Genomic DNA, 144,179 nt, shown 5'->3' with positions numbered 1-144,179 from the left:
GCACTGACCCTGAAGTCAGGAGGACCTGAGCTCAAATTCGACTTAAGACACTCAATACTTCTTAGCTGTGTGACCTTGGATAAGTCACTTAACACTCATTACCTCATCAAAAAGAAAATAAATAAATAAATCAATGATGAAAAATGCTACCTACTTTCTGACAAAGAGATAATCAAGTAAGAGTGTAAATTGAGACACATATTTTAGACAGGTCAGTATAGGAATTTGTCCTACTTGACTAAGTGTGTTGAAATTACTGGAGATGTCTATCAGACAATTTTAAAGAACAATAAATTACCAATATCCACAAAAATATTTTTTCAAATATTAAACAAGGTCTTTTCCTAGCTCCTTTTATAAGACATAGTTTTATTACCTAAGTCTGAGAAGGCTAAAGCAAGGGAGAATTATAAGCCAAAACATTAATGAATATTGATTAAAATGTTTTTGATTTTTTAGAAGGTAGATCACATGCTTCCTCATAGGCATTTTGGTCATGATTGGTCATTTCATTGATCAGAACTTTTATCTCATAAGTCTCTCAAAGTTATTTTTCTTTAAAATATTAGCTTTGTATAAATAGTTCTTTTGCTCACTCTGCCTCTGTTCACATTACGTAGGATTCTCCCAATTGTCTGTCATTTGTAGCACTTTAATAATAATATTCCATTACATTGATATATTACAATTTGTTCAAGCATTCCCTGTCTTGAGTCAAATCTAAGCACTTCCCCTCATACATTTTAGATTCTAGTTCTTTTCTTTTCTTTTTTTTCTTTTCTTTTCTTCTAGATCAAAACACTAGTTTTGCTTGTGGCTGTTCCCCTCCCAGGTATTGGGAGAAAGAAGGTTTTCTTAACACCTGCTTCCTCCCACCATGTTATTATCACCACTTGTTTCTCACTTTATTTCTACACCAAACTGGTGTGTGTTTGCATGTGTGTGTGTGTGTGTGTGTGTTTCTGTTCAGGGGTTGGGGGAAGTATGCAACTCTCATTTGTCCAGTTCCTATGAGTCAAGTTATTTGATGCTTGCTTCCCTACCCTTTCTACCATGCTTGTAATACTTTTCTTTTCGAGTATAATTTCAGATAATAATTTTGAGGACTAATGAATTGCACTCACTTCTTTCTGCTTCCTCAATGTATTATTTACTGTCCCTTTTCTTTATCTCTTGCAGACCCTCAAAACAGAACTAATTCACCCCTAGGATGTTTTTCTTATTAAACTGCCCAAGTGCCCTTTGAAGACATTAATGTTCTGAAAATACATATTTTTTCTCTTCCTATTAGGATATTAACAAAATGTCATTATATAGCTCCTTCTTATCATTCAAATAAATTTACCTTTCTAGATTTTTCTGGAATTTCATGTTCTTATTTCAGTGATAGTCAGCTCTCATTTTTTCATTCATTTCATCATCATTTCATAAATGCAGTTATTCTTAGCAGTAAGCCTCTATATTTTTGCTTTCTGAAATACTGTATTCCATGTTATAGAATATTATCGTTCTGTAAGAAACAATCAGCAGGATGATTTCATAGATACCAGGACAGACTTACATGAATTGATGCTAAGTGAAATGAGCAGAACCAGGAGATCATTATACATGGCAACAACAAGATTATATGATGATCAATTCCGATGGAAATGGTTCTCTTCAGCAATGGGATGATTCAGGCCAGTTCCAATAATTTTATGATGGAGAGAGCCACCTGCACCAAGAGAGGCCTGTGGGTACTTGAGTATAGGTCACAAGATAGTATTTTCACTCTTTTTGTTGTTGTTTTCTTGCATTTTATTTTCTCACTTTTTTTCCTTTTTGATCTGATTTTCTTGTGTAGCATATTTATGGAAATATTTATAGAAAAATTGCATTTGTTTACCATATATTGGATTACTTGCCGTGTAAGGGAAAGAGGAAAAAATTGGAACTCAAGGTTTTGCAAGATTTGAAAATTATTCATGCATACATTTTGAAAATAAAAAGTTTTAATTAAAAAATTCATTTTTAAAAAGTTAAGGAATACTGTTTCCAAGATCTCTTTTTTTCTGGGTCAAAGTTATCAGGTCTTAAATGCTTCTTACTATATATAATCTATTACTACTTTGCTTCCTTTTGGATTCTTGCAATATTTTTTCCTTTAACATGGGTTTTTTGGCTATGATATACTTGGTATTCTACCTTTTAGTGTTCCTTTTAGGAAGTTAATGGTTCTTAAGGCCCTCTGGTTCTTAAGTTCTTGGTTTTTTCATTTATTTTTATTATTTTATTTGATATGGATTTCCTAGGCTTTTTTATATTGGCTTTCAGAATCTAGGGGTGCTTAAAAGATCTCTTTCCTTGGTTTGCTTCACAAGTAGGTTTTTTTTTTTTCTCAGACATTTTCTTCTATTTTTTTCATTTTTTCTAATATTTGTGTCTCATGGAGTCACTGATTAATTTTTCTGTTCTAGTATTTATTGGGTCTGTAACTTCAATGAGATTTACTACCTTCTTTTCTTTTTATTCTATTCTGTTTCTAATTACTCTGGGATTTTTATTACATATGTATATCTCTCTTCATTTCTTCTAGGTATTCATGTAATCCTTGTAGAAAATCCTTATCTTCCATTTGAATCTGCTATAAGTATGGGGATTGGAGCCTTCCTTCCTGAGAAGTCAGGGAGGGCATGACCACCTGTGTTCTAAAACAAAAGAAAGCGGGAGATATAAAGGGCCATAACTCTGAAAAGGTGTACTTAAATCTAAGTCAGCAAGGTACTTATACTTAAGTATATACTTAGTACTTAGTATGGTGATATAATGGTTGCACACGCTCAATGTGCTGTAATGATGTAATGTTCTACAGCTGGCACATGTTCAGTATGATGTAGTGACATAATCGTACTGAAGTATTTAAGGGCTGAGGGAGGGACACAGAGGTCTCTCAGCCACAGCTTTCAGCCATAGACACAAGAGAAGATGGCAGAGTTCAGACTCCATCTTTGACTAGCCACGTAGCCCTCCTGCCTCCTTCACTCTTTCACTAAGACCAAGGACTCAAGCTGATCCTGAGGTCCTCCAAAGAGCTAATCCAGACATTACATTGGAGGAATGAACTCCTCTCTTGAAGAAGTAAATGATGGGAAAGTCTCACTGTGCCCATCTTCCATGAGGATGCTACTCCTTCAATCATCACCATAGGGAGTGGGGAGCAGTGTGACAACAGCTCCTACCACGCCACAGCCAGCCTCAATCTTCCTTTCCTTTCACCAGTAGTACTCAAATGTAGGCAGGAAAGGCAAGCACCTTCTGCTCAGTATAGTAGGAAAAACCCAAGTCCACAAACATTATCTATTACTTTACACAAAGCAACACTAAAGGAAAAATAAAAGGGAAACTGGACACAAGAAGACAAGAGCAAATACTTGAAGGAAGCAGTGCCAAAGGACTTTGAGAAGAAAATGATGGGCCAATGAATGGGAATGGGAAAGTTGACTATTTCTTAAAACGGAAACAATTTACAGATGTTGACATGTGGGGGAACCTAAGGAAAAAATTCAACTGACACATTTAATTCTCAAAAAGTAGATTTTTAAAAAAGAATTTGGTTATAAACCAAGAAATTTTCCTTGGGTTGTGATCCAGAGAGAATAAAAGGTACCACAGAAATCAGAGAATTGTTTCCCATAAAATGGTAAGATTCTGAGGAGGTAGACTTAACTTGATCCTGGCAAAAGAACCAAACTTCATCCGTTGCTTTGCATAACAAACAATTGACCAAGTATTCCCATCCAGATCAAGCAAAGTAAATGCTTTCATTGATCACTCATTTATCCATCTAGCTATTTCTCTAAATAATTACCCACATACCTACACATAAATAATAATTAATGAATTTGATAAGTTTTTTAAAGTTGATTTTCATTTTGTATCGCCTCATCAGCATTGATGTTTACACTGAATACAGACTTTTTGCATTTATTCATTTGTCACAAAAGAGAGTATTAAATGCTATGGAATTAACTCTCTCCTCTTAGAAATATTTTTATAAATATTTAATACCTCTGAAGAGTCACTACTGTGGCACTGAGTACGTTCCTATTGCTACCTGTCACTGAATGTTGGGTTGATATATAGACTTTTAGCACTTGTTTGAAATCAATTTATAAAACTACATTTTGTAATCAAAAGAATAGCCATCTAAAAGTTACTTTGGGCAATCTAGGATCAAGCTTCCTCCAAGCCTCAGAAAATATGAAATTTCGACACCACCACCACCATGATGCGCAAAACAAGATAATATGTAAGCATTTTGATATCATTCTGGCATATTCATGAATGCATAAATGTTTGGAGCTCTTACCCACTCCATTTTAATGGACATCTTTCCTATGCATCCAAAGGGCGGCCTCAAATTAAGACAAGATTTGTGAAACCAACCTCAAAATTTCTCGAAAAGGGATCAAAGACAGATTTTACTTCCTGAAGACACATTTATTGCAATTCTGATTCTGACAGAGTGTGTATGTGTGTGTACGTGGGGGAGAGGGGCCAAACCTTTTTGTCTGTAATTCTGACAAAGTAGGTATGCTTATTCACAAATTCCCCGAGTTCTAGATCTCTCAACTTATTGATATTATCCTTTTTTGAAAGCTTTCATTCTTAGGTTAAAAACATGAGCAAATGATGCCAGAATTTTAAAATAACTTAATATTTACCTAAGACTTTAAAAACTGAACGATTTTGATTTTGATTTTCAAAGAGAAAAACTTTTACTTCATGTTTTAGAAAGTGGGAATATTCTATCTTTTACTGACAGCTAGGTGGCAAATTAGATAGAGCACAGGGTCTAGAGTCAAGAACACCTGAGTTAAAATCTGGCCTCAGACACTTCCTAGACTGTGACCCTGGGTTAGTCACTTTACCCTGTTTGTCTCAGTTTCCTCATCTGTAAAATGAAGGAAACGGCAACCACACCATATTTTTGCCAAGAAAACCCCAAATGGGATCAAGAAGGATCAGATATGATTGAAATAAATGATCAACAACACGTCTCCTCCTACCTAAGCCTATTCTTAATCATGTAGTAATGTTCCTATTGGTTAAAACTATAATATTATGCTGATAAAGGGCAGCATTTGAGGGGAAAAAAGAATATTATAATAACGAATGGTTTTTTTCTTTATGGCTAAGTAAACACACCAGCTATTTTTCTGTACTGCTGATATAAACCTTTTTCTTTCTTTATCCCAACCTCAAACACAGATAATCAGACTTTTTATCATTTGGATCACTTGGTTCACTAAAAATAAAGACAATAATTTTCAGTCACTTTAATGTTATGTAATTATATGTTATGTAGTTTATTGCAAATACTGGTAAATGGTCAATAAATAGTGTTATAGTCTTCCATTTTAAAAAAAGTTATGAAAAAGATGTGGGAAACTTGGAGTTTTCTTTCTCTATAGAGTCCTTTTTTAGTCTGATTCTAAGTCTTTCAGCAAAGTGAAATACTTTTTCACGCATGCATTACTTCAGAAGACTGCATTCATAAAGTTTCTTCCCAGTGTGATTCCTTTGGTGCTAAGTTATTTACTCTTAAAGAAGGCTTTGCCAGAAACATGACATTCTTTAGGCCCAATCAGAATTCTCAGATGTCAAACAAGTCCTATAATCTGGCAAAAGGCATTTCCACATTCATTACATTTATAATATGTCTCCTCAGTGTCTGTTCAAGTAAGTGCTTTGTTTTCAGGGCTCTGCTACAGTCATTTGATTCCGTAAGGTTTTTCTCGAGTATGAATCTTCTGATGTCCAGTAAGTCCTGACCGCCTGTAGAAGGCCTTTCCACATTCATTACATTCATAAGGCTTCTCACCCGTGTGGATTCGCCGATGTCGCGTGAGCTGCGTGCTCCGGCGGAAAGCCTTCCCACACTCCTTACATTCGTACGGTCTGTCGTCGATATGAATTCTGTAATGGGAAATAAGGTATGAGTTGCAGTTGAAGGATTTCCCACATTTCGTACATTCATAAGGTCTCTCTCCAGTGTGAATCCTCTGGTGTTGAGTAAGTGCTGTGCTCTGGTGGAAGGCCTTCCCACACACCTTGCACACATGAGGTTTTTCTCCAGTGTGAATCCTCCGATGTCGAGTAAGAGTAGGGCTCTGGTGGAAGGCTTTCCCACATTCACCACATACGTAGGTTTTCTCTCCGGTATGAATTTTCTGATGTTGATTGAGTCCCGTTCGTTGATGGAAGGCCTTGCCACACTCCGTACATTCATAAGGTTTCTCTCCAGTATGAACTCTCTGATGCAGAGTGAGAGCTGTGCTCTGGTGAAAGGCTTTCCCACACTCCTTACAGATGTAAGGTTTCTCTCTGGTATGAGTTTTCTGATGTTGATTCAGTCCTGCCCTCTGGTGGAAGGCCTTCCCACATTCTACACATTTATAAGGTTTCTCTCCAGTATGAATCTTCCAATGTTGTAAAAGAGCCGGGCGATGGCGGAAAGCTTTCCCACAGTCCTTACACACAAAAGGTTTCTCTCCGCTATGAATTTTCTGTGGCCAAGGAAGCTGTGTGCTCTGGTGGAAGGACTTTACATTCATACATTTATTACATTCATAAGGTTTCTCCTTATTCTGCTGCCTTCCCAGCCAGCCATCATATTTCAAGGCTTCTCCCAATTTGAAGATACAAGGACTGTCCCTTGAAAATTTTTCCTGGGCTGAGACTTCCAAAGAAATGTCCAGTTCTGGAATGGTCAGCTTGGTTTCAAGTCTAGTCACAAAATCTGAAAGAAATTTTTTAAAGTATAAATATTTCTGGTTCTGCTATTAGTCTAAGATACTATCTTTTGTCTCCATCACTAGAAAATGTCAAAATACAGAATAGCAAACATGACTCTGAATTTGTAGTGATCACAGAAAACTTTCATGTTGCTCTTCAAAACAATCTTATTAGGGAAATGTCTGTAAATGAGGAAAGTGTCAGTCAAGTCAAACCAAAAAGCACTTCCTAAGTATCTATAATGTACCAGGCATTATCCTAAATGCCTGAGGGAAAGCCCCAGCTGAGATCTGGACAAAGCCAGGAGACTAAAGGTGAGATGGGTAAGAATTCCAGAACACAACTAGTGAAAAGGCCCAGAGTCCAAAGATGGACTATTCTATGGGAAAATAGCCAGGAAGCCAATATTACCGGATCATAGAGAACTTGGAGGGAGGAAGGTATAAGAAGACTAGGAAGGTAGAAAGGGGCAAGGTTAAGAAGCGCTTTAAAAGAGAAATGGAAAATTTTATATTTGACCTTAGAGGTAAAGGGATACAGGAGACTTTGTCAAAAAGGGGATGACATGGTCAGGCTGGTGCTATAGAAGATCAATTTGATACCTGAGTGCAAGATGGCCAGGAGGGAGATATTTGAGACAGGGAGACCCCCCAAAAGGCCACTGCAGCAGTCTAGGCATGAGGAAAAACAACATAAATTCATTTCTTTGAAGAAATACAAGTGATCAATTAGTCATTTGAAATTTTGTTCAATATTCTCTAATAATCAAAGAAATGTTCATATCACTTAATTTATGTTTCCCTTGGTTTCCTCAACTGTTAAATGGGGATGAAAATAATAGCACTTATGTTGCAGGGTTGTTATGGTGACAAATAATATTTCTAAAGTCTTAGTACGGTGCTTGGCACATAATAGACCCCACAGAAATGTTTATTCCTTTCTCTCCTTTAAAAAAAAAAAAAATAACTCCTGAGTCCCTAACTACCTGTCAAATTGCTGTACAGATTTTTTTTTTTAAAAAACAGAAAACCAACTGTTGGTGGAGCTTCAGACAAACAGGTTTCGATAGCTGGTGGAGCAATAAATGAGCTCCATCATCTCTGTAAAGTAACAGCAATATTTAGTCAGCTACACAAAAGAGCATGTGCCTTTTCTCACAGTGGTCACACTAACGAGCCTAAATCACAAATGAAGCCTTTATTTCTACTCTTCTAGAGTTGTCTCTGATGACACAAACTCTGGGACATTTAAGGTTTAAACTGCACCCAGTTCTACATAGAACTGAGTGCTGAAAACTTTCCAGCAAACTTACTGATGGAGCTTAGATATAATAACACTTTCTTTTGACCTGAGGAGGCTTTCCTATTTTGTTACTGATCCACATTCTCTCACCACACTGGCCTACCAGCAACAGGACAGTGGCCACAGTAGAACCTCTACTGAAAACCCTAAGTAAATCAGAGTCCTAAGTCAGTCCATGCCTTCGGGTGCAAAGCATACCCTGCCCCTCATCAAGGGTTGCCCCCTGGGGCAGTGGGAGCAAAGCAGATCACAAGCCACTTGATTCCCAACTGCTTTGACCTTCCAGTGCTGCTCTTTGCTGTGAGTACTCGTGAACAATCCTGTGGCCCTTGCTAGCATCCCTAGGTACTATACACCCAAACTCTGCCCTAAATGAGCATGATTCCATGGATATTATGGAAAGGAAAAAAGCTTCCCCAATTATATTCATTGTCGCTCTCTTTGAAATAGCAATGGACTGGAAAAAATCCATGTGTTCAAAGGAGTGATTAAGGTTCAACACATGATGACATATGACACATTTGCTGTGCGCTTCTAATTTTTCTCTTAAGAATAAGGAAAAATAAGGAAAACTTAGAATCATTTGATCCAAGAAACAAGGGAAAGGACCTGTGAAAGAACAGAGAAAATTCCCTTGGACTACAGCTATATAAAACCCAATTCCATCAGTAATATAACTTTTAAAAATACAACAGAAAAAAGGATCAGATAGGAATATAGAAGCTAACAGGCAACTGGGTTATTTTGTTCAAGTCACCACATACTATGTTCACTTTTTTCCCTTTTTTCTTCTGTTTTTTTTTTTCCTCTTGCAGTTTTTCCCTTTTATTCTGATTTTTCTCTCCCAACATGATTCATAAATATATATATATATTAAAAAACGAATGTACATGTGAAACCAGAAAAAAAAAATTTTTTTTAAGGGAATGCCCAACTGTGGAGGGGAAATGACTTTTATTTTTTCTCTGAGGCATTTGGGGTGAAGTGACTTGCCCAGGGTCACACAGCTGGGCAGTGTTAAGTGTCTGAGGTGATATTTGAACTCAGGTCCTTCTGACTTCAGGGCTGGTACTCTATCCACTGCACCATCTTGCTGCCCTGATGACTTTATTTTTCTATTCAAGTGGGAAGTTGTATTGAAATTAAGACAGACTTCTTCCCGGGTTATTTATACCTTCTGAATCCAATTCTCCCTATGCAACAAGAGAACTGTTCGGTTCTGCAAACATGTATTGTATCTAGGATATACTGCAACATATCCAACATATAAAGGACTGCTTGCCATCTAGGGGAGGGGGTGGAGGGAGGGAGGGGAAAAAAATTGGAACAGAAACGAGTGCAAAGGATAATGTTGTAAAAAAAAAAATAATAATAACCCTGGCATGGATTCTGTCAATATAAAGTAATTATTAAATAAAAATTAAAAAAAAAACAAAAAACATATTTCTACCATGTTTAACATATATTGGACTGCATGCCATCTAGGGGAGAGAGTGGGGAAAGAGGAGAATAATTGGAACACCAGGTTTTGCAAGGGTTAATGCTGAAGAATTATCTATGTATATACTTTGAAAAATAAAAAGCTTTAATAAAGAAAAAAAGAATTCTCAGTTAAAAAAAAAAAGAAATTAAGACAGACTTGATTGATTGTACACATTAAGACAGTTCTTTAAAAAAAAAATTCTTTAAAAGAAAAATACTGAAGACCCTAAGACATAAGTCAAACAAAAACTGTCACTTACCTTAAGATTATAATCTATTAGTAATTTTTATTTTTAAAAAGTTGTCTGACTAGTTCATACCTGGTCTCAGATACAGACCTGCTGCTCTGAATAAGTCATTTCACCTGTTGGTCTCATTTGTAAAATGAACTGGTAAAGTACTCTGTCTTTGTCAATAAAACCCAAAAGGGATCACAAAGAGTCACACATGACTGAAAAATGACTGAACAACTAAAGCACAAACAAAATCATTGTAGCTAAACTTAGAAGAAAAACAGGAAACTGGGGCAGCTAGATGGCACAATGGACAGAGCACTGGCCCTGAAGTCAGGAGGGCCTGAGTTCAAATCCGACTCAGACACTTAATACTTTTTAGTTGTGTGACCCCTGGTAATACTTCTTAGTTGTATGACCCCTGGGCAAGTCATTTAACCCTAATTGCCTCAGCAAAAAAAATAAAGAAAGAAAAAAAGAAAAGAAACTGGAGGAAAAATTTTTTATACTGTCTCTTTGGTAAAGACCTTGCTTCTCAAAATATATAGTGAGTCAAATTCATAAGAGCCATTCACCAATGGATAAATGGTCAAAGAATATGAAGAGATAGTTTCCAGTGAAGATATCGAAACTATTTATAATCTTCGAAAAATGCTCCAAATCACTAATAATTAAAGAAATGCAAGTTAAAACAACTCTGAAGAAATGAAAATTAAGACAACTCTGAGGTACCATACACATCTCTCAAATTAAGATAACAAAAAAGATAATGATGAATGTTGGAAAGGAAGTAGAAAACCTGGAACAATACTATATTATTGGCAGAGCTGTGGAATGATCTGACCATTCTGGAGAGTAATATGGAACTATGCCCAGAGAGTTATCAAACTCTCCACGCCCTTTGATCCAGCAGACCTATATCCCAAAGAGATCATAAAGGAGGGAAAGGGACCCACATGTGTACAAATATTTGTGGCAGCCCTTTCTGTAGTGGCCAGAAACTGGAAACTAAGGGGATGCCCATTGATTGGGCTGAATAAATTGTAGTATATGAATGTTATTGTTCTGTAAGAAATAACCAGCAGGATGAATACAGAGAGGCCTGGAGAGACTTACAAGAACTGATGCCAAATGAAGTGAACAGAACCAGGAGATCATTGTACATTGTACACAGCACCAACATTATGTCATGATCAATTCTGACGGATGTGGCTCTTTTCAACAGTGAGGTGATTCAGGCCAATTCCAATAGATTTGTGATGGAGAGCGCCATCTGAACCCAGCAAGAGACTGTGAGGACTAAATGTGGATCACAACATGGTATTTTCACCTTTTTTGTTGTTGAATGAGTGCTTTTTATTTTTTTTCCTCATTTTCCCCCCTTTTTGATCTGATTTTCCTTGTGCAGCATGATAAATGTGGAAATATGTATAAAAGAATTATACACGGTAAACCTGTATTGGATTACTTGCTGTCTAGGAGATGGGGGTGGGGGAAAGGACAGAAAACAATTTGGAACAGAAGGTTTTACAAGGGTGAATGTTGAAAACTATCTTTGCAAGTATTTGGAAAATAAAAAGCTATTATTCAATTAAAAAATAAAAAATAAAGCAACTTGGAGGTACCATCTCACACTTGTTATATTGGCTAACATATCAGAAAAGGAAAATGACAAATACTGGAGGGGGTATAGAAACATAAGAACACTAATACAAAATTTATTTATTTTTAATACACATTGCTTTATGAATCATGTTGGGAGAGAGAAAAATCAGAGCAAAAGGGAAAAACCATGGGAGAGAAAAAAAAATAGAAAAAAGAAGTGAACATTGCATGTGTTGATTTACATTCAGTCTCCTTAGATCTTTTTTTCTGAATGCAGATGGCATTTTCTGTCCAAAGTCTATTGGGATTACTTTGGATCACTGAACTGCTGAGAAGAACCGAGTCTTTCACAGTTGATCATTGTATATTCTTGCTGTTTTTTAACACTAATATACTGTTGGTGGAGTTGTGAACCGATCCAACTATTCTGAAGAGCATTTGAAACTAGGTCCCAAAAGCAAAAAACTGTGCATATCCTCTAACCCAGGAATACCATCCCTAGCTCCATATCCCAAAAAGATCAAAGAAAAAGGAAAATGATCTATATTTGTGATGGCAAATTACTAAAAACTGAGGAGCTTCCTATTAATTGGGGAATGGCTAAATAAATTGTGGTATATGATTATAACTGAGCAGACATACATTAATTGATGCAAAATGAAGTAAGCAGAACCAGGAGAACACTACAGACAGTAACAGCAATATGATAATCGACTATAAATGATTTATTCTGAGCAATACAATGATCCAAGACAATTCTGAAAAACTCAAGATGAAAAACACTCTCCACTTCCAGAGAGAATAAATGGATTCTGAGAGCAGGCCAAAGCATAACTTTGGTTTTTTTGTAACATCATACATAAAAGGAGTATCATATGTCTTGCTTTCTAAATGGGTAGGGGAGTGGGGTGAGAGAGAACGAGAAAGACAGAAACAGTGACAGAAAGGGAGAGACACAGACAGAGAGTGAGGGAAAGAGGGAGGGAGAGAAAGAATCTCGAATTCAAAAATTAAAAAAAAAAGTTAAAAAATAAAAATAAAAGTGCTGCCCTCAGAATGGCCAGATGGGATGCTGGGCTCCTTACTCACCTGAGCAACTGACTGTCAGGGTCTCCCCCTCAGGTACCCAAGTGCTTCCTACTTGCTCCAACTGGTAAATCACATCTGGTTTGGAAACTGCAAGTCCTGCTCATTGGAAATGGGAGAGACAACTTGAATAGAACCCTTCCCTTCCCTCTTTGGGGACAAGCGGACACAGCAGGAGAGGCAGAGGGACAGCCGAGGGGACAAAGAACTGGACCTGAGTCAGGAAGTCCTGAGTTCAAATCTGGATTCGGATAGTTACTAACTGTGTCACCCTGAGCCTGAGAGGCAGTTTGTTGGGGGCTCAGTAGTTAGGGAGCTGGGCTTGGAGTCAGGAAGATGAGTTCAAATCCAGACTCAGACATTAGCTGTGTGACCCTGAGGAAATGGCAAACAACTCCAATAATTTTCCAAGAAAACCTCATGACCAATATGGTCCAGGGGATCATGCAGTCAGACACGACTGAACAACAATAAAAAGAGATATTAGGAAGACGGGACAAAGGGCCCTGAAGGACACAGAACTGTGCTCCTAGAAAGCATGGGATTAGTCGGGGGGTAAACAGAAAGCATTCACCCCCACTGTGTGTCTGCAGACAGCTGTCCCGGGGAGAATCTGGGCAAACGGAGCGCAGGACGTCCCCCCTCAGAAGCATCAACATGCTTGTTTCCAGCCACAGAAATGAACGACTTTGGGCCCACTCTGTGCTAGAGCGGCCTGTCTCTGGCCCATGCAAGGGCTTGACACTCAATGCTCCCTCTAAGACGGGCTAGGGAAAGAAGCACAGACCGCCAGAGGGCAGCTCCTGCGGCCTGGGCCCACCCTTACCCAGCCAGACCAGGTTCTGGTAGTTCTCCAGCATCACATCCCGGTACAGCTCCTTCTGGGAGGGGATCAGCTGCCCCCACTCCTCCGGGGTGAAGTCCACAGCCACGTCCTTGAAGGTCACCAGGTCCTGAAGCAGCAAATACACTTGTGGGTACGAGCTGGGATACCTGAATCAGACTCGAAGCTCCTTAAGAGTTCAGGTTGTGTTTGGACTCTGTAACTCTTAGCATGGTGACTGGTGCACAGTAGGCAGTTAATACACTGACTGACTGACTCCCAATAGCACCGGGAGGAGAGATGAAGGGAATGGCGCTGCCCAGCTTCGAACCTCAGAGCTTCCATCAAACACCTGGGTTTAAACCTGATTCTGAAGCACATCACTGAAGGAGGTGCAGCTTCCGAGGGTCCTGCAGGCTTTGCCCTCAAAGAGCTCGCTTTTTAACCAGAGACAGGGACAGCCAAGGCCCATACAGGGAGGAGGGAAGGCAACCTGGGAGGGGAAAATCAGGGGATGGGGGATTGGGAACGTCCTGCCAAAGACAGCTTCGGAGATGGCTCTTGGAGGAACACAGGGGAGGACAGAGAACTTTCCAAAAAACCTTTGCCTCAGGGATGGGGAGGACAAGACAGCAGAGGGGGAGCTGGGAAGCCATTGAGAGGAGGAAGATGCCAGGAGGCGTTGGGTGTAAAGAGCTTTATGTGCCTGAAGAAGGATTTCAAATTTGCATCTAAGCTGAGAAGGAACCATGGGAGTTTACTGAGAAGGGTAATGTTGTGGTTCAAGAGGCACTCCTAAAAAGTTCCAGAGCGGTATCACAAGGTGTCTCCAAAGAATTTGCAGGCTTGGATCCATCTCCAAGGAGCAGTTTATTATAAATGTTATGCCGATTAATGAGGGTTAAGTTCTAAAAGAAGTTACCAAAGAACCAGGGGCAAGAAGATAAATTTATAGGAAAAAGTTAAAAGAGATGGGGAGCTTGATGTCACTGATATGCTCATTTTATGCCTTAAAGGTAAAGTTGAGGAGGGGTCCGGTCCCATAATTCTCTGGGCAGGGCTCAAGGGGGGGAACCTTCCAGAGGCGTGTTTTTAGGCCTGAAACGTCACTAGATCAAGTGGCGGATGCCCAATTTTGTTCTGTGCCTGTGCCAACTTGAAGCACTTCATTATTGTTGTTCATTAGTCTCAGAAATTGTTATTTGACAGCCAGCAATATCGGTAGCCATAGCATCCCCATAATACTGAGTGAACTGGGGCAGAATAACTTATGGGAAGAAACAGAGCCTTCCAAAGGACCTCCCTCCAAGGCCAGGGGACCTTCGGGTGACCACTACATCTTCACTAGACGCTGCTCCACATCAGTACCAGGATCAGATGGGAGCTCACCTTGGCAGCAAAGTGGAGGCGAGACTGGACAAGGGGAAGGTGCGACAGGCAGAAGAGGGCTGCTGGGGGTCCAAACTAGAGTCAGGAAAAGGGGACAAAGAGACGGGTTGTGGAGCCAGGAAAGACAAGTCGGGGCAAGGATTGGAGGAGAGTGAATGGAATGGAATGAGCATGAGAGGAAGAGAGGATGTTCCTGGATTTTGAGTACATGTGACTGAGAGAAGATGGCATATCCCTCAACAGGAACAGGGAAGTTCGTAAGAGGGGAAGGTTTGGGGAAAAAGATGATGAGTTCTGTTCTGGACATACAGGACACAAGTATGAAATCACTCCCATGATGGTAACGTGAGGCTAGTTTCAGAAGAAAAACTGGGGCTGGATCAGTAAATCTGAGATTCATCAGCCTAGAAGTAACCGAATCCATGGAGCTGATGAGATCACCAAGTGAAATGTTATGGAGAAGAGAAAAGGGCCCAGGAGAGAGACCTGCGGGATCCCGTGGATGAAACTCCCGTGGATGAAACTCCCGCAAGGAAAAGTGAGGAGAACCTGGAGAGAGCAGGGTCACAGAATAACAAGAGTGGAGAGAATGTCCCGGAGGAAAAAGTGATTAACAGCATCAAAGGTACAGGGAGGTGTAGGAAGAGAATTCAGAAACGGCCATTCACTCTCTCAATTAAAGAATCGCCAGTAAGTTTGGAGCAACATTTTCAATTGAATGATGACGTCCAAAGCCAGACTAGAGAGGATTCAAAAAGGGGAGGAGGAGGAAGAGAGTGGACGAGGCCACCAAATGGGGAAGGGCAGAGAGCCAGAGTATGGCAGCTGACAATCACAGCAGCATCAAGTGAGGATGGGCTGAAAGACTGACCCCCTGGCTCGGCTTCTCCACAACTACGTCCACTGGCTGGTCACTAGACAAAGATCTCAAATTTATGGAAGACCAAGGGAAGACACATGCACAGTGCACAGTGAGGGAAGCGGAACCAAGAAATCAACATGCAATATAAAGAATATAAATAAGGACTGCAGATTGGAAGAACAGTAATCATTAAAGCTGAATGCTCCAAAAGTATAATAATTATGTTCAGCCCAAAATAATAGACAGATGGGGGACAAAACGCTGATGTGCCAAGTGCAAAGAGAAAAGACCCAGATCTCCGGACTTATGCTCTAAAAGGGGAAGACAATGCTAAATAAAGAAGTCAGCTACAGGTCAGATGGAAAGGCTCAGAGGCCAAGGGCTGATGGCCTGAATCTCAACTCATCCCAACGCTAGGGGCAGGACCTCTTCCTACCTGTACATCTAGTCAGCCTGAGGGCAGATGGGGGGGAGGGGAGGGGGAAGGCAAGGAATGAAGGGAGGAGGAGGATTCCGGCTGGCCCCTGAGTCAGAGCTGGGGTGAAAGCCCCATCTGCAGGGCACCCTTGCACCATCACACTCCTGCTTCTGTTTTTAGCCAAAGTTCACACTTGGACTGTCCCTTTTTCCAATGAGCCTGAGTCATATACTTCATTCTAACATCTTCATAGCCTTCATTTGATACAATTAATAATTAAGAAAATATTAATTCCTAACTAGAACCTCTTGTTAAAAAGACACTGGGAACCTCTCTGGGCAAAGAAACCAATCGTCCTTAAGAGAAGCAAAGGTCGCCGGGTATGGTCTGAGAGCCCGAGATACAAAAGTCACAGTTATTGAGAGGTCTCTTGATTCACAAAAGGTGCAACAAAGTCCTCTAGATGCTGATTCAGGCAAGGTTGCATTTCGCAAGTCACTATGTCCTAACTTTGACTTTCCATGATGTCTCAATCAGCTCTTTATCGGGCTTTCTTACTTTATCATTTTAATGTAAAGATTAATGTGTGGGTATGATTATTATGGTTACGTTCTTAAGATACACACTGTATAATGATTCAGTTACAAGGATAACTAACAGGAATTTCCCTCAGAACACATCATAGTTTGGTTACACAAAGGTTTTTAACTCCAAATGCTCTAAATGGGGAGCTATAACTATAATTCACAGTGATTTCTTATCCTAATGATTATAGCTGATAAAAGCTTAGCAAGACAATACAGAGCAAAGCACTTAAGGCACTGATTCTTTTCTTCCCTTCACTATATAGATCAGTAACTTCCCATTAATGATTAATATTATTTCTAAGACATGAAATAATGAAATAATACTCTCATTTATATTTTTATTCCAAGGTCTGACTAAGTCCAATGAGCTTTCTTTTTTTTTTTGCTGAGGCAATGGGGGTTAAGTGACTTGCCCAGGGTCATACAGCTAAGAAGTGTTAGGTGTCTGAGGTCAGATTTAAACTCAGGTCCTCCTGACTTCAGGACTGATGCTCTATCCACTGCACCACCCAGCTGCTCCCCTCCAAGGAGCTTTCAATGGCCATAACTACATGGTATTTTCAATTTAACTATAACCCACATATTCTACAGATACCAGGACCACATAAATAAGATATATACTTATACCTGCACAAGAATTAAAAATTATCATTAGTTCACATAAACAAGTATGTATGTGTATATATTCATGTTTATATATATATATCCATATACATATATACATATACGTTCCATACATATATACATATGTATACATACATAAATAAAATTTTTGCTCTAAATGCTTGGAGCATTAGGGCCCTGCGGACTCTCTTTCGAAAGTTACACATGAGACAGCAATATTCCACAGTCACTGCTGATTTCCTTTGATCTTACAGTGGAGTGGGGGCAGTCAGAAGCCCGTAGCTGCTTCTCTTCTTTGGAGTGCTGGCTCCAGCACTTACTATCAGGAGCCTCCTAGGCAAGGAACATTTCCCTACTAACAATTACTTCATCTGTAAAATGGTGACATTATTTTTTTCAATGCCAACAGGCTTTTGTGAATCAGATTTTAAATCTTCAAGTGGGATATTAGTATTTTCTCTCATTATTAGGCATTCATGACCCTGAGTCCAGATCATAGGGTGGGACTTACTCCCTTGACAAAGGATGGAGAGGGGAAAGCTCTAGAATTAGACACAAGAACTCTAAGGCACCGTGTCAGCCTGGTTCCTGAAGGGCCCAATTTCTTAGGATAAGAAGATATGGAAAGGAAATAGATTTCTAACTGGAGAGCTAAGATACTTATTTCAGAAAAAAACCAAAACTAATCTCACTTACCTGGTGAGCCACAGGAGGAAGGAAGGCAAAGGCCATGTCTTTACTCAATGCTTTACCTTTGAGGACACTGAGAATCCTCAGCCGTCGGCCCTGGAGGATAAAAAGCAGATATTAGCAGAATTGCCCTGCCTTGTTTAGACCCTGGCCTGGAAATTCTAACACTTCTCCTGGTTAGACAGAGATTTAGAAGGAGCTCGTGGACTCCCAGAGCCCCAAGTCTACTGGGGAGATGGGGAAAAAGATGTCTGCAAAATGAACAAAGTGCTAAGAATTGGCAAGAGGACCCAGATTTCATGGAAGGTTTGGCTCCAGAGACAAGGTCTGAAGGATGGAAGGCTTACCAGGGGCACAGGTGGGGAACATGGCAGAAATGTCTGAAGGACATGGAATGTCAAATGCAGAACCACTTCCTGTTCTGGTCTGGCAAGGAGAGTCATGGGAAATGACATATGGCAAGAAGAAGGGAGCTAGGTTGGGAGCCTGGGGGATCCATATGAAAAGGAGGAGTCCATGTTTTGTCCTAGAGGCCCCAGGAGAAGCCTCGAAGATTTCAGAACCCACCAGGGACCCAAGGCCATCCCTGGGGTAGTTATGCGGAGGATGCATCTGAGAGGGAAGAACTTAAAACCAGGAAGGTTGTCTTACTGCTCCACTGGTGCTGTGATGAACACCTAGGCTAGCCAAGGGGCCATTTAAAGAGAAAAGAAGAAACATTTGGGGTAAGATGAGGAAACGCCCCTTGCCAGTACGGGTCAGTGCCTTCTCTGCAATTTATGGTTTTAGAGCTGACTGGAGTACTCAGTGAAGTGACTTGCTCTGGGTCAAGGATGGGGCTTGAACCCCGATCTTCCTGCTTCAGATGCTCCTCAGTAGCCACTTTAGCTATTTTGGATCCATTGGAGGAGAGATCCAAGAAGGGGGGGGAACCTCTGCTTGGCAGGTGTAAGATTCTTATTGTTTCCTGTTTTCTCAGCAAAGTGAGAATGACTTTTTGGAAATCGCACAACAAAAACAGCTCATGAGTTGGAGAATGGATGAATAAGTTATGATATATGAATGTTATGGAATTATTATTGATCTATAAGAAACGACCAGCAGGATGACTTCAGGAGAGACTTACATGAATTAATGCTAAGTGAAGCAAGCAGAATGAAGAAAACATTATACAAAGTGGCGACAAGACTATACAATGGACGTGGCTCTCTTCAACAACTAGGTAAATTGGGTCAGTTCCAATATCTTTCACTGGATGGAGAGAGCCATCTGCATTCACAGAAAGGACTATGGGGACTGAGTGTGGATCACAACATAGAATGTTTATCTTTGTTGTTGTTTTCTTTCTTGTTTTTTCCCCTTTTGATGTGATTTTTCTTGTGTAGCATGATATTTGTGGAAATATGTGTAGAAGAACTGCACATGCTTAACAATACTGGATCACTTGCCATCTAAGGGAGGGAGGGAGAAAAATATGGAGCACAAAGTTTTGCAAGGGTGAATATTCAAAATTATCTTTGTATGTATTTTGAAAATAAAAAGTTATTGTTACAAAATAAATAACCCAAAGAGCCCATCACAGCAGAGGACCCTTACGACTTTCTAAGTAGAATTTCTAAATTACTAGATGACGGGAATCCTACAGCTATAATTTACCTAGATTTTTAGCCAAGCTTCTGGTCAGCATTTGGATTAGCTGGTCATTAAGGTCCTTTTTAACTCTCACTCTGTGATTGTAAGATGCTCTCTTGGGAGGTGAAACAGGAGGTGGAAAGGGCTTGGATATGATGCAACATGGGCTGAAGAAAAGGGAAGAGTAAGGATAGTTTTGAGGTCCCAAATGATAGATGGGAATACATGGAACAGAAATATAGAAGGTTGTAAAAGGAGAGGCTTGAGATAAGAGAGGGAGGGTAATGAATTCTGTTTTGGATATGACGATGGAAAAAATAAAAACATAAACGGCCTATGGGAGAGGTGGATGAGGACTTTTGAAGAAAGAAGAACCAAAAGCTAACAGGATTTAGGAGTCTGGAATGGTCACAGAATGGAGGAGCTTGGAAAGGGAGAGACAAGAAGGGGAGGGAAGAGGAGGGGGAAGAGACAAGAACAGGATCAAGGTCAGAAAAGGAAGACAGTAGGAGAAGGACACAGGGAAGATGGAGAATAAGATGTAGGAAAGAGAAGGAAAACAGCAGAGAGAAAAAAAGAACTTTTTCAGACTTTCATGAGGGCTTGCAGAGGACAATGCTAAGCCCTCTTCTGGACTTTCTCCATCAAGCTTTCCATGTCCAGGGAATGCATTGCTGGGATTCCCACTGTCCTGTTAAGGCTGACTCTGGTCCTCCAGTCCTCCCTTCTCACCAGTACCCTCTGCTCCTCTGAGCCAACCCTCTGGTGAAGGACTGAGCTATGGGCTCCAGGGTATCTACTTAGAGAGGGGACTCAGTTGGATTTCTCCCCACTGCCTATAAGCTACACTGCTTTGGGACTCCTTCAGAATTCTCCATCATGCCCCCTCTACCAGGTTCATTCTTCTCCCCCTCCCCACCTCTCTTCTCACCCTTGCTCCCCTTTTTCTGCTTCCCTTTTTGTGTAGACTTCCCCCATTAAATTCTAAGTTACTAAAGCTCAGGCATAGCCCTTGTTTTTATTTGCATTTGTATCTCCCGTGTTCACACAATGCCCAGGACCTAGTAAGGTACTTATTAATGTTTACTGACTGACTGCTGAACTGTAGAGGTCCTGATGTAGGGGTGGGGTTCTAACCCCAATTTAAAGCAGGCTCAGGCCAAAGATGCCTTTTCCCCTCTCCAGGCAATATTGATGGCTTGTCTCTACAGAACTTTCTCTACTATGTTCACTAATATCAGTAATCAACTTGCATGTGTGAAATGACTTAGCGTCCAAATTTATAAAGGTAACAGTATAGAAGCTTCAAGAAGACACAGGTAGTTACAATAGAAATAGGAAACGTCAAAATACGTCTCTCAGTTTTGGATAAATAAAAATACTATGGATAAAAGGGAAAATATGCAACTGAATAAATTGCTGGAAGAACCAGAGTTACAGTGTCTTCTAAATGATACAGTAAAGGAATATACATATTTCTCAGCACCACCTGGAAATTTTGCAAAAACTGACAGTGTACTAAAGTACAGAGATATTGCAAACAAAAGTAAAAAAAAAAAAAAGGAAAAAACAAAAAAATTGCAAAAAAAAAAAAAAAAAAAGAATCATATGGAATGGGGATACACAGACTTTTTCCAGTAAATAAAAGAGTGAAGAGAGGATGTCCAGTCTTCCCACTACTATTTGAAATATTTCTCAAAATGCTAGCAACAACAAAAGACAAGAGAAAGAAATTAAAGAAAGATGACCAAAGAAGTAAGAAAATTATTTCTGTTGATGAGATGAAAAATTCTAGAGAAACAACAAAGAAACTGAAACAATAGTTTCAACAAAATTGCAGACTACAAAATAAATCCTCAAAAATCCACAGCATTTGTAATTAATAATAACAAAACAAAAGAAACAATAATGAAAAAGGAAATTGCACTCTCAAAAAGTATAAAATATCTAGGGGGGCAATTCAAAGTACACAAAAAAATTCATACATTTAGTTACAAAGTATTTCTTAAAGAAATAAAGGACAATTTTAAATACCTATAGGAATATTCTGTGCTCATGAATAGGCTGAGTCAATACAATAAACATGACATTACCAAAAATTAATATACACTGTTAATGCTATACCAATCAAATTACTTAGGAGACTCTATATAGAATATAATAACATAATAACAAAATTCATTTGGAAAAATAAAAGATCCAAAATATTAAGGGAAATGATCGAAAGAAGGAGGAATGAATAAGGAATAGCACTTTCAGACCTCAAGCTATATCATAAAGCAACAGTAATCAAAACCATCTGGTATTGGCTAAAGAATAGAGAGATTGATCATCACAGGAATCAATTAGACAAGGGGCACTCAGAAACAACAGAATTCAAAAACTCAGTATTTGATAAAATGGAAAACAAATTATTTAGGGAAAAACTCCCTATCTGATAAAAACTGCTGGGAAATCTGGAAGTAATCGAGATGAAATTAATCTTAGACCAAAACCTCATATCACATTTCACAGCACATTCTAAATGAACACATAACCTTAACATTAAAAATCATACATAAAAAAATTAGAATAGATTCTATCTCTATACCTCTCACAGCCATTGTCAACCAAACACGAGAAAGTGGCAATTAAATAACTTTGATCACTTATGAAACTGAAAAGCTTCTGCACAGGTAAGATTGAAGCAACTCAGATAAAAAGGGAAGTGGTTAAATGGGGAGGAAAAATCTTTGCATCAAATTTCTCTAATGAGGGTTTGGTGTGCAAGACATATAAACTATATGTATGTATGCAAAAAACCAATAATCATTCCCCAAAGAATATGAATAAACAGTTCTCAAAAGAACTACAAAGTATTCACAACTATGTGAAAAATGTTCCAAATAGGAGAAATATAATCAAATCAACCCTGAGGGTTATATTCACACCCTGTAAATTGGCACCAAAAAAAAAAAAAAAAAAAAAAAAAAAAAAAGGGTTTTTTTTTTTTTTTTTTTTAAAGCAACAGTTAATGTTAAAAGGGTTGTGGAATGATAATCACACTGATCCATTGCTGGTGGAACTATGGAATAACCATTTTGGAAAGCACTTTGGAATTATGCAAATTAAGGGACTAAAATGTCCATACCCTTTGAACCATAGACTCATTGCTGGGTTTATACCCCAAAGAAGCCAAGAAAAACATTTCCATGTACTCCAAAATATTTACAGCAGAACTTTCTGACAACTAAATACTGGAAGCAAAGTAGATGTCCCACAAACTGTGGTACACGAATGTAATAAAATACTGTCGACATCATAAGAAATAATGCGTGTATGGATACAAAGAAGCCTGGAAAGAGTTAGGTGAACTGAAACAGGAGAGGGCGCCCGCCAGAAGGATAAGCATCAGCAGGACTGGAAATGGAGAAACCAGAAGGGAGCCCTGGGTAGCCCCCAGGCCTGTTCAGACATATCACCTGATCATTCAGTGCGCACGTTTTTTCTCTCTAAAACTTTCACTTGTCATCAGACTTCTCTCAGGGAGAAGGAAGGGTGCAAGAAATACTGAGGTGACGTCAGACAGGAAACCAGATACAAAGAGGGGTAAGCTCCTTGAGGACGGGGCTGGCCCAACTAAAGTCCAAGGAACAAAGGTCCATTCCTGTGCTCCAGGCGGTACTGAACTCATCTCACAGGACTTTCCCCACCCTGCTCTAGTCTTCTCCCTTTCTTCAACACTATTTTCTGTTCTGACTTCTTTAGCCTGTAAGTTCCTCGAAGGGAAAACTTCTGTGTCAGCACATAGTTCTGAACACTGGCGGCTGACGCTCCATGGCGCCTAGGATGAGGGAGAAGCTCCTTTAGTCTTGATTTAATGCCCTTCACTAGGGGGCTCATCTTGACAGCTAACCTGGCTGAGCCCACACAGGGCATTCTCTCCCACCACCAGGCCTTTGGCCATGTGCTCCCCTCGGTCTGGCATTCCATCTTTCCAAATCTCTACCCCTTAGATCCCTAACTCCCTACAAGGCTCTGCCTTCCAGATTCCCCCAACAGGGGTGTCTTCCAACTGCCCAAAGTAGAGTATAAGCTCCTCCAGGGCAGGAGCGGTCCCGCTCTGGTCACAGACGCCCCGCCCTCTAGCCTAGGGGAATGAGAATTTATGGACAGACTGCAGAAGGGCCGGTTCTGTAGGGACGGCCAATAGGAACTACAGGAAACCCCAGCACCAGGTAAAGGATGAAGGGGCAGCCCTGGGAGGAAAAGCCAAAGAAGACGGAGGAGGAAAGTTACAAGAGAGAGAGTGCCGCAGTGGGGAGCAAAGGCCTCTGATTGGTCCTACCTTCACCCCCGCAGGGACCAATAAGCACATGAATTTGGGGAGAAGCGTGGTGATCGGCCAGCCCCTTAGAACCCGGGACGGGCATGCGCAGAAGTGACCGAGCTTGTTTCCCAAGCTGGGGAAGAGAAAAAGTATCAGCCCCCTGACTCCCAGAGGGGTGGTGCGCGTGCGCACCAGCGTCTAGCCGAGCACCTCGGAAGAGAGCATGCGCAGAAGCGGCCGGGCTGGCTTCCCGAAAAGGACTGGCCCAAAAAGAAGGAAGCTGACCGAGGAACATGGCGCCCGAGGCCCCGCTCCCTCCCCGCATCCCCACCGTCGGCTCGCTCCCTGGGCGCTACCTTTCTCAGCGGCGGTGTCTCCACTGCCCGGCCTCGGAGGCGGCGCCGAACTGAGGCCTGAGCGGATCCGAGACAGACGCTAAGGGCGCGAGGACGAAAAAACAGAGTGAAAGGAAGTCCCGCGTGGGCCGCGCTCCCTCCCGCCGCCCGGGCTACAAGGGCTTCTGGGAAACCCAGTGCGAAGGCCCGCGGCGGCTTGTGCGCATGCTCCGGGGAGTCCCGTGTCCTGTCTTCAGGTTGGGAACCCCTGAGGTGGCTCCGAGACAATCTGTTCTCATCCACGCGGGGCCGGGCACACACGGCCACACACGGCCACACGGAGGCCTCGAGCGTCCCCCGAGCGTGTTTTCAGCTGGTCCTTGGGAGTCCTTGCAAATCCCTTGGTCAGCTGTTCCGGAGCCCATTCCGGGAATGGAATGCGCGCCCCTTCACTCTCAGTAGGGCTCTCATCCTTCGAAGCTGCGCTCAAGGACTGCCTCCTCCGGGAAGCCCCCGAGATCCCTGCCCCTCGTTAGCGCTCGCCACTGTTAAATGAAGTTGTCCCATGGCGTGTCACCCCCAGGGAGAGGTCACCAAACCTCAGGCACTATCAATGGTCCCATAAACACGAATCCTTCGAAGGATCGGCTTGTCAATGTGGAAAATCCCCTTTAGCATTGTAGACTGACACCTGTGATTGTGGTTGGGTCATTTTCCACTCGTGTCTGCTTGGGGTTTCCTCTGCAGACATGGTTGGTCATTCCCTTCTCCAGCTCCTTTTACATTTGAGGAAACTCCGGGTCACAGCTAGGAGAGCCCTCCTAGACTCAGAACTTTCCCAGATCCTTCTCATGGTGGATATGTCCACGCTTGAAGCCAGTCTTGTGAGTCTGAAAGGTTCTTAGGTCCTGGGTCTATTGAAAAGAGCAGTTAATTGTGACAGACCCAGGAGATGCTGACTGATTGAATCATGGGAATACGAAATTCTGAGAAGGTTCAGGTTGGGACAGGCTGGAAAAATGTTAGATGCCTCCAGCAGTTCCCCAAACTGCTTTCTATTTTGATGAGATCTTCCAAAAGGCTCCAACAGTGGTTATAAATTAAATTAGATGAAGCCTATTTTACATGTTTTTGTCAAATGCATGCTTGTGAGTGCCCTGGGGTTAGCATCCCTTTTGTGTAGGAGTGAAATAACTCTCCAGGATAGGAGTATCATTTTTTACATCCCTCTTTTTGGGGAGTCTCTAGAGTTGTCCCCACAGACCCTGAGATGGGGGACTTAATGAACCAGAGCTTGAGAAAGAAGGATCTCTTCTCAGAGGCAGCGTCTTCCAGGATTGAATCTAGTTCAAATCACTGCGTAGGAACAGGACGAGAAATGACTGATGCTTCCCTTTACATGTGACCCAGCAGCAGTTCCCCAAACCTTTGCCTTTCCTATCCTGCTGCTCTCCCCTCTTCTCAGAAGGTTATGGTTCGGAACAAGGAATAAAAAAATAAAAATAAAGTGTGTGTGTGTGTGTGTGTGTGTGTGTGTGTGTATGTAAGTATAAATATTAATAAAAAAAATATTAAGAACTTTCTATGTGCAGTATACTGAACATTCAAGACAAAAGATGAGCCTGTCCATATTTTCAGGCTAACATGTAATGTGGGAGGTGGAAGATGCATATAGATGTATATAGAGTTACATATTGTATACAAAATAGAGTGGGAATCGGTGAGGAAGGAGACAGGAGCAAGGACAATGTTAACATGACTAGAATATCAGGAAAGACATCATTTAGAGGGTGATAGGGAAGGAACATTTATATAGTGTTATAGGAGAAAGCATTTACATAGTGTTTATATATATATATGTATATATATAAATACACATTACATACACACAGATATAGTTTATATCATTTTATATATGTATGTATATGCATTTATATAGCATCTACTATGAGCCAGGCACTATGTTAAGTCCTCAAATATCTCATTTGATCCTCACCTCACCTGTGAAATAGGGGTTGTTATTATTCCTATTTAATAGTGAAGGAAATTGAGGCAAAGTTATTTGCCCAGGTTCATACAACCACTCAGGGACTGAGGCTGGGTTTGAACTCAGGTTTTTCTAACTCCAAGACCAATGTGAACCCCTTAGCTGACTCAAGTGCCTCCAGCCACACATTGAAGGAAGTCAGGGGCCATTAGAGGGCAGATAGATAGTACAGTGTATAGAACACTGGGCCTGGAGATCAATCTCAAGAGTTCAAATCCAGCCTGACAGTAGCTGTGTGACACCGATCATGTCACTTAACCCTGCTTGTTTCAGTTTCCTCATCTTTAAAATGAGCTGAAAAAGGAAATGTTCAATCACTCCAGTATCATTGCCAAGAAAACCCCAAATGGAATCATGATGAGCCAAACATAATTGAAACAACTGAACAACAAAAACATATATATTAAAAAGTGAGTCTCCAGCAAGATGATTTCAGAGAAGCCTGGAGAGACTGCCATGAACTGATGCTGAGGGAAGTGAGCAAAACCAGGCGATCACTGTACATGGCAACAAGACTATACAATGAGATGATTCAAACTAGTTCCAGTTGTTCAGTGATGAAGAGAATCAACTACACCCAGAGAGAGGACTGTGGGAACTGAGTGTGGTTCACAACAGCATTCTCACTCTTTCTGTTATTGTTTACATGCATTTTTGTTTTCTTTTTCAGTTTTTTTTTTCTTTCTTCGTGATTTGACTTTTCTTCTGTAGCAAGATAAACATGTATGTATATACTGGATTTAACATATGTTTTAACATATTTAACATGTATTGTACTACCTGCCATCTAGGGGAGAGGATGGGGAGGAGGGAATAATTTGTTTTTTTTTTTTAATAATTTTTTTATTGATAGAACGCATGCCAGGGTAATTTTTACAGCATTATCCCTTGCATTCATTTCTGTTCCGATTTTACCCCTCCCTCCCTCCACCCCTTCCCCGAGATGGCAAAAGTCCTTTACATGTTGAATGGGTTGCAGTATATCCTAGATACAATATATGTGTGCAGAACCAAACAGTTTTCTTGTTGCACAGGGAGAATTGAATTCAGAAGGTATAAATAACCCGGGAGGAAAAACATAAATGCAAGCAGTTTATATTCATTTCCAGTGTTCTTTCTCTGGGTGTAGCTGCTTCTGTCCATCTTTGATCAATTAAGGCTCTCTTTATCGAAGAGATCCACTTCCATCAGAATACATCCTCCAACAGTATCATTGTTGAGGTATATAATGATCTCCTGGTTCTGCTCATTTCACTCAGCATCAGTTCATGTAAGTCTCGCCAGTCCTCTCTGTATTCATCCTGCTGGTCGTTCCTTACAGAACAATAATATTCCATAACGTTCATATACCACAATTTACTCAACCATTCTCCAATTGATGGACATCCTTTCATTTTCCAGCTTCTAGCCACTACAAACAGGGCTGCCACAAACATTTTGGCACATACAGGTCCCTTTCCTTTCTTTAGTATCTCTTTGGGGTATAAGCCCAGTAGACACACTGCTGGATCAAAGGGTATGCACAGCTTGATAACTTTTTGAGCATAGTTCCAAATTGCTCTCCAGAATGGCTGGATGTGTTCACAATTCCACCAACAATGTATCAGTGTCCCTGTTTTCCCACATCCCCTCCAACATTCAGGAGGGAATAATTTGGAACAGAAGGCTTTGCAAAGGTCAATGTTAAAAAATTACCCATGCATATGTGTTATGGACTAGAACTCTGAATTTGAAACAAGAATTCTTACAAGGTGCTCTCAGTGGAATTGATAGAGACAATAGTTATCTAATTTAGCCTGGTGCTTAACAGTTCTCTAGTTCAGTACATGTACTTAGTACTTACTATAGTTCTACAAGATTCACACCTATGATAAGAGAGCATATAAGCTGGGACAAACTCAGCCAGAATCAGAACTGGAAGACAGAGACAGTGGTGGTCCTCCTGCCTCCCCCACAGAAACCAAGGCACATTCAGGAGGACCTCAAGAAGTTGGCAGAAGCAGAGAAGACAAACAAGTGGCAGCAGGAGCTCAAGGTCTCAGAACTAAGTAGAGAGATAGGCCTCTGAGAAAGCTAACTGGGCCCCAGGAAAGGAAACAAGACTTTGAAAGAGATAATAAAGGATTTGGACTTAACACCTGGCTGTACTGAACTGAAACAAAGGCTGCCCCCAAAGACCCCAAGAAAATCTCAATAGAGAACATTACATTTTAGAGAGAACATTACATATATATCTTGTAAATAAAAAGCTTTAATAAAAAATAAATAATTTTTAAAATTTTAAGGTGATAGTCTTGTTATTTATGGAGTCATTGAATACAATAGTCTTCATGCCATTTTTTTCCTGTCATCTTTTATGAAAATATGATCCTGGTTTTATTTTACCTGAAGCATAATAAAGGATGTCCTAAAATTCAATACATTTTTAAGCTTAATAATTTCAAAAGCATACATGCTAGAAACGTACAAAAATAGTACTTGAAGATTTAATTACAGAAATTTCTTTTGCACGTAATTAGTTTTGTTGATTTTGAATAACATTTGCAGTTTTAATTTTAAAATATGGGGCATTCTGTCATTATGTATTGAACATACTACAGGTCCTGGATGACCATTTCCCCGACCAGTGGATCAGTTGAGGAAATTCACTTGCTTGCTCAATCATAGTGATCCCTTGATCTATGGTCCATTAGACTTTTTGTGGGGTCACATAAAAATTATACATATGCATCAAAACTTTGTCCTAGGTATAATCTAGGTATGATCTTTTTTTGTTTATTTTTTGTTTTTGTTTTTGCTGAGGCAATTGGGATTAAGTGACTTGCCCAGTGTCACATAGCTAGGAAATGTTAAATGTCTGGGACCAGATTTGAACTCAGGTCCTCCTGACTTTAGGGCTGGTGCTCTATCCAATGCACCACCTAGCTGCCCCCTAGATATGATCTTAAAGCTAGTGCTCTAAATATAATTCATTCAGTCATTAAACAGTAGTGGTTGAAAAGTTTTTACAAAGTTTGAAAATAGCCTAGAGAGAAATACAGCAATGGCATCAAACTCCTGCAAAAGAGAAGCTAATGAAGATCAGGTAAGACACTAAAATGGCAACAAAAAAAAAAAAAAAAAGAAAGAAAGAAAACTCTCTTCTCTCAACCCCTTCCTCTGTGACTGGAGGGAGAAAACAACAGGAGAGACTTGCAGAGAGCACTTGGCTGAGCTGAAGATGAGGCTCTCGGGAGCAGCTCATCCCAGAGAGTCTCAGCTCTTCTCTACAGAAGCCACAGAAGCTGGGAGAAATCCCTGGCAAGACTGACAAGGTCCTTTCTCCCAACAGCCAGCTGTGATGTTGTTGGTAAGTTCTTAACTGCTTCTTACCTACTCACTCACCTGAACAGATGCTTCTTGGGCCATCTCCTTCTGAAACCAAACCACTCCCCCTCGCTCCAACTGGTTAATAACATCTGGTTTGGATATCGCTAGTCCTGAACATTGGAAATGCAAAGATGCTGGTTCAGAAAGCTGGCTCAGAATGTGATCTGTCCCTCACAGGGAAAAATGGAAATGAGAGGAAATGTCCCCTTCTAAAGAGAGGGAAGCCTGCCCTGTGCTGGGCTCTTAGGAAGTACATGAGAACGTATCAGGGAGTAAAGCTGGGCTCAGAAAGGACCCTCCAAGACCAGGAAACCATTCAAGTCTCCAGTCTCTACAGACCCTGATGCCAGAGGGTTGGGAATAACACCACATGTAATGTTAGGGCTAGCTTTCTGGAGGACCCTGGGACCAGCCTTGATCTGAGTGCAGGAGGCAGGAGGCAGGAGGCAGGAGAGCCAGTATGAGACTGGTCAAAGATAAAATGTCTCTCTTCCAGGCCTTCTTAGCCCTTATATACCTTATTGTAATCACAGTATACAGAATTCTGTGAATTCAGTACAGAACACAGCTCTCTGTGAATTTAGAGAACCATTACATCACCATACTAAGTACTAAGTATATATGTGAACTAGAGAACCATTATCTCATCAATTCCACTGAATTAACACCTTGTTTCAAGTATACTTCTCCAAAGTTCCAATCCTCTACAACAACATTCCCTTTTCCTCTGAGAGAAGAGTTAAGTTGTGGGTGGACAGAATGGCCTCTGTAGTAATGGGCAGATCCAATTAGATGACTTGCCTATTCAGTAAACTCAAAGTCATTCCCGATTGCCTCCAGAATCAAATGCAGCATCCTCTGTTTGGCCTGCGAAGCCTTTCATAACCAGCCTTACCCCTTTTCAGGCTTCTCCCACCTTATTCCCTTCTACATACTCTGCCATATAGGGATTCTGGTCTCCTTGCTGTTCATCAAACCCAACACTTCATGTGCTGCCTAAGCATTTTCATTACTTGTCCCCTAGGTCTGAATTACTCCCTCTCTTCCTTTTCACATCCTAGCTTCCCTGATTCTCTTTAAGGATCAGTTAAAATCCCATCTATTACAAGAAGCCTTCCTCAATTCCCCCTTAATGTTGATTATTTTGAAATATTCTTGTATATTTCAGAGTTGTTTGCATGTTGTTTTTTTTTCCCAATAGACGGACAGCTCTGCCTTTGTATCCCCAATACTTAGCACAACACTTTGGCACTTAATAAATGCTTTTTGACTTGCTGCAAATCTCTCCTCTCTCTAACCTGCCTTCTCCATGGCTGCCACAGTGATAATTCTAAAACTGCTCTATCTCCCTATTACCTCTAGAATTAAGTAAATTCTTTTTAGTATTTAAAACCCTTCACTATTTTTCTAGAGCTACTATACAATATTTCCCTTCACAAACATACTATGGGTCAGTTGAATTGGCCTGCTTGCCGTTTTTCATTTATGACAATCTACAATGCATCATCCTGCCTCTGTACAAGGCCATTTACCTTATGTCTCCTGAACTTCTCCATCTCCCTCTAAGAGAATTCCTAATTTCCTATAAGGTTAAAGTCAAATCTTACTATCTATATGGAAGATATTCCTGATATCCCCTAACACTCAGATCTTAGTGAATTCATCTTTAAATTTTTGGTACTGTATGTATGCAGTATTTCTAGTAATGGATCATAATTTCTTTGAGGGCTGGACCGATTCATTTTTGTCTCTGTACACCAAATAGTCGGCATAATATCTAGCACAAGGTAAATGTTTAATAAATAATTGTCATGTTTGATGGATTAGAATTAAGGGAAGTTTGGGGAAAGAAAATACTATGGAAATAGAATTTATGCAGCTTGCACCGATGGTGTGCTCAACAGAAACAGCAGTGTTCACAGACAGAGGAAAGAGAAAGGCAGATGGAAACACAACAGAGTCTAAGAGCTGGAAGAGACTGAGGAGACATGAAAAATAAAGGAGGAAAAGCAGAAAAGAGAGCAGACATGTGACAGCAGTGCACCAGCATCATGAATAGACAAGAAGAACTGTTTAATGAAAAGCAAGAGGAAAAATAAGGGAGACATAAGAGAGGGAAGACCTAAGAAGAGGAAGAAGGGGAGAGGGGGGAAGGGAAAGAGGAAAGATTGGAAAATTATAGGAGAGGAATGAGAAAAGAAATTCTTTCAAAGATGAGAAGGGTAAGGCTAAGAGGAAATGTGCAGAAAGGGCCAGAAGGGAGGTGGGGAAGGCCAGGAACAGGAACACAACAGGATGGAAAGAACGGAAAGTGGGAGAAGAATAGAGACTGGGAGACTAAAGGGAAAGGAAGGGCACGGGCAAAGAGGGAAGGGAGAGGACGGAAGAGGCATCCCGAGCAAGGACAGCATCGGGCTCAAGCCAAGAAGAGAAAATGTACAAGAGAGAACCATGGACAGAGATAAATGTCAAGTCTTAGGAAGGTGCAAAGAGAAAATTCACCACTAGAGGGAGGAAACGGGGCTGGTCACAAGGACATAGCCAGAGTGCGCGTGCGCTAAGACGGCTCCACAAGCAATAACCCAAGAGAGTGCGCCTGTGCAAAACTACTATATGCCGACGGGAAAGGCATGAAGGAGTGGCTGCGCCTGCGCAAACAAGGCCGACGAAGTTCTTCGTGGGCTTCCTCTGAGGAAAGGAGGCTGAGAAATACGGTGCCAAAGGCTTTATCCCCACTCCCGCTGCCCATTAACCGTAACTCGGTTTCCAGTTGCGAAGCAAGGGTTTTCCGGCCTCAGCTCCCCGCGCCTGAACAGATCCCGGCAGACTGCAAACAAGGCGAGGATGGCGGAGCCAGGGAAGTGTTTGATTCCTGGGGTGAACGTGAGTCACGTGGCACGAACCGAACTCTCTTCCTGGGTCGACAGCCTTCTGGGAAACGTAGTTCTAGAGCCTAAGGGTTTTGCCCATGCGCAGGAAATCCCCATTGCTTGCCCTAAGTCTGGAAACGCTCCCTCTAGGTCAGGGAAATGTCAGTAGGGTGTTCCTGACCTTTATAAACACTAAACACGTTTACATATAGATCCATATTTACATAAATATATACACGCACTACATATAAACACATCGAAATATATAAATATACGCACGTAACACACATATATAACTAATTCTTTCCAGTTGGAATCCTATGTGTTTTTAATTTAATTTTTGTTTTGTTATATAAATTATAAAACAGGAGTCTGAAGAAGGTTCCATCTACAGCTTTCATCAGAATTCCAACGGTTCCCAATATGAGAGGTGGTTCCTCAGAGATGTTTTAATTTGCATTTCTCTAATTATAGCAAATTAGAGCATTTTTTCATGACTATAGATAGGTTTTAATTTCATCATATGAAAATTGTCTGTTCATATCCTTTGACCATTTGTCAATTGGGGAAAGACTTGTATTCCTACAAATTTGACACAGCTCTTCATATATTTTAGAAATGAGATCTTTTTCAGAAACACTGGCTAAATATTTTTTCCTGGCTTTATATTTGCCTTTTAATCTTGTGTTAGTTTTGTTTATGCAAGAATTTTTTAATGTAATCAAAAGTCAATTTTGCATTTTACAATGCTCTCTAGTTCTTTATTTAATAATAAATATAATTATATATTTTATAATGTGTATTATTAAAGTATAATTTATTTAATAAACAACATTTAAAGCAATGTTTTATAATAAAAATATAATAATTTATTTAATAAATATATTTTTAAAAGAAATATAAATTTAAAAAATAATCCTGTCCATGTTCCTTTTAGTCTTAAGGCAATATAACCACAGCTGTGTGTGTGTGTGTGAGAATGTTGTGTCTGTTCTTCCCCAATGTGAATCCTATTTCTGCTCTCAAGGAATTTTTTTCTCAAATGTGTACATTCATATTTTTTCTCTAGTTTGAATTTACTGATATTGAATAACTATTTTACTATCCAGGAAGATCTTACTTCACTTATGAGATTTCTATCAAGTAAGCCCTTAAATGACATTAATATTCTCTATGATGGAAGGCTCTACAAGATGCATTCATAAGGTTTCTTTACAATATTAATTTTCTGATATTCAAATCTAATCATTCACTTTCAGCATACATTAAATTCATTGTTTTGTTTTGAATTCGGTGATGTTTAGTAACTTCTAAGTCCCATCAGTTAGCCATCCCATATTCTCTCTCTTATGACTTCCCAGTGTTCCATAAAGTATATTGCCTTTCCAAAGAGCTTCACAAAATAATTTTTTAAAGCATTTCTAACACTTTAGGTTTGTAAAGCCCTGTTCACATTCATTATGACATTTGATAAAAATTATCTTCCTATCAAAAGCCATCCTACTCTCATTGCATTGCTATGATTTTTCTCTAGTGTGAATTTTCTGATGAAGTTCTATTCTATCTTCTGATTAAAGGTGTGAGAGCTGCTGAGGATCTAATTCTGACAAGCAGAATAGATCCCTTTCATGTGAGAGGATGATAATGATACAAGGAGACTGAAAGGCAGTTGCATTCTCTGACCTCTCTCCTCTTCCCTCTGCCTCCAATTTATTTCATTCCCAATCTACAAGCAACATCTTCATCAATAAAGGCTGATTTGCAATTCCTTCAGGGGTGTTATGATTCACAACTGTGGAGGCTTTTGGAGAACTGATCTACCCCTTATTCTTAGGCATTGTCCTTAACATGAAGGCTTTCCCTTATTCGTTACATTCATGTTTCTCTCCTTATGAATATTTGATTAATAATCAAATACAGACTATTTGATATTCAGTAAGTATGCTTGTCTTAAAAGTGTGCTGTGAATATATTTTTATTTTATATTTAGTATTTTATTTTCCTCCAGTTACTAGTAAAAACAATTTTAACATGTTTATAAAACTTAAGTTCCAAACTATCTCCCATTCCTCTTCCACAACCCCACCTCATTAAGACAAGCAATTCCATAAAAAAGATACATGTGTAATCATGCAAAACATTTCCACAATAGTCATGATGTGAAAGAAAACATAGCCCCTCTCCCCAATAAAGTTTCAGTAAAAATAAAAAGTTTACTTTAACCTCTATTCAGAGATCATTAATTCTTTTTTTAGGGATGAACAGCATTTTTCATTATAAGTCCTTCAGAGTTGTCTTGGATCATTGTCTTACTGAGAAAAATAAAAGTCATTCATGCTGATGATCTTACAATATTGCTGTTACTTTGTACACAGTACATTTGACTTCTTATCAGCCTATGCAAGTCTTTTCAGGTTTTTTTTCTTAAGACCATCCTGCTCATCATTTCTTATAGCACCATAGTATTATTCCATTACAATCACACACCACAACTTGTTCAGCCATTTGATGGGTATCTCTTCAATTCTAATTCTTTGCCCTCAGAAAAGAACCACTATCAATATCATTGTACATATAAGTCCTTTTCCTTTTTTATCTCTTTTGAGATACAGATCTAATATCAGTGTTGCTAGGTGTTGCAAAGAGTATGCAGTTCCAAATTGCTCTACAAAATGGTTGGATCAGCTTACAACTCCACCAACAGAGTATTAATCTCATTATTTCTACTTCACCATTTGTCACTTTCCTTCTGTCCTTTTAGCCAGTCTAATAGGCATGAGATAGTACCACATAATTGTTTTAATTTGCAATTATCCAATTAATATTGAATATGGAACATTTTTTTCATATGGCCATAGTTTTATCTGAAAACTGTTCTTATTTTTTGATCATTTATCAATTGGGATTTTAGTAAATTTGACAGTTCTCGGAGAAATGAAACCTTTGTCAGAGAATGTTCCAAAAGTTGTTTTTTTTCATAATTACTATTGCTAATTGTAATATTGCTAATTTCCCCTTTACCCTGCTTTACTTGACTATTTTTGACGTTTGACTACTCTCTCACCTTTCCTTCTATCACACCTCCTACTTCTCTTATCCCCATCCCTCCTATTTTTCTTAGGGTAAGGTAGATTTTTATATCCGATTGAATGTGCCTCATTACCTCTTTGTGGCAATTCTGATGAGAATAAGGTTCTCTCACTCTCTCTAACCTCCTCTCTCTTCCTCTCCATTGTAAAATCTTTTTCTTGTCTCCTTTATGTGAGATAATTTATTCCATTGTACCCTTCCCTTTTTCTTCCTCCCAGTACATTTCTTTATTTTTTTTAGATATCATACCTTCATATTGCACTCACACTTGTGCCTTGTTTATATGTGTTCCTTCTAACTACTCTAATGATGAGAAAGTTATCAGTATCTTGTTATCTTCCCACATAGGAAGATAAACAATTGAACCATATTAAGTCCTTTATGATTTCCCTTTCTTGTTTATCTTTTGTGATTCTCTGGAATCTTGTATTTGGAGGTCAAAATTTCAATTCAGCTCTGATCTACTCATTAAAAGTGCTTGAAAGTCCTCTATTTCATTGAATATCCACTTTTCTAAAAGTTTATGCTCAGTTTTGCTGGATGGATGATTCTTGGTTGTAATCCTAGCTCCTTTGTCCTTCAAAATATCTTATTTGGAGTTCTCTTATCCTTCAGTATAGAAGCTGCTAAATCTTGTATTGTATTATCCTGACTGTGATTCTTGATTCTTGAGTTATTTCTTTCTGACAGACTGAAATTTTTTCTCTTTGACTTGGGAGCTCTGGGACCCAGAATTTTCATTTCCTAGGAGTTTTCATTTAGGGGATCTCTTTCAGGAAATGATCAGGGAATTTTTTCTATTTCTATTTTACCCTCAGAGGTTCTAGAATATCAGAGCAGTTTACTTTGATAATTTCTTGAAAGATAATATCTCAACTGTATTTTTGGTAGTCCACCAACTTTTTAATTATCTCTTTTAGATGCTTTCCAGATCAGTTCTTTTGTCAGTGAGATATTCTACATTGTCTGCACAAGTGACCACACATTAAAGAGAAAAAACAAAACAAAAAAAAACTCTGCAAATATATCCAGTGGTCTAAAGTCATATACCAGAGACTGATACAAAGCAGCAAGGAGAAGTGTCTTTCCAAATCAGTCTTCAAAATTATGCTTGTTCTTTTGATTTTATTGAATTGACAATTTCTTTGTGGCTATTCTTCCCAATTACACTTTGACATGAGAATAGTTTGTTTTCTTGCTTCTTACTCTGCTATATGTAAAATGTTAAGATTTAGAAATAACTATTCCATGAGCAGAACCAGGAGATCATTCTACACTTCAACAACAATACTATATGAGGATCAATTCTGATGGACATGGCTCTCTTCAACAATGAAAGGATCCAAATCACTTCCAATTGATCAGTAATGAACAGAACCAGCTACACCCAGGGAAAGAATACTGGGAAATGAGTGTGGACTGCTTGCAATTTTGTTTTTCGTCCCAGATTATTTTTACCTTCTTTCTAAATCTGATTTTTATTGTGTAGCAAGATAACTGTATAAATATGTATACATATATTCTATTTAATATATACTTTAACATATTTAACATGTATGGGACTGCCTGCCATCTAGGGGAGGAGGTGGGGGGAAGGAGGGGAAAAGTTGGAAGAGAAGTTTTTTCAAGAATCAATGTTTGAAAAACTACCCATGCATATGTCAATGAAAAGCTATAATTAAAAGAATTAAAATTTAAAAAAAATCATTCTAAATATTCATATGGACTATTTGTGGTGTTATTTTTGTCCTTTTTTTTTTTTTTTTTTTGAGCACTAACCAACAAACTCCATTATCTATCAATTCATGTCTATCTTTCTAAGCATCTATATTCACCCTATTTGCTGCTTTTTCACAATATAATTTCTTTCTTTTTTTTTTTTTTTTTTTTGCTGAGGCAATTGGGATTAAATGACTTGTCCAAGGTCACACAACTAGGAAATGTTAAGTGTCTGAGGCCAAATTTGAACCCAAGTCCTCCTGACTTCAGGGCTAGTGCTCTCTCCCCTGTGTCACCTAGATGCTCCCACAATACAATATTTCATGGCATTTGGATAGATCATTTGTCTAGCCATTTTTCATCAATCAACATCTACTTCCTGTCCTTTGCTAGATGCATTTTGCTATATAAAGAGCTTTCTTTTTCTTAGTGACTTCCTCAAGGGATATGCCTAGCAGTAGCATCTTTGCTTCAAAAAGTAGGAACATTTAAGTCACTTTAGATAATTCTAAACTGCTTTGTAAAATGCTTGGACTAATTCACAATCCCAACAAAATATCACTATCTTTTTGCATCCTTTTGAACACAGACTATTCTTTCATTTTTTGCCAATTTGCAGGATGTGAGGTAAAATTTTAGGGTTATCTTGATTTGCATTTATCTTATTATTAATTGATTAAACATTTTCATATGACTGCATTTGCAATTTTTCTTTGAAGAATTATTCCTTATCTTTTAAATACTTTTTGGGGGAATCATTTGAAACTCCATGTTGCTATTATTTGCCTATAGATGGTTTTCCAAAAATCTTCAAGCAGTTTACATTTTAACAGTTTAAAATTGCAGGGAGTCTTTTTAGGATAACATCTCTGTTTAATATCAGGTCTTTAGAGATTTTTAACAAAAAGTTTTGTCCTCTCCCCTTCTTACCTTAATTGCCTTAATTTTATTCATGAAAATGCTTTGCAACTTCATAAAACTCAGAGTCTATTTTTTTCTTCCATAATCACGCATATCCTCATTTGATTAATTATCTACCCCCTCAGTAGAGGGGGTTCTAGTTCTCTTGTTATTATTTTTATAGAAATTTTAATATTCAGGTCCCCTTAACATTGTTTATTGTAGTACATAGCATAAAATGGGGATTCTAAATTTTTTTTGGACTACTTTTCAATTTCCCTAGCAGTTCCTGCTGAATTGAAATTGTTTCCTGGCTAATTATAACATCTTGGTATTTTGAAATGTGCCACTAAAGTTTGGTGAGAGATGTAGTTAAGTCATCCAAAATGAGTTTAAAGAATAACAGTGGAAGGACAATAAAGAAAAACAGAAAAGCTATAACTTCTCACCAACAAAGATTGTAGTACAACTGTATATTGATTTGAAATGGAAATGCTACTACAAAAGGCAGAAGAGGGAAGGGTGTTGGAATAAGTGTACATAGAGACTCATGTTGAAGTTATAAGGGTGTTGAGCGAACGATTCATAGGGTATGTGAAGAGAAAGAGGACAAAGGCTTAGGAAAAATCTTAGACCTTATTCCAACTTCTCAAAAAGTTGAAAAAGCGAACATAGACAACTACTGATTTATATGCCTACTTTTTCATCGATATAAAATACATTTTCTTTAAGAATTCCAGAGAAATCAAAGCTACCTATCCTCATATAAAAAGATCCTCTGAATCACTACTGATCAGAGAGATGCATATTAAACAACTCTGAGGTACCACCTCACACCTATCAAAGTGGCCAAAAAGGGGAAATGTTGGAGAGGATATGGGAAAACTGGGACATGAATGCATTGTTGGTAGAGTTGTGAACTGATCCAAACATTATGGAGGGCAATTTGAAACTAAGCCCAAAGGGTTATGAAACTGTGCAGACTCTTTATTCCAGTAATAGCACTGCTAGATCTATATCCCAAAGATAGCCTCCAAAAAGGAAAAGGATCCATTTCTACAAAAATATTTATAGCAGTTTTTTTTTGTGATGGCTAAGGATTGTGAATCAGAGAGATGCCCATCAATTGGGGAGTGGCTATACAAGCTGTGGTATATAGTTGTAATGGAATATTATTGTTCTATAAGAAATGATAAGCAGGATGATTTCAGAAAAACCTAGAAAGACCAATGTACAGATTGAACAGAACCAGAACACTGTACACAGTAGCAGCAATATTGTATGATGATCAACTGTGAATGACTTAGCTATTCTCAGCAACTGAATGATCCAAGACAACCCCAGAGAGCTAATGATGAATACTGTCCACCTCCAGAGAAAGAATAAATATTGAACATAGACTGAAGCACACGATTTTTTCACTCTTTTTTTTTTCTTTTATTTGAGTTTCCTTGTACAAAATGACTGTTATGGAAATGTTTTACATAATTGCACATGTATAACCTATACCTGATTGCTTATTGTCTCAGGGAGGGGGAAGGAGAGAAAGGGATAGAATTTGAAAATCAAAACTTCAAACACATTCTTCATAAAAGTATTACTGAGGAAATAAAACAAAACACTCCTAGACATCTTAGAATTTTTGAGGGATTTCAGTATTCCCCTAAATCAGATGACTTGCAAAACTTAATGTACCTTCACTACCACAAATCTGACAAGTAGTTTCATCTTAGCAAAAACGTTCAGTTAGGCAAGACTGATCACTTTCATCAAGACAACCCATTTTACTTTTGGACAGCTCAAATTGTTAGACTTTTCCTAACAACAAACTTTTATTTACCTCTTTACAACTTGTTCCTCATTCTACCCATTTTACGGTGCGTAATGTTTTAGTAAACTGTTATGGAAGGTGGTTAATCAGAATAGGTGGTGATACATTTGCTGCCCAACATAATATTCCTCTATGCCAAATTTTTCATACCCCTGGTTTGACACTTCAAATTTTTCCTCTTAAGCCAAATTATTAGAATTCAATTGTAAAAGATGCTACTTATGCAGCATAAAAAGATTTTCTTTCAATTTAAGTTTTCAAATTTTCAGTGTGGTTATTGGCTAAAATGCTACTCATGTTCCTTCATTTTGAAGTTGTGATATCTAGTACAATAATCTCCAATGTCTATCCTGTCTGTTCTCAAAGAATACCTTCTTCTCAGTATCTATTAACCTAAACAGCCATTCTTGCAAGAATGTAAATAAATCTTTCCTGCATCCATCAGTGAGCCAGGTGAGTTCTTGCCTTCTGGACATAAGCAAACAGACTCAGAAAAATCAACATGATACAAAACTTGACAAATTTGATTTCCAAGGAACATTTAATATGGACTTTCTCTTCCTGGTGAACCTGAGTGTATGGGTGCTTCTGTGACAACCACAAATTTGCCTGTTTCCATCATTGATGCCAGTATAGACATATTGAAGTATACCCAGAAAGATGGATGTGGCTGTAGAAAAAGTCAAACAAGAAGTTAAAGAAAAACGATTAAAAATTCAAGAACTGGAAAAAAATATGCAAAATTCCAGGTGGAATATTCAGATATGGGAAAAATTGTGGAAGAATATGAAGGAATAATAATTCAGCTGGTAGTATATAATCAGAAGCTGAAGGAGGTTACAAAGGCTAAAATCTAGAAGGTTTTATTAGAAAAACAGCAAATTACAACAGACATGAACTCCAAGGAAAGTCTTTCTCTGATTTCTTCAAGCTACTAGAAAAACAGGTTTTAGAATATCCAAAAAAAATAAAAGCATTAAAGAAATGTGTTGAAGTTTAAATACTAAGAATTGAAAAGAAAGGAGGTACCAAGCAATCAAGGGATATGCAGAAGAGAAGTGAAATCTAGCAGATGAAGCAATTGTCCAGGTTCAAAGCAGAGCAAAAGCTGAATCTAGTTTTACAAGCAAATTTATGAAAGGAACAAATGAGAGCCCAGGCACAGAGAAAAGTCTAGAATAAAAAACTAAAGAAAATCATGATTTAACCAAAATCTATAATGAGCTGACTTCAAAGACGGAGAAGAATTTTTAATTGTTTTACTTTTTGTTCACCCTAACTTGTGCTTGTTTCAACGTTGTCACTTATGTATATGTAATGTTTGGTTGTCATGTGAATTTTCTTAATCTTCATTTTTTCCATATTGCAAATATACTAAAGTCTAATTTATTTAACTAAGAAAATTGAACTGCTTTTTAAAATGTTCTTGAATAAAATTTAATATTTCTTCAAAAAAAGGAATACCTTCTCAAGTTTATAATATTCATATACTGTTTTTCCAACTAAAAAAACTAGTTTTTAGAACTAGAAAAACTCTCCCTCATTTCTAATTGTTCTATGAAAGAAGACTCAGTAATAAACTTTTGTATATTCTCTGTAATGAAAGGTTTTACCTTTGTACAGCTGTCTAGCATAAAATTTCTAATACTATTATGCACTATTGGAAGGTCTTATATGCATTATATTCATTAATTTTATCTTTGAAGGGCAGCTAGGTGGCGCAGTGGATAAAGCACCAGCCCTGAAGTGGGATGGACCTGAGTTCAAATATGGTCTCAGACATTTAACACTTCCTAGCTGTGTGACCCTGGGCAACTCATTTAACCCCAATTGCCTCAGCAAAAAAAAAAAAAAAAAAAAAAAAAAAAATTATTATTATTATTATTATCTTTGATATAAAATCTGTAATATTCAATAAGTTCTGACTTCCAATGGTTGACAACCCAAAATATATTACATTCATAAAGGTTTTTTCTTGTATGACTTCTTTGATATTCCATTAGATCTACCTCCTTCACAAAGCCTTTCCTACAACCATTTCTGTAAAGCTAGCATTTATAGTGTTTTAAGACTTTCAAAACCAACTACATGTTTTATTTCTTTGGACTTTCAAATGAACTCTACTATTAGCTATTATCCCTCATTTACAGATTGGGAAACCAAAGTCGAGAGAGATTAATTGACTTGCCAAGAGTCACATAACTATTATCTTAGGCAAAGTTTGAACTTGGGTCTTCCTCAATCCAAATCTGCTATTCTTATACATTTTACTACCTAAATGCCTTATCACTGTATTAAGGTTCCTCTTTAGTAATTTTTAATGTTCAATAAGTATCTTCTTCCAACTGAAGGCTTTCCTGAAATGATTAAGTTTCTTTCCAGTATAAATTATTATTTTGAGCAAGTTCTAAGTTCCCTTGGCTTGCTTTCCCAAATTCATTGTTTCTTCCCATTTCTAAGTTTTAATAGGACAAAATTTAATAATAATTTAATACAATAAGGTTTAATAATATGTCTTCTCTGACAAAAGCGGTTCATTGTATTCCAAAAGTTTATCTCCTATATTAAATTTCTGATATTCAAGTGTTGTCTTGCAACTGAAGGCCTTTCTACATTCTAACAAAATTTTTCCCCGGTGGGTTTTCTGATGTTCAGTAAGAATTGTCTTCCTGCTAAAAGCCTTCCCACACTGATTACATTGATATGGTTTTTCTCCAGTATGAATTTTCTGATGTTGAGTAAGACTTGTCTTCTCTCTGAAAGCTTTCCCACATTCATTACATTCATATGGTTTTTCTCCTGTATGAATTTTCTGATGTCGAGTAAGCCTTGTCCTCCTGCTGAAGGCTTTTCCACATTGATTACACTGATATGGTTTCTCTCCGGTGTGACATTTCTGATGTTTACTAAGTCCTGTCTTTTGACCAAAGGCTTTCCCACATTCATTACATTCATAAGGCTTCTCTCCAGTATGAATATTCTGATGTTCAGTAAGTGTTCTCTTCTGACTGAAGGCTTTCCCACATTCTTTGCATTCATAAGGTTTCTCTCCAGTGTGAACATACTGATGTTTAGTAAGTCTTTTCTTTTGATTGAAGGCTTTCCCACATTCATTACATTCATAAGGTTTCTCTCCAGTATGAATATTCTGGTGTTCAGTAAGTGTATTCTTTTGATTGAAAGCCTTCCCACACTCGTTACATTCATAAGGTTTCTCTCCAGTATGAATATTTTTATGTTCAGTAAGTGTTCGCTTCTGATTGAAGGCCTTTCCACATTCATTGCATTGATATGGTTTCTCTCCAGTATGAATTTTTTGATGCCTCGTAAGTCCTGTCTTCTGACTAAAGGCTTTACCACAATTATTACATTCATAAGGTTTCTCTCCAGTATGAATATTCTGATGGCAGGTAAGTCCTATTTTCTGACTGAAGGCTTTCCCACATTCACTACATGTATAAGGCTTCTCTCCAGTATGAATTTTTTGATGTTGAGTAAGGATTGTTCTCCTGGTGAAGGCTTTCCCACATTCATTACACTGATAAGGTTTCTCTCCAGTATGACTTTTCTGATGGTCAGTAAGAACAGATTTCCTACTGAAAGCTTTACCACATTTATTACATACATATGGTTTCTCTCCAGTATGAATTTTCTCATGGCAGGTAAGTCCTGCCTTGTGACTGAAGGCCTTCCCACATTCATTACACTGATATGGCTTTTCTCCAGAATGAATTTTTTGATGACTCCTAAGTCCTATCTTCTTATGGAAGACTTTCCCACATTCGTTACATTCAAAGAGTTTCTCTCCAGTATGAATTCTCAGATGATAGACAAGTCCTGCCTTCTGACTAAAGTTCTTTCCACATTCGTTACATTTATAACTATTATTTCCAGTATGAATGTTCTGATGTCCATTAAGTCCTGCTTTCTGACTGAATGTCTTCCCACATTCATTGCATTCATATGGTTTCTTGATGTTAGGAATATTTTGATTGTCAGTAAGTGTTCTCTTCAGCCTGAAAGTCTTTTCACAATCATTACTTTCATAAAGTTTTTCTCCAGTATGAATTCTATTATGGATAGTAATGTCAGCTTTCTGTGGGTAAATCTTTTTATACTCATTACACGAGTAAGATTTTTCTCTAGTATGAATTCTCTGATGTTGTATGAGCTCTGTCTTCTGACTAAAATCTTTTCTACATTTGTTAGATTCATAATATTTTTCTACAATAGGAATTCTCTGGTTCAGAGAGGAAGTCTGACCACATTCATTTCCTAAATGTGCTTTCTCTTCATTCTGTTTGCTATGATTTTCATTAAGGTCTGAATCAAAATTAAGTAATTTTTCATCTTTATTATATCTAGAAAACATTTTCTTCAAGGAAATTCTTTTCTGTTTATTCAAGTATGAATATAATCTGACTCTTCTTTGCTCTGTGTCACAATGATGAAGATTCTTTCCAAGAGACAACTTATCTTGTGGAAAAAGGATTGTTCCTTGGCAAAAGCCTCCAGTATATTTTTTACATGCATGTTCACTACTTTGATTGTTCACTTCAAATATTTGTATGTGTCCTAAAAGTTTATCCTCACTACTCTGCTGTTTTTCTAATAAACCACAACATTCCCTGGCTTTGCCAAACTTGGAGACGTGAAGACTTCCCGCATGAATTCTTTCTTGCAATGGTGCTTCCATGGGGAGGCCACTGTTTAGACAGGATTCCCTAGTTTCAGGTCTAGTATCCCAATCTGAAAGAAATTTTTAATAACATAAACATCCCTTGTTACCTATGCATTATACTTAGCCCAAATTCCCTCTACTCCATCAAAAATATTGTTCTCACCTACTTTTCCAGATAAATGACACATTTCTTCCTTTCAGAGACCATATATAGTCTAGAAAAAGTGGACTCCAAAAGCTATCCCCCATATCTTAATTGTAGTCCTTCTTCACTTCTGCCTCTTCAAAATTCTGATTTCATCTGAAATTCGGCTCAAGGATGACTTCCTACATAAGACCTTTTGCAGGGCCTCAAAAATTAGCATCTATACATCAGGAAATACCATACTTTATATATTTTCAAATTACTGTTATGCGGTTTGGTCATTATACTTATTGTGTATCTAATTTATACTTTAATATATTTAACATCTACTGGTCATCCTGCCATCTAGGGGAAGGGGTGGAGGAAAGAGGGGAAAAATTGGAACAAAAGGTTTGGCAATTGTCAATGCTGTAAAGTTACCCATACATATAACTTATAAATAAAAAAGCTATTAAAAAAAATACATAAATTGGGTGTTAAAAAAAAAAAAACAAACCCAAATTACTGTTATGTGTACACATTTTTTCTTCTTAAAGAATGGGAGAGAGAGGCTGCTTTATGCCAAGAGAGTCTCTCCTTGCATCCCCTCTCTAAAATCCAGATACATTGTAAGGCACAAAGCCAGGCACAGAGGAGATCCTTAACAAATGCTTGCTTGACTCCATAGGCTATTTTCACATAGTTGACTTGTAAAAGGCAAGTCTACCCTAAGATTAAACCAAGGTTTTTTGAAGTCACATTTTGGGTTCTTACTGTTTTGCCTGTCAGAGTAATCAATTCTGTTTAATGTTAAATAACAGACAGAGGAGCAATGAACAGAAACTATAGGAAACCACTTTGAATATGTACAAAAAGTGTTTTGACAAATAGTTAGGCTAAATCAGATGGTCTGCTTTAAAAAACTGTCAGGCTTGGAAAAGACCTTAGAGATTATACTCGGCAATTACCTCACTTATTAGGCATCTGTGTTGCAAAGAGTTTATTAAAAGTATTGCTTAAGTCACAAATCTAATTACTAGCAAGTAGAGTGAGTTGCTTTTCTCATCTCATAATTTGAACCCAAACACAAATGTACTCATCTCTCAGAGAAAACAGGCTATAGGATATATCCCTTATATAGGATATCAACACAAATTCTGTTTCCATATACAAGAAAAAATATTGGTAGAAATCGACAGTCAAAAACAAGTGTGAAACAATTTTCACAAAAATCAAAGAATAAAGTTATGCATGCTCCATGGCTAGGTAGAAATATACAATAAAAATAACATTATCATCAGAAATTACTTGTTATATTTATTAAATATGTGGCACCTACTGCTATGGGAATATCTACTATTCAAACACATCACTTCTTTTCTATTATTTCATAGATAAATCCTACAGACTTCCCTGAACCACAGAAATGTTAACTAACATCAGAAAAAACCCACCAATCAAGGGAAACATTAATGACAACCACATTAATGGAACACTCAACAACAAAGTAAACTAAATGAAAGTTGGGAAATTATCATAAGCAAGTTGGGTTCTAAAAAAAAATAACAAGAGGCCTGAATCAAGAGTCAGATCTGCATTCAATCCCTGCCTAGGTCACATATGATGAAAGTAACTTTGAATTAGTCCCTTAAGACTTTTTGAACATCAGTTTCATCATCTGTACAATGAGAGGCTTGGATCAGATCACCTCTGGGGTCGATTTCACCTCTATCTTGGATTCAGTGATATTCTTTTTTTGCAAAGACTACGGGTGTGAAATGCTACATAACATGTCAGACATACAATAACTATAACAATCTAGTGTGTGACAAACCCAAAGATCCCAATTTTGGGGATAAGAATTCATTATTTGACAAAAACTGCTGGGAAAACTGGACATTAGTATGGCAGAAATTACACATGGATCCACACTTAATACCATACACCAAGATAAAATCAAAATGGGTCCATGATTTAGGCATAAAGAATGAGATCATAAACAAATTAGAAGAACATAGGATAGTTTACCTCTCAGACTTGTGGAGGAGTAAGGAATTTGTGACCAAAGAAGAACTAGAGATCATTATTGATCACAAAATAGAAAATTTTGATTACATCAAATTAAAAAGCTTTTGTACAAACAAAACTAATACAAACAAGATTGGAAGGGAAGCAACAAACTGGGAAAACAGTTTTACAGTTAAAGGTTCTGTTAAAGGCCTCATTTCCAAAATATAGAGAGAATTGACTCTAACTTATAAGAAATAAAGCCATTCTCCAATTGATAAATGGTCAAAGGATATGAAGAAACAATTTTCAGATGAAGAAATCAAAACTATTTCCACTCATATGAAAGAGTTTCACTATGCTCAAAAAGTTATCAAACTGTGCATCCCCTTTGATCCAGCAGTGTTTCTACTGGGCTTATACCCCAAAGAGATACTAAAGAAGGGAAAGGGACCTGTATGTGCCAAAATGTTTGTGGCAGCCCTGTTTATAGTGGCTAGAAGGTGGGAAATGAATGGATGTCCATCAATTGGAGATGGTTGCGTAAATTGTGGTATATGAATGTTATGGAATATTATTGTGCTGTAAGAAATGACCAGCAGGATGAATACAGAGAAGATTGGCAAGACTTACATGAACTGATGCTGAGTGAAATGAGCAGAACCAGGAGATCATTATATACCTCAACAATGATACTGTATGAGGATGTATTCTGATGGAAATATATTTCTTTGACAAAGAGATCTAACTTAGTTTCAATTGATCAAGGATGGTCAGAAGCAGCTCCACCTAAAGAAAGAACACTGGGAAATGAATGTAAACTGACTGCATTTTTGTTTTTCTTCCTAGGTTATTTATACCTTCTGAATCCAATTCTCCCTGTGCAACAAGAGAACTGTTTGGTTCTGTACACATATATTGTATCTAGGATATACTGTAACCTATTTAACATGTATAGGACTGCTTGCCATCTGGGGGAGGGGGTGGAGGGAGGGAGGGGAAAAATCAGAACAGAAGTGAGTGCAAGGGATAATGCTGTAAAAAATTACCCTGGCATGGGTTCTGTCAATAAAGTTATTTAAAAAAAAAAAAAGAAAAGAAAGAAAGTAGATATCTTCGACAAAGAGAAGAAAGGCTAGGAAAGAATTCCTGTAGAACATGGGATATTATTTGAGATCTAAAGAAAGCTGAGAAGCTATAAGTCTTCTACTGCTATAAAGGAACATGAAAATATACATAGTAGATTCAAAGCAATTTCAATAGACTTGAGATGGAAAATGCCATCTGCATCTAGAGAGAGAACCATGGAAACTGACTTCAGATTGAAGCATAGTGTTTTCACTGTTTTCTTTCTCCTAGTTTTTTCCTTTTTGTTCCAATTTTTCTTGTACAACATGATATATAAATATGTTTAAAAGAATTGCATATATTTAACCTCTATCAGATTACCTGCTGTCTTGGGGAGGAGGGAGGAAAGGGAAGGAAGGAGGAAAAATTTGGAATACAAAGTCTTACAAAAACAAATGTTGGAAATGATCTTTACATATATTTGGAAAATAAAATATGATTGAAAAATTTTAAAAAAAAACCTTTCATTTGGAAGTCCCTATGGGAAAAAAAAAAAAAAGGAAATATACACAGTAGTAAAGTTGCTCACATCCACTCTCCTCAGGATCTCTACTAAGAACAGATTCTATCTATCAAAAGGAGCAATACCTTCTTCTATTAAAGTACTCATAGCAGCTAACAGTAAGTCAATATGCATTTATTAAATAAGTACTATGTCTTGATCCCTGGGACAAGCACAAGGAAGAGAACACAAAAGACAGACACTGCCCTTGAGAAACTCACAGATGAATGGAAGAACCGACACTCAGATAAACAGGTAATTGATGAAAAGAAAATCACAAAAAGAGGAAAGGTGCTAGAATTAAGAGGGACCGGGAAAGGATTCCTGTAGAATGTGAAAAAAGCTGAGAAGAGGAGGGACAACATTTCAGGCATGAAAGTCAACCACAGAAAATGCTTGGATCTGAGAGATGGAGAACAATATGGAGGCCAGTGCCATTACATCAAAGAGTGGCCGCAAGTGTGTAAATGTATAAAAATGGTGAGTTATGAAGCTCTTGAATTGCCAAAAAGGTGATTCTGCATCTGAGTTAGAGATGACAGAGGACAGGGGAGTGATACCCTCAGACCTGTACTTGAGGAAAACCATGAGTGACAGAATGACATGGAATAGGAAGGGGCTTGAGGCAAGCAGACTTCCCCAACAGCTACTGCAATCACCCAGTGACGAGGAAACGAGGGCCCACAGCAGGGTGGGTGGGGGCAGCGTCAGGGAAAGAAGGGGGTGTATTTGAGAGCGATTGCAAAAGTGAAATCAACAAATAGTGATACAAGACTGAATATGGGCGAAGGGGGATGAGAGATAGTGGGGAAGCCAGGATGACAACTGAGTTGTGAGTCAGAGGACTATCAAGAAGGGTTAGGGTTGGTTAGGTTCTGTCCAAGGGCAGAAGGTAAGAGGAAAAAGTGAATGAGCTCAGTTTAAGACATGCTGAGCTAACCTATCTCCTGGATATCCATTCTGAAGTGTCTGCCAGGCAGTTAGCAAGAAGAAGGCTGGATGGATAATCACAGGCATAGAGATGATAATTAAATCCAAGGAAGCTGATGAGATCAACAAGAGAACTAAAATAAAAGAGAAATGTGCAGGGACAAGTGGTCAGAAATGGAAGGGGATGATTAGGAGAGAGCAGTTTCCTGAAATCAAAAGGGAAAAAAAGTGAAGGAAAAATAAGTAAACAATAGTATCGAAGGGTACAGAGAGACAAGGCAACTGGATTTGGCAACGAAGAGATCAGTGAATAGGTTGGAGAGAACATTTTTGGTTGAATGATCAAGCGGGAGTCAGACGATCGAGAATGAGACAAATGAAGGCACCCACGGCCTCCTCAAGGAGCTTGACCACAAAGGGTGGACGAGATATGGGATCACAAAGAGCAGACACAGAAGAGACCAATGAGAGTTTGGGAAGGCGTCTGAGCCATGAGGCTGCCTGTAGACAGCGGAGACTGAAGAGCAGTAAGACAGTAAGAGACTGGAGGAGAAGCCCCTCGTAGATAGATGGGAGGAAAGGAGACCACGTCTGAGGGGAGAGCAGCCAGCATTGGCAGGGGGAAGGTAATGACCAAAGACAGGAAATAACAAATGTTTCCAATGAATCTGTTGTAGCTTAAAAAGTTTTGGTTCATCAGAAATAAAATCTAATGACTCAAATAAATATGGGAAGCCATTAAAAAGAACGGAATAAAGAAAACAATAAAAAGTAACTCTTTAACTTATTTTAAAAAAATAACAGGAGAAAGATGAGTTTTTAAAAACATGGGATAAAAAGCAGTGAAGCTAGGTGGCTCAATGGATAGTGTCAGTGGCTCATCTTCTGGAGTTCAAATCTGACCTCAAGCCCCTTCTGGGCAAGACACTTTACCCTATTTGTCTCAGTTTCATTATCCATAAAATAAGCTAAAGCAAACCCAAATGGGTCACAAAGTGTCAAACATGACTAAAGAACAAGGAATCTAAAGGGGACATGACAACAAATGAGCTGGGTCCTGCCTTGATTTTACTACAGATAACAACCACATAACAACAGAGACAGAAGTTAAGAGAAGAGAAGCAGAAAGGCTAACGAAGATCAGGTAAGGCACTAAAATGGCAAAAAAGAAAACTCTCCTTTCTCAAACCCTTCCTCTGAGACTGGAGGGAGAAAACCAGGAGAGACTTGCAGAGAGCACTTGGCTGAGCTGAAGATGAGGCTCTCAGGAACAGCTCATCCCAGAGTCTCAGCTCTTCTCCACAGAAGCCACAGGAACTGAGAGAAATCTCTGGCAAGACTGACAAGGTCCTTTCTCCCAACAGCCAGCTGTGATGTTGCTGGTAATGACTTACCTGCTTCTCACCTACTCACTCACCTGCACAGATGCTTCTTGGGCCATCTCCTGCTGAAATCCAAACCACTCCCCCTCGCTCCAACTGGTTGATCACATCTGGTTTGAAAATCGCTAGTCCTGAACATTGGAAATGCAAAGATACTGGTTCAGAAAGCCGGCTCAGAATGTGATCTGTTCCTCACAGGGAAAAATGGAAATGAGAGGAAATGTCCCCTTCTAAAGAGAAGGAAGCCTGCCCTGTGCTGGGCTCTTAGGAAGTACATGAGAACGCATCAGGGAGTAAAGCTGGGCTCAGAAAGGACCCACCAATACTAGGGACCCATTCACATCTCCATTCTCTACAGTGGAACTTCAGGGAACAATCTCAAACTTGAGGAGAAAGAACATCAGGGACCACACAATGAAACCACAATTTCCACTTGTATAAACCCAAATTCTTTCAGCTGGACACAGACAGAGTGCCCTGTGACACAGCCACAAAAGGATGAGCAACCTATGATTGACAAACTTTTGCAGGCAAACCTGGGAAAATGCCCCAGTGTTTATTTTTAAGGGAAGAAGCTACAATCCTGCAGTGAGAGGTCTTGGTTAGCAGGGGAGGCCTTACCCAGGCAGACCAGGTTGTGGTAGTTTTCCAGCATCACATCCCTGTACAGCTCCTTCTGAGATGGGCCCAACTGTCCCCACTCCTCCAGGCTGAAGTCCACAGCCACATCCTCGAAAGTCACCGATTCCTAAAATATCAAAGACATGTCTACACCTTCAGGTCCCCTTCCTAATATGGACCCAAAAGGACAATATTGGTTTTCACAAAACTCAAACAAGGAAGAAGGGTCCTGAGAGGCCGACCCACACCTGAAAAAGGGCTGTAGCCACCATCTCCCCAGTAGGTGGGAACGGCAGCTCAAGATGAATTGCTTGAGTTTAGGATTTTTGAGAGACATTAGGATTAAAGTCAATCAGGCAGCTCTTCCAACTACACACCAGTAGAGCGACACCCAAAATCAGAACTTCACATCGCTCTTCTTATTTCAACACAACAGAGCTTTATTTGGTGACTCTGAAGTTCAAGGCAAAAAACACAAAAATAAAATGACTGATGAGCTTTTCCTTCAAGGTCTAAATTTTATGTCAGATAAAAAGAAATGCAATGTATACGTAGGCAAGTAAAAGCAGGATCATTTGAGGAAAACATGCACCAATGGTCAAAGGGAGGTGGCAGGTGATCTGAGCTTTACAGGACATCAGAGTATATGAGGGATAAAAAGCCACAAATGGACTTTACCCAAAGCAGGCCTTGAACTGCACACTAAGGAAACAAAGACAAGCGACATGGTCCCTGTCCTCAAGGAGCAATTTTTATAGGAGAGACAACATGGAGAGAAGTGACTGGGAAAGGGAAGTTTGGGGGGTTATTCAGGCATGGTAAAAACCAAGCTGCTAGCGTACACCCTCGATCCATGATAGATCACTAGTAACAATGTGCACCGTGGCTTGGAGAGGGTTATAGTGAGTGTGTATTCCTGACTCATTCATCAGTGAGTAGAAATGATTTAGATAAAGAGCTATCTGTTCAAATGTGACCTCAGACACCTACTGTGACCCTGTGTGACCATTTGAGTTTCCCTCAGTTTCTTCATCTGTAAAATGACCTGGAGAAGAAAATGGTGAACCTCTCTAGTATCTTTGCAAGAAAATCCCAAAAGTGATCACAAAGAGCTGATATGGCTGAAATGGCTGCACGATAACAACACATGATTTAGAGTGACATATGATACATGAATTGGGGGGAGGAGGCTGAGGAAGGAGGCCATGGTCTCTGGAGGTCAGGTCCATAGTGTGAGGACAAAGATGTGATTTCAGGAACTCGACAAACTCACATACCTGGTGATCCTTTCTGGGCAGAAGTACAGGGGCCATTCTTCCGTTACCGCTGCCTAGGAGAGCAAGGAGCTCTCAACAATCAGAGCTGGAGAAGAAAAGAAAAGCATAAGCAGGAGGAGTGACCCTCTCGTGTAGCCTCCCAACCACATCCAAGAGTTGCCCCTCCACCACCCTGCTGAGTTAGAGATCTCAGGGCTGTTCCTTACAATCATGGCAGATCAGGTGACACTAGCTGAGCACTTGAGGAAAATGAACCTTGGGAGCCCAAAGTAATGAGAATATATCAGGTGAGTGCTATTGAGAATGGAGATGAGGATGGCTTATAGAATTATAGGTAAACAAGGGGATGGAAGGCTTCCCTTAAAAGAGAGCTAGTCATTTAGATCTGTATATAGTCTAAAGTTCTTTCTAGAAATATTATATTGATGAACACAATGAACAACACTCTTGGGTTGTACATAGATTAGGATCCAATGTATATTGATGGAGATAAAGTCTGGATAGATTGAGGGGAGCCAGAGAGAAATGGGCCTAGAACACTAGGCTGAGAAACTTGTACTTTGTCCCAGGGAGCTGCTAAATGTCTGGGAGTATAATCAGAGATTCATTCCAAGGCCTTAGGAAGGACGTTTCCCAGGTTCTCAGCAGACTGAGAACTAGAAGCAGGTAAGTCAGTTAGGAAGCAACATGATTGTAGGAATGACACAACACAAAGGCCTCAACCAAAGTCCTGGCTGTGGGATGAAATAAGAGGAGGAGGCTGGGAGAGATGGTAGATAAGAGTCCCCTCCTCCCCCCAGGCCCAGATGTTCACCCCCTCTGTCATCTCTGCCCATTCATTCACCCTCATCTCACAAACACCATCAGCTGCCAAGTCTTAGAGATGGTCATTCCACACCCTGGTGCACTTTTCAGTCTACCTTTAGAGCCAGCACCCAGGTTTAGCCCCTCATCACATCTCATCTTCATTTGCTCTTGCAAAAGCCCAAGGTTTTCTCTTCCTCATGAGTAGGTCTGACCATGTTACATCCCTAATGCAGTAAACTCCAGAGGTTTCTTTATTGTTGAATTGTTTCTTTCATGTCTGACTCTGTGTGACCATTTGGAGTTTTGGCAGAAATCCTGGAGTGACCATTTCCTTTTCCAGCTCATTTTATAGATGAGGAAACTGAGGCAGACAAGGTGAAGTGCCTAGGAACTATCTGAGGCCAGACTTGATTCAAGAAAATAAGCCTTCTTGATTCTGAGCTGGCACTCTGTTCACACTGTCACCTGGATGGAGTTCCTTACTGTTTCGAATATCAAATATTACCCTCTGCCTGGTGTGTGGCACACACACCCCCCTTCAGTCTTCTTATACCTTACTCATACCCACTCCACCTTCCAGGACCCCGGGCTCCTTGCTGTTAGGTAAATTCCTTTGTTTGGCAGTTAAAGGCTCCAGGACACTTTCCCAACTTACGACCCAAACATAGGCCAGCTGAACACACCTGCTGGCCTTCCTCTGTGACAATCTACCTCCTGTCATCCTGAATTCCTTCTTTCTTCCTTCGTTTCTAGCTTCCTGCAAGGCTCAATATGCTCACTCTGTGAAAAGCTGCATGATCCCTCCTAAACCCCAAGTCGAGGACCTGCCCAATTCACATAAAAGATTACTTTTTATTCAGTTCTACTTTTCTAGTGACATGTGCAGTACATGATGGTTCCTGGGATAAACCCTAAGTTGTCAGGACAGAGATGTTTTATTTTTGTCTTCGAATATCATGCACCTGGCATAAAATCTGGCACAGGATGAGTATTTAATAAAGAATTGTTTGATGGTTGCACATTGAGGAGACTTATCAATTCCCTGAATGGGGGGTGGGGTAGGAGATAAAAAGCTGAAGGAGAGAAGAAAAGATAACGACAATTCTGAGGTCAGAAACTGAGGTTCTTGGGCAGAAGGGGATATGCTATTAGTTCCTAGATGGATAAGAGAATGGATGGGAAGAGGAATGATTTCTCTAGAAATGAGGATCAAAAACAAGGTAGGGGAAAGAAGAGAGAAAAACAGGTGGGAAAAACAGCAGAATGAAAGAATTGGCAAATACGGGAAATAATCTGAAAGGCAGGAAAAGTAGAGAAGAGCAGACACAGGACAGCAGAGCAGGACCATCAGCCAGAGGGCGAGAGGAGGGAGCAGGTCAGGGAGCCCTATGAGGGATATAAGGGAGGGATGAGGGGGAGACCAAGAAGAGAAAGATGTGACAAAGAGGAGCAAGAGGGAACCTAGAGGAAGGTAGGGAAAGGGAAGGGGCAAGGGGACAGGAAAATTAAGAAGAGAAAGGAAATGAAGATGAAAAGGGAGGGAAACTGTTGGTTCCCTTAAAGAAAGTGTATTTCTTTTTGGTCTGTGATCCCTTTGGAGTCTCAGCCCCTCCTGAGGAAGGCATATCTTTCCCCCTCCCCCAAATAAGTTATCTTTCCTTTGATTCACACCTCTTTGAAGTGTTGTAAATTCCAATAGGAGAACCGAGCTGAAAACTGTTGAGTCTAAGCCCGGGAACCTTGGCTCCAGAAGCCCCAAGACTCCTTAAAAAGGGCAGTAGCTCCTTGCAGATGGCCCCAGGTAGCCTGCTCTGCTGCCGGACCTTTCTGCCCGCTGAGAAAGCATTCTCAGCGCCAAAATGTCATTTCCCGATAGATCTTTGCCACTTAGAAGTCAGTCCCTTAGCAACTGATCCAACAATAAACTTTCATTTTGCAACTAATAATTCGGGAATGAGTGAATTCTTTCACTCTTAAACCTGCGGCCGAGCTAAAGGGGATATTAACAGCTCTCTTATCGCCACTAACCTCTTGACCACCAGGAATTGAGAGCATTCAAACCGCATCAAAGCTAGAGAAGGAAAGAGGCAGAAAGAGGTCAGAAGGGAAGTTACAAGTGAGAGGAGAGCCAGAAACAGAGATCAAGGGAGAGGGGAAGAAAGGGGGGACAACCCACTGGGAGACAGGAGGGGAGGTAAGAGTCTGGGGGAGGAGGATGGCGAAGGAGAAAAGGGAAGAGGAGGAAAAGGAAGGGGAAAATGGGAGACGGTGAGAAGGAGTAGGGCAGGAGGAGGAAAGAGAAAGGGGAGGGGAGAGGAGCAAGAGGAGGAAAGGGAGAAGGAAAAGGGGGATGGTGAGGAGAATTAGGGGAGGAGGGAGAAGAGGGGAAGGGAAAGGACAGGAGGGCAGGAGGACTCCCGGGAGGTTAAAAAAAAAAAAAAAACCAGTTCAAATTCAGAACCTGAACTGGAACCGCGGCCAGGGGTGAACCTAGAGAGGTTAAGAAAAGAATCGGAAAAAGAAATTGACCATTATAGAAAGGAGGAAGGGCTAGCCAGGAGAGGACACGAGGGCTGCGCGTGCGCCAGGACCTGTGAGACAGCGCCAACACACCAGTGCGCATGCGTTGTGTCCCAAGGCGGGGCAGAGAAGGGAATCGGAAAGGGAACGACTGCGCAGACGCAGATCCACTACCAGGCGACAGAGCAGCGTACCTACTCCCCAGAGTCACCTCAGGAAAGAAGAATGTAGAGAGGCATGACTCCCGCGCCTTCTCCCCGACTCTCTCTGCCCATTCACTTTACGTCAATCTCTACCGGGTTGCTTGAAGAAGGAGGGTTCCACATCCCCAAGTTCCCTCACTCAAGGCGGCAGCGAACTACGGAAGCCTGGAGAGCTCCTAAAATGGTTGACTTCCGGGCGAAAGCGCAGTCAAGAGGGGCAAAAGTTCCCGCCCCCTTCCACTAGAGAGGCAGTGCCTTCTGGGAAATGTAGTTCAGAAGAAAGGGAATCTTGCACAAGGTAGAGAAAACCTATTTAGAGCCCAGATGTTTGAAAGAAAGCATCGCGCAGGGCAAGAGTTCCTCCGCTGCGTTACCGTGACCTTTCTACGTACGTGCTTTCGTTTATTTGATAGGTAGCTAGATCCCCTTCCCGGGACAGAAGGACTGGTGACTCCTATCTCTGCTGTTCTTTGGTGGGCAAGGTCTCTGGGGACTTGTGAAACCATGGAGCAGCGACCTCCTCCATCAAACTGAACAGGGCCACAAAGTCAGTGCCATTTAATTCCAGCGAACCAGGCAAAGAATGCTTTGAGCAGAGGAAGTAACAGTGGGAAACTATGGGGGCCGCCTTCTGATCTACAAGTCTGTCCGCATCAGCTTGTTCCCGGCCGTTTTATTAACATGGCCTTGGATCCTCGTGTGCAGGAAATGTGGAAGGAAAAACCTCTGTTTTGTGAGCTACTTTTAGTTCTTTAATCCTTCAGAACAAGTCTCTCCCTACATTCCCGAACTCTAAGGAAGCCCCGGCGTTTCAAAGGCAAAGTTAGTTTACAGCCGAGGAAGGAAGGTTATTTGTCTGATTAGAGACAAGCTTCTGAGTGTTGGGGTTCACAGGCGACCCCGAAAGGTTGGGCTTCCAGACTGGTGGCCAGGTGGCTCAAAAGGCTATGACCCATATCAAGTCAGGGGGCAAACTTTATTAATGCCAATGGAAGCAGGCTAAGTTCCAAAAGAATTTATCGAAGAACCAGGAGCAAGAAGATCAACTTGTGGGGGAAAAAAAGATCAGGTGTTTCATGTCACTGACTTGCTAATTTTATGGCTTAAAAGTGGACTTGAGGAGTGGTCTGGTATATACCTTATTATTGTCTCAAATTTTGTTCTCACTGACCAACAGATTGTTATCTAACAGCTAGCAATGTTTGTGGAGCCATAGTTCTCCCAAGGCCAGGCGATCTCAGGTTTATCACTAAATCTTCCCTAAAAGCTAGGGGAAGAAATATAGAACTACATTCCTCCCAAGGACACGTGGCTTTAAGGTTATTGCTACATTTCACAGAGGGATGAAGGTCTCATCTTTGCTTCAGGCTGATAAGGAGTATAGAGCTAGCCCTTCCTAGTGGGGACCAGCCTGAGGAGGGGAGACAGGTGACTTAAAGATGGTAGAAGCAGCATCCAGGGGTGATGAGTCTCAGAATCAGGGAGCAGGTATATTCAAGTTGAATAAGTAGTTGGAATTTCATGGTTTAGAATCCGGAAGAAACAAAGCTTACAATTGTATTAAAAATGCAGGGATCAAAAATAATCAAACAAGAATAAAAAATGAAGCTAATATTAGGGTTACCAGAACAGTAACCAAGTATCCCAGACAGAGGAAGACTTGGGGGGGGGGGGTAATGGGCTGAGGCTTGAGTTGATGCACTGAGGTCCCAAGCACATGAGGCTAAATAATAATTGGACCATACTCTATTAATATATAAGCTTGGAGAAAGAATGGCCCCCGCCCACTCTTTGTGCAAGTCCTGATGTGTTGTATAGGAAATGACAATTTTGGTGGGTGGAGGCAGGGGAGTGGAAAGGGAAGGGGAAGGAGAGACTTTTGGCATTGCTATTGGGATGGTTTGCTCAGCTCAGATCTCTCTCTGTTAGCTGGCTTCCCGTCGCAACTGCCCATATTGCTATCGCAATCATCTTTATTCACCTCTTCACTTCAATAAATATTGAAGATTTTTCCCTTAACCTGAATTCCTGACTCCGGCTGATTTTAAATACGCGGTCATTACAGGGCGGGGGAAGGGAGAGATGAGGCTATCGTGAATGTCTCACATTGAGCCAGTTTTTTGTAGGATCCTCTCAGAACAAAGTTCAACCTTCTGAGTTGTTGATGTACATATAGCAGGAGGTTTTGGCAAGGGCACAGAGACTACCACTAGAGGCAAGAATATAATCCAATATATAACGAATTGGTTATCAAAAACCATGTGGGCAAGAGAGCCCAAGGATTCCTGGATCTCTTAGAGTATGCAGTTTCATCGGCCAGTTGGTTGATTATGGCAGCCAGGTTTGAGATGTTCTAAATATCCAACCCAGGAAACTAGCATTGCTGTGCCTTTCCTTAAATACCAAAGAACATTTCCCCCAGATCCCTGATTTTGTCTCTCAAAAGGATAGGGGCAGACAGTGGCAATATACACAGTGAAAGGACTGCTCAGGTGGCCCAGGGTGCAAGCACCATAATGTTTGAAAGTGTTAAGCATTGGGTAAAAGATGATGACAGGAAGAATTGAGATGATAGTCTCAAGTGCCTCAGCCACAGCTTGGGTTATTTGAGAAATGAAGGTTGTGCCATTGTTGCTCTGTAAAGAGCTGGGCAGATCAAAATGAGGTATGGTCTCCTTTAACAAAAATTTAGCCTTTTCAGTCCTGCAAGGGAAGACTTTTACACAATTAGTAAAGGTGCCAACAAAAATCAAAAGCAGTTTGAAGCCTCTACAAGGTAGGCATATGTGTATCTGCCAGTCCTCCCCTGGGTACGTATTCCTTGGATGGGTTTCAAGATGGGGTGCGGGGGAGGCAGGGAGGAGGAGGAGATAGAGATTAACAATTCCTTCAGGATTTACCTGAACACAAACCCAGAAGACCTGTCTAATTGTTTCTTCCAACAAGGGATTGGAGGACCTTTTCTCAATTCTAAAGCACAGGTGAGGGCAAGGAGTTCGATCCTCTTGGCAGAGACTCCAGGGGGATTGGCTTAGCCTCCAAGGTGGCTCACCACAGAGTAATCTACCTTCCTTTCCCCATTTTCAAGAAAACCGAACTCATCAGTAAGCCATTCATTGACTGGATTATGAGAGGAATGTTCTGCTGGTCAGGCCCACTGGAGAAGATGAAACCTAAAGCTTCCTCACAATTGTGAATGAGGTCCCTCAACTGAGTGCAGGGCTGAGAGTGTGGTCCACCTGAATACTCAAGACAGGATGTCTAACAGAGGAACTTGATACTCAGAAGCAAGCCAATGATGACCCTCAGCTTCCAAGATTTTCTTAATCTGGTGGGGGGTTAGACCCCCCCAGTGGTTTACCTAGGATGAATTTGGAGACTTCCTCAATTAGAAGAGCCACTGATCTGAGGCAGGAGGGCCACCCCAAGCACAGAGAGTCAAATTGCTTTCAGAAGTAAGCCAACAGGCCTGGGATGGGGGCAAGTAATTGAGTCAAGATCCTTAAGGTGCCATTTATCAACATACAGAGTAAAAGGCTTTTCTAAATTAGGCAAGGCTAATTCTGGAGCACAGGTCAGTTTTGCTTTCAAGATCATAAAAGCCTTAGTCTAATCAGGACCCCAATAGAGGAGTGTATCAGCGCCTTGAATAGCTACAAAACCTAGCCTGGAAAGTTGTTCCTTTTTTTATTATTATTAAAACTTTTTTATTTTCAAAACATATGCATGAATAATTTTTCAACATTGACCTTTGCAAAACCTTGCATTCCAAATTTTCCCTTCCTTTTCCCCTCACCCTTCCCTTAGGTGGCAAGTAATCCAATATATGTTATACATGTTAAAATATATGTTAAATCCAATATATATAAACATTTATACAGTTATCTTGCTGCACAAGAAAATCAAATCAAAAAGGAAAAAATGAGAAAGAAAATAAAATGCAAGCAAACAACAACAAAAAGACTGAAAATGTTGTTGTGATCTACACTCAGTTCCCTTCTGAATCAGGATTCAGATGGCTCTCTCTATCACAAGGTCATTGGAATTGGCCTCAATCACAGCATTGTTGAAAAGAGCCAGTCGATTAGAATTGATCAATGTATAATCTTGTTGCCATATATAATGATCTCCTAGTTCTGCTTACTTCACTCAGCACCAGTTCACATAGGTCTCTCCAGACTTCTCTAAAATTATCCTGCTGATCGTTTCTTAAAGAAGTGATATTCCATAACATTCATATACCACAACTTATTCAGCCATTCTCCAACTGATGGGCATCTACTTAGTTTCTTGCCACTACAAAGAGACCTGCCACAAACATGTTTTGCACATGTGGGTCCCTTTCCCTCCTTTAAGATCTCTTTGGGATCTTGGATCTCCATGGATGACACAGGAGATAGCTGACTTAGCCTCTTTGCTGGCAGTTAGTCTTCTTTCTTTGGAAGGGTTTAGGAGGTCTCTTTTCTGAGAACTTTGGAATCTTAGTCATGGAGAGGATGCTTTACCTAGGATCCATTGTTCCCAATCTGGACCCTGAGAGCTGCATCCTGGTGAACAAGAAAGTGAGATCTCTCAAGACACTTGTGAAAATCAAGTAAGACTTCACCAACCCCAGAGTTAGTGTGGGTCAGAACCAATACCATTAGGACATAATTACTTCCCCTTCCTGCTATTGTTCCATGACATCGTCAGCTTCCTACCTCAACCTAAACCAAATATGGGCAGCTATGCTCTTATTAGTCAAAGTTCAATTTCCCGGGATAGTTCCCCGTTTACAATATAAGATCTTCAGCCAATGAGGATGAGGGATTTTTGCATTAGGGAATATTTAACCTACTTCTATCTCTAAGGTGCTTCCTCCCTTCAATTGCTTGTTCCACTGTAGTGAATGTATAATAAACCTTCATTTTACTTCTAGAGCTATCTCCAGCTTTTTTTATTATATAATGGCCATTCACTGGGATTCCCCAGCTGAGACACTTAGGAGTTGGTGCTTCCCTTTTCTATTACCTCATATCTATATTATTGCTATAATCACATTAGGATTAGTTACTGTTGTCATCACAAATTGTCCATTTACCTTTTCAGTAAATCAATAAAATATCTAGCTGCTGCTTCTCAAATGTGTCTTATTATAGGTGTGAATCCGAAACCTAGTTTCCTTAATCATATATTATTTGGCATCACAAACAGGATTCAAGTTACAATATGCCATTTCTGAAGAACTCAACCAATAAAGTGTGTAAACAAGAGATCTCAAGAGGGGAGGTTTTGCCTTACTCCTCCGTGGCAAAGTGGTGAAGTGTGAGGCTGGGCTTGGAGAAAGGAAAAAAAAAAAGACAAAAAGTCAGAGAGAGCCAGCAGGTCCACATGACAAGAATTCACCAACCCAAGTATCTGTGGCAATAAAAGGAAAGTGTATTTCTTTTTTCACTAAGAAAAGAATTCTCTTAGCAAACAAAAACTCCGAATTCAATCAGGAGATTTTGTAAAAAGATCTGGTGACAGTACTTAGTGTTATGGGCAGATACTGGCCTAGGGCTAGGGACAGTTTGAGTTGAAATCACACCTGAATCTTCAATTTGAATAGAGAATCTCCAACTGAATGAGTAGTCCTAGACTAATCTTCAACTCAATAGAGGGTATAATCAGTAGTGAGTGTTATTAATGGGGGTTGTGCTGGTCTCCTTCAGGACAACAAAATGAAGCTACTTATCCTGATTCCCTGGGGAGAGTCTTTTACAGAGGCAAGGGTTCAAGAAGACTCTCTCCTTCAAGGAGTTTCAGAGAGATAGTTCAGGGTCCCCTCATCAGTTTCAGGGTTTCCACAGCAAAAGGGGTGGGCAAATGAGACAGGACCCTGTAAAGACTGGGGCAAAAGACTTAAAATTGTAGAGCCCTGACTGGTCACTGCTTGCTTATAGAATACTCCCATGGAAAAAGGAAAAGAAATGGTGGGAATTCTACTGTTCTACATAATAGCTATTCAGATATTATGCTAATACTGCTTATCAGTAAGATGTGTGATCAATGGGACAAAACTATTGAAGACAAGATAACTTTGGAGAAGGAAGCAGCTGAATTACAAGGCAAACTGTCTATGCTGCAATGTCAGGACTTTATTCTGAGTGATCAGGTATGAAACCATCAGGGTGTGACTGAGAAGACTGTGATGTAACATGATTTTGTGGTCTCCTGATTTTAAGGGGGGCTTCTGTTCAAATAATAAGTCAGGAAATCCTAAATCTGCCTCAGGGATTTCCCACATTCCCAATTTTAAAACAATCTCTAATTTTGAACCCCTCAATTCCTTGCAGACTGTCTGATGGTTTCTGGCCTCAGGATAATCGCAGCGAGGAAACTCTTGAGACAGTAGTGATAATCTGGTCAATAAGAACCAAATTTCTTTCTATCCATGATAGCAGCTGCCTCATTGTTCCTTTACACTGGAACAAAGTTATCTAGCAAAGTTAGCTATAGAAGTTATAGAATACTCCCATGGAAAAAGGAAAAGAAATGGTGGGAATTCTACTATTCTGCATAATAGCTATGCAGATATTATGCTAATACTGCTTATCAGTAAGATGTGTGCTCAATGGGACAAAACTATTGAAGACAAGATAACTTTGGAGAAGGAAGCAGCTGAATTACAAGGCAAACTGTCTATGCTGCAATGTCAGGACTTTATTCTGAGTGATCAGGTATGAAACCATCAGGGTGTGACTGAGAAGACTGTGATGTAACATGATTTTTGGTCCCCTGATTTTAAGGGGGGTTAGCTGCTGTTAGCTACTCCAGTTGAGTTGTTTTGCATATGACTAAACCAATACTTATTTAGATATGACTACCTTCTCTTCATTTAAAATCATTTTTTAAAAGTAGGATTCTTTTAAAATAAAAAAATCATTATTATTCAAAATTTCACTTTTAGTTTTAATTTTTTCAAATTTTCCATTCCAAATTCTCTGTCCCTCCAGATTCTTGAGAAGGCAAGCAATATAATGTCAGTTATACATGTAAAGTCATGAAAAACATTTTCATATTAGCCATATCACAAAAATTAAAAACTAAGAACAATAAGTGGGGGGGGAAAAGTGTGCTTTAATTTACACTCAGAGTCCCTGGAAATAGATAACATTTTTCATCATGAGTCCTTTGGAATTATCTTGAATCACTGTATTAATCACAGAAGTTAAGTCTCTCAGTTAAACAGCATTACAATATTCAGTTTATATATATTCCCATGTTTTTCTGTAACCATTAGTTTGGATGATAGAATTCTGATTGTTGCCCCCAGACCAAACCCCACCCAAATCCTTAATCACTCACTGACAGGTACAGATCTAGGTGGTCTGTGACTCCATCATACATCTAGTTCAGCCGTACTAAATTCTATAGAAATCAGCCAATCAGAAAATAGTATCAACAGGATGCAGAACAGAACATTAAACCAAAAAACTCAATACATCTTTCCCAGGCATGGTGTCTGTGCATAGTCCTTGTTTGCTGTACTTTGGGTAAATTTATGATGAAGTTGTTGAGGTCTAGCTTTGGGGTACCTAAATGAAATTAGGGTTAAGGTCTAGTGGCAGATTTGGGGTACAGATTCGGCGCAAGAGGGTCTAGTAGCGGCGCGAGTTCCCAATAAAAGCATTTATTGGCCCGGAGAGCTAGATTGATAAAAGAGGTTTATTATTAGATAAGCAAAGTTAAAGTATAGGCGAAGATAGAGATAAGGAGGACACTGGACAGAGGGTCCAATGGACAGAGGGTCCTCACATGGTAGCCATGTTTGGAATCTCTGTAAAGAGGGGTTCCCAGCATGGCCTTTTTATAATAGGAGACAGCTCGAGGAGCTTTCCGGTGTAGCCCCAAAGTTGGCTCATATCCGGGTGGGGCTGGGAACAGGTTAGATCTTCTATTCTTCTATTGGAATTCAAAGGGACCAGGATTTGTGAGTTAAAGGGCAATTTACATTATTAACTAGGAGAGGGTGGGAATCTAGAAAGGAATCTTTCCCGCATCAAAGTCAGGCTAATTATAATATCATTACCATACATTAATAACCTCACAGTGCTATTTTCTGTATGCATGCTGGGTAACCACTTGCAAAGTTCCATCAAAGTTAAGTTCTAACCACTCTATATTAGCAAATTCCTCCTGTACATATGTTGTGATGTAATCCTATTCCATAAATATCTTTGTCTTGCTTCTCTGGGCTGCTAACTCCTGCTAAACTCTCTGAAGGAACACAGCCCACTCTGAATGTATAATTCTCAATAAATCTTAATATAGTCCCTTAATAAATGAAGATAGGAGGAAATCTATTCCTTCTGTTTCCAAGATTTTGTTGCATTGGAACAAACAGGAGAAACTAAACCTGTGACTAAGTTAAATCAGATGGGATATTTTTATGTGGATTTCCAAACTGTGATGAGGATGAATTTTGATGTGCTGAATGAAATAGCCTCGTGAAGACATCAATTACAGACCCCTTTGTTAAATTGAGGATCTTGTAAAAATTGTGCATAAATCTTCCTTCATTTCCTCTCTCAGAAGGGCCCATTGTGACAGAGATGGATTTGGGCCACAGGAGATGGACTACTGATTGTCTTTCACTTCTATCTAACAGAAAATCATTCATGTTTGTCCTGTAGGACAAGAATGGAAAAAGCACTTGATTGGATTAAATTGTAGAAAGATATAACTTATGACAATGTAAATCCAATGGCAGCTCTCCACTAAAGTAATCTTCCACTCATCCAAACACTACCAGGAATTGGGGAAGATTAGCAATGAATGGCTCTTTGGTTGATTTTTATAGGTAGTGTAAAAACCTGTTGAGTTAAAAATATAATTGGATGGGGGGGAGCAGCTAGGTGGCACAGTGGATAGAACACCAGCTCTAAAGTCAGGAGGACCTGAATTCAAATCTGATCTCAGACACTTAATACTTCCTAACTGTGTGACCCTGGGTAAATTACTTAATCTCAATTGCCTCAGCAAGAAAAAAAAGATACAATTAAGGATTTAGAAAAAGTACAAAACAAATTGGGTAAGCCTGACCATCTGTGACAGGTTTTGTGAGAGCAGTCCAACATAGTTTATCCCATTTTATTAGCTCTGTCTGAGAAGAGAAAAGATCACATGCCGAAGAGTGAATGTAGGAACAAAAATAGTTTGTGGCCTTTGAATGTGGATCAGTAATAACTTATCACTGTCCTCCAATAGTAAATTAGTTTTGGAATAAATGGGAAAGTATTAAGTGCTTGCTATCTGCCATGTACTGTGCTGAATTATGGAGATACAGATACAAGCCTGCAAGACAATCCTTGTCCTCCTAGAGCTTACTTTCTTTTTTTTTTCTTTTCTTCTTTTTTTTTTTTTAATAGCTTTTTATTTAGTTATATGTATGGATAATTTTACAGCATTGACAATTGCCAAACCTTTTGTTCCAGTTTTTCCCCTCCTTCCCCCTACCCCCTCCCCTAAATGGCAGGATGACCAATAGATGTTAAATATATTAAAGTATAAATTAGATACACAATAAGTATACATGACCAAACCGTTATTTTGCTGTACAAAAAGAATTGGACTCTGAAATATTGTACAATTAGTCTGTGAAGGAAATCCAAAATGCAGGTGGGCAAAAATAGAGGGATTGGGAATTCAATGTAATGGTTCTTAGTCATCTCCCAGAGTTCTTTTGCTGGGTGTAGCTGGTTCAGTTCATTACTGTGGAGCTTACATTCTGAGTGAAGTACCACCAAACTCTTACAGTACCCCTGGGAGTACACGTACCACACTTTGGGGAAACATTGGCCTAGATCGTTTACCTGCTTTTAGCATCTTCGCTTCTTGTCACCCTGCATCAGCTCTGGTTACAGGCCTCAGTTTTTGTCTCACAGAGTTTCCAGTTCTCAGGGAATATTCCTAGACAAACCATCTCAAACTGTAAGTTCTTACTTGTTTTTTTTTTTTTATTTAATTTTATTTAATAATAACTTTGTATTGACAGAATCCATGCAAGAGTAATTTTTTTAAACAACATTATCCCTTGCACTCGCTTATGTTTCGTTTTTTCCCCTCCTTCCCTCCACCCCCCCCCCCCCCCAAGATGTCAAGCAGTCCTATATATGTTAAATATGTTGCAGTATATCCTAGATATAATAGTTCTTACTTGAGCTGAGCTATCTGGACCTCAGAACTCAACATCACCACTTGCCGCAAGGTTAGATATTGAGAGAGGGCTCTGAAGTTTAATCCCCTTCAATGGTTTTCTTTCTAGTTACTCCTATTCCTGCCTGAACTCATTTCTCAATGGTTAGGATCCTTCTACCCCATTAAATTTCTCCATCCTAGTGACTCTGAACACCAAGGTTTCCTTGTACAAACCTGGTTCCTACTCCCTTATTTCCATCCTCAAGATTCCACTACAGATCTTCTCACCCTTCACACTGTGCTCTCTGGGGTGCTTGCTCCATAATTAAGAAACTTGACTTCATTTTCAACCTTTTCCTCTATCCTTCCATTTTAGACATGGCTTCCTCCTCAATACACATCCCTGCCACATTTCCATTATTGGTGGCCCTTTGCCTCATTCTCTCTAACTCAATGGTTGTGGTAGAGGAGTTGGAATACTCCCTGTTCCCCCCATGTCACTTTTAGACTTTCCCTCTACCACCATCATTCAGTAATATCTCCTTTGGAATTAATTCATATTGTCACCCCATGAAGATTATGGTAGTTTTTATCTGCTAATCTCTAGGATGCTCTTAATGAATTTGGTTCCCCAACTCCTGCCCTCCTATTAGGGTGAGCCAACATGTTGATGTTCCCTCAAATATCCTAGCATTCCAATTTTACTCATTTTCCTATGATTTACTCCATCCCACTTCAGTTATGCTCAGAGATGGTCATGAGCTTGATCTAGACATTACCCCCAAATAATCCACTTTCATGTTTGTGAACTTTGCCCTGCCAAGTCCTACCCTTCTACTAACTCGGCTTTTATTCTTGTGCTGATGTGTGAAGAAAACCAGAGAAAATTAAGCTGAATTGGTTAGATATATTTGTTCCCTAATCTCCACTGGGCCCTTCCTTTGGCAAGGGAATAATTTATATCTTCCTAATTGATTCTTTTTTCACTCTGTAGTTTTTCCAAACTTTCATCCCTTCTTAAACCTTCTATGATTTTCATCCCCTCCTCCATCCCCTCAATGGAATCTTGCCTCCATATTTCACTAAGAAAAACAAAAACAAAAACAAAACCACTTTCTTCATATCTCACATCAGATACTTTCCCCCACTCTCACATCATTCTCTTTTCTCCCATGAAAAAATGGCCCCTCTTACCAAGGCAAAATTCTATCTGAAAATCTTCTCATGTTTTAAAAATATTTCATTTCTAGCTGTCTGCTTCCCTGCCTCTTTTTGAAGATGCTTAGGTCTCCCCTATATTTAAAAAACAGCCCAAAAAAACCCCCAAACCCCATCTCATTTGATCCATCCATTCCTAGCTATCATGCTGTAGCTTTTCTCCCTTTCATGCCTAACCTCCTTGAAAAAGCAATTGATAATTACTTTTCTTCCAAAATCTGGCTACCAACCTCTTCATTTAACAGAAAAATACTCTTTCCAACAATTCTTTTTGTCCAGTTATTCTTTAATTGTGTCTAATTATTTTTTTAGATATTTTTTCAAAATACATGGATAGCTTTCAACATTCACCGTTACAAAACCTTGTGTTCCATTTTTTTCTCCTTTCTTCCCCTACCTCCTCCCAAGTAATCCATTATATGTTAAACATGTGCAACTCTTCTATACTCATTTTCACATTTATCCTGCTGCATAAGAAAAATCACTTCAAAAAGGAAAGAAAATAAAACAAAAAGCAAACAAACAAAAAAGGTGAAAATATTGTGTTGTGAACCACATTCAGTCCCCAAAGTCCTCTCTCTGGATGCAGATGGCTCTCTCTATCACAAGTCTATTGAACTGGCTTGAATCACCTCATTGTTGAGAAGAACCCCATCCATCATAGTTGATCATCACATAATCTTGCTGTTGCTGTGTATAATGATCTCCTGGTTTTGCTCATTTCACTCAGCTTCAGTTCATGCAAGTCTCTCCAGACCTTTCTGAAGTCATCCTGCTGGTCATTTCTTGTATCTAATTCTTTGTGACTGCATTTTGGGGTTTTCTTGGCAAAAATACTGGACTGGTTTGTCATTTCCTTTTCTAGCTTATTTAATAGATAAGAAAACTGGAGCAGACATGGTGACTTGCCCAGGATCACACAGCTGGTGAATGTCTGAGCCTGAATTGGAACTCAGGTCCTCCTGACTCTGAACCTAGTGTACTATCTACTATGCAACATAGCTATCCCACAAAGCTTCTAATGATCTCTTAATTACCAAATCTACTAACCTATTCTCAGGGATTTATTTTTTTAACTTTTCTATTGATATTTTCTATAACTCTTTTCTCTTTGATTCTCTATTTCCTATTCTCTCCAGAGAGACAGTACTATCTCTTGGCTTTCCTCCTACATGTCCGATCACTCCCTCCCAGTATCCTTTGCTGGATCATTATCTTGGTTATAACTGCTATGAGTATTCTGGAGGGCTCTATCCTGGGCTATCTTCTCTTCTCTCTATATACTATTTCACTTGGTGATCTCATCAGCTCTCATAAATTCAATTATCATGTCTATGTAGATGGTTCTCAGATCTATTTATTTGGCTTTAACCAATCTTTTAGCTTCTAGTCTCACATAAAATAATAATAATATGATATACTGACAACTAGCATTTACATAATACTTACTATGCACCACTTACTGTGCCGAGAACCTTATACATATAATCTCATTTGACTCATCTCTGAAAGTCTTCTGGACAGCTTGAATTGGATGACCCATATACATCTTACACATGTCTAAACTTGAACTCATTATCTTTTATTGTAGCTCTCCATCTGCTGACTATATTTTCAATGATGAATTCTTTTCCTCCTCTTCCCTGCCTCCTGACTATTTTCAAGTCTAAGATAAAATCCTACCTTCTAATCTAAAATTTTTCCCCAACCTCCTCAATTCGATTACCTTTCTGTTGTGACACGGGAGCCACCTGCCAGTGGCTGCTGGAGGTCTAACTCAGACCTGTAGAATAGATCTCTCATATGAGAGGACGATGATGATACAAGGAGACTGAGAGGCAGTTGATGTTCTCCAACCTTTCCACTGAGAAGCCGTTTGTGTTGTCTGACCTCCATTTTATTTCATTCCCACTCCACAAGCAACACCTGTGTAAGCAAAAGCTGTCCGCAATTCCATCAAGTGTCATGATTCACAGCTGTGGAGGCTCTTGGAGATGAGATCTTCTCCAAATTATTATTACATAGTAATTTACATGTTGCCTCCCTCATTAAATTGTGAGCTCCTTGAAGAGTGTCATTGATATTTAATCAAATTGAAGCAGTAAAAAAGTACTTTGATCAGAGAGGTAATTAAGGCTGAGAACTACAACCTTTTGCTAGTAAAGAAATATTGGAACCACTATCTTTCACAGCTGTCTGTCCCTATCTATGTATCTACAATTGTATCTACATAAAGTTGACCTCTGCCAATTTATTAAGATGGCCTTTAGAATATCATTTGCATGAAGAACTAGAGTACATTATGAGATGCAAAATGGATAATTTTGATTATATTAAGTTTAAAAGTCTTTGTACAAAATTAATGTAGACAAGATTAGAAGAGAAGCAGAAAACTGGGAGGAAATTTTTACATCCAAGGGTTGTGATTAAGGCCGCATTTTTAAAATATAGAGAGAATTGACTCAAATTTATAAGAATATAAAATATTATAAAGAAAATAATGAAATAATTATATTAGGAATATTAGTAAAGTAGTAAGTTCTTTTAAAATCTAGCTCCTGTCAGATTATAAATTAAATTGTGGATTCAATTGTTGGAAATTGATATGAAATTTTTGAAACTGTTTAGTTAGAAAAGAATAAGAAAATAATGGTTTCAATGTGAATTTTGTATAGCAGTTGTCTTTTTAAGATGCCCTCATATGTGTAATAAAGAATTCTAAGATCTTATCAGCCCTGTGAGTAGAGTAAGATATTTTAACAACATTAGCTTATAATATTTAGCTCTGCATATTTTGAATTAGCACTGAATTTAAACCAGGAAAGTCTTATTTGTCTTATGTGATTTCATTTGGCATATGTATGTGTCACTTTTTTACTAATTGGGTCTTTGTTGAATTGTGTTTTGTGCTAATGTCTTTCCAGACTACAAAGATTGTGATATTAAAAGCTACTTATGCTAGTATGAATGTTTTCCTGTAAAAAGGTAATTTGAAAATGCATTTGTCTAAATTAATGCCATCTGATTGCTGACAAGTCTTATTGTGTGATGTTGTGAATATTATGTTTCTAAATTTTCTTGTATTACAAATCCCGAGAACCCAGTGAACGCAAGATTCTGTTCAAGGGATAGTAATGGTATCTATCATTGGAGATTGTAATTCTTTTTTTGATTTGGGTACTATGAAATTATTAAGTTTTGGAAATTATTGTCCCGATGTTAAAAAAAAAAAAAAAAACCTACAAATCCTTTAATTTGGTATGTTTTTAAAGGACCAAATAACAATTGCTTACTTTTTGGAAAGGAAAGAGGCAATGGAAAAGAGACCTCATATAAATCTTATTCGTATTTGTGCCAGCTTCTGCAAGGTCATGAATTATCAGCCTGTGAAAGAATTGGTGATTTGATTTATTTAGGGAATAGAATCTTCATCCCCTACTATACGCACTCCTTGAATGGGGGAGGGAGGAAGATTTTGTTTTTTAAGTGTATTATAGTATAGAAATTATTTATGTGATGATTTATGACTATGGAAATTCTGAAGTTAAATTTGTCATACTCTGCACTAACATTATATCTTTAACCAATTTGAGCTTAACAGACCCTAGTTTTAGAGATTTTATTTTGTCTTGGTGGCTAATACTTTAAAAGATGACTGTCTGTTAGTCTTCAATTTGCATTCTGTGAAAGATTCCTTTTGGATATCAGCAAGCACTATTTCTGTAAATTTAAACATTGTAATTGCGTTGTTAAATTCTGGTGGCTGCCTTTCACTATCTTTTGTGTGATTTAGCTTGGTAACTTTTATTTGCTTGCTAATTTAATGGCAACAACTCAGAGTGCAGACAACAATTACATAGAATTGTACTATGATAAAAAAGACTTTGCTGTTTAGGGGCAAATCTTTTAGGACTGTAAGTTTTTTTTAACTTGATTTTTAGGTTTATTTTGTGCTTGAGCCTATGTTTTACCATTTCCAAAAGAAAAAAAAAAATGCCAGCAGCTCAATGGGAATGAGGTCTGTGACCCATAGACAGCAGTAGGAATCATCACACATTCAGTCTTCGTAGTTCTCTCCTCCAATTCTTTATAATGTATGAGGATGGCTAGAAAATAATTTGAGGAAGCCTATTAGAAATTAGTATACTTAATACCTTTGATTTCATTATTTTTAGAAAGCTTTGGTCCTGACACTTCATTTAGGAGCCCCCTCTGCCTTTGAAGAAAAGCTGGGATTTCCAAGAGCACAGTCCAGCCGGGAGGAAAAGCCTTGAAATTCAGCTAGAAATGTGGCGTTGCGATTTGTTAGTGAGGCAGATGGTGGTAGGGAGTCTTCTGTTTCTCCTGTTCTCTCTGGCCTTTTGACATAGGCCTCCTCTCCAAACAGTCCACATTCTAGCCAGACTGGCATACTGCTATATGGCATGCAAAAGACATTTCTCCTGTCTCTGCACCTTTGTCTAGGTTGTGCTGGATGCCTTGAATGCCCTTCCTCCCTCCGCCAAAGCTCAAACCTAGTCCTTCCTCTTCCGAGGCTCATTCCAACCCCTACTACTACTACCTCAGTCACTAGTGTCCAGGCCCCCACAATTTTTCACTGTCCATATTGTTCATACTTAGTGCTATGTATCCAGGACCTTGGGAGGCAGCAGATACCTCCTGCTTGGAGGTCTTTGAGCAGAGATGGAGGACTTAACCACTTACCAGTGATAATAGTGGGGGTTCCTTTCAGTCTTGGGGTCCAAAATCGTCCAATCTCTAAGCAACCCAGTGAGTCAGCAGAGCTCCACGTGAATAACCACTTATTAAAGGGCCCGGACCCTTCAGTGAACAGGACATCCGATCTTGCTCGTGATCTGGGAGCCACAGAGAGCTCGCAGAAGATCTGGGCCATGTTTCTCCAGGGCCTTACTTTGGTAGGCCTTGAAAATCGGGCCCTGGGAGAAGGCAAAGTAAAACTCAGAATTGTTGGACTTTGCTCCCGACCCTCCGGTCGATGATGTATCACAGAAGGGCGTGGAGGGGGAGGTTGTCACAGAACCAGCAAGTTAGGTACTGGTACGTGTGCTGGTAGGTACAGAGAGAAATTTTTCTATTTTTTAATTTGTCCGTCCAACGTTCTTACCCAGAGAACCAAGTGTAATTGCATGTAATGGCTTTCAATATATGTTGTTGACTTTGCAATCTTTTTCAACAATTGAGCTAAAATAACTTGAAAGTCAACTTTAGAAAGCCACGGTCCCTTCGGTAGCCTGGAGATACAAAAGTAAGTTAGGGGACTTTCCGTATCATATTGGGACATCCCACCTTGCTGGGCCTGGTCATGCCCTCATGACCCAAAAGGGTGGAGCTTCTCTAGTTAGCCTTCTCTTATTTTTTAAATACCTTTTTTAATCTTGTTTTTTAAAACAAGGGTATAGGGTTCACTAGACTGCCACAAGGGCGGGGGAGTCTAGTACGCAGACACAAGATAGGAACACCAAGTCTAGATGCTAGGGAACGAAAAGGTTTAGAGAAGACATTGGGACAGTCCTGACCAAGGCCATCGGACTACATCTCCCAGAAGCCCCAGCGGCCTACGAGGGGTTGGACCAGTCCCCCCAATCGACTTCCGGAAAGTACGCCCCTTCCAGATCCTATCTTCTCCTTCCTGGTGATCAGCTCTGCTTCGTTCGGGCCTCGCCGCAAGCGTGTGGCCCGGGGACTGACCAGGCCGGGGAGGGACGAGAAGGAGGTAGGCCCGGGCAGGCGCAGGTGTGCGAGGGTGGGGGAGAAGGCGGAACTTCACCCTCCAGGCTTTTCACGCTCCTTCCCTCCCCCTTGGCTTAGGAGGAGAAGAGGAAAGGGCGGACGCGCAGGAGCATGCGCATTTTCCCAAAATCGCCACCTAAAGTGCACGCCCTCTATTTGAAGTCAATAGCCCATTGGATAAGGCAGGGCAGTGTTAGATCTGAGGCCCAATCAAAGGCTCCGCAGCTGCTTGAGCAGGCTGGATTCTCGCTCTGCGGAGAAAGGGATAATCTGCATAGTTTCTCCCACCTCCTCCAAGGTGATCGCCCCGCCCCTTCCCTAGTCTAAACGCCATTGGATAGAGCACAGGATTGGGTTAGGGTCAAGATCCAATCAGATGCCACTGCCTCCCCGGCAGCCTTGATTCTCATTCTGAGAATGGCAAACCCTAGGAGAGTTTTTCTCTGAGCCTTATCGAAAGATTGCCACGCTTTGCGTGATTTGACTACTATTGGACAGTTAGGGGGCGGGGCTAGAGCTTTTGCCCAATCAAAGCATACTTGCTACCCTCTTTCCCCCCTCTTCCCATTCTAGGCGTTCTCCTACTTAATGACTTCCCTCTACTCCCCTCTTACCTCTGTCAATTCCTCAGGCCTTTGATAACCTTCCCAAATGCTTGGTTCTGAGCTTGCTGCATTTATTAAGTGCCTCTTGTATGTCCCAGCCCGGGGCAGTGTCCCTAGGCATCGAAGCACTGAGCCGCAGGGTAAAATGGTTAGAACTGGGAGTCCTGGATTCACTTCCCGCCAGATCCTGGATGACCCAGGCACCTTTAGAACAGTTACCTGCTAGTGTTGTAGAGAATATTTAGAGAAAGAAAAATGCAGAAAGTAATTTCCTTGGAGTGTGTGTGTGTGTGTGTGTGTGTGTGTGTGTGTGTGTGTGTTGGGGTGGGGGAGGGGATTAGGGGAAGGAGGTGGAGAGCAATGGTATTTCAGGAGGCCCGGGACAGAGGCACAGAGCTAAGAGATGAAAGTCTTATCTGTCCACAGCTAGCTGGTGGAGAAATGGCTACGTCCCTGGACATGGAGTCAGGCAGACAGTTAAAATCTAACAGTGTGACCTGGGGGAGCCACTTCACTCTGCCTGCCTCAGTTTTCTCAGCTGTAAAATGGGGGTAAAAATTGTACCACCCAAAGTTGTGAGGATCAAATGAGATGGCATTTGTAGAGGATAAGTGCTAGCTATTATTTTCTATAGCCCTCATTTTCTCCTGTTCCTCTGCTTGTTCTTCCTTTTATCACCTACTCTTGTTTTTCTCTTCCTGTTCTATAGCCCTCATTTTCTCCTGTTCCTCTGCTTGTTCTTCCTTTTATCTCCTATCCTTGTTTTTCTCCTCCTATTCTATAGTCCTCATTTTCTCCTGTTCCTCTGCTTGTTCTTCCTTTTATCTCCTATCCTTGTTTTTCTCCTCCTATTCTATAGCTCTCATTTTCTCCTGTTCCTCTGCTTGTTCTTCCTTTTATCGCCTATCCTTGTTTTTCTCCTCCTATTCTATAGCCCTCATTTTCTCCTGTTCCTCTGCTTGTTCTTCCTTTTATCACTACCCTTGTTTTTCTCCTCCTATTCTATAGCCCTCATTTTCTCCTGTTCCTCTGCTTCTTTCTTCTTCCTTTTATCACTACCCTTGTTTTTCTCTTCCTATTCTATAGTCCTCATTTTCTCCTGTTCTCTGCTTGTTCTCCTTTTATCTCCTATCCTTGTTTTTCTCCTCCTATTCTATAGCCCTCATTTTCTCCTGTTCTCTGCTTGTTCTTCCTTTTATCACCTATCCTTGTTTTTCTCCTCCTATTCTATAGCTCTCATTTTCTCCTGTTCCTCTGCTTCTTTCTTCCTTCCTTTTATCTCCTATCCTTGTTTTTCTCTTCCTATTCTATAGCTCTCATTTTCTCCTGTTCCTCTGCTTGTTCTTCCTTTTATCTCCTCCTATTCTATAGCCCTCATTTTCTCCTGTTCCTCTGCTTGTTCTTCCTTTTATCTCCTACCCTTGTTTTTCTCCTCCTATTCTATAGCCCTCATTTTCTCCTGTTCCTCTGCTTGTTCTTCCTTTTATCTCCTATCCTTGTTTTTCTCCTCCTATTCTATAGCCCTCATTTTCTCCTGTTCCTCTGCTTGTTCTTCCTTTTATCTCCTATCCTTGTTTTTCTCCTCCTATTCTATAGCTCTCATTTTCTCCTGTTCCTCTGCTTCTTTCTTCCTTCCTTTTATCTCCTACCCTTGTTTTTCTCTTCCTGTTCTATAGTCCTCATTTTCTCCTGTTCCTCTGCTTGTTCTTCCTTTTATCTCCTATCCTTGTTTTTCTCCTCCTATTCTATAGCCTCATTTTCTCCTGTTCCTCTGCTTGTTCTTCCTTTTATCTCCTATCCTTGTTTTTCTCCTCCTATTCTATAGCCCTCATTTTCTCCTGTTCCTCTGCTTCTTTCTTCCTTCCTTTTATCTCCTATCCTTGTTTTTCTCCTCCTATTCTATAGCCCTCATTTTCTCCTGTTCCTCTGCTTCTTTCTTCCTTCCTTTTATCACTACCCTTGTTTTTCTCCTCCTATTCTATAGCCTCATTTTCTCCTGTTCCTCTGCTTGTTCTTCCTTTTATCACTACCCTTGTTTTTCTCCTCCTATTCTATAGCTCTCATTTTCTCCTCTTCCTCTGCTTCTTTCTTCCTTCCTTTTATCTCCTATCCTTGTTTTTCTCTTCCTGTTCTATAGCCCTCATTTTCTCCTTTTCCTCTGCTTGTTCTTCCTCTTATTGTCTATCCTGTTTTTTCTCCTCCTATTTAATCTACCGTCAGGGGCTTCTTAGGTGCCTTTCCAGTCTTCAAGTTAATTATTCTCCTTTTCCAACATTTTTCTCTTCCAAAGTTTCTTTATAGGTATAGGTTGATCTAGATGCTACTGCTGCTGGTGGCAGTTGGCATGTAATATATAAAAGGACATACAGAGTGTAGGGCAGATGTCATCTTCTTTGAGTCTCATAAGAAGTGCTATTCCCATTTTATACATGAGGAAACTGAGGTTTTAAGAATTAAGGACCTACTCAGAGATGCCAGAAGCAGGGTTTGAAGCCAGAATTTGTGGCTCCAAGGCTGGTGCATCTTAGATTACTTTTGAATGGTTGAATTTTGTGCTTCTCTGGTTTCTCTCCTCTCCCCTTCCTCATTTTTCCTTCCCTTTCTTCATGTGCTTCTTTCTCAGTCCTAGGGCCTAGCAATACAAAGGTAGAAATAAGCAGTCCCTAAAAACCCTCACATTGTCCAAAAGAGGCGGGGAACAGGACAGAAAACTTGTGTGTTGGTAATGAAACACACAACATAGACAATGTAGGTTTTGGGGAAGAGCCTCAACCCCAAGATGACCTCTGGACCTGAGCCCTGAAGGGAGCTGGTGTTCTGAGAGGCAGATGGGAGAGGCCCAGGTGGAAGATGAACCATTGTGTACAGGGACATTTTGTCTACATTTAGAGCGTACAAGGGGGAGTCATAGGAGATCAGTCTACAAAGAAAGCATGGATCAACTAATGAAGAGCTTTGTTTGGTTGTTGAACTAAATGACATCACTTTGTCGGGGATCAGGATACAGTGTGTTCCATTGTGAGGGATCAAACCGGCACAAGCTCCGTAGGCTTTCCCATAGGCTGGACACAGAGAGCCAGAAGATCTGGGCTGCAGATGTCTCTCAGTTTGTGTATCATGAAAGACCCTAAATGGCTGATAGAGAAATCTGTATTTTATGCCAGAGGTCATACTCTGAAGTTCTCTGAAGAGGAGGATGCTCTGTGTGGTAATGCAGTGGAAGTAAGGAAGTAGTTAGAAAGTTATTGCCGGAGGAGCAGGAAATGGCCTGAGTTTTCCCCAGTATCCCTTGGAAACAACATTAAATCAAACCTCTAATAGAATTCTGGAGCAACAGAACTACAAAAAGACAGAGTAAAACAATTTTCTAGCCCAAGATGACTTAGAAGGACTTCAGGAAAGGGCTCACGTTGGTAACAGGAGAACACAGTCCACCGGATGGTGTTGTGGCAAGCCAGGGGGAGGCTGTTTGCCACAGAACAGATCAGCAACTGAGAGTCCCTCAGGCCTGGCTCAGCAGGCCAAGTGTGAGGTCCCCCAGGCTTGCTGCAGAAGGCAGGTTGCCGGTACCAGAACTCAGGTAGCAATAGGCAAGACTAAGCCACGCCACCCCAATATAGTGAGGAGGCTGCCAGTATCTGAGGCCCTAGTGCTTGAAGCCTGTGGCTCCCTGCACAAGAAGCTTGGGACAGTATGCCTTGTGTCCTGAGTGCAGAGTTCAACTGAAAAAGACAAAAAGATGAACAAGAAACAAATAAGAACCTTGACCATAATTACTATGTTGACAGAAAAAAATCAAAACAAACTCAGAAGACAGATTTATCAAAGACAGATTTATCTTTGTATAAAACCTGAAAGAGAAATATGGTTGGTCTTGGCTAAAAAACCTTCTTGGAAGAGTCAAAAAGAATTTCAAAAGTCATGTTAGAGAAGTAGAAGAAAAATGAGGAAAAGAAATGAGAGATATGCAAGAAAGGGTCAATAGCCTGGAAAACAAAGGACAAAACTTGACTGAGGATAATAATTCATTAACAACAAAGATTAACCAAATGGAAAAGGATGGAGAAAAGCTAATAGAAGAAAATAATTCTTTAAAAGCTAGAATTGAACAGGTGGAAGCTAATGGCTCTATGAGACATCAAGAATTAGTCAAAGTCAAAGAAATAAAAACAGAAAAACACACATACCTATATATGTATAATATGTAAAATATCTCTTTGGGGGAAAAAACAAACAAACCAACAATCTGGAAAATAGATCCAGGAGAGATCATTTAAAACTTATTAGATTACCTGAAAGCCATAATCAAAAAAAGAGACAGGAAATATCTTTGAAGAAATAATCAAGGAAATTTGCCCTAATATCCTAGAACCAGAGGAGAAAAAGTCATTAAAAGTATCCACCAGTTACCTAAAAGAAATCCCAAAATGAAAACTCCAAGTAATATTGTAGCCAAATCCCAGAATTATCAGGTCAAAGAGAAAATAACTGCAAGTAATCAGAAAGGAATAATTGAAATAGCATGGAGCCACAGTCAGGACTATATAGGACATAGCAACTTCTATATTAAAGGATCACAGGATTTGGAATATGAAATTGTAGAAGGGAAAGGAGTTTGGATTATATCCAAGAATAAACCACTCAGCAAAACTGAACATAATCTTTCAGGGGAAAAGATTTAATAAAACAGGGGACTTTAATTTCTGATGAAAAGAGAGCTGAACAGAAAATTTAAACTTCAAATATTCAAGAGTATTTAAAACTCAAAAGAAGCATAAGAAAGTAAACAGGAAAGGAAAAGCAATCAAACAAACCATGTTGTTCAATAAGATTAAACTGTTTACACCCTACAAAGGAAGATGATACTTGTAAATATTGAGAACTGTGTTTTTATTATGGCAGTTAGAAGGGGTGTATATATAAGTAGAGGGCATGGGTATAAATTGTCATTTAAGTGATGATGTGGAAAAAAATAAGGGGTAAAAAAGTCTTGTACTGGAATAAGAGGAAAAAGGAGGCAAGGAAAATAAATTGCATCTCATGAAGAGGTGCAAAAGACCTCTTATAATAGAAGGGTGACTATTATGTTTGACTTTTAGTCTCATTAATTTTGGGCCAAAGAAATTTATCTATATATAGAAGTAGAAAGAGAAAGAGAAGAGAAAAGAGAGTAGCTAGAAGGGAGGGCAGAAGTAGGAGTTGAGAGGGAAAAAGAGGTCTGATAGAATAGAGGACAAATTGAGGGAAGCTGTGATGAGAAACAAAATATTGGTGAGAGAGACAGGGTGAAAGGAGGGAGAAAAGTATTAATGTGTGTGGGGAGGGGAGATAAGATGAAGAAAAATAATTATAATTGAATGCGAATGGTATGGATTTTCCCATGAAACAGAAGCAGACAGCATAGTTAAATCCTACACTATGTTTTTTACAAATGGATTAAACCCTATGCTGTGTTATTTACAAGAAATACATTTGAAACAGAAATACACAGAGTAAAGGTAAAAGACTGGAGAAAGTTTCTTATGCTTCAGCTGAAATTAAAAAAAAAAAAAACAAGCAGGAGTAGCAATCCTGATTTCATACAAAACAAAAATAGATTTAATTAAAAGAGAAAGGGAAGGAAACGACATTTTGATGAATGTACCATAGACAATGAAGTGACATCAATACTGAACATATATGCACAAGGTGGTATAGCATCCAAATTCTTTTCTGAAGGTTATTAATTTAAGTCTTAAATAGAAAAGAAAAAAAGTGCCATATGCGCAGCACAACATGAGAGGATTCAAAATATTAGACAATAAATTTCCATTTCAAAAAAGCTTATATTATATTATAATTGTATCTCAGAGCTGTATATCTTTTCTTTATTTTCCTATAGATTGTCTTTTGTTCTCAGCTGTGCATTTTTTACTTTATTCTTTTTCACCCTTTCCTACCTCATTACCTTTCTCAAGAAGTATATAATAAAATGTGAGATATGTATTTATCAATATCTATAATCATACACATAGATATATTCATGCATATTTATATAAGGCTGTATTCTGTTAATAAACAGCTTTTTCTCTGAAGGTGGGTAACATCTTTCATAAGTCCAAATTTTTCAAAATTCATTTCCTACCACAACAATATAACAACCTTATATTATGTAGGTATTTTAAGTAGTTTAAAATAACTGATTAATATGGCTGCCATATAGTGTATTTCCTTATTTTTCCCCTTTGATTAAATCTGTTTTAGCTTTAACTTTGAGATCAATGATCACTACTCCTACCTTCTTCTAATCAATTCTACTCCTGGTCATTATTATTATGTTTATGTATATCTCTTATTTCCTATCCCTAATGACTCTTTCGCTTTACTTCTACCACTATCTTGCTTTAGTGACTACTAAACTAACTAACTAGTAACTACCCTGCCTCCAAAAATCACTTCCTTATTCTATTCTCCCAGTCTTTCCCTCCCTCTTTACTCCATTTCCCATTAATCTGTCCTGTTTCTGTTACTATATATTCTTTTTTATACCCATTCCCTTATCCTATACCCTGCCTCTTATTTCCTTATACATTTAGAAGACTTTTATATATACCCTTGTAGATGTTCCCTCTTTAACCCATTCTTGCAACTAAAAGAGCTAGAAAAAGAAACATGTTTTAAATCTCTAAATACCAAAGTAGAAGTTTTGAAAATCAAAAAAGGGATTAATAAAGTTGAAAATAAGAAAACTATTGAAACTAATAAAAGTAAGAGCTACTTTTTTTGAAGAAAAAACAATGAAATTTTGGGCTAATTTGATTAAAAAGAAAAGAAAAACAAATTACCAGTATCAAAAATGAAAAGAGTGAATTCACTATCAGAAAAGAGGAAATTAAAAGAATAATTAGGAGCTATTTTGTCCAACTGCATACCAGTAAATCTGACAATCTAAGTGAAATGGATGAATATTTACAAAAATATAAAATTGCCCAGATTAACAGAAAGAGAAATAAAACTCTTAAGCTCACTTTAGGAAAAGAAATTGAAGCCATAAATGAACTCCCCAAGAAAAAAAAATCTCCAGGATCAAATAGATTTACAAATGAATTCTACCAAACATTTAAAGAATGATTAATTCCAGTACCACATAAACCATTTAGAAAAATAGGTGAAGAAGTCTTCCAAATTCTATTTATGACATAAGTGTGATACTATTCCTGGTTCAGGTATCTGCCATCAGGTCTGAACCAAAACAGAGAAAGTTTCCCTAACAAATATTGATGCAAAAATTAAAAAAAAAATTTGGCGGTGAGATTGCAGTAATTTATTATCAGGATAATAAACTATGACTAGGTGGGACTTATACCAGGAAGGACTGGCTTGTTCAATATTAAAAAAAACTGTCAGCATGATTGACCATATCAATAATAAAACTAAAAGAAATTATATGATTATCTCAATAGATGCAGAAAGAACTTTTGACAAAATACAGCATCCCTTCCTATTAAAAACACTAGAAAGCATAGTAATAAATGGGGTTTTCCTTAAAATGATAAAAGTATCTAAAACTGTCTAGCAAGGATTATATGTAGTGAGGATAAGTTAGAAGCCTCAGTATGATCAGGGAGAAGCAAGGATGTTCATTATTTAATATTATACTAGAAATGTTAGCTTTAGCAATAAGAGAAGAAAAAGAAATAGAAGGAATTAGAATTAGGCAGCAAAGAAACAAAACTATCACTCTGCAAATGATAGGATGGTGTATTTAGGAAATCCTAGATAATCAACTAAAAAAATTGAAATAATTAATTTTAGCAAAGTTTGGAATAGCAAATAAACCCATAATAAATTATCAGTAATTCTTTAGATTGCTTACAAAGCCCAGCAGCAAGAGATAGAGAAATTCCATTTAAAATAACTGTAGACTAAATAAAATATTTGGGAGTCTACTTGCCAGGACAAATACAGGAACTATGTAAACACAATTATAAAACACTTCACTCAAATAAATCCAGTTCTAAATAATTGTAAAAATATCAGTTGCTGAGCTATTATAATAAAAATAGCATTTCTACCTAAATTTATTTATTCAGTCCCAATCAAACTAATAAAAAAAAATAGAAAAAAATAATAATTCATGTAGAAAAATAAAGCAAAGAAAAGTGGCCTAACCATATCAGATTTAAAACTATAATATAAAGCAGCAATCATCAAAAGTATTTGGTAGAAATAGAATGGTAGATTAGTGAAATAGGTTAGGAGCACAAAATATAGTAGTAAGTAACTGTAATAATCTACTGTGTGATAAGCCCAAAGACTTCAGCTTCTGGGATAAGAATTCACTGTTTGACAAAAAGTTGAAAATTGAAAAAACACAATGGCAGAAATTAAGCATAGACAACATCTTACATCATATACCAAAATAAGGTCAAAATGGGTATGGGATTTAAGTATAAAGGTGATACCAATAGCAAATTAGGAGAAAAAGAAATAGTTTATCTATAAGATCTATGGAGAAGGGAAGAATTATGACCAGAGACAGAAAATATTATGTAATGCAAAATGAATAATTTTGATTACATTAAAAAGATTTTGCACAAACAAAGCCAATGCAAACAAGATTAGGAGGAAATGAAAATCTGGAAATCAATTTTTACAGTCAATGTTTCTTGATAAAGGCCTCATTTGTCAAATATAAAGAAGTGAGTAAAAAGGTAAGCCACTCTGCAATTGATAAACAGTCATAAGATATGAAGCAGGTAGTTTTCAGATTAAGAAATTAAAGTTATCTTTTTCTCTCTCCCAACATGATTCATAAAGCAATGTGTAGTAAAAGTAAATATATTTTTAAGAAATTAATATTTAAAACTATTATTACTTTGGAAAAATAAAATACTATTGATGAAAAAGAAATTAAAACTATGTATAGTCATATGTAAAACTCTTGATTATAAAAATGAAAACTAAAACAATTCTGAGGTACCACCTCATACCCATCAGATTGGTGTATATATATATATAAAGGAAATTGCTAAATGTTGGAGAAGATGTGGGGAAATTGGAACACCAGTACATTGTAGGTAGAGTTGTTCTGGAGAAGTTTGTAACTATGCCTACAAGGTAATCACACCCATTGATCCAGCAATACCACCCTAAGTTTGTATCCCCAAGACATCATAAAAATTGGGAAAGGATTCAGATATACAGAAATATTTATAATAGCTTTTTTTGTGATGCAAAGAATTAGAGATTGAGAAGATGCCCATCAAAGATTCCCATGGGGAATGCCTGAACAAATCGTGGCATATGAATGTAATGGATTACTATAACAGTTTAAGAAGTGAAGTGAGCATAACCAGGAGAATATTGTACATAGTAATAGCAACATTGTGCAATCATTGACTTATAGACTTAGCTCTTTCAGCAAGACAGTGATCCAAGGCAATTCCAATAGACTCGTGATGGAAAAAGTCAACCACATCTGGAGAAGGAACTCTGGAGACTGAATGTAGAGGGCTGAAACTCGAGTCGATGCACTGAGGTCAGGACAGCCAAGCACCTGAGGCCAACTACCGATTGGACAATACTCTATGGGCATGGTCCTTACCACTCTCCTGTGCTGGCTCAGTGACTGGTGTATACAGAGAATTGTAGGAGGGATTAGAGGGTGGAGTAAGACTAGCCAGGGTCACTTTGGCCGTGGACTAGGAAGAAGAAGGTTGTTGAGATCTTGCTTCCAACCCCTTCACTTCTACCTCTAAAGACCAAGAATAAAGACTAAGGACTTTTGCTTATCCTGACTCCGGCTGATTCTAAGTATTCTGGGTACTAGGCCAGTTATCACAACTGAATACAGATCAAACCTATTAACCAATTTAATAACAATTTTTCCTTAATCCATACTATTTTCACTTTTTTGTTTTTCCTTTCTTGTGGTTTTTTCCCTTTTGTTCATATTCTCCTGTCACAAGAATAATGTGGAAATATGTTTGATATGATTGTACATGTATAACCATTTTGGGATTGTTGCTGTCTTGGAGAGGAGGGGAGGGAGAAGAAAATTGGAACTTAAAATCTCATTAAAGTGAATGGTGAAAACAAAAAGAAATGTTCTTGTTATAGACCAGGCAAGAGGTGATGAGCTCACATCCAATACTCATGACCACATAGGATCAGACAAACGTAAGGTTTATTTGGCTTGCAGGGTTGAGGAGATTTACTCATTGATTGAGTGAGATCTGAAAGAAGAGTCAGCACTGGCTGAGGGGCAGACCTGGGGGGCCAGAAGGAGATGGATCCTTCCCCAGGAATCAGGAGTTTGAAACAGGGAAGAGTTGGGATGGGGGAGGGGGGGATGGTGACTGTTGTTTTGGATATGTAGAATACGGAGGCATCCATGGGACATGGCAATAGAGGGCCTGGATTCTCAGCCACAGAAGAAGCTTGGTATGCAGCTGATGGACACCTCACCCTGAGATGATGTTAGTGTCCTTGGGAGCTGCTGAGATCACAGGGGTGGGAAAACAAGGAGGGGAAGGGCCTGAGCACCCAGGGCATCAGCACATCCCACCCGTGGAGTGACATGACCATTTGCAATCTGACTCTTGCCTACCTCTCAGGTCATTTCTTTCTTTCTTTTTAACATGTAGATCATTTTATTTTTTTATTATTACCTTTTCATTTTTTAAAAAACATGCAAAGATAGTTTCACCTTTGAAAAATTTTGTGTTCCAATTTTTTTTCCCTCCTTTTCCCCCAATCCTTCCCTTAGAAAGCAAGTAATCCAATATAGGTTAAACATCTACAATTCTTCTATATATATTTCCACATCTATTATACCGCAGAAGAAAAAGCAAATTAAAAAGGGAAAAAATGAGAGAAACAAAACAACAACGAAAAAGATGAAAACACTATGTTGTGGTCCACACTCAGTCCCCACAGTCTCTCTCTGGGTGCAGATGGCTCTCTCCATCCCAAGTCTATTGGAATTGGCCTGAATCATCTCACTGTTGAAAAGGGCCACATCCATCACCGTTAATCATCACATAATCTTGTTGCTGTGCACAGTGTTTGCTTGGTTCTTCTCACTTCACTCAGCATCAGTTCCTTTAAGTCTCCTCATGCCTTTCTGAAATCATCCTGCTGATCGTTTCTTACAGAACAATAATATTCCCTAACATTTATATACTGTAATTTGTTCAAGCTATTCTCCAACTAATGGCTACCCTCTTTCCAGTTCCTTGCCACTACAAAAAAGGCTTCCACAAACATTTTTGCCTATGTGAGTCCCTTTCCCCTTTAAGATCTCAGGGATATGGGCCCAGTAGAAACACTGCTGATCCAACGGCTTGCAGAGCCTGTCAGGCCATTTCTTGTGACTTCGCTTCTTCTACCCTGTCCTGGAAATCTGGGTTTCAGGCCCCTGCCTCCAGGTGTTTCTCCTGGTTGTCTCCGTAGGAGGCCCAGGATTGCCTCTCTGAGTCCCAGCCTTCCTTCCAGGTTTATCTCAGATTTTGCCTCCTGGACAAATCCTTTTCTGAACAATTGATTGTCAGGATCTGCTCCTCAAATTGACTTGGATTCTCTTTTCAATTTGTTGTATCCCAGAGTACAACAGCAAAGATAATAGACGTTTATAGTGGGCCTTAGGGTTCACAAAGTGCTGCCTCAGAACAGCCTAGGGAAGTAGGAATGAGAAAAGGAATTACACCTATTGCAGATGAGGAAACTGAGGCTGACTGACGCAGTGAGTTCTAAGGGTGGGCCCAGGTGGAGGGCGGTGATTCCTGGGCCATCAAAGAAGGAACTATTTCCTTCCCCCCCCCCCCCCCCCAGTCAGTGCTTGGTGTGCCCTCCTGACATTTCTGTGATCCTCCTCTAACCCTGGAGCTGTGGGGGCTTCCCAGGCCAGACCCCATGCTCATTGCTCCCTTTTCTTCCCCAGCTCAGTCTTCTGAGGAATCTGCCCTTCCCCTGACAGAGCAGCATCCAGCAGACATGGCCCCTGACTACCTGACTTCCAGGGCTCAGCAGGTGAGTTAACTTAATTTTGAAGGGACTTCAGAGTATGGACACATTTCTTAGCAATAGCCTGGGACCTGAGACACGGGGGCCATTACTGACTCAAAGAGGAAGGGCTGGAAGGGCTCTCAGAGGGAAATGAAGTCCACGGATCTCCACGGAAGGGAGGTGCTTCCCCAGGGCCACTTGGTGAGAAGTAGAGCTGGAGTGGAGATCTCAGCCAGCCCTACATGGGGCCTTGTTGGCCTTGCCTAGCGTCCATCACCTCTCCATCCCTGTGGCCATTTGTTCATTTGGGATGAACTCAGGACTGGCTGATCTCTGAGGGGTACCGAAGAAATATGGATACAACAGCAAACACTGATGAGCGGGGATGTGGGGCAGACAGAAACACAGGCTCATCATCAGGGAACCTGTCTAAGCATTGGAAGGGTCTCTGACCCATTGGAACGGTCACTGAGCCCTGTGGAGGGTGTTTGGTCAGGAGCATTGGAAGGGTCACTGACCCTTGGTGGGGGGGGTGTTTGGTTAGGAGCAGGTTAGACTGCAGCAGAGGCCTGGACGTGGGCTCCCAACTTTGTTTTTGTTTTTTTGCCATTTTATTAACTGTATTTCACTGTCCCTGGTGTCCTTGTGCATTAAACATTACTGTGAGAAGGCTCCAGGAACCCCCAGGTTAAGAAGTCCCGGACTAGGTAGATGGTCTCAGTTAAATTGTGGTCAGCAATGTTTATATCACCTTCCTTCTGGACTTGGGAACCAGAAAGGTAGGGAATTGTCACCCCCACCCTTCCTCCCCCACCTGGGCCACCAAGTAGGAACTTTGTTGCCTGCTTTAGAATCCAGGGCAAATTTAGGCACACAGTAGGTGCCCACTAAATACTGGCCTGCGAGCTCTGAGCTCCATTCCTCCTCATCCCCCTCAAGTCTCTGCCTGTCTTCCCAGAACCATCCCCCAGCCAGGTGTAGGGTACCCACTGGTGAGTCTGTCCTTTCAGGAGTCGGTGACGTTCCAGGATGTGGCGGTGGACTTCACCCTGGAGGAGTGGGGCTTTCTGGGTCCAGCTCAGAGGGAGCTTTACCAGGAGGTGATGCTGGAGAACTACTGGAACCTGGTGTGCCTGGGTGAGGATCGCTGGCCCTGGACCTTTTCCACTGCAGGAGGCTCAATTCCTTCCTCTCTTCATGCTGAGGGGCCTTTTGGGGGTGTCACAGTGGCCATTTTGGCAAGCAGAGGCCAGACGTTTCAGAGAAGCCTTTTGTGCTCGCTCAGAAGGTCCTGCTCCATCCCCAGTAAAAGGTCTTTGGTTTCCACACTTGGACACTGGCAGTTTGTGTTGGCCATGAGTTTGTTCCTTTTCTGCTTCCTGCTACTTCAAATCAAAGATTCTCCCCTAAAATACCAGGCCGGCTTCCTGAAGGGATTCTTACTCTGGGTCTCAGAACTTGGTTAAGGAATTTTTTTTGGGGGGGTGAGGGGTGGGAGGTAGGGGATTAAATCTTGGTCAACATACTTCACTAATACTGGGGTTTTTTAAAAAATAATTATTTTATGCATTTTAAAATATTCTTTTCAGAAGAGCTCAGTAGGTTTCAGCAAACTGCCAGAGGCTCCTAGACCCAGAAGCATTTAAGAACGCTCCATTGCAATTTCCCATCCTCATAGCATTGCCTATCAGAGCCCAAATCAGCTCTAGGACATCTTCCCACTGAGCTTCCTTCGGCTCATTCTCCTTCTCTCAGACCCTCTCAGCAGGCTTTCCTTCCCCCCAAATCTGAGAGAGGGGGAAAGATGACATTGTCAACTGGCTATCTGAACCCAGCACTTTCCCATTTCTATCGAACAGGGCTTGTGATTTCCAAACCAAACATGATCAATCAACTGGAACAAGGCCGGGCACCCTGGACCCTTGAGGAAGAGGTCCTGAGCGGCACCTGTGGAGGGGAGCCAGGTGAGTCAGGGAGGAAGCCTGTGGGGCCTCAGCTACTTGCATGGGATCAGGGAATCCCATGGGGAGATCCCCAGGCACTGTCTGGGGTCAGCACTCTCAGAGAAATGAACTAGCACCTAAGCCAAGCACTTTCCCAGCATCCCTTTACTCATGTTTTTTTAGTCTTGGGTCAAGAGGTACCCTCTGGAAGAAACTGGCCTTTCTCTTCCCCTTTTCTTTGGAGAGACCGTGAGACAAATATCCAGAATCCTCCAGTCCACCATCCCTTAAGCCACTGAGTTATTCTCTGAATTTTTTCAGGAAAAATTTCTATTAGATATAATCATCTTAATGATTCATTTTTAATTTTTATATCAAACATTCACATAACTTATCTTCACATATTATTTGTATGTTAACTTGGCAACTTCAATATTCATGATTAAAAGAACTAGGAAGATGAATATATCATCAATATATTGATATTAATATTCAACATTGAAAGAACTAATTAGATTAATATAGCATCAATATATTGATATTAACCTTAATATTCAGCATTAATATGGTAAAGCTAATTTCAGAGCCATTTGTATCGTATACAAGGAATTTCAGTGCATAGAGTGTCCTAAGTTTTCAGTTTCTTCTCCAGCCCACACTTAGCTGCCTTGTTCATTCATTCCTCTTCCCTTTTGCTCTTATGTGGTCTCATATATCGTGTGGGTTTGCGATGTCCTTTTTGCCACTTTGCATGATTTCCAGATATTTTTCTCCAGGACACTTGGATGTAAGTGACTTTCCCAGGGAGACACAGCTAGTAAATATTAAATGTTGGAGGCCAGATTTGACCTCAGCTCTATCCACTGCGCCATCTAGCTGTCCCGCAGGTTTCTTTACATTCTTTGTGCTTCCCCATTTGAATTGCATTGTGGTGTGATGTAATTACGTTACCTTGCAGTCCACTAGCTTTTTCCTTTCATGACCAGACTCCCAGAAGGAAGGCTCATCACCCCATTTCTTTTTCACTTCTCAGCCCTTTGCCCTTCGACCACCATCTCCTCTCCAGCACAGACATGCTGTCTAAAAGTTGCTAATTTAACACAGTAGTGACCACAAATGCCCGTTTGGTTCTGCATCTCTGTCCAACCATCATGGCCTGTGCAGAAAGTTTTATAGTCAAAAGCTGGCCCCCAGTCTTTTCTTTGTGGATGTACTTGTTTTCTCTGGGGCTAATACCATTTAATGTGCTCAGAACCATTTCCTTTGTCTCTTGTCATTTCTTCCATTTGGGGAGGGGCTGTGGCTTTTCTTCTAATCAGATCCAACATGAGAAGAATTGACCAGGTAGCTGTTATGGGAAAGTCACTTACTAGGCCCTGGGGACACAGGTAGAAGTGGAGAAGGTTCTGTGGGAGGCAGGAAGGTTTCAGCAGGTAAGGAACAAAGCAGTGTGACAGCTTGCTTGAGCAGCAAAGAGACTGTACTAAGAGCTCAGAGAAGGATCAGGAAAGACTTCCTCCAGGAGTTGAGCCTTCAAGGAACATGAGGGGTTTTCCAGCTTTTATCCACAACCAAATTGCTTTCATAAGTTGGTCTAACCTCAGAACTGACAATAAAGGCCTCTCTCTCTTTTCCCACTGTTCCCCATGGCATTCTTGTTCATGTGGTCCTCCTCTGCATGTAGCCTGGTGATGTTTGGGTAACTCATCACATCCTGAAACAGCTTGATGTTCAGAAACATTTCCTGACCTCATGCCTCATTGGGCTTCTACTTCCTGCAAATGGTGCCCATTGTTCCTGGGTCGGCACCCCCATGCCCTTCTCCTTCACAGCCCTTCAGAAAACTTGCCAAGAAATTATCATCTTTATCCCCTATAAGAAATATGGTTTCTTATTATACAAGACCTGCCCCCTTTTAACTGACTTGTTTCTTTTTAATAAGATAGATCCATCAAAAACCATCTTCAGGCCATCAGGTTCATCCCGCTAAGTTTCAGTGCTAGGCCAAGCATGGCCTTCTTAGATTGGGTCCTCTTGTCCTTTCCTTTTGCATGCTGCCTCCACTTTGGAGATGACTGTGTTTGGAGGCCATGAGTCTGACCACTGGGCTCTCTCTTAGATTTTTGTCTCCTGTGAATTGGGTATCTCCCCTATCTTCCTTATTTGAATGCTACTTTCTGTGGCACATCACTGGAAGGATCTGCATGGTTGGTTTTCCCTCTTTCCCTTCCATTTTGTTTTAAAAGTCTTTCAGTTTAGATGTGCAAATACCTGCTTATCAGCCTTTGTTGTACTCAGTCTATGGCCGAACACTGTCATGCTTATGTTTTAGGCAGTGAAAGTGTACATACCATTCACAGGAAGTTTCCTTAGCAAGCCATTGACTTAAAAAAAAATCAATTTTTTTTTCATTCTTGAACTACTGAGACATATTAGGAACATATTGCAATTTTTATATAATATCAGTTTTGGTGAATATTGATACATGGAGAAGGTATTAGCTGAGTCTAACTTAGATACTCTTAGAATAACCAAGGCCCTGAGTACCCCAGATAGTAAAAAAAACACGTTTCTGTCTTTGGGGAAGGGACTTGGCAATAGAAGCAGACATTTCCAAATGAAGAGAAAAAGAACTCCACAAGTACTGATGCAAGGGTACGAGTGTGCCCATCAGTCATCTTTTAGTATTATGTACCTACGTGATCTAGATCTCAATTGTGCTGTATTGTACTTCAGGGGCTGATACTAGAAAAAATTTCCAACAGTACCTACTAATAAGTTGACCCATGAATTCTAATTTTAACCTCCCTTGGCCCAGTGGCACTGGTAGGCCAAAAGAGAATGATCATTTTAGTAACTGTTCTTGAAAAACTCCCAATTGTTATCTAGAACAATTTATTCAATTCCCAGGACTACCAAGATTTTATTGATGTACCTGTCTTCCGCATCCCCTACAAATTTAATTACTTTTTTATTTTTTTATAATTTATGTCAATTTAGTGATAACCAAGTAAAATAGTATGGTATTTTTTTGTATTTCTCCTATTATTAGTATCTGGAACATGTTTTTATATGATTGTTGATAATTTGTGATTCTTTTCAAAACTATTTTTGTCCTTTGACCATTAATTTTTTCAGCATGATCTATTCTCAGTGTTCTCAATGAAGCCATGCTGCCTCTTTGAGATCACTGCTTCCTTTTCTAGAAGGTGTCTGATCATCCTTATAATGATACATTCTAGAATTTTGCTGGCAATAAACATCAAGCTTACTGACCAGTCGTTTCCTAGGGTTGTCCCACACTCTTTGCATTGTTTTGCAGACCACTGACAGGAACTCTGCAATTACAGTTATCCCTTCTTTGGATACAAACAGTTCTTACTTTTAAAAATTTACATTATACAAATTAGATTTTACATAAAGAATTGTGAAAGAAATTCATTCTTTTAAAAAAAAATCTGTTAATTTTACTATGTGATACTCTATGCGCTCACTCTCTCTCTCTCTCTCTCTCTCTCTCTCTCACATTCTTGCTCATTCTCTTTCTTCACACCTGCTTCAAACTGGTTTCCCCCTCGCCCCCCAATAACAATAACCAAAAAAACCCATTTAAAAAAAAAATGTGAGTGAAAGCAGAACCAATGGGACCTGGCTTGAGATCTCCAGCACAAAGAGAGGAGACCCTTTGTTCCCCTCTGCCCACATGTCCAGTCCCTGCTGGTCTGTCTTTTCTTAGTCTGTACTGAAGTGCTAAAAGTGTGTCCCCTGTCATCATTGCATGTCCCCTATTGTCTCCTTTCTGTAACTGTATTCAACCCCCACATATCTGTTCCCTGCATATTCTTCCTCTCAGTTTTTGCCAGTTCTCCATATGGCTGGCCCTGGCCCCCACCTCCTCCTTTTCCTTCTCTGTCTCCAGCCTCCTTCCTTCACGGGTATATAGTCCCATTTCTATCTCCTTCCCTTTCCTATGTTCAGCAGCAAATTTGCCTTATGTAAAAATTGTTTTATATGGAAGTGTGCAGAATGATCCACTTACATAAAGTGAGAACTGTCTGTCCTCTGTTATATAGTCTCATTACCTGGGACCAGTAGCTTCAACTCACAAACTTATCATAGCCTGTGGTTTCTATCTTTGTAAATGTGCAGAATAATGATGTATAGAGAATTATCATAGTTAGAAAGATTATGGATTAGGAGCCATAAGATTGACACTTATTAACATGACACTGTGCAAGTCACTGAATCACTCTGAATCTTACTTTCTTTGTTAGGAAAATGTAATAACTCCTTGATTCTGATATTTTGAGGATCAGTGTAACATACTTTTGTAAATTTTTATTGACTTTGTAAACATTCAGTATCACTATTAATGATTGTTTTATCTTTAAAAGTTTGATAGTCTTTTGATGAGGGAGACAGAAGATAAGACTGAATATAATGCAGAGGTAGCAGAAGCTTCTGACATTTTAAAATTTTCTTTCAGAGTGGAAGACTGAAACTGAAACTAAGTATTCAACCCCTAATACATTCATTTTTTGGGAACAATCGTCCCGGGAAAAATTCATAAAGGACACTGCCTGTGTCTCCAAATTGGGAGAAGGCTCTGAATGTCACTCCAGCTTAGAGAAGAAGGAGAAAAAGGAGAAGAAACATTCCAGGCAAGTAAAAATCACCCAGTGGAAAATTCCTAATGAAGCAAGATGCCATGAATTAAATCAGAATGGCAAAAAGATTTAGGACAAGTCCCTTTTTAGCAACACAGAATGTTTGTAAAAAAGAGTCTCCATACATGTAATACAGAGAGAAAAAGTTTCAGGCAATATTCTGACCCAAGTCAATATAATGCAGTTTCTTCAAAGAAATTTGATAGGCAGTCCATCAGGGATAATTCAGGTCTTACAGGAAATTATGTATTACTAGAGGAAAAATTTATGAATTCAAAAAATGTGGGAAAATAGACTAGCACTCATCACTTGTCTCTTCTCATAGGGTTCATATCGGAGAGAAACCATATAAATGTAATGAATGTGGGAAGAGTTTCTGCTGGAGCGTACACCTTACTCGACATCAGAGATTTCATACTGAAAAGAAATCTTATATATGTAACTATTGTGGGAAAGCCTTCTTCAAGAGTCAAGTACTTATTCAACATCAAAGAATTCACACTGGAGAGAAACCCTATGAGTGTCATGAATGTGGGAAGACCTTCCGCCAAAGCATACACCTTATTCAGCATCAGAGAATTCACACTGGAGAGAAACCTTATGAATGCAACACATGTGGAAAGACCTTCCGCCATAAAACAGGACTTATTGAACATCAGAGAATTCATACTGGAGAGAAACCTTATGAATGTAGTGAGTGTGGGAAGGCCTTTAGTCAGAGCACACAACTTAATGTACATCAGAGAAGTCATAAAAGAGAGAAACCATATAAGTGTAATGACTGTGGAAAGACCTTTTGCCAGAGCATACAACTTACTCAGCATCAACGGATTCATACTGGGGAGAAACCTTATAAATGTAATGAATGTGGGAAGAACTTTACTCAGAAGTCTGGATTTGCCTACCATCTGAGAATTCATACTGGAGAGAAACCTTATAAATGTAATGAATGTGGAAAGACCTTCCGCCAAAGCATACATCTTATTCAACATCAGAGAATTCACACCGGAGAGAAACCTTACGAATGTGATACATGTGCCAAGACCTTCCGCCATAAAACGGGACTTATTGAACATCAGAGAATTCATACTGGAGAGAAGCCATATGAATGTAGTGAATGTGGGAAGGGCTTCTGCCAGAGCAAACAACTTGTTCAACATCAGAAAATTCATACTGGACAGAAACCTTATCAGTGTCATGAAGGTGGGAAGGCTTTTCATCAGAATATACAACTCACTCAGCATCAAAGTATTCATACTGGAGAGAAACCTTATTAATGTAATGAATGTGGGAAGACTTTTTACTAAAGAATATGATTCACTAACATCAAAGGATTCCTACTAGAGAGAAACCTTATTAATGTAATGAATGTGGGAAGACTATACCGGAGCATACAACTTAACATCAAAGGATTCATAGTGGAGAAAAACTTTATAAATGTAACAAATGTGGGAAGGACTTTACTTGAAAGTCTAGATTTGCCTATCATCCGAGAATTCATACTGGAGAGAAACCTTATAAATATAAAGAATGTGGGAAAACCTTTCTAATCCTCAGCATTAGAGGATTCCCAATGGAGAGAAAAGTCATGAATGTAGTTAATGTGGAAGGTCTTCTGGGAGATTACACAACTACACAACTTATTCAACATCAGAAAATTCACATTGGAGAGAAACCCTATGGATGTAATGCATGTGTGAAGCTTTTTGCCAAAGTGTCCACCTTACACAACATCATAAAGTTCTAAAGAGAAACCTCACAAATATAATGAATGTGGGAAGATCTTCCATCAGAGAAAGGAACTTACTCAACATCAAAGGATTCCTACTGAAGGAGAACATTATAAATGTAAAGAACATGGGAAGGCTTTCCATTGGAGAAAGGAACCTACTTGCTGTGAAACTATTAACACTGGCAAGAAGACCTGTGAATATAAAGTCTTGTGAAGGTAATAAACATCAGAGAATAACAGAATCTCAGGGTTGGAAAGGAACTCGGGGATTATCCAACTGATAACTGAAGAAGCCTCCCTTTTTCAGCATGCTTGTCAAGTGCTCATCTAGGCTTTCCTTGAAGACTTCCAGTGAGGGGGAACCTGCTACCTCATGAGACAGCCCTTCCTACTTTTGGGTAGCTCTAATTGTATACCAGATGGCATTGTATACTTTTATAAATATATGTCATGTATATTTACATTATAAATATATAAAGCTACTCATATAAATATGCCACATAGTATATTTATATAAAGACAGGTTTTAAAAAAGGGTCTCTCTGAGTTTCAGATGTAGAGTGGCCTTTCCATGGCACCAGAATCCCTTATTTGTCCTTATGTGTTTGCTAACACCCAAGTGCTAACCCATCAAGGGATGTGATGAGAAAGATCAGACTGCTGAGCTGGTTCTCTGACAATGAACTCAATTTCATCTAAAAGTACCTTTCCAGGGTTGAGGGACAGCTAGGCGCTGCCACAGTGGATGGAGTTCTGGGTCTGGAATCAGGAAGACTTGAATTCAAATCCATCTCAGACATTTACTAGCTGTCTACTAGGAAGACCTAGGTCTTCCTATAAAATAGGGTAATAACAGCATCTTCCCCCCAGGGTTGTGTTGAGGATTAGATGAGATCAGTGTAGAGAGCTCAGCATAGCATCTGAGACATAGCAAGTGCTGACTAAGTGCTCGTTTGCTTGTTCCTCTGACCTTGCCAGATCAGATCCATGATGCTAGAAGCTCTCTATCCAGTTAGTCCCCTCCTCAGAAAGATTACCCAGCCCCACTGCCTAGAAATAGAAATACAAGCTCTCCCTCCTAGATATCCTCTGCTACTTTAAAAAAAAATTACCTTCAGTGTTATTTTGTGATCTTCAGGCCATGGTGCTCCCCATGATATTGAACTTGAACCCCATCCAGCTGTCAATGTGATGCAGTTGACAGGATCATCAAGACCCTCAGAAGGGTTCCTTCTTATTGATCAGAGACAAAGAGGAAAGAAAAAAAACCAGAAACTATTGCCTAGGCGACCATAGATATGCAAGATATCCCCAGTGTCTTAGTCCAGATTTGAACAATTAAAACTTCATGATGACTTCTTATTTTTGAGGCATTACTCACTGAAAGCCACAGGAAAGTTTCTGGGACCCCCAGTGACAGAGGAAGCAGTGGGGCTGGCTGTGCCCACCATTCAACTTTAGTTTGGATTCCAGGTAACTGAGGTAGCAGGAGTGGAGTTGGAGTATGGGATGGGATGAATCAAGGTGTTGGGGGCTGGTAATAGATCTCACTTTCTGTACCCTACAGCCTGATTGTGATGAGTAGGTGGATGTTGAGGCCGTGGAGAGAAATCTATTCATTTTTAGTAGTTTTTTCTTTCAAAATTTGAGTCCCAGATTCTCTCCCTACAGTCCCTCTCCACCCACTGAATAGGCAAACAATATAGTATCAATTATACATGTAAAGTCATGAAAAACATTTTCATACAAAGCTATGTCACAAAAATTAAAAGTGAAGAAAAATAAAGTGAAAAAAGTGTGCTTTAACCTACATTCCGAGTCTCAGATCTCTTTCTGGAAGAAAATAGCATTTTTTATCATGAGTCCTTTGGAATTGTCTTGGATCATTGTGATAGAGTAACTAAGTCTCAATTGGCATCATAACAACATTGCTGTTACTATGTACAATATTCTGGTTCTGTTCACTTCATTCTGCATCAGTTCATATAAGTTTTCCCATGTTTTCTGAAACCATCAGTCAGAAAACTGCTTATGTAACTCAAGCCAGATGGGACATTTCTATTTGGTTTTCTAAATTAAGAGGAGAATGTATTTTGACTTTAATATGCCGAATGAAATAGCCTAGTAAAGGTGTATACACCCTTGGTGTGAACAAAGTTACACACACCTTTATTAAATTGAGAATCATTTTGTGGAAATAATTGTGCATTAATGCACCAGATCAGAGAACCTTCTCACACTTCATCCTCTCTCTCAGAAGAATCTATTGTGACAGAGATAGAATTAGGTCACAAGAGTTGGGCCATTGATTGTCTTTTGCTTCAGCCTAATAGAAAATCATTCATGTTTTCAACATATAAACCCGTCCTGTAGGCCAAGAGTGAAACAGGTATTTGATTGGATTAAATATAAGCAAGCAAGACATTACTTGTCCTCATGGAGCTTATATTTCAATGGGAAAGACTATATATATATAATAGTTAACAGTGTATTAGGGCAATTAATAAAGACTATATATATATATATATATATATATACATATATATATATATATATATATATATATATCAGGGATCAGTGTATTAGAACAATTGATTGCCATGTCCTTAAAGATAGTTGTCTTTAAATGGTAGTACTGATCTGATTACAGTTCTCCAATCTAGGTTAGAATAGGAAATGGGGCTATGTATAATATGAAAATAGTTTTGAAAGGGCCTAGAACACCTGAGATTGAATAAGATATGGAGATATATTTACTAGTTAGAGCCCAGAGTCATAAAGATGGGACTTTCAGTTGCATACAGGTACAGGCTGGAGAGCATATCATGGATTTGTAAAAACTTTGTGTATTCTATTAAGAAAATTATAAGTTGACATTTAAATATAACCCTGCTTCTGCGATTTTTCTATACAGAGAACTCAATTGTAGGGAGGGAATCTTCCTTACCTATCCTGTATCCTTCCCTCTCCAGACTCTAGAATATCAGGGATTGCTATGGGAGTTTTGATGAGACTTCATTGTGTTCATGGGCAGATGTGAAGAAGCTTTATGGAAATTAAAATTAAGATGCATAAAAGAAAGGATGGATGATAGAATAACAATAACAAGAGATAAAAGAAGGATTCAGGGACTGGAGTCAGCTTTTTGAGAGGAGTAGAGTTATCTCTAAAAGCAAGGAGGAGAGAGTAAGAGCAAGATGCTATAAGTGATTATTGATTATGAATTAATGATTACAATAAAATCTGTGAACAATAACTGGACAGTTATTTTAAACTGATTGATATGAAATCTCTGAGTTGGAGTTACAAGAACTAGTTACAGGGTCTTTAGAAATAGGACAAAATAAATAGAAGACTATACCCATTTCATGAATATATTAAGTCACTATAGCTTTCAGACATTAGCTGGACTTTCCCAGGCCTAAAATCTCCATTCCAGGCCAACTAAAGAAAGAAACCATTCTAAGTTTAGATCCTGGAATGTTAACAATGTGTGTTAAGGACAATAGGCCCTTAAATCTTGGATCTTCAGACTGTAGTTTAAAGCATTTTTGCATTTAAGAGATTGATCTGCAGGGCCTTTGCCATTCATAACACCAATGTGGGGAAAAAATCACCCCAGATGATCAAAAAGAGAAACTGAGACAAAGCTCCAAGCCCAAGACACACTTTGAGCAGTCTGGCTTCCCATCAACTAATTATTCCCCAGAACTCCTCCTTGATCCAAGGTCCTCCTTCTCTCAGGGCTCTATTTTTATAGGGTTATAAGTATGCTTAAAAAACCAAAAACAAAACACAAACCTCCCCCCCCCCAGCATTTCATTGGTTGCCATAGGGTAAAATATGGCCATCAGCAGGATCCAGAGGTTTCCAGATGGGCAGTGGTTGGGCAAGGGGTGCATTCTGCTAATCACAAGCTAGATGAGCCTCTCTTGGGTTGGGCAAGCAGGGGAACTTACTTAGGGGCTGTCCATTATGCCAGCATGGAATGAGGGTGAAAAGAAAAGAGATACTTTCTCATGATATTGTAATTACACAAGTAGGCCTCATGCCTGGTACACAAGTAATTTCTATTTTATAAACATGAGGTCTGCATCTATATTTCTATAGAACTTACATAAACTATGAATTATTCTTATACTTACTACTAGATGATTGCCTATTGTTACTAAGTGAATAATTACTAACAGTCATTGTCCTCCAAAATCATAATGGACTGATTAAGGTTGGAATAGGTGTGCCCAATAAATCAGCTTTCTCATCAATTATTGCCTCTGGGGTTTAGAGCAAGGCCCTGAGACTTCTTTGTGAGCCATCATAGACATAATTATCCCTAGCTCTCATAAGCTTCCCTTCCCTTTAATAAAAAAAATTTTTTTTTGCTACTACTTTTATTCTCTTTGTTATGGTGTTCCCCCAATCCTGGATTCAGGATTTACTTCCTTCTCCACCTCACAGTTTGCAAATAATAAACAGGAAGTCTCCCCTACATCAAGCCTAAATGTATTTCTTCACAACTTTCACCTACTGCTCCCACTTCTGTGCTCTCTGGACAAACAAAGCTAGTCCACCGATTCTCTTGCTCTCCCAGGGCCTCAGTTTCCTCATCTGTAAAAGGAAGGAATTGAGCTTTGAGATATCAGATGAGATATTGGTAAAGTTCTTAGCACAGTGCTTGGCACATAGGAGGCCCTAAAGTGTTCCCTTCCTCCCTTTCAGATCCATTTAAGCCCTACCATTCCATGATCTCATAAGAACTTTCATTTATATATATATATTATATATATATATATATATATATATATATATATAGTATCTATACCTTATAACATTGCTACCTATCCCCTTTTGCTCCTGGGACTTTCCTGGGAGTACAGTTTTACTTGACCTAGACCCTACTCACCTGGGGGACTCCACCTGGAATTTCCTCAGGGCTAGCCTGTGCCTTTTTGGCATTCTTGCTCCTTGACTCTTTCCAAGGTGCCCTAAATCAGGCCTCTCTTTTTGTCCCAAGGTTTTCCAGTCCTCTGGGGACATTCCCAGACCAGAATCATCTCAAATTGCAAGTTGTCTTCTGTTGTGAGTTGGCTGCCTAGGCATCCAGAATTCATCATCACCACCTGGCACAAGGTTGGACATTGAGGAGAAGCTTTGAAGTCTAATCTAATCACCTCCTCTTTCAATGGTTTTCTTTCTAGTCACTCAAAATCTGTCCGAACTCATTGCTCAGTAGTTAGCATTCTTCCAAAGTTACCCTTATTCCCATCCTCAAGATCCCACTAGAGATCTTTTCACCCTTCACACTGTGCTCTCTGGAATGCCCACTCCATAATTAAGAAATTTGACTCCATCTCTTTCCCAACTCCTCTACAGAATCAACAACAAACTTTGGGGATACTTGGGGGGAGAGGTAACTCATCCTTGGAAATCTCCATCTTGTAGACAGTGTTAAGAGTCTGACAGCTGAGTAGGAAAAGAAGATAGTGGGGAGCAAGGACTGGATTGGCTGTGGACACTTTCAGGAGAGCAGGGTCCCTGGTTTTAGTCCTGGGACAGAGAGGACAGCTGCAGTTTGCAAAAACTAGAGGGACTGCAGGGGGTAAGATCATTTTCAGGACTAGGAATCCTAACCATGGCTAAAGAGTGGAGAAGAGAGCTTAAGCCCCTCGATAGACCTCAGAAAATAACAACTAGAAAGACCTGATTTTTTTTTCTGAAGCAACTGGGGTTAAGTGACTTGCTTAGGCACACAGCTAGGAAGTGTTAAGTGTCTGAGATCACATTTGAACTCAGGTCCTCCTGACTTCAGGGTTGGTGCCCTATCCACTACACCAATTAACTGCCCCTCAAGACCTGATGTTTTCAACTACATTCTTCATTCCTGGGGAGTACAAGTTGATCACACTAATAGCTGCTAAAAAATAAAATAAATGAATAAAAATGAGAAAGCAAAGGAGAAAGAAGCTTTTACCATGGATAGTAAATCTGGGGAAAGAAAATATTTGAGTTCATATTCAAAAAATAATAATAGAGCTTAAAAAAGCCACTCCCTTTTTAATGAAAAACATAAAATGATTCCAAGCACAAGAAGAGTTCTTAGAAGAACTTTAAAAAGACTTTAGAAATCGAATAATAGAGATCAAGGAAAAGTTAGAGGGGGAAAAAGAACAATCCAAGAAAATCAAGGAAATTATGAAAAGAAAGTCAATCAAATGGAAATAGAGAATCAAGAACTTAAGAAAACAATTCCTTGAAAACCAGAACTAATGGTGCTTATTAGACACCAAAAACATCATAAAATAAAATAAAAGAATGAAAAAAATAGAAGAAAATATGAAACATCAAAAAAAAAAAAACTTCTGAGAATAGATTGAAGAAAAATAATATAAGAATGGTGGGACTACCTGAAAATTATGATTAAGAAAAAAGAATCTTGGTACGAGAGATTATTGAGGAATATTTACCTGAAGTTCTAGAAAAGGCAAGGTGGAAATAGGAAAAAAAAAAAAAATCCACTGATTACCACCTAAACAAGATCCCAAGAGAAAAACTTACAGAAATGCCATAGTCAAGTTTCAAAAGTCCCAGTTAACAACAAAATACTGGAAACACAAAAAAATTTAAACATCAAGGAACGACAAGAAGGATACACAAGAAGGATTTGACGAAGATGGCATAGTAAGTCAGATAATTCCAGGCTCTCCAGACTTCCCTCACAAAGAAGACAAAATTGCACTTCAAGGCAACCATAGAGCAGTAAAAACCAATAAAGAATTGGGACAGAACAGTAGATTGGATAAGATCCAAAAATATCAGGACTGAGTTCTGTTGAAACAGCAAATGGAAAGCCCTGGAGCTGGCAGGATTGAGAGGTAGCTTCAGACTCAGACACAGGTATTTTCACCTCTAAATGTGAAGAGTCTGGGGAGATTGAAGGAAACTTCTGCTGATAAAGAATTCAGGATCAGCTGTGTTGCTAAGACGTGGCCTTGGGCAAGAAGGAACCAGCAAGCAATTAGTGAGTGCAGAAATAGTAGGACAGGGACAATGCTGGCTGTTAGCACTTATAGGAGGGTAGAGTTCTTGGTTTGAAGTTTCAGATCAGAGGAATGAACTAAAGGAGAACCTGAGACTAGAAGCATCATCCCCACACATCAGGACTAAAGGTGATAACAACAATGTTATTTTTTTTTAATAAGCAGGTAAAGGAGAAAGAACACAACCATAAAAAGTTACTATGGGAATAGGCAAGACTGATGTTCATCTTCAGAAGAAGATACTGACATGCAAAAAAAAGCCTCTCCTATCCCAAAGAGTAATGTTAAACAGCCATCTGCCCAAAAAGACTTCATAGAAGAATTTTTAAAAGACTTTAAAAATTAAATGAGAGAGACTGAGGGAAAAACTGAAAAAAAAAAGAATAAGAACAATGATTATGAAAAGAATTCTTAAGAAAGAAAATGACTCCTTGAAAACTAGAATTGGGGAAGGGGAAGACAGTAAAGAGATAAAGAAATAATAAAACAAAACATAAAGAATGAATAGAGGACATCTCCTATGAAAAACAACAAATTTGGAGAACAAATTAAGAATTGGATTACCTGAAAGCTATGATCAAAAAAAAAGAATCTTGATATAATAATACAAGAAATAATTAAAGAAATTTGTCCTGATGTGTTAAAATAGTGGAAAGTAGAAATGGAAAAAAAAAAAAAAACTACTGTTTAGTACCTGAAAGAGATCCTGTGAGTAAAACCTACAGGAATATCATAGCCAAATTACCAAAAAACCCAGATCAAGAAGAAAATATTATAAATAACAAGAAAAAAAACAACAAATTCATAACCAAAATTAGAATCACACAAGATCTAGTAGCAGCTATATTAAAAGACCATAAATCTTGGAACATTATAGATCAGAATGCAAAGGAAACGAGGTTGCAGCAAAAAACAAAAACAAAAACATACCCAGCAAAGTTAAGCATAATCTTGAGTGGGGAAAAAAAAAATAATGTTCAATGAGTTACCAGACTTCCAGGAATTTGTTGCAAAAAGACTTGAACTTAATAGAAAATTTTACATTTAAGATTCAAGAGAAATATAAGGTAAACATCAAAAACTAATTTAAAGGGACTCAATAAGGACAAACTTTATGTTTTATATGTCAAAATGTAAACCATATTTTAAGATTGTCATTAGTAATTTGGTAGTTCAAAAGAGATTTGAATAGAGCTGAGTTTGATGTGATTCTAAAAAGCAAAAGTGTGTGAGGGGAAAAGTAAAAAGAGGAATTATGTTACATGAATGAGGTCCAAGAGAAAGAACCGAAACAAGGAATTAGATGGAGAGAGAGGAATGATAGTTCTGGAATCTTATTCACATTGGGAATGGATTGAAGAGGGGAAAATAAACATACATATGTCAAAAAGGGCATGAATGCCTTCTAAATTTATAAAGTAATAAGAGGAGGAGGGAATAGGATAAGGGTGACTGAGTACAGAAGGTTATGTAGATTACTAGGAATGGGATAAAATGTGTACATTAAGGGGAATGGGATAAAGAGGGAGGGAAAAGGTTAAAGGGGGAGAATAATGGAAGGATCCTTGAAGAAGATAAGTAATAGAAAGGCAAGGTAGTGCATAAAGCAGAGAAGCAAGATGGGAAATAAACATAATAATGATGAGGAGGAATAGAACTTATTAGAAAAAAAGCAGTAGTAATTAATATCAGATAAAGTTAAAGCTAAAATACATTTAATTAAGAGAAAAACAGAAAACTACACTATATATCAATCATATTAATATTGTATTAGACTTTAAAACAACTAGACAGCATAAGACTGGAATATTGCTATGGTATAAAAAATGAGTTAGATGAGATAAATTTAGAAAAATATGAAAAAACTTGGACTTATGAAAAATGATGTCATTTATCTTCAGAAAAATAGAGAACTAGTACAGCCTATATAGAGATATGAATGTATATGTGTATATGGATATCACTATAGATGCCTATGTATGTGTATACATGTATATGTATGTATGTGGATGTATAATGTATGTATAAATATATCTGTGCCTAATTGTGGCCTTCTTGGGGTAGGTAGGTCAGGGAGAAAAGAGGAAAAAGAGAATAAAGTAAAAAATGCACAGCAGGAAACAAAAGAAAAGCTCCAAAAAAGCAAAGAAAAGATGGACAGCTCTGCATAGAAAAGTGTAGTATATGTCATATGGGCTCTCAATTTTGAAATGGAAATTTATTGTTCTATATTTTAAATCCTTGCTTATGTTGTGTGGTGCACATGACAATGCTTTCTTTATTGTTGTTGTTTTTAATGTTCTATTTTGTATTGTTTTAAGCTTTAAATAAATTTCTTTTAAAAAAAATTGCACAAGACCTAGCAGCTACTACATTGAAGGATCATAGATCTTAGAATACTATATTATGTAGAGCAAAAGAAATGGGGTTACAACCAAGGGTAACTTATCCAGCAAAGTTGAGTATAATCCTGAATGGGGGCAGAGTTAAATATCCACGGAAGGATATTTAACAAACTCAAAGACTTTCAGTGACAAAACTTCTAGAATTTCCAGAATTATATGACATATAATATCCAGGAAAAATATAAGGTATACATTAAAGTCCAAATTGTAGCTGAGACTATAAATGGGACAAATTTACCCATAAAATGGAAATGGATAGCAAGTTAGAATTTTGAATTCAACAATATGTTGCTTTCAAGAAACATAAAAATGAGAGATACAAAGATAGAATAAAGGGCAGGAGTAAAATTTGTATGAAAAAAAAAAGCAGGGATAGTAAACATGATCCCAAACAAAGTTAAACGAAATAGATTTAATCAAAAGTGGAAAATAGAGAAACTACACTATGTCAGCAATATTATTCAATATTGTTTTAGACCATTTAAAATACTTAGACAGTACAAAATACCCAAGTATATGCCTGCAAAAATAGGAGCAGTTCATATAGAAGCTATATGAACATAAACATAAAACTTTTTACACAAATAAACTCAGATCTAAATAATTGAAATAATATTTATTCTTCATGAATAGGTAAAGCCAATATAATTTTTAAATGATAATTTTACCTAATATATTTATTGAAGGTCATCTCAATTCAATTACTAAAAAAAATAAAGTTAGGAAAAAAACTAAGAACAAAGTTCACTTAGAATAAAAAGTCAGAAATTTAAAAAAAATCAGGGGAAAAGATAATGCTGAAGTAGATTCAGCATTAGATTAAACTACATTATAAAGTGAGAGCATTGTTGATGTATAAAAAGGATAAATTTATTTTAAAGTTTCATTGTATGAATAAAACCTATGTAAGCCAAGAACAGAAGGATCTAGAAGATGGCATGGGTGTGGGGGTACTTTAATAAACAATCTCTCAAATTGGATTTGATTAGATTAGATTATTGCTGTGATATAGGAATTGATAAACTAGTTAACTTAGAAAAACATGGGGAAATTCAGACTTATGAAGATGCTATTCACTTTCAGATAGAATGAGAAACAGGAGGAAATATGGTTTTACATATATACATATGTGTGTATATGTGTATGTTTTTAGATACGTGTGTGTGTGTGTGTGTGTGTGTGTGTAGTCTTCTTTAGGGATGGGAAGAGGAAAAAGGGGAAAAATAAAGCAAAAAGTATATTAATAGAGAAAAGAATACCAATAATTAAGCAAATAAAAGTTGGGCAGCTTTGAAAACAATATGTAATGTTTTTATATAAGTTTTCTTGAAATGGAAATGTATTGTTTTATACTGAATCCTTTCTTATGGTCTGCTGTGTACATGACAATTTTTTTTTCTCATTTTGTATTTAAGTTTGGACATTTAAAAAAATTTACGCCTCCCCAAAAATCATATTGCTTTCATTAAACTATTTACATTAACAAAAAATAAAGTACCATAGATGGAAGTCAAGGGGAGGAAAAGAAAAAATGGGGAAAACATGGATCAAGAATAATGAATGAGGTCAAGCCTTGTACCTAATATAGGAGTTTCAAGACTATTTATCATAAGTACTTTCTTCAAGTTTTAGAACAGGGAGGTACTGGACAAGATAATCAATAAATTCCACATGGCCAAAAAACTGATTCTATTTTAACAGAAAATTGCTTATTACTGATGTAAAAATCATGTCTAAATTTGATATATTAGATAGGGTTTTCAGCAGCTATCTAATCCAACCCACGGGCAAAATGGAATCTGTGCTACTATATACTGCACAAGTGTGTTATTTTAGACCTCCAGTGAGAGAAAGCTCACTGCTTGTTAAGGAAACTATTCTGGAAGGCTTGCATTGTTAGGAAGACTTTCCTAACATCACATTTAAATTTGCCTCGTTGCATTGTTTGCTTCTCTCTTTTTAAGATCCAAATAAAGCTTAAGCTGGTGAAAGTTTTCTATAAAAAGTAGAGGTGAAAAAATTGTTACTTAAGATATTCCTTCTCTGTGCTATATTTTTCCCACTTTGGACTCTGCCACACCTTTGACAATCTTTTTTCAGTAAATCAATAAGCATTTGTTACTATATACCAGGCAAGTCTTGAGGATACAAACACAAGCAAAAAGAAAAGGTTCCTGACCATAGGGAGTTACATTCTAATGTAGGAAAGCAAAATATAGATGGGAAAGTGAAAAAAAACCTGAAACTTGGATGGGGGAAGGAAATGTCAATTTGGGAGAATTGTACTGAAGTCTAGAGAAAGAGTAATGGCTGGTTTGGGCCTTCCCGCAATGGAAGTTCAATGAGAGCATCAATAAGAAGAGTCACAAGAGAAAAAATGTCCAAAGGCAAAATCATGGGGTAACATTCCCCTTAAAGGGCTAAAAATCATAAAAATAACCAGTAAAAGGGAAGAGGGAATCACACAAAATCATGAGAATCAAGTAAGTATACTGTCTCTAAAGACAAGGAGAGAGTATTCAAAAGGAGGTAGCAATCAATAGTGTCCAAGACTTCAGAGGGAAAGGGCTGAAAATATGGCTATTGAATGTTGTAATTAAAAAGTCCAAGATGACTTTTAAGAGAGCAGACTCAGGTGAGTGGTTGGGAAGAATCAAACTACAAGCTATTATAAAGATGGTGGTGGTGAGGAGGAAGAATTAGAGACAACATGTAGAAGAAAATTTTTAAAGAATTTTGAAAGTAAAGAGTAGAAGGCACATGGGATGGTAAATGCAAGGAAAGTATAACTGCATGAGAATGATGGGTTTCGGTTTTTGTTTTGGTATTGGGAGAATTGGGTTAAGTCTGTGCATAGCTAGGAGTCAGTAAAGAGTAAAAAGATTGGGGAAAGGAAAGAAGGGGGTTAGAGAAAGAAAGAGACAGATAGCAAGAGAGACAGACAGAGAGAGAGAGAGAGAACATGTGTACTGGAGCAAAGATCTGGAGTAGTAAGGAAATAATAAAATTAAGGGCACAAACCAAAGATTCAGCCTTGAAATATCACAGATGTTCTTCTATGATGAGAAGACAGTTTGGAGTGATAGCTTTGGGGATTTTAGAGGATTGAGAGTTAAGGGTATGCACAACACTGAGATAGCCATATATTTTCTCAGTAAAGAGTATGTTACACTGGCCTTAGCAATAAAGATTTGAGATATGGAAAGGGCTCTAAAAGGAAAGGACTGCTAGGTACTTATCATACAAGGAGCATGTGTTTCCTTATATGCATGCCTTACTGCTATTATACTCCAAGTTAGTGGTCACTATTCCCACAAACACACTCTAATTTTGTAAATAGCATTCCCCAGGTTTTATTTTTTATATATATATAACCATTGTTCTTACTATCTTAATACCTTTGTTATGAAGTTAAAAAAATTGTTATATATTGTCTTCATATGATTTAAAGAAATACATGTAGTATTAGGAAGAAAAAGGTTTGGAAATGAGACAGGAATTTGCGTCATTTATATGAATTTGCTTTTACATTCTTTAATATTAAGTGATTATGTGCTTTGGCTGAAATCTTGCTCATGCTACTTAAATGCAAAATCATTGCATTCACAAAACTTCCCTCCAATATGATTCCTATATTTATTCTCAAGGAAGAACTTTCCATATTCATTACATTCAGTTTCCCCTAGTGCAAACCCACTCATGTTGAGTAAGCAATCAGCTAATCTTGGAAGCCTTTTCTTCATTCCTGAGTTTTGTCTCCAGTATAAATTATCTGATGTTTTCTAAGCTCTCTGTTTTGGCAAAAGGATTCCCCACATTCATTACATTCTTAAGGTTTCTCTCCAGTATGAATTTTCTGATGTTTGGCAAGAGGTGTTCTATGGCAGAAAGCCTTCCCACATTCTTTACATTGATAAGATTTCTCTCCAGTGTGAATTTTCTGATGTTGAATGAGATGTGTGCCTCGGTGAAAGGCTTTCCCGCATTCATTACATTTAAATGGTTTCTCTCCAGTATGAATTCTCTGATGTTCAGTAAGTCCTGAGCTCCAGCGGAAAGCCTGGCCACATTCATTACAGTTATATGGTTTCTCTCCAGTGTGAATTCTCTGATGTTGAGCAAGTGGTGCTCTCTGACGAAAGGCTTTCCCACATTCTTTACATGTATAAGGTTTCTCTCCAGTATGAATCCTCTGGTGCTCAGTAAGGTCTGTGCTCCACCGAAAGGCCTTCCCACATTCATTACAATTATAAGGTTTCTCTCCAGTGTGAATTCTGTGGTGCTGAATAAGACTTCTTCTTTGGCGGAAGGTCTTCCCACATTCTTTACACTGAAAAGGTTTCTCTCCAGTGTGAACCCTCTCATGTTCATTAAGTTCTGTTATCCACCGGAAGGCCTTCCCACATAGAGTACATTCATAAGGTTTCTCTCCAGTATGAATTTTCTGATGTTGAGTCAGTTCTATGCTCCGGGGAAAGGCCTTCCCACATTCCTTACATTCATAAGGTTTCTCTCCAGTGTGAATTCTCTGGTGTTCAATAAGACGTATTCTTTGGCGGAAGGCACTCCCACATTCTTTACATGTATAAGGTTTCTCTCCCGTGTGAATTCTCTGATGTTGAGTGAGTCCCGTCCTCCGGCAGAAAGTCTTCCCACATTCATTGCATTTATAAGGTTTCACTCCTGTATGAACTCTCTGATGACGAGTAAGTTCTGAACTCCACCGGAAAGCCTTTCCACATGACTTACATTTATAAGGTTTCTCTCCTGTATGGATTCTCTGATGTTCAATAAGGCGTATCCTCTGCCGGAAGGCCTTTCCACATTCATTACATTTATAAGGTTTCTCTCCATTATGAATTTTTTGATGTTCAGTAAGTCCCGTCTTCCGGCTAAAGGCCTTTCCACATTCATTACATTCATATGGTTTCTCTCCAGTGTGAATTCTCTGATGTCGAGTAAGTCCTGTCTTTTGACTGAAGACCTTTCCACATTCATTACATTCATTAGGCTTCTTTGTAGTAGAAATTCTTTGATGTTGAGTAAGGTTCATGTTATTAGGGAAGGCCTTATTACATTCATTACCTCCAAATGGTTTTATTCCAGGATGTGTTATATGATTGACATTAAGGTCTGAATTATAATTAAAGAATTTCTCACATTCATTCAACTTAGAAAACACCTTATTTGAGCAGTCAGCATTACATTTATTCAAGTGTGAATAGAATCTGCAGTTCTTTTTGTGAACATCATACTGATGGAGGGTCTTTTCAACAGATGCTCTATGTTGAGGGAAAAGGATTGGTCCTATGTAGAAGCCTCTATTATATTTATTATATGCATGTCCTGTCCCTTGTTTAGGACTTTTCCTTGGGGTGTTTTTAATTTTTCTTGACTGTTTCTCCTCACTTCCCTTTTCTAAGATGGCATTATATTCCCAGGCTTTTCCAAACTTGGAAAAAAAGAGACTACTCCTTGTGAATTTTTCTTGGAATGACTCTTCCATAGAGATGTCCATCTCTGGAGTTGACTCCATGGTTTCAGGTGTAGTATCCCAATCTAAAAGAAAATTTTAAAATGTAAATATCTTATTTCTTCTGCCTAATACTTCGATCTATATTTTTCTCTCCACCATTAACCAAAATTATTGTCACAAATACTTGTGAAGTCTTGTTGACTCTACCTTCACAAGATACCTTTGCATTGATCTGACCATATTATTCTCTAACCTAGTGTAGGGTCTCATCACTTCTCACCAGGATTTCCTGGTGACAGCCTTATAACTGGTCTCAATTCCACCAGTCTATCTCATCTTTTTTCCCCATACATCACACCCTATCAGAGTGAGATTTTGAAAGTACAAATTGGATCATTTCACTCCCCAGCTCAAAAAATTCCCAAAGTTCCCTTTAATTTTCTAGAATCATATCCAAGTTACTGATCGGCATCCAAAGTCCTCCACATTTCACATTATGTGCAGCACAACCTTTTTAAAATGCTCACTAAGAAATGGATCAGAAAGTGGCTTGTAAGCCAATTGGATAGCTTTACCACAAATAACATACCAAAATATGTATTTTGTGTTAAGGGACACATTAAAAAAAAAAAAGAACAATGAACAAATAAAGAAGGGAAGTAGAATGGCTATTGAGAAAGAACAAACAAAGCAAGTTGGAAAACAGCAAGTTTAACTTTTCCTAAAAACACTCTTCATATCTGAGAATGGAGGTCCATTTGAGTAAAGGGGTGTCAGGAAAGTTTTTCATTTCAGTGCAGATAAGCCAAAACAGCTCATCATGGACTGCCTCTGCTGATCTTTCCAGGCAGAGGGAATCTGAAGATCTTCTGATCCAACCTTCTCAAAATTAGTTCCCCTCAATGATTAGCTATAATGGTGTTGGTAATGACTCACTTAGATAGGGGGTTCTTGGAATATCATCCTCTGGCATCCAAGGTACTTTCCCTTGTTCCAACTGGTAAATCACACCTGGTTTGGAGATTGCCAGTCCTACCAGTGGAAAAAGAAAACATGTTAGGTTTAGCTCAGAATGTGAAGGGAAGAATCTGGGAGCTACGAGATCACAGATTGAGGGCTGGAGCTCAAGCTGCCTCCTTCCACTGGTACAAAACAAAACATGTTACCAAGTTCCTGATTCTGAGTCCACAAAAGAATGGATCTATCTATTTTCTGCAAGTTGAGAATCACCCTTTACTAAAGAATCCTACAGCATGTAGTGACATGCCAGAGTGCACAGAACACTGGGTCTAAAGTCAGGAAAACCTGACTTACAATCCAGCCTCAGACACTTATTACCTGTGTAACCTGGAGAAGTTACTTCAGACTGCTTGCCTTAGTTCCCTCATCTGTAAAAATGGGGGTAACAGAACCACCCTACCAGGGATAAATGAGATAATATTTGCACAATTTGGAAAACCTATACAAATAATGTTACATAAATGCTAGCTATTAATGAAAGAAACAAAATCTTTCCAATGAGAAGAATAAGAAGCAAAGGGGAAGGCTGTTCTTACCCAAGCAGACCAGGTTCCTGTAATTCTCCAGCATTACATCCCTGTACAATGCTTTCTGAGAAGAGTGCAGGTGCCCCCACTCCTCTGGGGTGAATTCCACAGCCACATCCTTGAATGTCACCAGTTCCTGAAATAAAAATATAGTTCTGCATTCCCAATTTCCCTTTTTTTATGGACTTGGGAGGATAAATATAGTTGGGAGGATAAATATCTAACTGTCCCTGACTCTATTTGGGATTTTCTTGGCAAAAATACCAGAATAATTTGCCATTTTCTACTCCAACTCATTTATAGACAGAGTGAAGTGACTTGCCTGGGATCACATGGTCCATCAGTGTCAGAGGTTGGAGTTGAATTCAGAAAGCCAGTCTTCCTGGTTCCTAACCCAGGGCTCTGGGCACTATGGCACACACACACACACACCCATGCTGTGCCCTCCAATTTTAACAGAATTACTAAGTCTAATACATAGATGGATCCTCAGAGGCCTTAGAATCCCTTCTGCTCCTTCTCCAAATGTGGGGTTGCAGCTTCCTCCTGAAGACTTCCAAAGCAGACCATTCTACTTTCAAAAAGCTCTCATTTTTAGGAATTTAATTCACAGGCTGAACCCAAACTTAGCTCTTGGTAACTCCCTCTCCCCATTGTTTCTTGTTCTGTCTCTAGAGACCAAACATTACCAACCTAATCTTTCTCCCGCATGTTGTTGTTTTTCAGCTTTATCTAACTGTCCCTGACTCTATTTGGGATTTTCTTGGCAAAAATACCAGAATAATTTGCCATTTTCTTCTCCAACTTATTTATAGACAGAGTGAAGTGACTTGCCTGGGATCACATGGTCCATCAGTGTCAGAGGTTGGAGTTGAATTCAGAAAGCCAGTCTTCCTGGTTCCTAACCCAGGGCTCTGGGCACTATGGCACACACACACACACCCATGCTGTGCCCTCCAAATGACCGCTGGGCAAATACCTGGAAGGTGCGACCCTCCCTTCTTCAGGATTGAAAAGCCTCGCTCCTTGGGTGTCCTTTTTACTCTTGCTCCTCCAAGTGCCCTGTGCTTTCTGCTGGGCCTGTGCCACTTGAATGACTACCACCGGTTCCTTCTAGATGGCAGCCTTGGTAGGCAGCTTTTCTGAGGGCCCCATTCCAGGCTGTAGGCTTTTCTATTTAAAGTCCCTAGACTCCTGTTTCCTGAGAATTTGTTATCTCATTGCATCTTCTCTAACCTACTTTAGGGAAGGTAACTTTGAAGCCAAGAGCTTTTACTTCATAAAATCCATCTGGGAAAAAAGGTCAAGAATCCCAAGGGAAATCATGAAAAAATAGGAATGAAAGGAGGCCTTCTGGCAATATACTGTTTGCCTCAGTTTCCTTATCTATAGAAGGAGCTGGAAAAGGAAATGGAACATCTCATCCACCCTTAGCTTCACTCTCAAGACCAAGAAATCTTTTCCTCTAATCTAAAAGTTTGGTCAGGATGTGAACTCCCTGAGAACATGGATAATCATGCTTTACTATTTGTATACTAAGTGTTTAGCAAATAATAAATGTTTAACAAATGTTTCCTTCCTTTCTTCACTCAATCCACAAAACTAATTTGTACTGGTTAAAAAAACAGAAGATTCGATTATTGAAACAAAATGGTAGTATTTAGTAAACCAAGACACCAAAGACTAGATTAGGATTCCTTCACTAACAAAAAAGATGACAAAATTGGAAAGTAATTTGGTGGAAATTAGGCTTAGACCAACATTCCCAACTTCTCCTGCCATTGAGCTCAAAATGAATATAAGACCTAAATATCAAAAGTCATGTCATAAGTAAATTAGAGGAAAAGAGATAAATTTCATGATTATGGAGGGAGGGAGCGAATAGAAATGATCATAAAAGTAAAAAGGAATTTTTGAAATTCTGAATAAGCAAAATAAATGCAATTAGGATTAGAAGGTAAATTATTAACTGGGAGAAAATCTTTTAACAAAGAATCCTGGCTCTATCAATAAACTTTATTAAGCACCTATCACTAGACAAGATCCTGCCCTTCAAAACTCCGAGTCTACTGGAGGAAACAACACACAAATAAATAAATATAAAGTGAGCTCTATACAGAGCAAATGGAAAAGTTTAATGAAGAGAAACACTGGAATTAAGAAGGGTTAAGAAAATCTTGCAGAATATGGTATTTTAGTTGGGATTTAAAGGAAGCTTCAGAGCTGAGGAGGGAGCATCTGCAGGGGTGGGAGACATGTTCATACAACAGCCAGGAGGCCAGTGCCCCTGGAGCAGAGAACCTGTGGAAGAATTATAAGGGATTAAAAGTCTGGAAAGCAGGAGAGAGGGAGGTCATGAAAGGCCATGAGGCCACCACAGTTTAGAGAGTAGGGGTGAGATCAGAAGACTTCTGCTATAAGAAAATCCCTTTTGTGGAAGATGGGCTGGATCAGGAAGAGATTCGGAACAGCCACATATGTGTTATGTTTCCCCATTTGAACATAAGCTCCTTGTAGGCAGAAACTGTCTCACTTGTATTCCTGTCTTGGGTGTTTAACGCAATGGCTAGTGTTTAATGTGTTTAATGAATTCATTGTCATTCTTTGATCCTGTGAATGTAAGGAATTTAGAAAGATTGAGGACAGACTTCTTTCAAATTAAGAAGTGAAGAAAACAGAATTAATACACAATGATAAAAATACAGTCAAATGGTATAAAGGAAAACAACTCTAAGAGACTTCTGAATTCAAACTAATTCAATGGTGAACCACAAATCCTCAGAGGATGACCAACCATGGTAGAGAAGGCAAGAGACACTGATAGACTTGCCCCAGGTACTCACTATTTTGGCTTAACCAATCTCTTTGCTAGCATGAAGAGTTTGACTAATTGGGTTGGAGATGGAAGGAAAGGGAGATGTTGGGGATTGACAGTGATGTTCAAAAAACCCAAAAAACATTTGAAAATAAATTCTAAAAAAGGAAATACAACAAAATATGGAAAGTTGAACTAAATCTATGAGTCTTTGAAAGACCGAGTTTATTGGGTTAAAGGAAATGGAAAAGACATGTATATAAAGTGAAAACCAAGATTTTTATTTCAGGAAACAGGAAACTCTCACGTACTTGGTGATCCCTGGAGGGCAGGAGCACAGGAGCCATTGTGTTCACCTCAGCAGAGTTCTCCCAAGTTGGACCTAGGGAGAAAAAGAACACCGTGAGCAGGACTAACTCTTCCTTGGTTTGGGTTTGTCCAGAGCTCGGAACCAGAAGTGCTCACTCACCAACTTGCTGAAATACAGAGCAGAGGGAGCTTGTGAGCTGTTCCCAAAATATAATTGAATTCAATAACAACTGAATCAATAAGTACCTTCTATGTGCAAGGGTGTGTAGGGAAATAAGGACCGACATGAACAAAATCCTCGTTTCAAGAAGCTTACGTGCACAAAGTAGACAACTTTGTGGAAGGAAAGAGCACTGACCAGTGGGAGTGAGAGGAAGGGGTGCCTGAAGAGCAGACATCTAAAGGGCATTCCAGGCTCTGAGGGTGTGGGCACCCGTGGGAAAGCTTGGAGACAAAAGGTCACGTTTAGGAAAGGGGAGCAGCTGGGTCTGAAATCTGTGGGAAGCTCCTCTTTGTGCAGGTCACATTTATGGAAGGAAAAGCCCAACTGAGTCTTAGCTGATAACACTGGGCAACAGCTTAGATTGGTAATGAGTAATGATGGGAATTAAGTCTGGATCGACTAGAGCAGCTAAAGTGAGACCAGGCTGCACCAGGCTGAGACACTTGTACTTCGCGTACATGCGAGCAGGGGAGAGACTCACACTTTCAAAGTCATTTTGAAGATGGGTTGGGGAAGGCAATAACACAGATGAGAGGCCATGGAAACACTTCCCTGGGCATCCCTCAGAGGGACACCATAGTACTAGATGCCAGGCCTTAACTGCCCTCACCTGTATGCCCACCCATTCCCAAGTCTAGATTAGAATGCCACCATCTCTCCTCCTTTCCACCCTATTTAACCATTTCTCGTGGACTACTGCAATCACCAACTGGTTTCTCTATCTCAAGTCTCTTCCTCGCTACTCCATACTCCAACCAACTGCCAAAGGGCCCTTTCTAAAGGGCTTACCACATCGATCCTGTCTAAAAACATTCCAGTGGTTCTCCAGCATCTCTAAGATAAAACACCCTTTTTCCTCACATGAACCTTGTAGAATCTTGAGCTTCCTTCAAAGTTAAGCCCCCTCCTACTTTTTTTTTAATGATCCCTTCTTTACCCCCTATTCCAAATATCTCATAGTTACTTTTAGCATATAAATTTAATTTACTTAATTTGGAGATTAAGTCTTTCTAGCTTGCCCAGGCTAGAAGTTGCTACTTACAGGTCCAATCCCCAAAATAACTAGCATGGAAGCTTTTAACATGCTCCATTTCCTGGCTGGTAATCTGACCCCTCCTGGGGCAGCGTGGTGGCTCTCCACATCTAGAGACTCACCATACTGAGTCTGGACTTCATGTGGATCCCCACCTCTGCCTTAGCAGAAGCTCCTGAAGCTCCAAACTCCCCAACTCAAGGGATTCACCAACTTCAGCCTTCCCATCTCCCTGCTAGAAACTATTATAAACTACTTTGAGTTTGGACAGCTAGGAACAAGATGGCTAGAGAACCAGATGTGAGTCGGGAAAAGATAAGACCAGACACTGGTTGATCGTGGGCAAATCACTTCACCTCAATTTCCTCATCTGTATAGTAAGCTGGAGAAGAAAATGGCTGACTGCCGCAGCATCTCTGCCAAGAAACTCCAAATAAAATTACAAAAAGTCAGAATACAACTGAACAACAATTTTGAGTTTACTTATATGTCTACATGGTGCTTCCATTGATAGACTACAAATGGCAGGGATTGTTGTATTTTTGTCTTTTGCCTTAAGCATATTAGTCAGCTTACTAGGTATTTTATAGATTAGTATTATTTCTGGCATGGTGATAAATAGACTGCTTCTGTAGTCAGAGAACCATTTCTAAATCTATGGGCCCAAGATTTGGTTATTGATTGGCCATAGAGGGAAAAGAATGAGACAGGGCCAGAGTTGCTTTAAGGTTGGAAATCTTCTGAATGGGAAAATGGTAGTGTGCTCATGTTTGTAGAAAAAGTTTCTGGAGAGAAGATAATGACTTTGGGTTTGGAAAGGAAGATGGTAACAGGGAAGGGGGAATGTGTAAAGGAAAGGAAGGAGAAGAGAAAAGGAAGAGTAAGAGAGATGGAAACACAGACTAAAATCTGGAAAGGATTTCAGAGGGTCTCTAGAGAATATAGAAAAGGGAGAAAGGAGGAAGAAGACAGGAAGGGGTAGGACAGGATGGATGGGAGAAAAGGACTGGTTGGTGTGGTCAGATGAAGGGGTATGGATAAAAGGAAAGGACTAGAGGAAAAACATTAGGGAGAGGAGGGGGTAAAGCAGGTGGGGAGAGAGATAAGAGACTGGAGAAGAGGCTGGGGAAGGAAGGGAACAGGGCAAAGAAGGATAATGGGAAGATGGGAGAAAGTGTAAAAAAAAGAAGGGACAAAAGGATTAAATGGAAGAAGAAATGAACTGGGCAGAGCCAGAGAGAGGAGGACAAGAGAAAGCCAAGAAAGAGGGGGGACAAAAAAAGGAAGAAAGGGGGAGCATAAAGGAGAAGAAAGGACAGTGGAAGATGGGATCTCAAGACCAGAACACTGAGCTGCATCTACTGATGGAACACGAGCAGAGCAGGCAGATGGCCTTTCACGGGAATCCAGAAATTGATCTCAAAAGCACAAGGAGGCTGGGGATGACGAGTGAACCCAACTTTTTAGAATCTTCTGCACGGGTTTCTATTTGACTGAGAAATCAATGTGGGTCAATAAGTGCTGACAGAGCCCTACCTGGCCCCCCCTTACACTCTCCTTACGTCTTACTGCTCTTTGTACTCGTCTCCCCAGGAACATTGGCTATTCTTCCCGCTGGGAACGCTCTCCCTACTGGCTTCTCTCAGGAACCAGCTAAATCCCACCTTCCTGTTGTCTTCCCCATAGGACTGCAAACTCCTGGGGTGCAGGGACTTTTGCGTTTCTTTCTCTTGTACATCACTTCGCACACAGAAGGCACTTAATAAATGTTTCGTCATTCTGAATTGTGTTTGTCCACAGGTGTTTCCTGCTGTCTCTCCCACCGAGCGCGGGCTGAGCCGATTCTTGTATTTCGCCGCATTGCCAGTAAGCGAAATGTTTTGCGACTGAGAGCAGAAGAAAATGGGAGGGGGAGGGGGACTGTATCACCGCAGGAAGCTTCGGGACCCTGAAGAACTGCCACGTGGCACCAAAGTTAGCCTCCTTTTCATTGGCCCAAAAGTCAGACACTAGTTACAAAGTTACAAAGGAGCACGAGAGCCGTGACGCCAGTGGTGACGTCATGGAGAGGGGGGAGAGAAGACGGAGAAATGAGCGTGGACGAGGAGTCACTTCTGATTGGATGAGGCGTTTAGCCCGCCTCCTCATCTGTCCAATGGAAGCGGCAAGCAGACAACGCCCGCAAGCACGCCGCCCGCCTTGCCCCCCGCACCTTTCTATATAGCGGGAGGAAGACCGGGAAACTTGGCGCCCGAGGCTGCACCGGGACCTACCTCGCTCTCCAGCGAGCCCTCCAGTCCCGGAGCCCTCACAAGGAGAGGCCTGAGAAGAGTCCTGGTAGTCGAGAGCGATGCGAGATCCGGAAGTGGCTAACTTCCGGTGCCAACCAGGAGGCTAGGAAAGGAAGTTACGAAAGAAAGGGGGCGGGGCCATGGTAATCACTTCCTTCTGCACGGCAAAGCCTTCTGGGAAACCTAGTTGGACGGGTACAGATTTGTGAGCATGCGCTGGGCCTTTAGTTGCCAAACTGCTGAAGTCCGGAGAAATGGGAGGGACCAATCCCCGGGATTCTCTCTCCACCTCATGAGTCCTCCACGTGGGTCTCGAGGGCCTGGCTTCTGGTCACAGCGTTTTCCGCTTTCCCTGGAGCTGCTTGGGCTAAGGAGCCGCCTCCTCCCGGAAGTCTCCCGGGATCTCCCCAGCCTTTGGCCAGGCCTGCTTCGGGCCGGTTTCCTGCAGTGCAGCCCCGGACCTTGCTCAGCTTGGGGAAGGGAAGGGAGGCAGGGCCACGGTGAGCTTGGAGCAGCAAAAGACACCCCGGGAAATTCCCAGGAGAAAAAGTACAAGGCGGCACCCGCAAAAATAAAATAAAACAAGATTTATATATTTGTTAAAAGGTCATTACGGATCTCCCTGGGGATGAGTGATCCCTCAGAACGGACGTATTCCCCTCCGGCCCTCCTTCCCATGAGGTGTGAGAATGCGGCAGTTCTGAGTCCTTCTGAGTCATCCTAAGGCAACATCCACGACCCTGGAGGTCAGAAAACAGTCTGGGGTCCGGGAGCTGTGGAACGCCCTGGTGGGAACTACCCCACCTCTGTCATGATCAATAAAAAACCAACAAAGCCATTCCATGGGAAACAACCTTTACAGCCAGTGTTTCCGAGAGAGGCCTCATTTCTCAAAAATAGAACCGAGTCAAATTTATAAGAATATAAGTCATTCTAAAATTGATAAAAGGTGAAGAAATGCTCTAAGTCACTTGATTAGAGAAATGTAAATTAAAACAACTCTTGAGGCATCACCTCGAACCCATCTGATTGGCTGACATGACAGTTATGGGGACAGATTGGGACAGTTATGTACTCTTGATGGAATTGTGAACTGATACAACCATTCCGGAGAGCAATTTGGGCCTATGTCCAAAGGACATTACCCTTTGATCCATCAATACTGATGAGGTTAGTGGTAGTCAGAGTTGTTAAAATAACCTTTTAGTCAAAGCAGGTTCTTCATGAAAGAATTCATGAACCCGAAATATTAATTGACAAAAATGAAAGGTTATTGTTGGATAGGAAGCCAGTTTTGCTAAGAGACTGACTTCTTGAAAAAAATAAATTGATTTCCCTCCTCTTTTCACTTCCCCCCATCTTGTCACCCCTATCCCATGGGTTAAAAACTGTGCCTACTCTTACTCTATCCACCCCAGCCCCTCAGAACATTTGTATATTGTTTGTTTGAGGTTCATGCTGCAGTAATAGACACAGTATTTAATTGCACATACAGATGTTAGCTGGGTATGTTCACTGTAAATTTTATTTAATCTGTGTTTTTTGTTTGTTTTGGGGAGTTGTTTGGGGGGTTTATTTAATTATTTTTTTTGTTTTGTTTTTAAATATAAAAGAAAACCATCGGTCACTGGGAAAAAAAAGAGATTGACTTCTTTAGTGGCAAAGTCCTATTAGGGAAATGGAGGCTGGCACTGAGAAGAGAATGTCTTCTCAGCAAGCAGGGTCCTAGAAGCAGAGCAAGCTGCTTTGGATCTTCTGCAAAGAGTTCAGAAATTGCCCTTTAAAAAGGAGTCTTGAGGCTTCAGGTTTCAGATTGAAAAGAAAACCAAAGTTCCCAGGCTTACGTGCTTATCGGTATCTGGCCCAGATCTCCAATTGTTGATTTTAACCAAGATTTCTTTCTTTCTTTCTTTTTTTTTTTAATATTAGCTTTTTATTTACAAGTTATATGTATGGGTAATTTTACAGCATTGACAATTGCCAAACCTTTTGTTCCAATTTTCTCCCTCCCTCCTTCCACCCCCTCCCCTAGATAGCAGGATGACCAGTAGATGTTAAATAAAATCTTATATTAGATACACCGTAAGTATACATGACCAAGCCGTTATTTTGCTGTACAAAAAGAATTGGACTCTGAAATATTGTTCAATTAGCCTGTGAAGGAAATCCAAAATGCCGACAGGCGAAAATATAGGGTTTGGGAATTCTATGTAGTGGTTCATAGTCACCTCCCAGAGTTCTTTCACTGGGCGTAGCTTGTTCAGTTCATTACTACTCCATTGGAACTGATTTGGTTCATTCCATTGCTGAAGAGGGCCATGTCCATCAGAATTGATCATCATATAGTATTGTTGTTGAAGTACATAATGATCTCCTGGCCCTACTCATTTCACTCAGCATTAGTTCCTGTCAGTCTCTCCAGGCCTTTCTGAAATCATCCTGTTGGTCATTTCTTATCAATCAATAATATTCCATAATATTCATATACCACAATTTATTCAGCCATTCTGCAATTGATGGGCATCTGTTAGAATCCTAGTGTTAACTCAATGTAATTGATACAATGCTTGTATTCACACCTTTACTCATTGGAGTTCACATGTTTGGGAGATTTCAGGGTTTAGTATGAGATATCTGAATTCAAAAGCTCTTATTGCCAGAGAGCACTATGGGAGAAAACCCATAATCCCTCTCTGATATATAAGAAAAAAGCAGAGGCCCAATTGGAGAGATTCATTTCATTTTCCACTTGGCTGGCTGGTGGCAGAAGAGAGTTCAGCTGAATGGGAGGCTGAAGAAAGCAGAGGCAGAAGCAAAAGACAAAGCTGCAAGAGCTCTTAGAACCAAGCATAAAGATAGGCTTCTAAGAAAACTAACCAGGCTATATTGGAGACAATAAAAGATCTGACCTTTTTATCACCTGGCTGTGTTTTGAGGTGATTATTACTTTCAACTGCAGCTAAGGCTGCCTCCAGAAAACCTCCTCAAGAAACCTGCCTTCTCCCAGAGAGAACTATTATATTTTAAAAGAAGAAAATCACCACAGGCATCCACTCAGTTTCCAGTTTCTGGCCACTACAAAGAGGGCTGCCACAAACATTCGTGCACATACAGTTGACCAAGATTTCTAATCGAATCCCCAAAAGATAAATTATCTGGGAAGATATGCTTTCCCAGGAGGGCCTGAGACTCAAAAGGGAACACAGTTTCAGAGTGATAATTTTAAAGAGAACACAATTTCACTCCCCCTTCAGTACCATTAAGAGGATGGAATCCTAAAGAGATCATAAAAAAAAGAAAAGGCCTTACCCTACATGTACAAAAATATTTATAGCAATTCTTTGAGTGGTGGCAAAAAATCAGGAATTGGGGGGATGTCCATCGGAAATGGCTGAACAAGCTGTGGTATATGAATGTAATGGAATACTACTATGCAATAAGAAATGATGAGCTGGAGGTTTCAGAAAAACCTCAAATGACATGTATGAACTGATACAAAGTGAAATGAAGAGAATCAAGAAAACACTGGACACAGTAACAGCAACACTGTGTGATAATCAAGTAGAAATGATTTAACTTCTCAGCAATTACAATGATTCAAGACAATTACAAAGAACTCATGATGGAAAATACTATCCACATCCAGAGAAAGAACTGGTATACTCTACAGGTCAAAGCATACTAGTTTCACTTTATTTTATTATTTTTGTGGGTTTTTTCCCCTTTTGGTTTGATTCTTCTTTCATAACTATGCTTAATATAATATAGAAATATATTTTGCCTTTTTCATCATATATAGGCCTCATTCATAATTACAGAGTCAAAAGAAGTAAAATTAAAATATATTAAAACAACTATAATGTGGGCTGTATCCATGGCTCTTTGGAGATCACAGTAGCCATCCCAAATAAAGGAGTTCTCAGAGCAACTCAAGGACTTAGACTCAACTACTCCCACAAAAGTTGCAAGTAAATCACTGATTTCTTTTTTTTTCCTTTCTTTTTCTATTGATAGGCTAAGCATTCCCTATCTTCTTTGCTACACAAAATTCCTGGGAAAAAATTTTAAGTCAGTTAATGAAGTTTAGAACTGGGACTAGTTGGTGCAACTGCTTTACTTTTCTCAAGTCTTTGACCCTTCATCCTGCCTTCTGAATATATCTCTGCAAGGCTGACATGTTGTCTGGGCTGTATGGAAATCACGCATCCTTGAGAACTGTTTATTATTTTAATAGCTTTTATTTTTCCAAATACATGTAAGTAGTTTTCAATATTCACTTTTGCAAAAGCTTGTGTTCCAAATTTTTTCCCTCTTTTCCTCCCTCCACCCCTTCCTATAGACAGCAAGCAATTCAATATAGGTTGAATATATGCAATTATTCTAACCATGGAACTATTTTTTACATAATTGCACATATAGACCCTATATAGAACCCTTTCCAAGGCTGCTTTCCACTTTTAGCGTTCCACCTTTATCCAACTCTCACCTTTGGCTCCAAGAAGCTAAAGTATGCATAACATCCACAACCCGGTAAGCCATTTTGGAAAATGGCTAAACCAGATTGAGGCTAACTTATGGCCTAAATTCATCAGTGAATTTAGGGGGTATTTACCCAAGTAACTGAAGCCTTCCCCTGGTGGAATGGGTGGATGAGAACAATTTGTTCCAATAGCCATGGAGGCAACTTAAGTGGGTGTTATAGAGTACCTAGTGTGTAATTAAATATCGTATCCTGGGCCATCAGCATTCATCCTAACTTTCCAATGATTCTGGGTGAGTTAGGTCAAATGACTTCACACAACTCTGCCTCACTTCAATCCAGTTTATGCACAAGTCAAAAGACATTTTATTGCTTCAAAGTCCTATGGCAACATGCAAGTAACAAAGCAGCAGATGAGGATATACTGGAAATTGTAGTCAAATCCTGCAAACAATCTAGAAAACAGGGTCATCTTCTCACTGGACTGAAGTAGCAATGGAATTCAGCAGCCCCCCAGGTGTCAGAGTAACTTTTTTAAAGGACTGCACAGTTCACTTCCTGGTGTGAGGAAGGGGCTAAAATTTGTCTGCTTTACTGAACCCTGACCTGCTTATTTTGTTGGTAGGGATCCCACTTTGAAGTAGAAACACACACAAAAATACGTACAAAAACTTTTGTTAAGATGATTCTACTCACCTTTATGGAATGGAATTGGGAATTGGGGGGATGTCCATCAATTGGACATGGAATGTTTGCACACCTATGGACAACAAGAAATCCAATAGATCCAAAAGATGGACAGTTCTTAATGTGAGAGAACTCAGCGGGTATCATATCCAAATAGCAGCTCTGAGTAAAACAAGGCTGGCAAACAAAGGCTGGCTTACCAGAGTTGGAGCTGAATACACATTTTTCTGGAATGGCTGCAGTCATGGAAATTGTCATGAAGCTGGTGTTGGTTTTAATATCAAAACTAATTTAGTCAACAAGCTTGTCTGCCTCCTCAAAAGACTGAATGACAAGCTCATGATAATGTGATTCCACTTTCAGGAAAGTACCCTGCCACCATCATCATGCATGATGAACCCTGATAAAGCCAAAGAAAATTTTTGATATTTGATATTAAATCATTGTACGAAGAAGAGGCAGACAGGATGTGAGAGTGACAAAGGCAATGTGCAGCGCAGAGTGCTGGACTGATCACAGACCTATTCTCTTCAAGTTAAATATTCCCATTCAGCCAAGGCAATAGGCCCTAAGGAACCAAAAAACTAAATGTTAATGGATTAGAGCACTTCTCCAAGTGTAAACAGTTTGTTGCTAACTTGAAGGGAAAGTTATATACACAGTCGGCAACAGTGGAGCAGAAAAGGCATGGATAGCTTTCAGAGATTTGGTGTACAGCACTGCATTTGTTCATGAGTCAGAACACTTGAAAATATCAAGATTGGTTCAGTGAAAATGATGAGGAAATTCAGAAGCTGCTAAATGAAAAAGGAGAACTCCACAGAGTTTGCCAGCAGTTCACCAGTATCCATCTCAAAGAAGGCAGCATTGAATTCCATCAAAAATAAAATAAGCTTGGCTTGGCTTAGAGAGATTCAGGGTTCTACACTCAGTAAGAAAACAGATGAAATTCAGTTTTATAGTGATAATAACAATCCAAATCACTTTTGTGATACCAAGGCTATTTATAGGCCAAAGATCTATGGTACATCTGAATTACTCAGTGCTGATGGAGCCATAATGATTAGTGCTTAGGGCATGCTCCTGGAGAGATGGGCTGAACACTTCCAGAGTGTTCTCAACAGACCATCATCAACCAATACTGAAGCTACTAGCTATATACCTCAGGTAAAAGTCAATCCCTTTTTAGCCAAACTTCCAACTGAAAAAGAGGGTTTTTTTATTTATTATTATTATTATTTATAGCTTTTTATTTACAAGTTATATGTATGGGTAGTTTTACAGCATTGACAATTGCCAAACCTTTTGTTCCAATTTTTCCCCTCCTTCCCCCAACTCTCTCCCCCAGATGACAGGTTGATCAATATATGTTAAATATGTTAAAGTATAAATTAAATACAAAATAAGTGTACATGTCCAAATAGTTATTTTGTTGTACAAATAGAACCGGACTCTGAAATAGTGTACAATTAGCCTGTGAAGGAAATCAAAAATGCAGGCAGACAAAAATATAGGGATTGGGAATTCTATGTAATGGTTCTTAGTCATCTCCCAGAGTTCTTTCATTGGGTGTAGCTGTTTCAATTCATTACTGCTCCATTGGAACTGATTTGGTTCATCTCATTGCTGAGGATGGCCAGGTCCATCAGAATTGATCATCATATAGTATTGTTGTTGAAGTATATAATAATTTCCTGGTCCTGCTCATTTCACTCAGCATCAGTTCATGTAAGTCTCTCCAGGCCTGAAAAAGAGGTTTTGAAAGCTTTCAAGGTATTCATGATAAGCCTTGGATGGGTGGGGAGGGAAACAATTTTCTTTCTTTTTTTTTTTATAATAGTTTTTTATTTTCTAAATACATGCAAAGATAGTTTTCAATATTCACTCCTGCAAAATCTTATGTTCCCAATTTTTCTCCCTCTTTTCCCCCATCCCTCCCTTAGATGGCAAGTAATCCAATATAGGTTAAACATGTGAAATTCTTCTATACATAGTTCCACAATTATGATGCTGCACAAAAAAAATTCTGATCAAAAAAGAAAAAAAAAGTAAACAACAAAAAAAGGTGAAAATACTATATTGTGATCCACATTCAGTCCTCACAGTCCTCTCTCTAGATGCAGAAGACTCTCTCTATCACAAGTCTATTGGAACTGGCCTGAATTGTTGAAAAGAGCCACGTCCATCACTATTGATCGTCACATAATCTTGTTGTTGCATCTTCTCTTGTTTTGCTCACTTCACTCAGCATCAGTTCATATAATTCTCTCTAGGCCTTTCTGAAATCATCCTGCTGATTGTTTCTTATAGAACAATAATATTCCCTAACATTCATATACCATAACTTATTCAGCCATTCCCCAACTGATGGGCATCCATTCAGTTTCCAGTTTCTTAGCACTATAAAAAGCAATGCAAATATTTTTGCACATATGGGTCCTTTTCCCTTTTTTTTTTAAACAGTTTTAAAAATTTTTTTATTTGTATTTTTATAGCTACAGGCCCAGTAGTGACACTGCTAGATCAAAAGATATACACAATTTGATGGCCTTTTAGGCATAGTTCCATATTGCTCTCTGGAATGGTTGGATCAGTTCACAACTCCACCAACAAGGTATTAGTGTCCCAGTTTTCTCATATGCCCTCCAATATTCGTCATTATTTTTTCCTGTCATCTCAGCTAATGTGAGAGATGTGTAGAGGAACCTTAGAGTTGTTTTAATTTGCATTTCTCTGATCAGTAGTGATTTAGAGCATTATTTATATGACTAGAAATGATTTTAATTTCATCTGAAAATTGTCTGTTCATATCCTTTAACCATTTATCAATTGGAGAATGATTTGTATTCTTATAAATTTGAGTCATTTCTCTATATATTTTAGAAATGAGACCTTTATTAGAAACCTTGGATGTAATTTTCCCCCCAATTTTCTGCTTCCCTTCTAATCTTGTCTGCACTGATTTTGTTTACATAAAACCTTTTTAATTTAATATAGTCAAAATTATCCATTTTGCACTGTACAGTGCATTTTTCATTATACTCTAGTTTTTCTTTAGCCACAAATTTCTTCTTCTCTACAATTCTGAGAGGTAGACGATCCTTTTGTTCTCTTAATTTGCTTATAGTATCTTTATCTCTAAATCATGAACCCACTTCAACCTAATCTTGGTATGTGGTGTTATGTGTGGGTCAGTGCCTAGTTTCTGCCATACTAATTTCCAATTTTCCCACTAGTTTTTGTCAAATAGTGAGTTCTTATCTCAGAAACTGGAGTTTTTGGGTTTATCAAACACTAGATTACTATAGTCATTGACTATTGTGTCTTGTGAACCTAATGTATTCCATTGATCAACTACTCTATTTCTTAGCCAGTACGAAATGCTTTTGATGACCACTGCTTTTTGATATAGTTTTAGGTCTGATACAACTAAGCCACTTTCCTTTGCATTTTTTTTCATTAATTCAGGACAAGATTCTAATAACTGCATGAAGAAGATATAATTGGGTATACTGAAGAAAGATCAGAGAAACATGGGAGCATGGGAAGGAAGTAAACTTTAACATAGCAGCTATTTTGTGCCATGCACTATGCTAAGTGAGCACTTTTACAAATATTATCTCATTTTATCTTCACAACTACACTCAGGTGTACTCATGAGGCAAACATGTTAAGGGACTTGCACAGGATCACACTCCAAACATCTACTACAAGGATTTTCCTAAGATACAGGTCTGAGCATGTCATTATCTCCCTATTCATTAAACTCCAATGGTGCCCTATTGCCTCTAAGATCAACTATAAGCTTTTCTGTGGAACTTTTAAAGCTTTTCATGACCAGATCCAACCCATTCCAGCAGTCTCAATGGATATCATTCCTTGTGCATTCTGCATCTAGCCAATCTGCTTACCTTTGCTCTGACCAACTCCTGTACTCTTCCTCACACAGGAGCACTGCCTTTTACCTGAAACCATTCCTAATGCTCTCGATCATTACTCCCTTCCCTGATCAAAATATCTTGAATTAACCTACTTTGTATTTATTCTCCCTATATTTATTCTCTATATGGGTACTTATCAAGAAATGGACATTTGTTAAGTATAAACTGTGCACCAAGTACTGGGAATACAAATAGAAAAATCAAAATCATATCTGCTCTCAAGGACCTCACATTCTAATTGGAGGAGATCATACCAAAATAAGTGTAGCTGAGAGGTGGATAGAAAGGGCTGGAAATGCAAAAAGGTCAGTTACCATGTGGACGGCAAGGTCCTGGGGTCCTTAGGTTATATTGATTCTAGGAATGTAGTGGCAGATGGAAAGATGAGTAACCAAGCCTTTCTGGGGAAATCTTATAGATAAACCTGAGATTTAGGTGGTTTTCCAAGAGATTCTAATTGGCTATAAAGAGCTGGAGTTTGAGAAAACCAGATACCTCTTCTCTAGAGCAGGGATACTTCAGTTGCTGCCAAGGGGCAGTCTGGTGAATCCTCAAAATGGTATTAAATGCATGAAACAATAATAGCTCATATAAGAAATGTCAAGTTTAGAGATCATGTATGTGGCAAAGGGGATAATTCATAGCTGCTCAGTGCCTCAAGTAATTTTCTCCTTTTGTGAAAGTCTCATAATAGTCCCCCAGGTATGACTCTGCTGGCCTCCTTAGGGAACTGAGAAGCATTCCTGGTCTACCATTTTAATGACATTTCAAAGAAAGAAAAATAGGTATTCTGCCAAGGCCTGTATTGGGAAAGCCACACTGATTCAGATCACCACTTCCATTGATAGGTGTTCATATGAATCACCCTTTGATTACTCCACTCTAGAATTTTGATGGGAAATCAAACTCAATTGCCAGCAGTTTCCATCTTATTCCTTGTTTTGAAACCTGGGACATTTGCCTACTTCTCATCCTGTGGTGGTACATACAATTTCTTTTCTTCATGGCCCCCCAAAAATCAAGGATAGTATCTCTTAGTTGCATATGAAAGTTCTGGTCCTGGAAGTTTATATATATATATATTTGCTGAGGCAATTGGGGTTAAGTGACTTGCCCAGGGTCACATAGCCTAGGAAGTATTAAGTATCTGAGGTCAGATTTGAACTCAGGTCCTCCTGACTTCAGGGGTGGTGCTCTATCCACTGCACCACCTAGCTGCCCCAGGAGGTTTTATTCTTAACCAACATTCTACGAACTTGTTTTCAAAAAAACATTTTGACAAATTTCATATATTTGGTTTTCTTTGCAATTGTTTTATTTTAACAACAACGAACAGTTAACATGGATAACACTATAATGTTTACAAAGCACTCTTAAATCTTATTTATATATTATATTATTATATTTTATCTTCACAATAACTCTGGGAAGTAGGTGTTATTATTATTCTCATTTTACAGCTGAAGAAACAGGCAGACAGAAATGTGTATGTGTGGTGTGATTTGAACTCAGATCTTCCTGGCTGTATCCAGGATTCCTTATAATGGACAGTGATTCAAAGACTTCACCAAACTGCCAAAGTGGTACAGGATAGAAAAGGGTAACAACCCTACAGAGTTCATCATATCCAGACGCTTGAACTCTTAAGATACCCAAGCACTGTCTAATTTTCTTTTGCAATTGTCCCTGCTCTCAAAGAAACTTACAAAGTAATGGGACATAACTTGAGGAAGAGATGTATTTATCCTTCAGTGGCCCAGGCGACCAGGCTTAGATTAAATAGCATGGCTTGGGCTCCCATCTTAGCTCAGGTATTTCTTTCTGCTGTGGGATCCTCAGCAGGTTCTTAGCTCTCTCTGATTCAGAACCCACATCAGAAGGTTGTTGTGAGGATTAAAGGAGATGACATTTATGAAGCACTTTGCAAATGTTAAGGAGTTAAACTGTTACTATTACTATCTGCACATTTTATTTTTATTAACACCACTAACAAGCCAGTTACATTGCAGAACTGGGAAGGGTCAGCATTCTCAGGGACTTCTGGTACTCCTACTCTAAGTAAAATCTCAATAAAAACACAATTTTACCTAATGGAAATATTTAATGGGGACCCTAAGTGGAAATTTCTAACTCAGACGAAAACTATCAGAAGTGCCCTCTAACATGATGAGATTAAAATCACTAACAATGATTTTAAATATGACACACAATGATTTCTGAAGAGGTTCAAAACTGATTGTTAGCTTGTCAAGAAGTACTCCTTAGCCCATTGGGGAGACAAGAGAAGAGGATATAGAAAACCCTGCTTTCCTGGCCATTCAAGGGAGCTCTTTCAAGGGAATGAGCCAAGTCCTTATATTCCTATCAAACAGAAGAAAGTAAAAAGGAGCTAATGATTCTAGGATCTAGGTCTGAAAGATCTACCACCAACAATCTCTCAAGTGCTAAGATCCAGGCTTGCTCCACATCAACTCACTTCAAAGGAGGAGGCAGAATTCTTGTTTTCTACATTGTGCAAGTTGTGCTGGATCAGAAGGACAATGGCATCTCTTTGCTTACTTGTTTCTCCATCTAAGACCTTGCTACTTTAAGGGAAAGAAGGGGAAAGAGCCAACGACTGTAGTTGCCAGCAGGAAATAGTGAAAGCCTTCTAAGCCCTCAGCACTCAACAAGGAGAAGAAACAGAGGAAGCAAAGTCAAAGAAGAAAACTCCAGAAATTGCCTTCTTTTTAAACTCGGCCCTATTTTTACCGTCCTGTTCTCTCCTCCTAGGGTCTAAGGCTCTGTCTTAGCCTTATCCTCAAGCATGACACAATGTCCTCTTGGGAGCTTCCTCAGTGAAAGGAACTTGTCTTAATAAAATGAATAGAATGTCTCTTTTGTCCAATCCCTATGACCACTCAAAGGCATCGTTGAATCAAGATGTTCCTATGGTGTTAAGGGACAGGTCAATTCTCTGAAAGCCTCCACAGCTGTGGATCATAGCATCTGAAGGAGTTGCGGGGCAGCCTTTGCTGACACAAGTGTTGTGGACTGGGAATGAGACAAAATGGAGGCAGAGGGAAGAGGAGAGAGGTCAGACATGCAACAGCCTCTTAGAGAGGTCAGAGAACAGCAGCTACCTCTTAAGTCTCCTTGAGGAGACCATTCTGCAGGTCTGGATTGGATCTCCAGCAGCCACTGTCAGGTGGCTTCCAGTAGCACAACAGTCCTGCTCTATTGAATAACGAAAGTCACCCCATAATTGATTATCTGACACACCTCAGGACAGTGCTGGAAAGGCAAGGAAGAGGTAGGATGCTCTCCCTTCCCATTCAAACAACTGGAGTTGACAAGACTTTTAAGAATTCACTAAATTACCAAGAGTGGGGAAAAAAAACATAAACATAAAAGGAGAATAACATATTTATAGCCAAGTGATAAGGAGCCAAAGAGGGGAGAGAAATAAAGCACATGGGAGGAGTGTGTGCTAGAGGAAGGGCCTGCAATATGTGGGAGAAAATGGGATAAAGGGCACACACGGAGTATATTTAGTCTCATCGACCAAAAAGAAGAAGAAGAAATCAGTGATGATTCTCAGAAGCTTAGAATCAAAAAACTGAGGGAAGGAGCACTTAATGTTCTCAGTGAATCATCTAAGACACTTTCTGTAATCATAATAAGGGAAAAGAGTGGGGGCTTAAGAAAAAGAAAGTTTGGAATAGCCAGATCTTGAAGATTTTCTTTTAGGTTTAAGTTCTAAATTTTTGAGTGAATTATCTATGTATTTTGGCTCAAATACTTCTGATAAGAATTACTATAATAAAACTTTATACTCATGAAATTTCACTCTGGTATAAATTCTCTGATATCAAGAGAGTGTTTTGCTCTTCAGAGCCATTTCAAGATCAAAAGGTTGCACTGCCATATGAATTTTATGATGTTGAAAAGGTTATGCACTCCGGCAAAAGACCTTTCCATATACATTTCATTCCTAAATTTTCTCTCAAGTATGGATTTTCTCATGGTGATTAAGTCCCGTCTTCCGGGAGAAGGACTTTCCACATTCATGACACTTATAAGGTTTCTGTTCAGCATGAACACTCTGATGTTGAGCAAGATGAGTGCTCTGACGAAAAGCTGTCCCACACTTCTTACATTTGTAGCGCTTCTCTCCAGTATGAATTGTCGCATGTTGGGTAAGTCCTGCCTTGCGAGAGAAGGCCTTACCACATTTGTTACATTCATAAGGTTTCTCTCCAGTGTGAACTGTTTGGTGGCAAATAAGGCCTGTCTTCCAGAAGAAGGCCTTTCCACATGTATTGCATTCATAGGGCTTCTTTCCAGTATGAAGTCGCTGATGTTGAGTAAGGGACTTCCTCTTGAAGAAGGCCATACCACATGTTTTGCATTCATAATGTTTCTCTCCAGTATGAATCCTTTGATGCTGAACAAGCGATTTTCTCTCAAAGAAAGCCGAGCCACACACATTACACTCATAAGATTTCTCCCCAGAATGAACTGCCTGATGTCGGAGAAGTCCTGTGTTCCAGCGAAAAGCCATTCCACATGTATTACATTCATAAGGTTTCTCTCCAGTGTGAATTTTTTGGTGTTCATTAAGTCCTGTCCTCCTATGGAAAGCCTTTCCACACCTTTTACATTCATAAGGCTTCTCACCAGTGTGAATTCTCTGATGTCGAGTAAGGTGTGTGCTCCGACGGAAAACCTTCCCACAGACGTTACATTTAAAAGATTTGCTTCCTCTGTGGACTTTTTCATGATTAGTAAGTCCCGTCCTCCGTTGAAAAGCCTTCCCACAATGCTTACATTCATAAGGTTTCTCTTCATGATTTGGTTTATCTAAGCTGTCACCTTCTTCCCTGGTGTTTCCTAACTTGGTGACAAAGTCAGCACGTCTCCTGGATCTTTTCTGAGATGCTTTTGCCACAGAGGTGCCCTTCTTGGCAGCTGATTGCTTCGTTTGGGGGCTAAGCTCTGAATCTGAAAAAAAAACAACATGAACATCCTTCATTTACCACTACATTACATTGAGCCTTATCTTCTGCCCTTCCATCAAGAAAATTATCACATTTAAAATAATATCGCCATCTTACAAAATGGTGGTCAATGGTGTCTGATTCTGTTGGAACTCTAGGGACTCTGTCCATGGGGTTTCCTTGGCAAAGATACTGGAGTAGTTTGCAACTTCTCGAGAGTGGTTTTTTTTTTTTTTTTTTTAACAGATGAGGAACTGAAACAAATAGGGGTCAAATAACTTGCTCAGGGTCCCACTCATAGTCTCATAGCTACACAGCACCTTGAGTCTTGATTTGATTTCAAATCTTCCTGACTCAAGGCTTGATGCTCTATCAACTTTATATAGCTTATAAAAGCTCTCACTTAGACTTGACTCTTTGTAAAGGGCTGAATCTCTGAGCAGATACACTTGGATAACTGAACACTTAATGCTAATTACCAATTGGACAATACTCTATTAGCATTTGCTTGGAAAAAGGCCCACTTCACCATTCTGTGCTGGCTCGATCTGTTGGCCTATAGAGAGATTTGGAGGAGGGAAAAAAAGGTGGAGTAGGACTAGCAAGGTGAATCCCGGCGGTAGAAAAAAGAAGAGATTCATGTGTCCAGGCTCTCTCCTCTTCCTTGGACAAAGGCTAAAGATCAAGGACTTTTGCTTATCCTGACTCAGGCTGATTTTAAAGTATTCAGGGTGCTAACGTGGTCTTCAACTCTTTTCAATAATGAGATAATTCAGGCCAATTCCAATAAAGTTGTGATGGAGAGAGCCAACTGCCTCCAGAGAAAGGACTGTGGGCACTGAATGTGGATCACAACACAGTATTTTCACCTTGTTGTTGATTGCTTGCTTGTTTTTTTTTTTTTTCTCCTTTCTCACTTCCCTTTTTTGATGCAATTATGCAGCATGATAAATGTGGAAATATATATAGAAGAACTGCACATGTTTAACCTATATTGGATTACTTGCTGTCTAGGAAGATGGAGAAGGAAAGGAGGAAGAAAAATTTGGAACACAAGGTTTTGCAAGGGTAAATGTTGAAAATGTTGGTAAAATAAAAAGCTATTATTATTTTTAAAAATAAAATAAAAACTCTCGTTTTGATCTTCAAAACAAGTTTTTAAGAGATATAGGTCAGTTAGGACATTTAGCTTCAAAAATAATAATTCTTAAACTTTTTTTTTTTAAGTCTCAGGATCCTTTTGTGCTTTTCTAAGTTATTGAGGACCCCAAGGAGCTTTTGTATATGTGGCTTATGCCTAATTAATATTTACCAAATTAAAAATGAAAACTGAAAAAACAATTTTAAATATTCACTTAAACTAATAAAGCCATTACGACATAAATAATGTTTTTATGAAAAATAATAGTGTGCCAAGACAAAAAAAAATTAGTGAGATGAGTGGTATTTTTTTTTAACATATTTTTGTAAATCTCTTTAATGTCTGCCCTAAGAGAAGACATTAGGATTCTCCTCTCAGCTTCTGCATTTGGTCTGTTGTGATATTACTGTTTTGGCTGAAGTTGGTTTCACATGAAGAAAATCTGGTCTGCCATAGATATGTAGCTGGACAGGGGAAGGGTATTTTATTAAACAAATACTGTCTTAGCTTTGTTAAGAAAATAGTTCTGACCTTGTGATCTCCTTGTCAAGAGGCCAGCCCACATTCTGAAGCACCTATTTTTTTTTAATATTTTATTTTATTTTATTTTATAATAACTTTATATTGACAGAATCCATGCCAGAGTAATTTTTTTACAACATTATACCTTGCACTCGTTTCTGTTCCGATTTTTCCCCCTCCCTCTCTCCACCCTCTCCCCTAGATGGCAAGCAGTCCTATATATGTTAGATATGTTGCAGTATATCCTAGATACAATATATGTTTGCAGAACTGAACAGTTCTCTTGTTGCACAGGGAGAATTGGATTCAGAAGGTAAAAATAACCTGGGAAGAAAATCAAAAATGCAGATAGTTCGCATTTGTTTCCCAGTGTTCTTTCTTTGGGTGTAGCTGCTGAAGCACCTATTTTAAGGGATGGCTAGTGAACATGTAGGGGTAAAAAAGCAGTGATTTCCTGGCTTCACCAAGAATAATTCATGCTAGACCAGACTCTCATTTTCTTTCTGACAAAGGTATTCTAACAGTATCTTTGGGTATGGGGCAGATAAGTGGTGCAATAGATAGAATGCCAGTTCTGGAGTCAAGAAGGATCACATAGCTAGTTAAGTATCTGAAGCTAGTTTTGAACACTTCCTGACTTCTAGGCATGGTACTCTGGTCCCCATGCCACCTAAGATGTGAACAGATAATTTTCTTGTTTTAACTTTATTTTTAACACACTACTTTATGAATCATGTTAGGAAAGAAAAATCAGAGCAAAAGAAAAAACCATGGGAGAGAGAGAAAAAAAAAACAGGAAAAAAAAGTCAACATAGCATGTGTTGATTTATCTTCAGTCTCCTTGGATTTTTTTCTGCATGCAAAAGGCATTTTCTATCCAAAGTCTATTGGGATTGCTTTGGATCACTGAATCACTAAGAAGAACCCAGAAGAACCAAGAAGAACCAGTTGATCATCGCATATTCTTGCTATTACTATATACAATTTATTCCCAGTTCTGCTTGTTTCCCTCAGTATCAGTTCATGTAAATCTTTCCAGGCCTTTCTAAAATTAGCTTGTTCATCATTTGTTATAGAACAATAATATTCCATTACCTTCATGTACCACAATTTATTTAGCCATTCCCTAATTGATGGGCATCTACTCATTTTCCAGTTCTTTGCCACAAAAAGAGCTGCTACAAACATTTTTGCACATGTGGGTCTGTTTCCCTTCTTTATGATTTCCTTGGAGTACAGACCCAGTAATGACATAGCTACAGGGTATGCTCAGTTTTATAGCCCTGTGGGCATAGTTCCAGATTGCTCTCCAGAATGGTTGGTTCAGTTCACAACTCCATCAACAATGCAATAGTGTCCCACTTTTCTCACATTCCCTTCAACATTTATTATTGTCTTTTCCTGTCATCCTAGCCAATCTGAGAAGAATGAGGTGGTAACTCCGACTTATTTTAATTTGCATTTCTCTAATCAATAATGATTTAGAGTATTTTCTCATATAATTATAGATGGCTTTGATTTCATCATCTGAAAATTATGTTCATATTCTTTGACCATTTATCAATTGTCTTTCTGACATATTATTTTCCAGTTTTCCCAGAAATTTTGTCAAAAGGTGAGCTCTCATCCCAAAAGCTGGACTTTGGGGGTGAATCAAATACTAGATTATTATAGGCTTTGACTATTGTGTCATGTGTATCCAATCTATTCTACTGAACTACCACTTTATTTCTTAGCCAATATCAAATGGTTTTGATTACTTCTGCTTTATAATATAGTTTTAGATCCACCATCCTTTGTATTTGTTTTCCATTAATTCCTTTGATATTCTTGACCTTTTGTTCTTCCAGATGAATTTTGTTATTATTTTTTCTAGATATATAAAATAATGTTTTGGCAGTTTGGTGTGGCACTGGAGAAGCAAATCAATTTGGAAAGAATTGTCATTTTTATTATACTAGCTCAGTCTAGCCATGAACAACTGATAATTTTCCAATTGTTTAGATCTGACTTTATTTGTGTGAGAAGTGTTTTGTAATTGTGTTCACTATAGTTCTTGTGTTTGTCTTGGTGCAGACACCCAAGTATTTTATTTTATCTATGGTAATTTTAAATGGAATTTCTCTTTCTATCTCTTGCTGATGTTCAGTAATATACAGAAATGCCGATGATTTGTGTGGGTTTACTTTATATCCTACAACTTTGTAAAGCTGTGGATTGTTTTTAGTTGGTTTTTAGATGATTTTCTAGGATAGATAATTTTCAACTGAGGAAACAAAAGATGCTAAGAATCATCTGATAATCTGCTTAAATATACTATTTGTCAAACGGATGCTAAATGAAACCATCTCACTCTTCTCCCTCCCCCCCACACTCCCCCACCAAATAGGGAGGAAAAAAAACCAACGGAGAAAGATATATATGCATTTACTTATAGAAGAACTGCAATTCTGTCCAATCCTTTTGGAAGAACAATATGGAAGTGTGAAGTCAAAGTTGTAAGAATATGCTAAAAGATCAGATTCATGTATTTAAAAGAGAGAGGTACATTAGTGGCCACATGCTTTAATTCTACATGAAGAAATCTTCAATCTTCCATCCTTGCTGAGTGATAATCTAGCTTCTACATGAAGACCTCCAAATGGAGAGAATCCATCACTCTTAGGAGAGTCCCCTGCAACTGTTGGCAGTTCTCACTGTCCCCTACTCCTGGTTTGGTCCTCTCAGGCCAAACAGAATCAGTCTAGTACTTCCTCCAGAGGACAAATACTTGAAGAAAGCTATCATCCACCTCCCCAATCCCCAGTTCAAGCTCTAGTCTTCTCTATTCCAGGCTAAATATCCCCAATTCCTTCAACCAGGCATCACGCATTATAGACCTCAAAGCCTTCATATTCCTGACTGCCTTCCTCTGGAGATTCCTAGCTAGTTGTTGACTCAATAATTCCATGGTGGAATATGTGCTGAGAGAATTATCAATTTTTTTTTGCATTTACTAAAGGCCTACTAAATGTAAAGCACTGAGCACTGTGCGGAGTGCTGAAGGGAAATCTGTCCTGCCCTCAAAGAGCTTACATTTATATTCCAAAACTAAGCACACCAAAAAAGCTATCTATACAATCTATCTTAAAATGATTTTTAAGACAACCTTCTTCATAACTGGGAAAAAATGGAAGTGATCTAAATGTATAAAGAGAAGGGACATTGTGACATTAACACCATGGAATACTATAATAACATCAAAATGGATCCATCATGGGTACCATAAAGAAATCTGCAACAGATCAAGAACACTCAGTGGGAAAATTTTTTAATTAAAAAAAAAAAAAAAAAGACTGTCAAGTGAAAAGGGGCACCAGAAAAATCCAGTGCACATAATAGTCATGTGACTAGAAAACCAAGTGAGACTTAAAGGACCAAGTATCCTGAGGAGGGCCTCGAGGCAGGGAGAGAAAGGGATCTGGACTGCTCTGAATTTAGTTTTGGCAAGGGGCTATTTGCTGTCCTCACCCTAGCCCTGTGTCCTGGCCCAATGACCCAGCACAGCTACCATCTGCCCTCTGAAATTACATCTGCATGGCACGCATTGTCAATCTACCTTCACTTGTACATTGCCTCCCCAATAAAATGTGAGTTCCTGAAGTGGAAGGGATGGTTTTGTGCTTTTCTGGTTGTTCTCCCAACAAGACCTTCCATCTCCAGACATTTTCCCTCCTCATCTCTGCCCCAAGTCTCAGCTACATTCTCCCAAAAACCCTTAATTCCTGTGCCTCTTGCCTCTGTTGGTTATTTTCTATTTATCCTTGCATATACTTTATTTGTACATCACTGTATGCATGTTATCTTCCTCATTAGGCTGTGAGCTCCTTCTGTCTTTTGCTTTTCTTTGCATCTTCCAGGGCATAGTATGTTGCCTGGCACATAATAAATTTTTATTAAAAGCATGTTGACTGATAAATAATTGTAAAGTAGGTTTAATAAGTTGTATTGATGGCTAACATTAACTTGAAAAAAAGTTACTTTAAAAAACCCCCCAAAAGAATAAGGTCAAGGAGGTTAATTGGGAAAATGTACTAAATATAAACTAATATCAAGGGATCAGTTTATATATAAAGTATCAGGAATGTCAAAAGAAGAGAGAAGAGAAGGGCCCACCACTGTGAAAGGCCCAGCGGGCCCTGGAGTATACAAGCAGAGAGCTTTTCAGAGAGCCCTTTGTTAGGGTGACAATTAGACCCTGATGAAGACGCTCATCCCCGAGAGCCTTGGCTCTTCACCACAGGCCTGAGGGGTTGGAGGGGAGCTCTCCACCCAATATTCTTGGTGTTACTTCCAAATAACAAACCAGGATATTTCTGCTCAAGTCCTATAAACCTGGCTTTTATGCACTCACCTGTGCTTCTTGGGCCTTCTCTCCCTGGCATCCAAAGTACTTGTCTTTGCTCCAGTTGGTGAATCACATCTGGTTTGGTATCTGTAAGTCCTGAAAAAGGAAAAGTGCCTCAGAATCCGATCCTAGTCCTTTCTGTCTTTGGGAACAAGTAGTCATGCTAGGAAAACCCAGAGGGCAGGACAATGGACTCCTGAAGGACACGGAATTGTGTCCCCAGGAATCTGAGAAGATAGGTCACAGAGCTGATTTGAGTTAAGACAAAATCACCTCATTTGATCCAGGGCCTATTAAGATACTAGTGCCTGGGGTTTTAGGGGAGAATCTCAAACTTGAAGGAATAGCGTGAGGGAGGGACAACTTCAGGAGACACATAACCAATGGCCACTTTCCCATTCTACAGACAAAAGAGCTTTCTTTGGGAACAGGCAGAAGTACTTTGGACATAAAATGCAAATGATAACTAATAAATACACGAAAAAGCCCATAGCATGTACAAAAGAAGGAAGCAAAAAGTCTCCACCAGGCAGATTGTAGGACCTAAGGGGTCTCCATACCCAGGCAGACCAGGTTCCGGTAGTTTTCCAGCATCACGTCCCGATACAGCTCCTTCTGAGAAGGGACCAGCTGCCCCCATTCCTCTCGGGTGAAGACCACAGCCACATCTTTGAATGTCAGCAATTCCTGAAATAATCAAAATAGCTCTTGCTAACCCAAGTCCATTTCTCATGTGCACCTGGAAGGACAGGTGAAGTTGGCAGGAGCTTGGGGTATGGGAGAGGGAATCATCTGTAATGTTGGCTGGAGTCTGTTGGGAAATATTTGTATTTAATCCTGGATGTATCAAAGAATCTATAAGAAATGACTTCCATTTGAATTGTCTTAGGAAGATTCTGAAGATCCCCTGGCAGGATGAGGTACCAGACCCCAAGGTCCTTTCTCAAACACAATTTCCAAGCATTCCAACTCTATTGCCAAGAGCACAACTCCGCCGGGCTGGCCATAGTGTTCGAATGCCAAATGTACCTTTGCCAAAAAGATTATTTTATTTTATTTTATTTTATTTTTAAATTTTATTTTATTTAATAATAACTTTGTATTGACAGAATCCATGCCAGGATAATTTTTACACGACATTATCCCTTGCAATCACTTATGTTTCGTTTTTTCCCCTCCCTCCCTTCTCCCCCCCCCCCCCAAGATGGCAAGCAGTCCTATATATGTTAAATATGTTGCAGTATATCCTAGATACAATACATATTTGCAGAACCGAACAGTTCTCCCGCTGCACAGGGAGAATTGGATTCAGAAGGTAAAAATAACTCGGGAAGAAAATCAAAAATGCAAATAGTTCACATTCATTTCCCAGTATTCCTTCTTTGGGTGTAGCTGTTTCTGTCCGTCATTTCTCCAATGAAACTCAGTTAAGTCTCTTTGTCAGAGAAATCCACTTCCATCAGAATACATCCTCATACAATATCGTTGTCAAAGTGTATCATGATCTCCTGGTTCTGCTCATCTCACTTAGCATCAGTCCATGTAGGTCTCTCCAAGCCTCTCTGTATTCATCCTGCTGGTCCTTTCTTACAGAACAATAATATTCCATAACATTCATATACCACAATTTACCCAGCCATTCTCCAATTGATGGGCATCCATTCATTTTCCAGTTTCTAGCCACTACAAACAGGGCTGCTACAAACATTTTGGCACATACAGGTCCCCTTCCCTTTTTTAGTATCTCTTTGGGGTATAAGCCCAATAGAAACACTGCTGGATCAAAGGGTATGCACAGTTTGGTAACTTTTTGGGCATAATTCCAGATCGCTCTCCAGAATGGCTGGATTCGTTCACAACTCCACCAACAATGCATCAGTGTCCCCGTTTTCCCGCATCCCCTCCAACATTCATCATTATTTTTTCCTGTCATCTTAGCCAATCTGACAGGTGTGTAGTGATATCTCAGAGTTGTCTTAATTTGCATTTCTCTGATCAATAGTGATTTGGAACACTCTTTCATGTGAGTGGTAATAGTTTCAATTTCTTCATCTGAAAATTGTCTGTTCATATCCTTTGACCATTTATCAATTGGAGAATGGCTTGATTTTTTATAAATTTGAGTCAGTTCTCTATATATTTTGGAAATGAGGCCTTTATCAGAACCTTTAATTGTAAAGATGTTTTCCCAGTTTGTTACTTCCCTACTAATCTTGTTTGCATTCGTTCTGTTTGTACAAAGGCTTTTTAATTTGATATAATCAAAATTTTCTATTTTGTGATCGGTAATGGTCTCTAGTTCATCTTTGGTCACAAATTTCTTTCTCCTCCACAAGTCTGAGAGATAAACTATCCTATGTTCCTCTAATTTATTTATAATCTCGTTCTTTATGCCTAGGTCATGGACCCATTTTGATCTTATCTTGGTATGTGGTGTTAAGTGTGGGTCCTTGCCTAATTTCTGCCATACTAATTTCCAGTTATCCCAGCAGTTTTTATCAAATAATGAAATCTTATCCCAAAATTTAGAATCTTTGGGTTTGTCAAACACTAGATTGCTATAGTTGACTATTCTGTCTTGTGAACCTAACCTTTTCCACTGATCAACTAATCTATTTCTAAGCCAATACCAAATGGTTTTGGTGACTGCTGCTTTATAATATAATTTTAGATCAGGTACAGCTAGACCACCTTCATTTGATTTTTTTTTCATTAATTCCCTTGAGATTCTCGACTTTTTATTGTTCCATATGAATTTTGTTGTTATTTTTTCTAAATCATTAAAATATTTTCTTGGAAGTCTGATTGGTATAGCACTAAATAAATAGATTAGTTTAGGGAGTATTGTCATCTTTATTATATTTGCTCGGCCTATCCAAGAGCACTTAATATTTTTCCAATTATTTAAGTCTGACTTTATTTGTGTGAAAACTTTTTTGTAATTTTGCTCATATAATTCCTGACTTTCCTTTGGTAGGTAGATTCCCAAATATTTTATGCTATCAACAGTTATTTTGAATGGAATTTCTCTTTGTATCTCTTGCTCTTGGATTTTGTTGGTGGTGTATAAGAATGCTGAGGATTTATGGGGATTTATTTTGTATCCTGCTACTCAAAAAGATTATTTTATGGAGAACTCACATAGGGCAAGTGCTCACAAGGTGGTCAGAAAGAGCAATCAAGGACACGCTCAAGGTCTCTTTGAAGAACTTTAGAATTGATTGTATGACGTAGGAATTAGCTCAGAAGAAACACGAGACGCACAAAGTTAGAGAAGCTGCTCCAAATGTCCACTGGGACTATTTGTGTCTGACCTGTGGCAGAGCATTCCAAGTTCACATTGGTCTGAGCAGCCATAGTTGGACACAGCGTTACTCTACTCTAAAATAGTAATGCCATTTTTGTTCTTTTTGAGAACAAAGAACAACAACCATCAACCATAAGGAAAGAAGAAAACTGGGGGGTGGGGGTGGGGGAGGATAATCTATGACAATTATTTGTGATAAAGGACTCAAGAATTGAGTCAAATTTGTAAAAAAACAAACAAAAAAAAACCCTTCCCCTCTTAGAATTGGACAAATCTAACCACAAAATAAACAAGAAAGAAACTAGGGAGGTTAGCAGAATCCTAGAAAACCTAGATATGATAAATTTCTGGAGAAAACAGAATAGGGACAGAAATGAATATACCTTTTTCTTGGCAGTATATGGCACTTTCGCAAAAACTGATCATAAAAAAACTCACAATCAAATGCAGAAAGGCAGGAATAGTAAATACTTCCTTTTCAGTCCATGATGCAAGAAAAATTATATTCAATAAAGAAGCAGGGAAACATAAGCTAAAAATCAATTGGAAATTAAATAATCTAATTCTAAAAAATGAATCAACCAAAAAACTTATAAAAACACAAGTCATTTCCCTATTGATAAATGGTTAAAGGATATGAGTAGGCAGTTTTCAGACAAAGAAATCAAAGCTATCTATAGTTATAGAAAAAAATGCTCTAAATAACAAATGATCAAAGAAATGCAAATTCAAACAACTCTGAGGTACCTACTCACACCTATCAGTGGCACTAATATGAGAAAAAGGGGGAAATTAGATGTTGGAGATGTGGGAAAACTGGGATCCCAATGCACTCTTGATGGAGTTGGGAACCGATTTAACCATTCCAAAGAGCAATTTAGAACTATGCGCCAAAAGTTATACAACTGTGCATACCCTTTGATCCAGCAATACCACTGCTAGGTCTACATCCAAAAGACTTAAAAAAATGGAAAAAGACGTATTTGTATAAAAATATTTCTGTGATGTCTAAGAATTGAAAATTAAGGAGAACAGCTAAACTGGTACTTGATTGTAATGGAATATTATTATGCTATAAGAAATGACAAGCAGGACGATTCCAGAAAAATTTAGAAAGGTTTATATGAACTGATGCAAAATGAAATAGGAAGAGTCAGGAGACACAATAAGAACTTTATTGTTCAATGAAGAATAGTGAATGACTTAGCTCTTCTCAGCAATACAATGATCCAAGATAATCTCAAAGGACTAATGGAAAGGTAATATATTTTTATTCAGTTTTAGAATGTACTGGTTGTAGTGGAACTCCTGGTATTGAATTTACCTCCAGCAATGCAGATCAGCAATTCACATGCAGGATATTCCCTGCATGTGTCAGAGACAGGATCCAAAATTGGGTCTTCCTGACTGCCAGGCAAACCCTTGAGCCACGGCGTCACGCTGCCTCTTGTGCAAGAAGTATTTTTTACCATTGTTTTAATTATGATGCTCCTTTTGCATCCCTCCTAATACTGAGGTCAGTCAAGTCATAATAGCCTTGGATGCTATAACAAATGGAGGAAGGTGCATTAGGTGGAGAAGTGATGGGGTGAACATGAGATGAACAGGAAGAAAATTCCCCCTGGAGCATCGTCTAGGGAGGCTGCCTGGTAGGGGGCAGAGAAGGAGCTTTGGAACCAGCCTGGCCATTTACAACATGTAGAACCTAGAAGTGGCTTTCCATCTCAGGAGGCTGCAGGGGTCAAGCTAAAAATGATGCCTGAACTCTCTTCCCAGGCCCCATCTATGACCTTCTGATTATCCCATTTACTAGGTCAGGACTTATGAAAAACAAATTCCTCCACAAATTTCTGTCAGGAAAAGGAAAGTCTCACTTACCTGCTGGGGAGCCTTAGCAGTCAAGAGTACAGGGGCCATTCCTTCATCCTCAGGCTTCCTCAGTCTTAGAGAAATGCATGGTCCTCCAAAGGCAGAACTGGACAACTGAAGAAAAAGGAAGGATGACAGAGCCAGCCCTCCCTCAGCTCTCAGGCCCACAGCATCCACTTGTTTCCCTGCTGAGATGGGCAACACAGGAGCCACCGGTTGCTCCCGGCATTCATTCCAACAGATAATAAGTATACATGAACATGCACTCTGGAGAGCACAGGGACATGTACAGTTCCTTCCTTTAAAGGGCATTCTATTCTCCTCAACACAAGGGAACTCTTTAAAGGACATTCTATTTTTATCATTCTATCTGGTAATCCTCATTAAAGGGCATCCTATTCTCCTCAATCTATAAGGTAAACTCTTTAAAGGGCATTCTATTCTTATGATTCTATACAGTAATTCTCATTAAGGAGCTTTCTATTCTCCTCATTGTATAATGTTACTCTCTTTAAAGGCACTCCTCTGGTCATCTATAGATAACTTTCTTTAAAGAGCTTTCTATTCATCTATACAGTAATTCTCTTCATCTATTCAGTAACTCTTTAAAGGGCATTCTATTCTCATTCTATATGGTAACTCTTTAAAGGGCATTCTATTCTCTTCATCTATAGTTAACTCTTTAAAGGGCATCTATGCTCTTCATCTATAGTTAACTCTTTAAAGGGCATTCTATTCTCCTAATTCTATAATACAACTCTCTTTAAAGGGCATTCTATGCTCTTTATCTATAGTTAACTCTTTAAAGGGCATCTATTCTCTTCACCTGCAGTTAACTCTTTAAAGGGCATTCTATTCCCTTCATCTATAGTTAACTCTTTAAAGGGCATTCTATTCCCTTCATCTATAGTTAACTCTTTAAAGGGCATTCTATTCCCTTCATCTATAGTTAACTCTTTAAAGGGCATTCTATTCTCCTAATTCTATAATACAACTCTCTTTAAAGAGCATCTATTCTCTTCACCTGCAGTTAACTCTTTAAAGGGCATTCTATTCCCTTCATCTATAGTTAACTCTTTAAAGGGCATTCTATTCCCTTCATCTATAGTTAACTCTTTAAAGGGCATTCTATTCTCCTAATTCTATAATACAACTCTCTTTAAAGGGCATTCTATTCCCTTCATCTATAGTTAACTCTTTAAAGGGCATTCTATTCCCTTCATCTATAGTTAACTCTTTAAAGGGCATTCTATTCTCCTAATTCTATAATACAACTCTCTTTAAAGGGCATTCTATGCTCTTTATCTATAGTTAACTCTTTAAAGGGCATTCTATTCCCTTCATCTATAGTTAACTCTTTAAAGGGCATCTATTCTCTTCACCTGCAGTTAACTCTTTAAAGGGCATTCTATTCCCTTCATCTATAGTTAACTCTTTAAAGGGCATTCTATTCTCCTAATTCTATAATACAACTCTCTTTAAAGGGCATTCTATTCCCTTCAT

The 144,179-nt window shown here is 39.1% G+C and overlaps 6 protein-coding genes across 7 annotated transcripts in view; 2 read left to right on the top strand and 4 right to left on the bottom strand.

The window, feature by feature from the left end:
* Positions 1–5,312: 5,312 nt before the first annotated feature.
* LOC127545760 (zinc finger protein 501-like) lies at positions 5,313–25,678 on the bottom strand. The gene is made up of 5 exons (XM_051973244.1): positions 24,176–25,678; positions 17,885–17,974; positions 13,312–13,438; positions 12,489–12,584; positions 5,313–6,781 (listed from the first exon to the last, which is right to left on the bottom strand). The coding sequence occupies exons 2-5, from the start codon at positions 17,918–17,920 to the stop codon at positions 5,754–5,756; spliced, it is 1,287 nt and encodes a 428-aa protein (XP_051829204.1). The 5' UTR covers positions 17,921–17,974; positions 24,176–25,678; the 3' UTR covers positions 5,313–5,753.
* Positions 25,679–34,401: 8,723 nt separating this feature from the next.
* On the bottom strand, positions 34,402–58,453 carry LOC127545756 (zinc finger protein ZFP2-like). 2 transcript variants are annotated; one of them, XM_051973237.1, is made up of 5 exons: positions 56,154–58,453; positions 52,633–52,717; positions 51,356–51,482; positions 50,770–50,865; positions 34,402–44,729 (listed from the first exon to the last, which is right to left on the bottom strand). In XM_051973237.1, the coding sequence occupies exons 2-5, from the start codon at positions 52,666–52,668 to the stop codon at positions 42,484–42,486; spliced, it is 2,505 nt and encodes an 834-aa protein (XP_051829197.1). In that variant the 5' UTR covers positions 52,669–52,717; positions 56,154–58,453; the 3' UTR covers positions 34,402–42,483. The 2 variants fall into 2 exon arrangements, with proteins under 2 accessions (XP_051829197.1, XP_051829198.1); XM_051973238.1 differs by having other exon boundaries at positions 56,171–58,453.
* Positions 58,454–72,251: 13,798 nt separating this feature from the next.
* Positions 72,252–92,568, top strand: LOC127548803 (zinc finger protein 184-like). The gene is made up of 5 exons (XM_051976400.1): positions 72,252–73,275; positions 85,821–85,909; positions 86,896–87,022; positions 87,745–87,849; positions 92,315–92,568. Exons 2-5 carry the CDS (start codon positions 85,874–85,876, stop codon positions 92,566–92,568), a joined length of 522 nt encoding a protein of 173 aa, XP_051832360.1. The 5' UTR covers positions 72,252–73,275; positions 85,821–85,873.
* Positions 92,569–92,594: 26 nt separating this feature from the next.
* On the top strand, positions 92,595–96,039 carry LOC127548794 (zinc finger protein 135-like). Its single transcript, XM_051976387.1, has 2 exons — positions 92,595–92,600; positions 92,795–96,039. The coding sequence occupies exons 1-2, from the start codon at positions 92,595–92,597 to the stop codon at positions 93,770–93,772; spliced, it is 984 nt and encodes a 327-aa protein (XP_051832347.1). The 3' UTR covers positions 93,773–96,039.
* Positions 96,040–107,177: 11,138 nt separating this feature from the next.
* On the bottom strand, positions 107,178–119,438 carry LOC127545758 (zinc finger protein 883-like). Its single transcript, XM_051973242.1, has 5 exons — positions 117,346–119,438; positions 113,819–113,889; positions 110,702–110,828; positions 110,082–110,177; positions 107,178–109,228 (listed from the first exon to the last, which is right to left on the bottom strand). The coding sequence occupies exons 2-5, from the start codon at positions 113,852–113,854 to the stop codon at positions 107,499–107,501; spliced, it is 1,989 nt and encodes a 662-aa protein (XP_051829202.1). The 5' UTR covers positions 113,855–113,889; positions 117,346–119,438; the 3' UTR covers positions 107,178–107,498.
* Positions 119,439–127,772: 8,334 nt separating this feature from the next.
* Positions 127,773–144,179, bottom strand: part of LOC127545759 (zinc finger protein 454-like) — a 19,167-nt gene continuing 2,760 nt past the window's right edge. Inside the window, exons 2-5 of the mRNA XM_051973243.1 lie at positions 142,686–142,790; positions 138,061–138,187; positions 137,507–137,596; positions 127,773–131,454 (exon numbers count right to left, since the gene is read on the bottom strand). Of these exons, the coding sequence (XP_051829203.1) occupies positions 130,457–131,454; positions 137,507–137,596; positions 138,061–138,187; positions 142,686–142,724 (1,254 nt within the window). The 5' untranslated portion in view covers positions 142,725–142,790 and the 3' untranslated portion in view covers positions 127,773–130,456. The remainder of the gene's footprint in view (positions 131,455–137,506; positions 137,597–138,060; positions 138,188–142,685; positions 142,791–144,179) is intronic.

The sequence above is a fragment of the Antechinus flavipes genome, chromosome 1, assembly GCF_016432865.1.
Source record: "Antechinus flavipes isolate AdamAnt ecotype Samford, QLD, Australia chromosome 1, AdamAnt_v2, whole genome shotgun sequence".
NCBI lineage: Eukaryota > Metazoa > Chordata > Mammalia > Dasyuromorphia > Dasyuridae > Antechinus > Antechinus flavipes.
Note: the sequence above shows the minus strand (reverse complement) of the source record. Positions and strands in the feature narration are given on the sequence as shown.

What these genes read in the sequence shown, in the direction of transcription:
- LOC127545756 (XM_051973237.1), bottom strand. Translation starts at nt 52,668, where the DNA reads ATGGCCCCTGTACTTCTGCCCAGAAAGGATCACCAG. An exon ending in CCACAACCTGGTCTGCCTGG is followed by an intron (nt 50,866 to 51,355) that starts GTAAGGCCTCCC and finishes TCCAATGTTCAG; the next exon opens with GACTAGCGATTTTCAAACCA. An exon ending in CCCAAGAAGCATCTGTGCAG is followed by an intron (nt 44,730 to 50,769) that starts GTGAGTGAGTAG and finishes AATTTCTTTCAG; the next exon opens with ATTGGGATACTAGACCTGAA.
- LOC127545758 (XM_051973242.1), bottom strand. Translation starts at nt 113,854, where the DNA reads ATGGCTCCTGTGCTCCTGCCCTCCAGGGATCACCAA. An exon ending in TGCCCTCCAGGGATCACCAA is followed by an intron (nt 110,829 to 113,818) that starts GTACGTGAGAGT and finishes TTTTTATTTCAG; the next exon opens with GAACTGGTGACATTCAAGGA. An exon ending in CAGGAACCTGGTCTGCTTGG is followed by an intron (nt 110,178 to 110,701) that starts GTAAGAACAGCC and finishes TTCCACTGGTAG; the next exon opens with GACTGGCAATCTCCAAACCA.
- LOC127545760 (XM_051973244.1), bottom strand. Translation starts at nt 17,920, where the DNA reads ATGGCCTTTGCCTTCCTTCCTCCTGTGGCTCACCAG. An exon ending in CCAGAACCTGGTCTGGCTGG is followed by an intron (nt 12,585 to 13,311) that starts GTAAGGGTGGGC and finishes TCCAATGAGCAG; the next exon opens with GACTTGCAGTTTCCAAACCA. An exon ending in CCTGACAGTCAGTTGCTCAG is followed by an intron (nt 6,782 to 12,488) that starts GTGAGTAAGGAG and finishes AATTTCTTTCAG; the next exon opens with ATTTTGTGACTAGACTTGAA.
- LOC127548803 (XM_051976400.1), top strand. Translation starts at nt 85,874, where the DNA reads ATGGCCCCTGACTACCTGACTTCCAGGGCTCAGCAG. An exon ending in TGACTTCCAGGGCTCAGCAG is followed by an intron (nt 85,910 to 86,895) that starts GTGAGTTAACTT and finishes CTGTCCTTTCAG; the next exon opens with GAGTCGGTGACGTTCCAGGA. An exon ending in CACCTGTGGAGGGGAGCCAG is followed by an intron (nt 87,850 to 92,314) that starts GTGAGTCAGGGA and finishes ATTTTCTTTCAG; the next exon opens with AGTGGAAGACTGAAACTGAA.